Consider the following 111,068-nt stretch of genomic DNA (forward strand, 5'->3'; position numbering starts at 1 on the left):
TTTCTGTTTTTGTATAAAGCGAGAAAAACATATATCTTCTTGCTATACACTTATAATTATGCAATATACATACATTTTAATTCGATTCAACTGTATGCAAAACAAATTATACAATTGCAACGAAATAGGCCAGCGAATTATACAATTTAGGCCAGCGAATTATACAATTGTATATGTATAGCAAATTATACAGTTTTATGTTTGCTATGGAGTGCAATTATGCAAAGTTTGCTTTAACGTACAAATATGATTTTTTTGTTTGCTATATGTGAAAGTTGTCCTAATTAATATCTATGTTTAATAATTATATTTTATATATCAGTATAAAAAAATTTGAATTTGTATACAGTAAATCGAATTAAAATATTTGTATATAAAATTTCTCTCTCTCTTTTTATAAACACAGATTATATATCATATTTTGTATAATTTGTGTGTGTATAAAGCGGGAAAAAAAAAAGAAAAAAGAAAATTGGGGAAGAGAAAAAATTATATTTGTATAATTATAAGTATATAGAATGAAGAGATTACAGTTGTATATACAATTTTCTCTCGATTTATCCAAAAAATAATCTATACACTTGTGTTTGTATAAAATGAGAATGACGAACGAGATTCAGCGAGCAAGAGAATGGCGAGCAAAATTCAAATTAAAAAGTGAATAACAAATCATTTTCTACGAATTATAATTAAATTAAATCATAGCTATAACATTTATTTTTAAAATAATAATTTTCTATAATACACATTTTTTCTTAAAAATTCGCCCCTCTAGATGCTTGTTCCCTCAACAAATATATATATATATATATATATATATATATACATATAAAATTGATTTTGAATGATATTATATTGTTGAGTTGGTTGTATCATAACACATAAACTATATGTTAATGATATTTAAATTTAGTTGAAATGTAATCTCTAATGATTTTGATATGAAAATGTTATTTTGATGATTATGATGTATTTATATTAAAGATAATTTTTGTTTTTTTAACAAAAATTATTAGATATGTTCAATTGAAAATATTAAAATACTTTGAGAGGTAATGTGATGATAGGTATCACAATATATAAAGATTGATAAGATTATAATGTTATTCGTAAGATATATAGAAATAAAACGATCATATCAGAAGAGATGCAGGTGTAGTTTTAAACTCCGACACAAGCATAGCACGTAGAGTCGCTAACAAAGTTATTTAGTGCTATTTGTTATATTCGGCAAAAATGCTTGAACAATGAATATAGAGAACAATTATCTTTCATGCAAGAACACACGTGGCATTTAAAATTGCAACAACTGTATGAGCATCTATGTAATTCCTTTTGAATAGTACATTTGTACCATTTTAGTTTTGCTCTACACATTTTGTCATTCATCAAAGTCATTAGCACGTTATTTTAGATATCTTTATGTAATAATTTTTGTGTTTTTAGTATGTCTATCAATATGTTGTTATGTTCTTATTTTCGTAATTTATTTGAATGTGAGCAGATCAAATACTTTGTATCGTATAATTTGTGTTTTGTAAAACTTATATTTATACTTTGGTTACACTTTTTCTAATACACGGGACTCTAAATGCAACCTTAAGTTTATTTGCACTGCATTAATACAATGACACTTTCGTCATTTTTCCTTATCAAGTTCGAACCATTTGAATCATTCTCTCTTATGAATGACTTGTATATTGAACCTCAGTTTTATATCAAATAGTTCTTTGTTATATTATTGAACTTACACTTTAGGTATTTTGTATTTAACTTAAATATTTTACAATATAAAATTTATCTCCAAACTTCTAGTCTAGTATTAAATTTGTTGCGAGTTTCACCGATCATAATAGCTATGTCATCCGCAAAATAAGATACACTAGGACAATCACACCTTTAATTTTTCACATTGATTTAATCAATATTTGGCAATAAAAATAATTTAAAGGTTAATTTGTGGTATAATTCCATTAAAATTGGGAAGTGCTTTGAGTATTTTTTTCACTATACGGGGAATGTTTGGTAGGCTTAACGGTTGGTTAAATCTATTTTTACATAAATTTTTATCTTTTGAAAGTATTTGATAAATATAAAAATTAGTTAAAATAAGTAAACAATGACTTAATTTAATTATGAAGTGTTTGACAAGGTTAAAAATAACTATTAAAATAAATTTTAGAAATCAAAAATAATCTTTCCCTACTTTTTATTTTTTGATTTAATAATTATTTAATTTTAACTTTTTATTTATAACTTTTAAAGTATTTTTAATTCATTCCAGTCTTCCAGACAAACTTATTGTTACTTGAGTTTTGACTCCATTATATATATTCCTCCTTACTGTAGCACATCATCAGCCTTAAAGGTTTACATCCATTAGGAGTTTGTCATAAGCCTTGATGTAAGTTATTCTTATAATGAGATTAATATTTTTTTGTGTAATTAAGCATTCCAATATAAATTCAGACTTGCTTTCGAAAACACTCACACCCTTCTTCACCCTTGTCTTCACCATTTTTCCAAACTTTCATAGTATGAGATACTTTATTCGTTCATTTTTACTTGTTAGTAGTCGTAATTTGATTTGGTATATCATTAAAAAAATAATTAATGATGTAAGTATTTTATCAAATTGTCACTTATTAAATGATTTATTGAAATGGTTTGAAAAATAAATATTTAATGTTAACGAGTAAAAATATGAAAAAAATTACTTATAGAACTCAATTATTGTCCAGTTTTCTTTTGAATAATCATACTCCTTATGTCCCAATTATTGTCCAGTTTTCTTTTTTACTTGTTTATTTTGACAAATTAAATTTTTTTTAATGATTATACTCCAATTAATTACTTTAACAAATATAGAACTCAAAGTCTTAAAATTTTAATTAGTCCCTCTCATAATTAATAAAATTAAAGGGTAAATTCAGTGTTTAATTAATATTTTTTTATCGATGTGCACTAATTAAAAAGTAGAAAAACAATTAAGAAAAGATGAAATATTTTCAAATAAACTATCCTGCCATATCATTTCAATAGGGAACATAGCCGCTCTTCGCGGTTAAAATACGTGTGTTAGAATTAATTTTCTTTCTGATTAATTATATATCCACTATATCATATTGTTTAATCTTATTATTATTTTTTAATTTTATTGTAGGAAAAAGAGAAAAGAATATTACTCGATTTTGTTTAACATATAGTTAATTTTACCTCAGTTATATTATCCGCTCATTACTCTTCAATTGGATAGAAGACCTTAGATCAAATAAAATTATTCATTTAAAAAAAAAAATTCATCATTCAATATAATCTCATGTCCAACCTCTAACTATCTAAACTCAAAAAAATAAAACTCACGCTCAATTCATATACGTTTATCTGATAAACAATGAGTAGTAATCATGACCGTACTCGAACATACTGGAAGCTTATTATATTTTAGTATTTAAATAAAAGAAAATGGTGAATGTAATGAACTGTGCAAGGATTCTTTATTCTCTATAAAAATGAAATATAAAAGGACGTGCTATTTCATTAATGTATAATACAAGGTTAGCAAAATATTGACAAACTCTCAAGTAATACCAAAATACACTACTATTATTTCTTAAAATTGACAATTAATAATAAAAAAAAAGTAAAATAGAATCTTTTATATGGTGTGTTGTGACTTTTTATTAACAAATCACACAAATATGAATGTTTATTTTTCTTTACACCTTTTCATTGTCTTTTTCTATTGCAATAAAAAAATTAAAATGAAGAAAACAATCAAATAGAGAAAAAAGAAAAAAGATAATAAAAGATTGATGATTAATATTATAGCATTTTTTTAAAGAAAGAAATCAACTTAACAAAACAAAGCAATTTTTTATAGTTGTTTCAACATCTTAATATTTTTATAGAATGAACATGAAACTCTTTTTTTCGTTGGACAGCTTTTATTATTAATTTAATTAATTTTACTTTGAAATATAGAAATAACATAAATAAATAAGTAATAAAAAATATATGATAATTTAAAGATATGACCCACGCTTTTTTTTCTTTCTAATGTCTCTTTTTGATATTTATTTATTGGTATATGAATTGTGACAAACGTCTGTGAATTTATTACAATTAATATTCGCTTTTTCAATTTCTTCATAATCTAAAATTAATCATCATTTAAAAAAAAAATTCATTCTTCTCTTTTTATTTATATGTATATCATTTCAATTGTTTATTATAAAAATCAATAGTCAAAATATAATTAGAGTATTATTTTAATTTTAAAATTAGAAAATGTCAAAAAAAAATTATTAAAAATGAAGAAGATAAAATATAAATGGTAGCCATAGAGTAGTGCTGCATAACCAATAAATATATATGTATAGAGAGAGAGGGGGGGAGATTTATAAAAGATGATATTAATGTGTTCTAGATTTTGTAGGAAATATTTTTCTTACTAAATTTGAAAAGTGTTTTTCAAAACTTATTTATTTATGTTTATTTATTAATATAATATTTACCTTTAAAATTTAAATAAGACACATACTATTATCTAAATATAAAACTAAAATGTTACATTCACACCATGCATAATAAACAAATACGAAAATATGAGGTGTTTTGGAAGAGATTATTACCCTCTTAATTAAATGTCTCATCGAATCTTGAGCACAAAAAAACTCCTTAGTTAGAAGTGTTTCCTCCAAATGGAGCATTGCTACCAAATACAATATAGAAAACCCAAAAATATATAAATTATAAGTAGATTATGTAACTTTGCATGATAACCAAAGTTAAGGTTGTTCTCGCCTTCACAATATTCCATAATAATTGTATAATTTTCATAGGAAGATCTTTTAAAATTATTTTGAACTTCCTGTCAAATTAGACAATATAAAGTTAGACATCTTTTTCATTAACTATTAAAATAGTATTAGCAAATCATCAAATCAAATCTAGAGAAATTTATAAAAATAATAAAAAGATTAATGGAAATATACAATATAAAGTTTGACATATTTTCGATTAACAATTAAAATAGTATTAGCAAATCATCAAATCAAATCCAAATAAAATTATAAAGAGGATAAAAGATTAATAGAAAATTAAATTGTGAAGTACCAATTTATAGGATCATAATATTTTGGATGATGAAAAACATTAATTCTGAATTTAAAATTGTAAATATTTTCACAAATTATTACAGCCTTAATTCAAGGAAACAATTAAGAGTTATTTATCAAAGTTAAAAATAATAATTTAATCTCTCTTTCACAAAATTTAAATAATTAAAACCCATTATTTAAGGAAACGGTTAAGAGCTACTAATATGTTCTCTTTCTCAAAATTTAATTAGTTATTATAATTTTTAAATTGCGGAAATTAAATAATATCTAATTAAAAATTAATTTACGTCTATAAGTTGTAGGAAAATCCTCCAAAGATCTGAGTCAATTCATAAGGAGGAATAATTTAAAAAATATTTCACGATATACATAATATACATGTCGTATAAATAACTTTATCTTTAAATTTTTTTATCAATTATATATTATAAAACTCTCATAAGCAAAAAAAAAAAAAAAGGAGGAAAAGAACATATATCTTTACATTTGTATTAAATATTTTTCTTTAAAATTATTGATCATGACCAAGTAAAGAGTGAAATTAAGATATCTAAAAGAGTAACTCTTTTATCATAATTCTCTATAAATCTAGGAAGAGAGTACATATGGGAAAAAACTTGTATATGACTATTTATGGAAACATATTTAGATGAGGTAATGCTTATGAAACAAAATGAATTATTATTTAAAAAATTTTACTTTAATTTCGTCATTACATGGAGCCATTTTTTGATAATTTTTTTCCTTGACAACTCTATGTTTATATTTTCCTTGTTTCTCTTTGTTTGTTATAGTGTTTTTTTTTTCTTCTAGTACGCCTTGTACTTCTCATATTGTTATTTTCTAATTTATGCAAAATTCCTAAATATTGAAATTTTCTTTAAATATTGTCAGTTTTTTCCTCATATAAATTTAAAATATTTCAATGGATCAAAGATGGACAACATACAATAAGAAAAATAGCTACATGAAATTGAAAAATAAATCAAATTAATTGTAGATTAAGGCTAAAAATTTCTTCGAGTTTTAATTCCTACTACTTCTTTCTTCCGTCTTCTTCTTCATCTTCTTCCAATAGTCAAATATCAACAAAATATTATACGCTAAGAAATAATTTAATATTTTTAAATGTATCAAGAAATATTTTTTTATATAATGTTTGATCATCAAACAGTATTACATGAGCACAAGACTGTTCAATGCTAATGCTTCGAACTTACAAAATAATTTTGAATTGTTATATGATCTTTTATCTTTTTGCGCTTCATTCTTGTTATCCTACCTATTTCTTGCCAAAAAATGTAAACTTATTTAATGTAAATGTGAGAAGGTGAATGCGTATTATAGGCCTATTTATATAGGAGTAGTTGTGCTTAAATCTTAATATTGCAAAACTTTTCGAATTCTATACTTTAGTAATAGTGAATTAATAATATAATGTTGTATCTTAAAAAAATTCATTTAATGAAAATTAAAAGTCTTTTATAGGGTGAGTTATACCTTTTAATATAACATAGAGAATAGCAAAAGTTTTGACTTAGGATAGCAAAATAGTATCTTTTTGAAATTGTAATTCTCTTCGAATTCAATTACTGTATATATTTCTGAGTTAATACCTCATATGGTCACTCAACTATGCATTCTTTTCTTAAAAAGTCACTCAACTTTTAATTTTCACTCAAAAGTCACTTAACTTTGCACTTCTTTTTCCAAAAAGTCACTCAACTTTGAATTTTAACTCAAAAGTCATTCAAAAATTCACTTTTTCCTTAGAAAGTTACTCAATCTATTAAATTATTTTTTTAATTAAAATTTGTTGATATTAATTATTTATATAACAAATTAAAATTTTTAAAAAATAAAAATACTATTTAAACCATTTAGTGATCCACCCACATAACTCGACCCATTAAAAAATATGATATGATCCATTTTATTTTGTCTCTAATCCTAAATTATCTCTTTAAAACTTGAATTAGGATTAGAGATAAAATAAAATGGATCATATCATATTTTTTAATGGGTCGGGTTAGGTGGGTGGATCACTAAGAGCCTGTTTGGCACAACTTAAAAGCTGGTCAAACTGACTTAAAAACTGCTTTTTGACTTATTTGGTTGTTTGACAATACTCAAAATAACTTATTTTAAGTTAAAAAAAACTTATTTTAAGCCAAAAGTTAAAAGCTGGGGTAGGGGTGTTTTTTTTTTCCAGCTTATAAGCTAAAACAGTTGACCACGTTTTTACCTTTTTACCCTTAATATTTTTATACAATCTCCAAATTACCCACATAACCTTAACATCTCTTTCTTCTATATTTCCCTTTTCACGTGTGGATGATAGAAAATTACTATTACTAATGAATGAAAATAAAATAAATCTTAAATCTTTCAAGTGATTTATTCAAATTATATATTAATAAAATGTAAAATAAGTTGCACGTATAACTTAAATAAAAATTTATATTCCTCTTATAAATAATTTGTGATAATAAAGAAATATGTGAATGATAGACAATTATTATTACCTATGGATGCAACTAAAATAAAATCTTAAACCGTTCTTTAATCTATTCAAATTATATATCTTTAAAATCTACAATAAGTTTATATTCCTCTTATAAATAATTTGTGACTGAGAAAGAAATATGTGAATGATAGCAAAATATAATTATTTATGGCTGTAAAATATAAATTAATTAACTTTTATTATGTTAACAACTTTTAAGGGTATTTCAGACATTTTGATTTAAAAAGCTGTTTACACATCAACAACTTTTTTTTTAACTTCAGCACTTTTATCCAAACGCATAACTGCTTATTTTAAAAATAAATTTCAGCACTTTTAGAAGTATTTTTTTAAAGTTGCTTTTATTAAGCCCATCCAAACGGACCCTAAATGGTTTAATTCATTTTAAATTTTTTTTGGTTTGTTATATAAATAATTAATATCAACAAATTTTAATTAAAAAACACTTTAATAGATTGAGTGACAATCTGAGAAAAGAGTGGATAGTTGAGTGACTTTTGAGTTAAAATTCAAAGTTGAGTGACTTTTTGAGATAGAAGTGCACAATTGAGTGAAAATTAAAAATTGAGTGACTTTCTGAGAGAAGAGTGTATAGTTAAGTGACCATCTGAGATATTAACTCATATATTTCTCTTTCCTTAATTGTAATTAAACCTTATTTTCCATTAGGATAATTTTTTTACTTGGTGATTTATAATTAAAACTTTATTTTCCACAAAGGAAGATTGTCTACTTTATTTTCCCTATAGGAAGATTGTCTTTTCATTAGGATGCAATTAGTATTATACACAATAAATATAATATAATAAGGCATAGTATTTAGTATGAGAATTTTTTTAAAACATTGAGATAATAAATAAATAGAAATTCTGACTTCTAAGAAGTGTCACATTACCGTTTTAACATTTAACTTTATATATATATATATATATATAAATATATATATCACCATCAAATTTTTAGTATTACAAATTTAATGCAGAAGCAGTTTCCGATGACTGATCATATATATATTATATATAAATAGAACGCAAGAAATGCCTTTTATCCGAAAAAATGAACCCGTCATCAAAATCTCCTCAAATTTTGATTATTTTACCTGTTTAAATCAAAAGTAAATCCGTGGTAGTCACGTTGGCTGTTGTATAAAGGTTGTTGCCACTTGCCACCCACGTATTCCATCACGGCTCGACCCATTCAAAGCAAAATACCAAAGACTCACAGCTGCAGAAATCTTAGGCTTTCAAAATCTCACCCAAACCCTTCTCAATTTCTAGGGTTTCGAATTATCCTACTCTACAAACGACTGCTGCAATTTCACGCTATTGCCTTTTACATAATAAATGCGTACATATACGAATATACATACTCGTTGCAGGAACTTTTCACTTGCATTGATTGAAGAAATCGAAGCCTGACAGTGGTTTTGAGATGACGGACGAGGGTTTAGAGAGGGAAAATGGCGGATTAACGTCTATGGAATCGATTGAGTCACGGTGGGTATTTCAGGACGAGGATGATTTGGATATCGATAGTGGTGATCGAGATACTGTGGATGGAGATGATGATTCGACAACATGCAATGGCATGGAATTGGAGTCTGATGATGAGGATAATGTGGAACAGAAACTGATCCGTACTGGTCCTCGTATTGATTCGTTTGATGTCGAAGCTCTTGAAGTTCCCGGTGTTCAAAAGAACGACTTTGAGGTGAGTGAACTATCGGTAATTTCTTTAATTGGCATTGCTAGTGTAGTAGTCCTACTAATTTCCAAACTATAACAACAATAATTATGTCTTAAACAGTAAAACTGTTTGAGATCTGCTATAAATATATGTACATCCATTCACTCTATTCTGGCCAATGTCATTCTGAATTGATAATGGTGAAAAAATGGAAAGTTGAAGTTGGTTTTACATGTGTTGTTAGTATAGCCAGCAGCTGGTGCTACTTTGTACTGCTGTTCTTTCCTTCCATGATCAACTTGTTATTCAATTTATTTGCTGTGAGGTCAAAGAATGAACTGAAATGTGGAGTCTGTTGATGCTCATCTGATGTACTAGAGGTAGATAAACAGAAGATTAGAAGGACTTGAATAGACAGAAAGGTCTAGTTCTTAGAGAAAGAGGCAACAAACTCAAGTTTGTTATAAGAAGGAATGAACACTGGATGTAGGTGCATGCTCCAATTTCTTAGTAATCAGAGACGCATTTATCTTCTCCCTCCAATTTATTAATGGCAATGTTCTCAGTTAAACTTAAATCTGCAAAGCTGACATTTACTTCAGCTGCTGAAACTTTGCACTCTCTCCCACTAAATTTTTGCACTCTTCTAGTGATGCATTTTACAGCTCTTCAATGCCAATACATTTCACATTATCAAATGAAAATCTTGTCTGCTCTGTGACGGTTAATCACAAGAATCTTTCACTTAGTGTTGTTTAAGTTTGTCAGGGAGTTTCATTTTTTTTGACTAAGCTAATGCCCTTTGTTCAAGTTCACTATTGGCCATTGCTTGATATAGCTTCTTTGCCAGTTACTATGAGTGACTTGAAATAACTTTGTAGCAATTAGAAGAACTTCAGTTACCTTCTTGTTAGAGACAACATTTCAAATCTAGAGGGAGACCAGGCTAAAAGTCATTTGATGGCTTTACTGTAGAAAAATAAGGCGTGAAATGACTATCCCCCAAAGTTGAGGCTGTGTGGAGAGGACTAAATATTTTAGGCCGAAGAAATGGCTGAAAGCCAGCATCTTGCAGTGAATGGTCTGAAAATATTGCTGCCTGCAAATCTTATAAAAGGAAAAATGTTGCTGTCAGCAAACTAGGCTCAAATCAAGGCACAAATGGGCCAAGAATCTATGATCTAGTACTGTATACAACATAAAAGGTAATGATGCTTAACAGATGAGCTAACATCAGCTAATTACAATGGGCCTAGTTAGGCTCTAATAACAAATATTTTAGAATGATGCACTGAAGGGTTTTTGTTATACGGTCAATGAAGTGAGTGAAATCTTGGAGACCAAACTCAAATCCCAATTTCTGGTGTCTGCCCATGCCTTGGTGGACAGAGTTACCTTATACCTGTGCTGGTGAAGGTTCCAAGTATCCAGAGGAACAGTTTAAGTGTGCATAAAGTTGGACCAAACACCACCGTTATTAAACAAATTTATAAAATGTATAGTTATTATAAGCTTCTAAAGTGGCATTTACTTTAAAATGTAGGGTGCAACTTCGGGTCTCCTACAATTTTTTGCAAAAGCTTCTTTTGAGCCAATACCAAGCGAGGGACAAATAACAGATATCAATTTTTTTGGGAAAAATTTATTATTCTTTTTCAACATTTGTTTGAAAATAACTCTTTACCAATTTCTTGTTCTTCTTTTTTTTGTGCAAAAATCCATCTTCAAAATTTTGAAGCAATACCACCTAGAAATTGAAAGTTCTTACTTTCCTGGTACTATGGTTGAAAAATATTTTTACAAATAGTATCTTATTTTTTTTGGCAAAAAAAACTCTTCATCAAATTTTGAAGTAAACACCACCTATGTTTCTTGACCACGTCAACCACTGATCAGGGATATACTTAATTTGAGAAGCTTTACCTTTTATTTGCTTTTGGCTTTGCTTAATGGTTCCTTCTTCTCGGCATTATTAGGCGTGAAAACCATGAAGTGCTTTAAATTCTGCCAGAAGCGTAAGGAGCAAATAAAGTGTGGGAATTAATTAAAAAAGGCGGAATTGAGGAGGACAATAAAATATACATGTAATACAATAAAATAAGAATAAACATAAATAACAATAATTTGCATCAAAGGAAGATTGAAATAGTTGTTGTGTAGTGCTGTCTTCTTCATACATAACCTTTAGGCAATCACTGATGAGACTCGAGCCTTAGCGGCTCGGTGTCTGAACTAAAGCATTGGATAAGGGAAGCAAAGCACTCGCCTACCTACTTTGCACTTTGTGCAGGGATTTAAGCATGCCTCAGACGAGTGTTATTTGACTTGTGTATTGGCTTAACTTGGTAGATTTAAGCAAAGCACTCGCCTGATTTTTCTGTTAACTTCATTCAACAAAGGTCCTTTCCAGAGCATGATTGTTTTTATTTGACTTATCTTTTGGCTAAACATGGTAGGTTTTGATTTTGAACGATAGATGCAGAATTAACTAAATTTTGTGTGTTTTTTTGCAGGATGTCTCAGTGGGTAGAGCAATCCTATTGGCCTTTCAGACACTTGGAGTTGTTTTTGGCGATGTGGGAACGAGTCCCTTGTATACATTTAGTGTGATGTTTAGTAAGGCCCCAGTCAATTGCAATGAAGATGTTCTTGGTGCATTATCTCTGGTTTTATATACTTTAATCCTCATTCCCTTGGTTAAATATGTCCTAATTGTTGTTTGGGCCAATGATGACGGTGAAGGTAAGCTGACAGTTAAATTTGGCTAGTTGTTTCACAACACTTACCACATTACACTTCATGTTTTGTGTCTTCTGATTTATTCAATTAGTTGGTTAATAACTGCAGGTGGTACCTTTGCTTTGTACTCATTGCTTTGTAGACATGCAAAGGTTAATCTTCTCCCCAATCAACTACGGTCAGATGCTCGCATATCAAGCTTTAGACTGAAGGTTCCATCTCCAGAACTTGAAAGGTCCTTAAAAATAAAAGAAAGACTAGAAGCTTCATTGACATTGAAAAAGCTTCTTCTGATGCTAGTTCTTGTTGGCACTTCAATGGTGATTGCTGATGGTGTTGTTACACCTGCTATGTCAGGTATCCTAGGACATTGTACAAATTTATTGGTCCTCTGGGATCTTTTTCTTCTGTGTAATTTATCTTCCTTATTTCTTTTTGTACTTAAACTATTGTGGATGCAGTAATGTCTGCTGTTGGTGGCTTAAAAGTTGGACTTTCTGGGGTTAAGCAAGGTAATGTTATCTGTACAATATTGTTCACTTCATGAAACAGAAAGCTTTTCCATCTTTATTTATCTAAAAGTTTCACAAGCTGAAATAGTCCTACAAAATAATGTGCTCATTGCTTCTATTATATCACCCCTTTAGAGACGTCTGTGAAAATTGAACTTTATCTAGAAGGTAAGATATCTTTGCAAAAGATGACACAAGCTAATCAAGAAGTGGTTTAAATTTGCTCTATACTCTGATAGTCTACGTGCAACGAAATGTAAACCTCATTGCCATCACCTAGCTCAGTAATTGAAGGATTTTATGATTATGTTGCAGGTTGCTTTGTGTCACAAGATTGATTGCTTAAGAAAAACAAGTGTGTGATATGCGATATCGCCATCATGAACTTAATGTTCGTCTTATTATATGATGATGTAGTGTTTTTACTAGCCTTTTATTATTGGATGAACATATTTAATGTTTCCGTAGTTTGATATAGGTTTGATGCTGCCCAATTACTCTTTAAGTATTTGTTCTTTGCATCTCGTGGTGATGAAGTTCATAACTATAATTGGAAAATTATTGTCACTTAAGCTCAATAAATTTAGTTGAGGGAAGAGGATTCTTGTTAGTTTATTAGGCTAGCTGGTAAAATTGAAGATCTGATAACCTGGGCCAACAAACATTGAAAAAAGGGTATCTTGGTGCACCAGGCATCCACCTGTGGTTATGCAGTGTCCAGGGATGGGCCGGAAGCTATGAGGGTGTTATGTAAACGACTTAACTTGATCTGGATCAATCATCAATGGCTGATTCTGTAGCTCAAACCTGGAGACAACCTACTTTACTGATGCTCCAAGGCTCTACCTGACAATAATGTTATAGAACTGCTAAAACAAAATCTACAATGTTATTTGACTTTCTAGCATCAGACGAGAAAATGAATTCCATCCACTCTTTTATAATTGTGCACTTTTAAGCCCTTTTTGCTACAAGTTTTTTAGCTTTTGTTTTCTTTTGCAGATCAAGTAGTGATGATCTCGGTGGCATGTCTTGTAATACTCTTCAGCGTACAGAAGTATGGGACAAGTAAAGTGGGTCTTGTAGTTGGCCCAGCTTTGTTTATATGGTTTTGTTCCCTGGGTGGTATTGGTGTCTACAACCTTATTAAGTATGATTCTCATGTTTGGAGGGCATTTAATCCTGTTCACATATACTATTATTTCAAGCGCAACTCAGCAAAGGCCTGGTACTCTCTTGGTGGTTGTCTTTTGTGTGCAACAGGTAGACACCTGTGAACTGATTCTTTCTGATAGCTGATGTAATTTGATTGGCAGAAAATTAAACGGCTTGTTCTATGTATTTTTCTTTTCTTGGGGTTTAGTCGAGTTGATTCAAGAAGGTTGATGCAGCTCCGTTGAGCTTTCTCTCCATATGTTGGTTATTATTCTTGCATATTGGCCCAGCATGAGATGGTTTGCATGTCACTTCATATATATGTACCTGCAAACTTATTGCTGAGAAACATCATTTTTAATCCATCCATTTCTTATTTTCTCTCCCATCCCCTCAGGGAGTTCAATTTAAACACAGCGTCACTGTAAACCCCCCCCCCCCCCCCCCCCCCACAACACACACACACAAAAAAAAAAATTGATGAGATTGAGCGTGTATGTAGGAGGGGCTAAGGGACATGTGTTTGCAGGGTAAATTTCGACTTAATAAATTGGCTTTTATTGAAGAAGAAAGGTTTGGAACTGACATATATTGCTTGATGTTGAATCACCAAAAATCCGCCAGCTCAGAGATTTCCCTTTATAATAGCGTTATAGCATGAACTTGTTGCTAGTTTTTTGGGAAAAAACGCGTCCCTTGGATATTTAAGTTTTTTAAGTAGTTTCCTTGGACACTTGTGTGTCCCTTGGATATTTACGTTTTTAAGTAGTTTCCTTGGACACTTGTGTGATGAGTACATTTTGCAAATTTAGCTTGAACTAGAAGTTCAACAAAGATTTTGCCTGTGCCGGTCATGCTATATGTGGATCATTTATCATTATCATTTCACTTCCTAATGTGGTGTTTGGTCAAATTTCATCTCAAATATCTTCGGATCATCAGAATAAGCTTGTGCCGTTACAGTATTCTCATTTCCGTTGTAGGGTATGACAAAATAACATCTCCAAGTCATTTCTCTCCATTCTTGTCCGAACCTGCATGCATAATGCAGATTTAATAAAAATAGAACCACTGAGTTGGTAGATCGTGAAGACTTTTAAGTAAGTGACTCATTCGGAGCCATATGCACTTCTGTTTGTACTCTTTATTATTTTAAAGGGTAAAACTCCCGGTCAAGCTTTTATATGCAACAGAATCTGTCATAAAAATTAAGCTGGTCTTCTTATTAGTGTGTGGCTATGTGAGCTTCACGTTTGTTTATTGCGTCGTCCATTAATTTTTGTGTCCTAGTATCTTCTTTTTGAGTTTTTAGGATACGTTGTGTTTGTGATTTAGCCATCTAGCCTGTTCTTGTTTTATCCATTTTTTTAGATAAACAGCTGATCACCAATTCTGAAATACAGGTTCTGAGGCAATGTTTGCAGACCTTTGCTATTTTTCTGTAAGATCAGTTCAGGTATGCAGTAGAATTTAATTATTTTTGGTAGGAAGGGTGTGTAATACTCTTAGGGGTCGCTTGGTAGAGTGTATTAGGAAAAATAATGCATGCATTAGCCTTGTGTATTAATAGTACCTTGTTTGGTACTCTTTTCCAACCTATGTATAACTAATGTTTGCATTATAGCTATGCACTGTATAGTGTATTATGGTGTGTATTGCTAATACCATGGATTTCTGGTTATTAGCAATGCATAATGCATGCATTAGTATGATTTAAGACCCAACTGCCCCTCAAAACCTTTTTAACATCTTTTTAAATTTTTATGCAATGCATGCTATTTTTTAATGCATCAAACCAAACAATGCATAAAAATAATTTATGTATACCTAATGCAAGCATAACTAATACATACATTGCTAATGCAAGTATTACTAATACACTCTATTTAGCATTATTCTTATACACTCTACTTAACGACCCCTTATATTGTACTATAGATCTGTGCATTTTTGGGACATAACCGTGCATCTCTCTTTTATGTCACTAAAGATGTTCAATTTGGCATATATAGTTATTGATAGTAGAATGTTGTCTAATTTGTAGCTTACATTTATGTTCCTTGTGCTTCCGTGCCTTCTATTGGGATACCTTGGTCAAGCTGCTTACCTGATGGAGAACTATGCTGACACAACACAAGCTTTCTTCTCTTCTGTGCCAAGTAAATCTCTAGTCCTTTAGTACTCACTCTGAAAACATCTTGTTTATTTATCAATAACCGTGGAAAAATTATGAGAAAAACAATGGGAGACATTACAATTTTGTGGAAACAGAAGTTTAATGATCATGTGTAGTTTTCATTATTACAGATAGGTCTCTGAATATAAAAAGGACACACAGACTAATTTGCTCGGACTCCAAAAATGTTGCTGCACCAATGTCGGATCCTCCAAAAATGCACTGCTTTTGAAGGGTCTGACACACCCAATTACATATTCGAAGAGTCCGAGCAACATAGCACACAGACAATGTATTCATTGGGTGAAATTCTGCAATTATATGCAGGTGGAGTTTTCTGGCCTGTCTTCTTGATTGCCAATATAGCTGCTTTAATTGCCAGTAGGGCAATGACCACAGCGACCTTTTCGTGCATTAAACAATCCACAGCTCTAGGCTGCTTCCCTCGCCTCAAGATTGTTCATACATCCCGGAAGTTCATGGGTCAGATTTATATCCCAGTCATGAACTGGTTTCTTCTGGCGTTGTCTTTGGTGTTGGTCTGCTCTATCTCAAGTATATACGAGATCGGAAATGCTTATGGTAATCCTATTCTCTTTAGAACTTACAATTTCTTTGCTGATTGCTCTATCTGTTTCCTTATTACTTAATGTTAGCTTGATTTGCACTTGGAGCTTTTCTAATTAATGTTTGAAAGTAAGTAGATACAAAATTGAAATACCTTTGTCCATATACCATCTTGCTAATTCGTCTCAGATGTAAGCACTGCACAATCTTTGTTATATAACATGCTCACAACAACATACCCAGTGTAATCCCACATGTGGTGGGTCTGGGGAGGGTTGGGGAGGGTAGTGTTATGCAACCTTACCCCTATATAAAATGCTCACTATTTTTTTCTTCTTTTTACCATCTTGTTAACTTGTTACATTGATTTGTCTGGTGTTTCGGAATTAAAACCCTCGGAATGACATGAGTTTTCGAACTCATTCGTGAAAACCTGCAGTGTTTTACTATTTTCAGTATTTTAATTTTATCTTTCAACTTTCTTTATCAATATGCAAAATTTGAAGATGACAGGGAGCACTTGTAAACTGGTTGACAAAAATGCTGGTTTGTTGTCACTGTAACCCTAATTCTCCCGCATCACTACATATTCTTTTGTGGCAGAGTCTGTTTGAAGTGTGTAGTACATGTACAGTGATTCATTTGTTCGCGAAGAAACTTAACCTACCTCTGTTTGAAGTTTTCTTGTTAACTATGGTATGTAGGAGAAAACTTTCTTGTAAATTTTGTATTTTAATTCAGAGTTGTCTTTGATGATGAAAAACTTAAGTTGCTTCCAAGTGTTCATCAAATGATTTATAGACCACCTTGTTGATTTCTGATGCATAACCTGTTTGACAGCCATAGCTGAGCTTGGAGTGATGATGATAACAACGATATTGGTTACAATTGTTATGCTTCTGATATGGCAGATCAACATCTTAGTTGTGCTAAGTTTTATCATTATCTTCTTGGGATTGGAGTTAACATTCTTCTCATCTGTTTTATGGAGTGTGGGAGATGGAAGTTGGATTATACTTGTTTTTGCTGTTGTCTTGTTCCTGATTGTGTACATCTGGAATTATGGAAGCAAGCTGAAGTATGAAACTGAAGTCAAGCAAAAGATGTCTATGGATTTGTTGCGCGAATTGGGCCCCAACCTTGGAACTATAAGAGCTCCTGGAATTGGCTTGCTTTACAATGAACTAGCAAAGGGAATTCCGGCCATATTTGGACATTTTCTTACCACTCTACCTGCTGTGCATTCGATGATCATTTTTGTTTGTATAAAGTATGTTCCTGTTCCAGTCGTACCACAAAATGAAAGGTTCCTGTTCCGGCGAGTCTGTCCCAGGAGCTACCACATATTCCGTTGTATTGCCAGGTAAACTAAATTCCCCTGTTTCACTAGTACCTTCACGACATATTTTGCACAAATATTGAGTCCAGCTTTATTAAAACTGCTGCATGACAGATGGTTAAATGAATAAGTTTGGCAGATGGTTACCTTTGAGAAGCTGAAACTTTCCTAATCTTTAGGGTTGTAACTTATGTGCGTGATGGTTAATTCTTCTCTTCAAACAAACAATGGCTAAAGAACCACCTTATCTTTGTACCCCCTATGCGTTGGATGCTTGTAACAGTGTTCTGTCGTAATATTTGCTTTCTCATCTGCAATTGATGTGCGTCTAAGGTTACTTGGCCACTAATTTCTGTCCAAAACTTTGGATGTACAGATATGGGTACAAGGATGCTCGTAAAGAAAATCACCACACTTTCGAGCAACTGCTCATTGAAAGTCTTGAGAAGTTCATACGCAGAGAAGCTCAGGAGCGGTCAATTGAGAGTGATGGCGAATGTTCAGACTCTGAAGAAGAGTACTCCTACTCAAGGGTCCTTATAGCTCCGAATGGAAGTGTTTATTCACTAGGCGTTCCTCTCTTAGCTGATTTTAGGGACACAGGAAAGGCAGTTATGGAAGAAAGCACTTCAGAAGAGTTGAAACCTGGAACGTCTTCAGAGTCTTTAGTGTCTGAGGCAGAGCAATCCCTTGAAAAGGAGCTCTCATTCATACGCAAGGCCAAAGAATCTGGCGTGGTCTATCTTCTTGGTCACGGAGATATTAGGGCAAGGAAGAATTCATGGTTCATTAAGAAGCTTGTCATAAATTATTTTTATGCTTTCTTGAGAAAGAATAGCAGAAGGGGAACTGCCAATTTGAGTGTACCGCATTCGCATTTAGTGCAGGTCGGCATGCAGTATATGGTGTGAGGTTTTTTTTTGTATAGGTCCAGATAAAGGTTTTTTGGCAAAATTTTTGGTTTATCTGTCAACTTGGCGTCATGATCTTACGTCATAACCATTGCCTGACCGTTTGATGGATGCACAGATATTGTCATACGCCTGTGTTGGATATCGCAGGGTGGAATTTTGGATGTCCTTGTCTTAGAGCTTGGAAGATTTGGCTTCTGGTGTAGTTGTTTAATGGGTTCATCAACTTACTTTTGTTGGGTTGCGCATGGGGCTGTTTATTTCCAAGATCCGTGTAAACTTGTATGTTAGCTAAGTGAGAGACTAGACCAAATTTACTTTTGCAAAACACAGGAATTACATGTATCGGAGTAAGATAGACTCAACTTTATCGGACTGCAACTAATTTATGATTGATCAAAGTTGATTGATTCATGTCCAAACGCTCTAAATTTCCTTGGTTTTATACTGATTGACAAATCCTGTTTCTATTTTGCAAATCGTTATTGCTATCTTGGACCTTCTTTAGCCTGTTGTAGATCTCAGATTCGGTAAAAGAAGAAGCGATCAGTTGGACGACATTTCTGCCTAAATATGCTGAAGCCTTTTCTTGGCACGATCCAACTATTACACATTTAATGCTTAACCAAACTGTTTGTGATTCCCTAGACAGATTGATTCAGTGCCTAGAAACTTGGTATACAGTTTCTGTACGTAGTCTGTGATGAACATATATCCGCATCCCCCAACCATGTAAAACTGCAGGTAGCGGGATCCATTAGAATTTGATGGCTGATAAGCTTTGATCCGAAGCAGAGTCCCCCATCCATGTCCGTCCAAACTGCAGCAACTACAATATTATACTCCGTACAACTGATTGGTATCCCAAGTGGAGAACTAACCGAGTGTTGGAATGAATCACTGACTGGGTTTTTGAGGATTCACTATCTGGATGTTGGATATGGATGTTTCAATTTTTCTTGATTCAAGCTATCAGAATCAAAAGGGATATCAACTATTACTGATTGTCCATGTATTTCCTTCTGCCTTGATTTAAACTTGAGTCTCAGTAATAATGAATTTGTCATCACGCCAATTGAGCTTAAGCCCATGAGAGCTCCTGCTATTGACGGAGTGAGCATGGTTCCAGTAGATGGCAGCAAGACTCCAGCAGCTACCGGAATTCCAACCTGTTGGAGCAAAGATTAAGAGTAAGGACATATGAAGAAGAAACTGAATTAATAGCTCATAGCATCGGAAAAGACACTAGTGATTGGTGGTGGTCTCCTAGAGAACATAATTTCGAGAGGATCAACAAAAAATTTGTATGTTTGTTATGGTTTTTCTAGTATGTGGCCACACGCATCTGTGTGTTCATGAGAAACAGACCAGTAATCTTGTTTCTTTCTCTTATCTTTACTTGCAAAGATCATGGGATACTTCTGAATGTGATTGAAGCATGGGTCCACACATTCTCCAAATTAAATACTATGCAATTTCACAGACGTAGCTTCTGCATGAGCACAATTAATCAGCAGCAAGATTATATTGTATCACATGCCTTGCACACATGTAGGTTTAGATCTTTCGTATGGGACTGAATACTCAGATTTTGAAAGATAACAAAAGGAAAATACACCGCTTGATTGTTTTTCTTTTGGGAGGGGGCTTTGTGCAGACTAGGAAAAAGAGAGAATGAAGAGCATTCCCATCAGTGATTCCAGGCAAACTAACAGAGATTGGTAGGCGTCCAAAAGCAATGACTTGCCATGGCAGAAAAGGAAGCAAGAGTCTTACCCTCCCATAAATTTGAATAAGCCTCAAGCATGGTCATTTAAATCTTTAATCAGTGATTTGCATGTAGCAAATTAATACCATCTCTTTAACTTAACCAGTTTACTTGTTTAAGATGGCAATGCACAAAGAAACTCGTCCTGTTCTCATGGAGAGCTGATACCGAAAAACTTACAATGTTGTATCCGAAGGCCCACCAGAGGTTTTGTTTTACAGTCTTCATTGTTAGCCTGCTTAGCTCCAGAGCATCGAGCAACTGCAGAAAGGTGATTTTGTTACAAATTATATTACAACATGCAAGATAAGACATCATGAAGAAATACTAGCATCCATTGATCCAGAAGTCCTTACCTGATTTCCAACCTTAGTATAATACCCTAACAACATGATGACAGAGCAAGAACTAAAAGAGAAACTCTAAAGAAGCCGCTGCCCAATATTTTCTGTCAGTAGACAATTTCTTTTTAAGACTATCGGTGGGGCCTGGGGAGGGCAGAGTGTATGCTGAGCTTACCCCTACCTTGGGAGGAAGAGAGGCTGTTTGTGGTAGACTCTCGGCTCAAGGAAAAACATATCAGTGCAAATCGAAAAAAAATTAAAAAAATGGAAGGTGAAGAAATCCTGGTGAAATACTATAGAAAGCATCCTGAAAAAGGAAAAAAAAAAGAAAGACATAGTAATTGCAACAAAATAGTGTGATAATTTAAGTTCAAAGGACAAGAAACTACAGGGAAATACTACAACTAGCGGTATGGAAGGATAAGCAAGACAACACTCCACTGCCTACAAATCTTTTACCGTAAACGTGTCATCCACAACCTCTTGTCCAAGGTCATGTCTTCGATAAGCAGTCCCCAATACTTTTTCTTCCTATGTCTACCTCTATACCTCCTGAAATTATCCCTAGCCAACTAGGTAATAAACATACTTAAGTACTAAATGATTTAGATCCTGGTAATCAGTTCATTCACCTAGAATTCATTTTTATGTAAAATCTCCACATTTGATTCTACTAAGAACACTGCCACCCAATTTTGAGAGTAAGAGAGTTCCCAGACCAATGTATTGTTACAACGTATTATCAACTCACCAAGAAACCTTATTGCGGTAGAGTATCACAGTGTAGCGTGCCTTAAAACTTAAATACTACTCAAGCAAAAAATCTCAAGTAATTCATGTGAGACTCCATGAGTGCATTCTTACAAGAATTTGTGACTTCTTGTGAGCTCTAAATGATTTACAGTGGCAAAGAAAATGATTGGTTATTTAGACAGCCAACTTACTCAAGATGCACATAAATTTAACACATAAGCATGGGAGTTTTCACTCCCAAATGTTATGTCGGGGAATTCAGGACTCAAAAGGCTCTTCTAGAGAAAGTGATTATCTGTTCCAAACAAACTTTAGTAAACATATACAATGTAATAACTATTTCTATCTGTTGATCTGATTCAAGTGTCTGCAAATCTTAAGAGTTACAATACTATCAGCACGTATTCTGAAAGCTAAAACCTTAAAACCAGAACAAGAGATTATTTTTGCCCAATCTTACCATACACACAGAAACTGAAGCCAGGTTACTCTAGTTCCAGAAAAGAAAGAAAGAACATGAAAGCTGTGAAAGTTGCAAATAGGAGAGAAGGAAAACCTGAGATAACCGATCGTGCATCAGTACAATAGAAGACACATCACTTGCAGCTCCAACTCCACCACCAATTGCTATTCCTACATGTGCTGACGCCAAGGCTGCAGCGTCATTTATTCCGTCACCCACCATAGCTACAACTTTCTGATCCTTTTGTAGTCTGCTTACAAATTTATTCTTTTCATCTGGTTTGACTCCATAATATACCTGCATTCAACCATCTACCTTGTTGATATTTTCATCTGTTTGAACATCCTGAAAACAGGAGATCTTCTATGCATAGTGATAGTTGCGTATCTTATCCTTCGCAGAACACCTAGTTTCGCGGCTATATGGCTCTCTCTACTGTAACTGGTTTATCCATCTCGCATGAGCATTTTTAAAAGGGAAGGGAACAAGAAAATTTGATTCAAGTCATTCAACACATTTCTATTTAGTTAGGCATTATCAACTGTTGAATCAAAGGAAACAAACGCTAATATCTATTAGCTATCATGTACTGATTGCTTAACCATAATATCTATCAAATAATTCTCCATAGAGAGTCTACATTATGTACCAAAACTATAGTGAAACCAATCTAAATGAGCTATCACATCTCAGTGTAGTCTAAAAATTGGTGTACCATGGCCACATGATAAGGTTTACACCCTTTTAAGAACTAACTTGAGAACTGACAGGTACGGACTTGTACAATTCTTTCTTATCTTAATAGAAAGGTAATGAATGACTCAACTTACACATTCTGTGAGTAATGATGCCAGAGATCAAGGTCTTATATTATAAAGCTCATAAAAGATTCCTCCTATCAGTTTTAGCTAATTTGCTTTTACGATCTATGTAGTTCTCTTTAGAGCAGACGACACTCCCTATATCTTGCCAAATCCTGTGGAAACATAAGATCCACTTTGCAGCTTGAAACATACATTTAGGTACAAAGAACATCCCCTAATGAATTTGGAGGTTCTGGTCTTATAAGAGGTGAAACTGCTTACATTTTCCTTAGGGATGCCAACAACAGATGCAACGTATTCAGCAGCATTCTTTTTGTCGCCAGACAGTAAATAAGTGCTAATCCCTTGTTTTGTCAAAGATTCCACAACATGCCTTGCGTCTTCTCTGATTTGGTCCTCAACATAAATTAGACCAGCAAGGACGCCATCGACTCCCACATATACTACTGATTGGTTCTTAAAGTCATCAGATTCTTGGAACGGATTCTCAAGAACTCCATGTCTGCAGAACTTGGAGTAGTATCAAAACATGACTGTATTTAAGAAGGATATTAACATTGTCCAACAGAAAAAGATAGTGGACTAAAAGCAGAAAGAAGAAACTACCTTTTGACCCACTCTAGAGTGCCAACAGAAATCCTTTTATCATCAATATACCCTACAGCACCAGATCCAGGCTCCTCCATGAACGTTCCATCCAAAACCTGCATGTACACAATTAAGAAATATGGGGAGCGTTCACACTAGCTATATATTGACAGTGGACACAACAAATATCTAAGCTCAACTATAACGCTAGATTTAGTCAGATAGCAACACGAAATCAATATTACTGCAGATAGCTTAAACTTTAGTTAGATGGTACATGCAATGCAAGTATGCAATATTGCATAATAGCAGTTCCGAATCTCAAGTCTCACTGCCATCCACAAACAAAATGGTGCCATAGTCAAAGAAAAGAAACCATGTGTGCAGGGCCTGCAGGCTTGCACATCAGCTGGCTGTTGCAAACTTAACAAATAAATAGAACTTTTTATTCCCAACAACTTAAAGCTTAAATGATGTTCACAGAATTCAACAGATTCAAAGATGTGTCAAGCGGGAATCTGAAACCTTGTTAATGAAAGAAAAAGGCATATTCAATTCCATTTGAATACTCTAATGAGGGAACTCCTATACACTCATTATTCCAAGTAACTAAATAATTTGTCCAATGTGCCAAAAGTCGCTTCAATACTTATTAGTATAGCTTAGGACAACTCAATTTTTTCAACAGTTACTATTTCTTAATGGTAGTAACATATTTGTCCCTTCGGCAGCTTTGGAATTCCATGAACAACACATCAATTTTCTCACTAGCTAATTGACTTCCAATTTGCATGATTAAGTTACCGAACATTACAGATTTCAAGTCTCCTGGCTTTGATAAATAAAAATTGGGCCCATCACACTCCTCTTGTTACTGATCTTCATATTACAAGTGGAGAAACGATGAAAAGAATTATGCATAATCATAAATTTTCAGAAACTGGTATGCCATATTGCTCCATTTCCTCTCTGCAGCACTGGGGGACCTCTTACATCCTTTCTACGGATCCCTAAAATCACAATTTGGAGAACTTGACAAGTTTGATGCATACTACAGATGACAATACAGTGTTAAAGCCAAATTATCATTGCTTTGCTGATGTGTGAGCACATTCATGCATGCGTAAGAGAAAGATAACATGGACAAATACTGTTAATATATCATGCAATTCAAATGGCTAAGATTCTTGAAGACAAAGTTCATGAGCTAAATTTGGATAACGTTCCTACAAAGAAATAGGTGAACACTGAGAAAGGAGCACTGAACATGAGAAGTACCTTCAATTTTGGAGATTTTGCTGTCTGAGCAGCCTCTATAATTGCTTTTCCAATTGGATGATTGGTATTTGATTCAACTCCAGCAGCAAACTTCAGAATATCAACTTCTGACCACTGACAAGGTGAAGTCGAATCTTGTCTGTACCAAAACTTCGCTCATTATCTTCAATGAAAAATTACCATTGACACCTTTCCTTCTACTAGATATCTGAATATCACTTAGTTTTAAAACAATTTCCGTAGTCCAAAATTTTGTTATCAAAGAAACAACATCCAAAGATTGACCACTAACGTCTAACACCAATATGCACAAAGCAACAGACAGAAGCAGCAAAAAGAAGATGACTAGCATAATTTAGCAAAAAGAAGACAGAGAAAAAGAAGTGAACAACTAGAACAAGAGATGACTTGATGATGAAATATAAAGGTGGTTAAGTGCTAACTGGTTGATTTTATTCCATCATGCAGAATCATTCATGGTTTTCCTATTCCTAGCATATCCATCATTCAAACAGTACACAACAAGTATATGGGAAACAAAAGTCTACTACTGTCCCACATTGGTTGAGGGAATGGGTTGTTGTCTCCTTTCTTAATCTTGGCAGCTCACCTCATGAGCTAACTTTTAGTTGAGTTAGACACAAGGTCTATTTTCTTAACATGGTATCACAACCAAACCCATCCTAATTTTTGGTTACCCAATATTGGGCCATGTTCTGTCATCCATGCATAGATATCTAACTGTACGAAAGGGTGTTAGAACCTCATTGGTTTCAAGAATAGCGGGGGGAATGAAGTCTTGTCTCCTTATACAGTTTTGGGCAATCCTCACCTCATGAGCTAGTTTTTGAGGTTGGATTAAGACCCACGCTCGATTTCTCAAGAGAAAACAAATAGTAAATACAAACACTGGATACTTTCTTGTGGGTGTCCGTATATTATGAAGTCACAGAGAAGGTAAGAGACTTGGGAGTTAATCCAGCAGATAGTGTATTCTTCAAACAAAGTCAATTCATTAATAAGTTTTTATTTTATGATAATAACGTATTATGAAAAGAGAATGCTATAACAAAGAATACATTGACCTCTGCAATGCAAGCAAAACTCACAAAAGTCTTCCTGAAAATAAATTCAAGGACTTCCATTATTTGGTCTTCAATATTTCAATCACTATTCATTCTTTCCTGATATTGTTGTCTATTAAGTTTTTTGACATGCCTTGACAGGAAGTACTTTTTTTTGGAAAGTGGTAACTTGCCTTGATAGGAAGTACTTTAATCAAAGAATAATCGAATCTACTGGATAAAGAATGCAAGGATGGAATTATGGAAACTGATAAGTTACTCCTTTCATCATAATATGATAGTCTAAGTTTGCACGAAGTGAAAGAATTAAAATGTGAATCGTTAAGTATATGTTAGAAAACACACTTACCTTACTTCTTATGAGTAGGAAAGAAAAAATTGTATTTAGAGTTCATCGAACATATTTGTGTTTAACAAGTTAAAATGGATTTAATATATTTTTTACGTCAAATAGAATGTATCAATACTTCCCTTTTTATTGAAGAAAATCAAATCCTTTTTAAGAAAGTGGTTTGCATTTTGGAACGCCTAATACAGCCAGGAGTGAGTTAGAATAAATAAACTAAAAGAATGAACTCAACCTTGCATCTACATCTTCTTGATGGCCTTGACCTTGAGACACAACTTTGGTCACAACTGGTCTACCGATAGTCAGAGTCCCAGTCTTATCAAACACAATTGTATTCACTGTTGAGAATCTTTCTAGGACACTTCCACCACGCAAAAGCAAGCCTTTAGTGGCACCAAGTGAGGTTCCAACCTTTACACAAAAATGTCTATATATATTAGTAGTGCATCAAGTGTCAGGACCATGCCTGGATTTAAGATGACAGTGCAATAGGACATCTATATTTCTTTACCATCACTGCAGTAGGAGTGGCAAGACCAAGTGCACATGGACAGGCAATAACCTGCAACCACAAGCAAAATCCAATTACTCAGAGCAAAGAGAGAAAAATATAAGCATGGAAATAGAAGCATGCCTTACCACATAATGCAAAAAGAGCATGAAATTAAAAATACTATGGAAAGAGCAGTAGTGGTTAGTTAAAAAGATTTTACAATAAGGATTACTCAATCAGATTCAAAAAATTATCTTGTGGGACCTTAGGGTAATTATAGAAAATCAACTCAGTACATACGGATTTATATACTAACGTACCAGCACAGTACATGAGAGCTGCAATGCTAGCGAAACAACACTTCCATGATATAGGGAAGGAGGCAGAATGCGAGCACCAAAAAGGTTCCAGAACATAAATGTGGCAGCGGAAAGTGTCATTACCCCATAGGTAAAATGCCCAGCAACCTAGTAGTAAAGAGAAGTAAGCAAGTTGTCTTCAGGACAAGCATACAAATCAAAATCCTTTTGCATACAATATAGACAGTCATTTGGGTGAACCACGTAGACCTCCAAACTGCCAAATACTGTATACTTAAGGAGGAAACATATTTAAAATGGAAACCTTGTCAGCCAATCGCTGCACGGGAGCTTCTCTACTCTGTGCTTCCTCTACTAATCTAACAATGTCCCCAATTGCAGTTTCACCACCTGGTCGTCGCACTTCAACAGTAAGTGTTCCATTAAGGTTTATACTTCCTGCGGCAACTTCGGCCTAATTCATAAAAATAACCTATCATGATATTATTCTAATTGAAGAAGAGAAATCAGATGGAACTTTAAACTGGATATCTGTCCAACCATAAAGCAAATGTTTAACAAAGGAAAGCAGCAGGTGATATGAGAAGATAGGTTCACTACCCCAGGTAATTTAGTGACAGGTAATGGCTCCCCAGTAAAACTTGATTCATCAACTGTGCTTCTACCGGCTCTGACAATTCCATCAGCTGGAACACGGTCCTGGATTTCAATAAGCAGTAAATTCAACTGCTATTGGTTGCTATTTCTGATCATAACATTTCTACAGATCACACATTGTGCATTTATTTTACACTTGCAGATAACAGAAGAGGGAGATTGACAACACAGCCGATTCAAGTAAGAACTGTCCCAGCTCCACAGGAAACAGATTCAGGTAAACCGAATAAGGTAAATGCAATGTGAAGACTAAGCGCTGCTTACTTACCCCAGGTAAAACAATGATCTGATCTCCGACTGACAGACTGCTAGAAGGAACTTCAACAGTGGAGCTCGATTCCCCTAAATCTCCACTGACTACAAGTCTTGCTTTAGATGGCAAGACATTGAGAAGGCCTGTCATGTCACTTGTGGCTTTAATTTTAGCTCTCTGCTCAAGGTTTCTTCCCAGCAAGACAAAAGCAATCAACATAACAGGTTCCTCGAAGAATGTTTTCCAACCCTACAGGAAAGGTCAATAAATGAAAGCTAGCTGGCAGCTGCAGGTATTACTGATCAAAGCTGACAATAATCTCTTGAACGATTGGGAAGCAATGCAATACTGTACTACAGAAAAGTTCTTGTTTAAAAAAAATAGTACGTATTACTGTAATACAGCAAAGTCATTACCATCTTCATGGACAAAGAGAAAAGCTCCTAAAGCTCCAACTGAATATGGAGTAGGCACTTAATAGAGGATGCTTGCTTCTAAAGCTTATCGATTAATACCTATTTTTATGGATTACCCCATCTTTTCTAAATAAAAAGACGGCGGAACCTCAACAAACGATAAAACATAGTTACACCGAAAGCCTCAAGGCACTTTAAATAAGGTCAGTCAGAGCCTCCTCCTTTTACTGTCAACTATGTTCCCACTTAAATTCTGGTAACATTCAGCTTTGTCTTAGCAAGGATGTTATTAACCATCTAGAATTATCCTATCTGATATTATATAGGTACATTATAGACATAAAAGTGAAGCAAAAATGAAGTCAGTACAGAACAATACAAGAGAGCACAATGCATCTGTAACTGATGCAACAACAATATTCCCAGTGTAATCCCAAAATTGGGGTCTGGGGAGGGTCAAGTCTAGGCAGGCCTTACAACTACCGTGGAGGTAGAGAGACTGTTTCCGATAGACCCTCAGTTCAAGGAAAAAACAGTCCAACTCCAAAGCAATGCATCTGTTACTGAAGCATGCTAGTAAACCTTATATACCACATCTAACCTTTACCATTTCCTTTGCATGAACATATTGGGGGCATGTTAGTGCTTTAGGTTCAAATTTAAGTTTTAGGGGCTTGTTTAACTTTATCTGCTATTCAAAACATTGGTAAATTCATTATGTTTAACAATCAAAGGGCTTCTGGATGAATGAAGATATTCTATTACTCAAGTATTTTGCACAAGCAGGCAATCCTGGCAGAATCTGATCACATGATGTGTACGCCTCAAGTCTTTAGATGAAGCATTTATTCACCAGAACAAAGTACACAATATTGGTAAATAGAGTTACCAGCTTTGGTATTAAGGCTGCCATTGAGCTCACAGCAAATGATGACAAGGCCCCAAGACCAACTAATGTATTCATGTTTGGTGATCCTTTAATTAGGCTTTTCAGACCATCAATAATAAGTTGTCGACCAGGTACAAGCAAAGTAAACAGAGATAGAGTCATATGGAAACCCGTGGAATGAATTGCATGGATCCATGAAGCATTGGCTCCAAGGAAATGAGAGAGATGCCCGACAAGGCACACTCCACATAAAGCCCACGAGACGGCAAGCGCACGACCTGTTAAAAATTTAGGTTATTAATGGCATGTAGCTACACGCTGATCAACAAAGTCCCATACATGTGAGATCTTAGAAAATAGATGGAAGGGGAACTCCTAAGTAAGGCATGTACCACTTTCTTTCAACTGAATACGCTTTGCATTCATCTTCTTCTCAAATATTTCGAAGTAGTTTTCCCTTCTTGAATCTGCATTAAATTAGACCCATGTCACGCTGATACAAATGGAAACACTTCAAACAAGAAGGTGATATGCAATCAGATAAAGAAGGAAGATATCAATGCTGATGTTATCCCCTGGAATTTATGATACTCTAGAGGATAACAACAAAAATTATCAAATCACTTTTAGCTGTTCTAGAACATAAGGAAGTGTTGGGACAACTAGGAAACTCAACCAAAAAGCATCAAAACAAGAATTTTATCCTAACTCAACCGAACAAGTGAAGTCAGATTGAGTCTACACAACCACAAACAACGGCACAAATCAATTCATTCAGGAAGTATTTATCAGCAATCATGTCACAACTGCTTCACTATCCCTCTACACATGCAAACCATTCCAATAATCATGTCACGCACCTTGAATTTTATTAGGCAGGAGGCAAGGGGACACAAATGAAGGTAATTTTTTCTCCAATATTATACTTCCCAGTCTAGAAGATTTTGAAATGAAGTAAATGACTGGGCACTGAAAAGTAAATCCAGGAAAATATTCAGAAGTGCACCCACTTTAAACTACTTCCCTCTATTTTGATCATCATGAGTTGTCTAACACTTATCCTTTTCACCACAACCTTTATGTTCCAACAATTACCTAATGCAATCTACTTTAGTCGCAAGAATCGCCTCAAAGTTTCTTTTGATCATTCTGCATGCCTTCCTTTTATATGGATCAAGTCTAATTGAGGGAGTACCTTTAACCTAATGGGTTGTTTTTCCACAGCAGCTAAAGTTAACTAATAAAACATTAGACATCATATGTTTTCTTTACAAGGTAAATAATTTTATTAATATGGATAACTTCCGTATACAAGCAGTTAACCTTTAAAGGCAAAGAAGCTACACGTGGATAGAATTAATAAGTGATTGACAACATGAATAGAGGATCACTTAATAAGTTAAACAATACATATACAATATACTAAATGGAGTGGAAATGTGGAAATAATCAATGTCAAAAGATTAAGATGCTTCCACAGTTATAGTTTATGAGATTAAAGGTTCAGCCTAGTTTTGAAATGATTATATGTATCACTTTTGTCTTTTGGTTCAGATACTCTTTTGAGAAGGGGTTTTGGTTCAGATACTTTCAGATGAAAACTGAAATTAGTTTCTTAGTTAATGATGTAGCTAGTGAATTGATTGAGCCATCTTCTACCAATTGATGAACCTTCGCTACAAGCAGTTGTATTTGATGAAGAATCTGAAACTATGGCAGGAACGGAATGCGCCCCAGATGCAAAGAACCATGAGTAGAAGGCTAGCAGCAAGGTTTTACATGAACTCTGCAAGTTTTGACTTTCTGCGTAGAGCTTAAGCATAAGCAAGATGCGACTGGAGTTATGAAGTAACCGGCTAGCCATTTGAAAAAAATTGATGCGAATTTATGAATCTGCTATTTTGTGCAGATTCTTTGTTTAATATGATTTGCTATCTCATAGCAATACAACCCAAATTGAAGGCAGAGTTCCGTGTCCAGGAAAAGATACAATTAGAAGGGAGACTGGAAAGGTTGACCAAATAAAGTAATGTCTAACGACAGAGAAGAAAACACATTACATCATCACAGTAAAATTTTGAGTTCACCGAAGTTTTCCCACTAACGAGTTAAATAATATTGCCACAACAGTTGCAAATTCCACCATAATAACAGATTGCAGAATCGAAAAGTTCCCCTTCTCATAGTGAATGGGTAAGATACAAGGAAGCACACAACTGGCACATCCTTATAGTTAATGTCTTCACGGCGAGAACTACAAAATTTTATTTGAACATAGGTCCTATTAACTAATAACATTTATAAACTTGTCTCAGTACAATAATTCAAAATGCATGAGCCTCCTCGTAGAAATTCCTCCCTTCAACATATCCACCAATTCTTGCTGCTGAAACTCTCACCTATAGATGAAAAGGACCTTGTTGTCAAAATCAAAATCATTTTGACCTAATATGTTCTAATTTCATCAAATACTGGGAGAAGTGACTAAGAGGTGCTGCTGAGAAGGGTTTTAGTCAATATAAGAGGGACATACCATGAAGGACAATGGTTGCTCATTTCAAGAAAGCTTTTGCATTTCATGATGGAAATTCCCCTTCAATGGCTCCCTCACCTGTCAATTACCCACCAAGCTTCACATAAGTAACAAATACCCCAAGTGTATTGCACTCTCAGATCTGCTTGAAATTTAAGAGGTACTAATGGACCAAAATAAGTATACTATTAGTTAAATTCCTACTCTTAAGACGAAAAGCAATATCATTCAACCCCGGAAGAAAAAGGAAGAGGAAGGACAGAGGATGGGTTTCAGTTGTATTTTAAGTTCATAGCTTATTCCCTTCCTTTTAATCAACAACAAGATACCCAGTGGGATCCCACAAGTGGTTATTCCCTTCCTTTTAATCAATAGTGTGAAACTATGGCTCACCTTAAGCTAATAATAAACAGGGATGTATGGCCTGCTCTTAATTGCCCTACAAAAATAAGGCCAGGGGATCAAGTTACATTCTTGTATCAACCGTCTGGTGACCTAATCAAAACTAACATATCTGGGGAACCTTGATGGTAGAAAGACTAGGCACCAAACAGACATTGCGAATTTGCAACTGGTCTTGAAAAATCTTAAACAAGCACACAACTGTTGAAGATGTAGAAATTCCTGAATCTTCTATGAACCATCTATTTCTTTCGTATAGCACCCTGTCCGACATTCTACACCTATAGTTCACTGCTAGCAGTGCAAGCATATTCAACATTTGGAGATTTTCAAAAAATTGTTATTTTGATTGCTAATGATACATTAGTGTAAAATAATGGTACTATTGGAAGCAAATGCTAACCTCGAACGTTAGATTTGAACCCACAGGTACTCAAATGCTTTGCAAGAGCCTCCCCTAACTGCTTTTGCCAATTTGGTACAACCTTAGCGTCAGATACTGGCCACACTATTGCTGTCTCCGTCGTAAGATTTACAGTAGCAGAAGAAACTTGTGGCTGTTGATACAGAACTTCATAATGTCAAGTGAAAAAATACTAACAAATAAAAGAGACAAAATGCACGTGCACTAGGAATACAAGTAACAGAAGAAAGGCTAGTTAAACATATGAATGAACCCAAATCTGTAAATTATGTAATTTATGCACAGCCAAAAAATCATAGAGAATTGTACAATTCTCAGGGTAGTTTCTTTTCCACTCTAAACTACTAGATAATCTCCACATGAAGAGAATATATTTTGGGCTTATGATAGCTAATCGTGTCTTCGACTAAGGATCCAACTGTCTGGGAATGTTTCCATGTGATCCGAATCAGAGGCCTATTCAGACTTCTAACCACAGTACCCACCACTCCTCTGTAAAAATGCATACTGATTTTATTTAAACCTTTGAGTCTACTGATGTTGATACGCCCACTGTTGGAGACATTAATCAATCCAGGCCAAGTAAGACTTCGGTATATTTAGCTTTACCCTTCGCCACTGACAGCTAATAATCATGTTGATACAGTTAGTTCCTAATAGAAACCTTGTAATGAGTCTACTGCGGTATATTATATTTTGGCCTACAGCGTAAACATGAGATGCTTCATTGAAGAGAAAAACATGAGTTGGAAGTACCATTGAATACTTACTTGACTTTCTAAAATTCTCTTCACACTCGATGCACAGCCACCGCATGTCATTCCCTAAAAATGTGCAGACAAATTTGTGGAATATTCAAAGGTCCGAAACTACAGATATTATCCATAGAGCAATTGGTGAAATAAAACTGAGTAACTTACGGTAACATCTAGGATAATGACATCAGAGGACAAAGCAGATATATCTTCACCCGTTTCAGCAACAACACTAGGATTTTCCTTACCACCGTCCGTCGCACCATCTCCATTGCCACCGCCGCCACCGCCATTACCTCTGGGGTTATCATTTCCTCCACCACTAGCTGCAAAAGAAGCTGCGGAACGAGAAACACTCCGCAAGTCCTTCTGAACCGGGCGCAAATTCGCCGCTGCCAAACTTCCCGACAGAGAAACCGACCCGAACCGGTTCAGACCTCGAACCTCACCGTTACATACAGCTCGAAGGTGGAATCGAGCGAGTTGACTCATCAGTACAAACTGAGTTGACCTAGTAGAAAAATGGCGGTGGAACTGAGAAATTAGAGGACTGCAATTGCAATTGACAGTTCTCGATGCTGCCAAACGAGAAATTGCCGCCGGTGATGTCAGTAGTGAAGACTCCATTGCAGATCTTCGACTGATCTACCAGCAAAAAACCTTTTGCTGCAGTACCGTAATGAGAAATTGGGAATACTTGGCAGTCAGTAGTATGGCTATCTACGGCTCTATCACCTTTTGCTGGATCATCATTTATTCTCTTCGGATTATGAAGTAGAAGCTGAGCGGGCGTGAAAGCGTAGTAAACGTGCTTAGGGGTAAATAAGTAATTTAGCGATTTGTTGAATTAATTACGGGGTAGGTAGGTACATTCGAGTATTTTGATCACGTGTAAGGAACCCACCTACTGCTGTATTTCGAAAAGTAACAATTACTTTCGTTCCATAAGGCAATATTGAAAGAGTCGTTTGGTTTGAATTTCAATCTATAATAATATACGGTGATTTATTATACGGTGAGATAAGTTAAAATAATATTAGATTGATCTAATTTATTGATAATTTTTTTAGATTGATATTAATTTTTATCATAATTTAATTAGATTTTGTTTATTTTTAAATAATTCATGTTATATTTTGGTGTATCATTTTGATACATTTTTTATAAGGAAAAATAGTCTGAAAAAATACTTTTATTTTTGTCAAAATTGTTGCAGTTATATCAAATTTTATGGAGGATTATTTACCTTTAATAGTGTGTTTTAAAAGGTATATATATGCACATGTTGATATCATATCCATAGGAAAAGTTATATATGAGCCTTATTTCGAGGAAGAATGAGAATAAAATAAGATAATTTATTTAAGCTTGAAATTTCTTGGTATTATAGCACTATTAAATCTATTTTTCCATGAAAGAAGTTTAAGTTTTGAAAAATGGTGGCTAAAATGGGGAAGAAGAAGAATAAAATAAAAATAGGTTAAATATAAGCTCTCCACGCGTTGGTAAGAAGTGTATCACACTTACAATGTTATGTAAGCAAATAGAGTCAAAGTAACATAACAAAACGACATGAGGTGTCCAAAATGAAGAAACTTTAGTTGGAGTGTTTAAATAAAAATTCGTGTCAACTTTAAAAGGTCACCGATAGGTTAAACCTATTAATTATGGCATATAGAATAAGTTGTAATAAGTTTTATTTTTGTTGATTGTTCAAATTTTTTGTATTTAAAGTAATAAATTTTAAGAGAAATTTATTTGCTTATAAAAATGTCCTTTCATAAATGTAATCAGTAATGTATACAAAAAGGTTTGAAGAAACACTTTTGTCATTTATTTATTTTATCCTGAGATTATTATAACATCAAAGGAAGAGATAACTTATCGTGGTACTAATTACTTTCTCTGTCCACTTTTATTTGTTATGTTACACTTTTCGAAAGTCAATTTGATCAATTTTTAAAGTTAGATTAAATTACATTAATTAAAAAAAAATTCTAAAAAAATAGATATTCAAAACTATGCAAAAAGTACTATAAATTTCAATTTTTTTGCATATCAATATGATGAAAAAATATATCGTAAAATATTGATCAAAGTTCTTATAGTTTGATTCTAAAAAAGAAAATCATGACAATTAATTATGGACGGAGGGAGTATTAATTTCAGGGTTAGTTACTAAATATTAATTCAAGATAAGTTATCTCAAACGTAACAACTAAATAACAATAAAGTGTATTAGTGGCGTAGCCAAAAATTTAATGAAGGGTGTCCAAAAATTATACACGAATACATTTTTTTTCTTTTGGCTGAATGAGTGCATTAGAAATTTTAAAAATTAAACTAGGTATTACATGATTTTTTTTGAAAAAAATACGTAATATACATGAAAATATTTGAAAAAGAAAAGAGGAAAATTTGAACTAGAAATTTTAAAAGTTAACTAGGTAATATACAAGATTTTTTTTTTTTGAAAACAAAGTATGTTAATAAATGAAAAAAATTTGAAAAAAGAGGAAAAAGAAGAAAGATGCCCAAAAAATTTAACTACGTAATATACATGAAAGTTTTTGAAAAAAAAACATAATATACATGATTTTTTAAAAAAATAAATAAATAAAGGCTTCAATTGTTGTTAGAGAGATTTGAACTCACAAACACATAAAAATTTAGCTCTTTCAAGACACCTTAAACAACTAGAATACAATATCTTGTTATGTTAGGGTGTCCAAAATATATTATTTAATCATTTTATATAATATTTTTACTTGTATATATGGTATAATTTTTCGATAAAAAGATATGTAGCTACGCCCCTGAAGTGTACTGTAATTTAATTCCAAAACTATTTGATATTATGTTTCAAAGTTCACACCAAACAACCCTTTAAGTCTTACGTTATACTCCTTCCTTCCTATGTTTTAAGACTCGATCTATTTTTAAATTTTTAAAGATAAAATGATAAATTTATTATGTCAAATATTATTTTTTTAATAGATGAGACAAGTTAAAATTGACAAGTAAAAAGAGATAGAGGGATTATCATTCAAATGTAGCGAAATCAAAATTTAAAGATTATAAATTAATCTTTTTTTAAAAAAAATAAAAATTAACAAGTTGTGTATTACTTTTTGTCCGAACTTATTTGATTTGAGACAATTTTTTTAATCTTTTTAAAGATCACTTTAAAAAGCTATGGTTCTAACATGGTTGCATCAATATTTGTTAAGCCGATTTTGTTTTTATTAGGAAAAAAATGTCCTTTTCAAATTGACGGTATTTTATTTAAATTTTATACTTACCTTTTTTTTCAAGAAGAAAAGTTTAATATATTGAGAAATTTGATGCAAGGGAAATATGGATGCCACACTTGCTGACTTAATTGATGTTATCAGCGGCATAGACCAGGATATTAATTTTCTTGGACTTAGCTTGGTTTATTTGCTGGATTCCAATTGTTTTGCTTACTGATCAGTTAAGTTTCCGAAGACTTGATTACAGAGTTAGAAGTCAACGAAAATGATTTATCAATTGTTAGTATATTATAATGTTTCTGAAGACCAGAAACAGAGGGCGAAACTGCCACTTGATTAGTTCAGTTGCAACTTTTTTTGTGTACCCAAATTTTTGTTGTTTTTTGATAATTGTCACCAACCGAATATTCATTAAATAAATTATTTCTAGGTAAACCATGTTTTAATTCTCTGTTTCTTCCTTATGATTCAAACAATAGCCTATGCCGTATGAAGTTTGGGGTCGTGTGCTCTGGTTACTGATCACAGCTTCTATATCCAGTGCTTTGAATTTTCCATTTTCTCCACAATGGACATTTCTTAGTATTAATATATGTTCATGTTTTGCAGCAGTATAATTTTTTTCCTTTCAACTCGGGATTTGATCTTGAAAAATGTCTGCAAATGGATTCTTGCTTGAAGGTCCTTCTTACCAGGTTTTATTGTTACTGTGTTTGATAACTGCTTTTTAATGTCAATTATTAGGATAGTAAGAAAATTTTGATTGTAAGTTCATATATACTAAGCTTTAATATTCGTGAGTGTTACATATCTTGCAATTTAGACTGGTTAGCTCAAGTTCCAAGTTCAAATCAAATTTGCTTTTGATTCACCTACATGTTAATTATCTGACACAAATAAGCTGAGGGACATGTGGTTTTAGCTACATCAGGATCTGATTAATAATCTGTGCGGTAGCCTTTTAAGAAGCAACTATTCATTCACATGAGTACATGATGAGATTGATTTTCTCATGATTTTCTATATCAAAGGGAACATTTGTCACTTTTTCTTGAGTAGTTGTAAAGAAAACGGAGATTTTAAAGTTTTTGCCAATTCATTTCATCAACACACAATTAATCCATTTGTAGAACTTGAATTCAGGATCAATTCTCAGAATACGAGGATGAGGACGTGGTTCGTGCTATTGGACTCTCTCTTCAAGAATCAAACGGAAAAGACATATATATAGATAGTAAGTCAGCAAGGGTCATTAGTAATGTTGCCTTTTCATCTCACCTTTTTAAGCTCAATGTTGTCCTAGTAAGAAGTATTTTCACCTCTAGCCAATAATTTTCAAGATGTTGGAGCTTCACTGGGTTATTTTGCCAGTAATCTCATATATAGATTTGGTCATTTACTGTCAGATTTGGAGTGTCATCAGAACGATGAAGTGGAAATACTTGCAGAAAAGCTGGAAGAAAGCACATTATCTTCTGCAGATTTGAGGTAAATATGGCCAGTGGTATCATAACTCTCACTCCCTTACACCTTCATATTAGTTAGACTTATCGTTATAATGAGAAATGAATATTTCCATATTTGGAGAAGGTTAGGCTTCACAAAGACTTAGTTATCTGACATAGTTTTTACAAAATTTAGAAAATAATGAGACCATTATATGAATTTTACTCTTCATCAACCACTGTGCTACTCCTTAGCTGCTAAGTCTAATCAAGGAAGTGATCAAGATTAGAATGTATATCTGTCACTGCAAATTTATATTTTTAAGTTGTCTTTGGTATGAAGGAAGCCATTTTCTGGGAAATATTTTCCGTGAAATGACCTAGTTTAAGGAAGATGTTTTCCAGTGTTTGTCTGCTGAAAAGAACGCCGGTTCAAGGTCAGTATTATTAGCAAAATGGATACTTCAACCTGCCGAAAATATGCAACATTCCATCAAGTTCATGGTATATTGTCTAGTTTCCTTTAGATTGCTGGAGGATCATGTCCCCTCTATGTGCACGTGCAATGAAAAATAACTACTGTTTCATACAGTAGTTCATCTATTTTCACAGAGTTAAAAATTAGAATTACTGCTTCATATAGTAATTTATCTTTGTACATAGTTACTCTATTTCTTATATCTTATTTACCTTCCTTTGTCTGCAAGCTGATTAAGTTTAAGATCAGATATCTGTTTACTTAAGCTTTACATCATTACAGCACCAGCACTGAAGGCAGCGAACTGAAATGGTGGAAACTATTCAAGGAGTTCAATCCATCTGTCCATACATCAAAGTAAGTGCAACACAATTCAAGTGTAAGTTAGTACAGAGTATTTATAATTAGGTCTTAATCATAGAAAAACCCACACTTCTTGTTGACAAAAGCTAATTCTCTATATATCAAAACTAATTTTTCTAATAACTAAATCCCCGAGAAGGTTTCAATACCATTATGTCATTCTGAAATATCTTTTAGCTTGCTACATTCTTCTTGCATTCCATTTATTCTAATTGGCATTGGTATGCTTTTTGTGATTTTGCAGGGGCACTTCTTGGTGGAGAAAGAGTAGCAAGCGGTGCAATACTCTTCTTTGTGATGTTTGTGAGGAACAAGTATGTGTTCCTTTTTTCTCAAATCTCTACCCTTTTGCACTTTGTAATCAGTCCTTAGTTTATCCTTGTAAACTATGAAGATTATTACAAAATACCTGAATGAGTTAACTAATGCTTCTATTATGTTTGATTATTGCCTTTTAACATCATAAATCTTGGTACAGATTAGCTCGGAGTGGTTAAGGTGTACCTACTGGGGCCAGACTGTCCGTAAAAAGCATATATCAGATGGAACTCCCTGCTGCTGTGCCTGTTCTAGATTTAAGGTTATTAAACACCTTATATAAATACGTATATATATTATTCGGTTGAAGATGTTCCTGATTGAATCCCTGGTCGGTAATAAAATGAAGTAAAGGATCAACGGACAGGAAATGAGATGATATTTAGTAATTAGTTCAGTATCCCCTAGCACGTTTCAATAACTGGGCTGAATACTGACCTCTCAATAACAGATGCCAAGTTAATCCTTTGAATTTCTTACAGTTGCTCAACTAACACGAACTGAGAACTTACTCACCTGCTTGCAGATAGGAGACATCAGGTATATCACTCTGAGTGATGGTCGACAACTTTGCCCTGATTGTCATTATACAGCAGTGATGGATCCTGAAGACTGTAAGCCCCTTCTTGATGAAGTTCACAGATTTTTCAAAGGATTAAACATGAAAATCAGATATTACATTCCAATTCTGCTTGTTGACCAAGAAGAGATAATAAGAATCCATAAAAAGGTTTGTCGAACATATGCCAACATTAGCAAGGTGAATTTTTATTTTAACCTTCATATTTGTTGTATTAACAGCATTTCGTTGAATTCATAGAGCATACTTGGCTCGACGATTTATGAGAAATTTGAACTGGAAGCCGTAAATTACGTGAGTATATCTGTTAATATTATATTTCTGTTATATGGGTTACTATCTTCTGCAATATAATGTAAATTTAAACATTTTTATGGTTCCCAGTTTGTTGGATAAAAAATTTAAGCTTAATGAGTTCAGATCATTAAATATTGCATCCGCCTCTTTACATAATTGTCTACTCTCTCATTTTGCATTAAATTCACTTACGCTAGGTTTCAAAATCAATACAAAGGGGTGAAAATGTTGAAGTGGTGAAAGAAGTAGAACAACTACCTCCAGGACGCAAAGTGAGAGCAGTGCTGCTTTTATACGGCTTTCCAAAGTAAGCTTCTTCTAAGCTTCTATACTTTCACATAAGTTGTTCTTCTGATGGATTTAGCATAGATCTCTAAATAATTTTCATTTACTAATTTTTAAGAGAATAGATTGGAAAATAAATCTCATGCTTTTCATCTAGTTATACTATCACCATATGGCGAAGATAAAATGATCTAGAATAGTAGAAATCTTACTCATTTAGCATTGAAGACTGAATATTTCCTGATTCACAGAGAAAAATCTGCATAACTAACCACCGTTTTCAGCTTCTTTTTTTCCCACGGATTGGTTACTTACTTACTTTTCCCATGAGTCACCTAAATTGAGACATTAAGGAAATATTGAATGGTGATGAGTGGGGGTTGCAGATGTTGCTGTCCATATTCTACCATAAGTGGTCTGATTTTCTTGACTTGGATGGAAGTTAAGAATTCTCTTTAATTTGCATTTCAGTTTTAGAAGAATGTGTAACAAGTTCCCTTCTTAAAGTTTATGTATGCACTAATGCTCTCTGGAAACAGGTTGGCCATTGGATCAACTTTGGCTCATGAACTGATGCATGCTTGGATGCGCGTTCAAGGTAGTTTCCGGTTTTTTACTATTGATGCTTGTTGCTTTTTTCTTTGTTCAAAGTAAAAGGAATTTGAACTTTATACACTTCATTTACAATGTATACAGATTTTAAACACCATCAGATTAAGTTGACCGATAACAATAAATAAGTAAAAATAATAATCTAGAGTTCCGTGTATATCACTCTAATGCGACTAAAACATTTCCTCTCATATTTATAGGCTATAGAGGACTGTCCCTAAACATTGCAGAAGGTCTTTCTCAGGTTATGGCTCACAAGTGGCTAGAATGGCAATCTTTCACCGGCCATGACTACATGAAGGGTACAAGTGAAAAAGCTCAGTTCTTGAGAAATTTGAAAGAATTTATGAAAGATGGAATAGAGAGAAGATATTCTGAGGCATATGGTCATGGATTTAGAGAAGCAAAATGGGCAGTTGAACGTTATGGTTTAAGATACACACTAAAGCATATAGCTCGTAAGGGCAAGTTACCTGAATGACTTAGTTCAGCAAAATGGGCAGTTGAACGTTATGGTTTTAGACACACACTCAAATGGCCAGTTGAACATAATGGTTTAAGATACACAAGGCAAGTTACCTGAATGACTTGCTTGGGAGAGAATCAAAATGTGGGCAATTGAACCCTCATCAACAAAACAAAGTGAGAGAGTTCAGATAGTCAACCAACTAAGCTACTAAGATTTTCCTAAATGACTCACTTCTTCATGTGACATTATTAATTTTTGTGTTAATTCGTTCATCATTTGGATGAAACTGATGGTTCATGGACAAACATTTCTGTGAAAAACATGTAATTTTTTGTAATTTACTTTTATGACTCCAAATTGAGGCCCTGAAATTACATGGGTAACACAAAAAGTACATAGGGATAGTGACTCATTTTTCTTACAAATTTCTTGACTTTTAATATCACTATTTGGATTTTAATCTTCACTTAAAAAATAATAATCCGAACAATCTTTGATTTGCTAACATTATTACCAATTTTTAATATATATTTTTACATAAAGAGTGTTTTATAATTACTCACTAAACACAAAAAGATAAACTTTGCTTATTTTTTCTGGTAAGTTGTCATTATTATCATTATATTTATTAGTGAGGGGGACTCTTTTTTTCTTTCCATTAGTCCTTATGTCGTCATTATCATTTTATTAATTGGTCAGCCAACCCAATAGTCGAGACTTTTTTTCCCATTTGTTGGCTGTAGTTTTTCTCAGTCACATTTTTCTACTAACGGGACCTTTACTTTCTGGAAATTCCTTCACAATTTCTCCATTTGATTCTTCAACATCACATTGACTTTTTGGCTCTACAAGCTATTCAACGAAAATTTCGATTATTCGTCGAGTTCTATTAATACAGATTTTATATTAAGTTATTTCAAGAGAGAACAAATTTGATGGTAAATGGATAACAAAAACTAATGAATAAGAATTATATAAACTAAACAAGCATTGGTACAATGTTACAAACGGTAAAAAAGAAAGAAGAAGAATGTACTAGCTAGTTTTACGTGCACAAATAACTATAGTCCCGGTCAGTGGTTCATTCAAAATTTTTGTATATGGGTGCTTAAACTTTTTTAGCTCGGAAATTGCTATATAGTATAGGTGGTCAGATAATACATTTTAATAAATTACTAAATTTTGTACATAAATAATAATGTTGGTCACAAAAGGCAAAGCACCGATAATATACATAGCATTGGTCTGCCACTAGTCCTAATAATTTTGAAGCTAAATACTTTATGTCATTGTTTCTATGCTTTTTCATTAAGATTTTAATAAGTAGACATGAATTGAATAATATTTGAAAGTTTGAAGTTGTGTTTGTGCTTGTATATCACTTGGGAAAAAAAGATAGATATTTTATGAGTGGGACAAAATTTTACTTGATAAAATCGTTTTTTCAAATTAAAAGAACCCATCTGCAAAAACCAATCAAAAAATTGCTATAACAAAAATCGAACAACATTTTGAAAATATTTCTTGAGAAAAAAAACGAAAAAAAAAGTCATGTCCATGCAGGATGCAGCCCAATACAATGAAGAAGTCTTAAAATGTGTGATCTTTTCTATATTGATGATGAGGAATATAATAGCACTTTCTTAACTAATCTCGTAAAAGCATATCGAAAAAAACAAAAAAACTTTCATGAAGACTTAACGACATTGTCAAAGTCTTCAAAAAATATTAATTAATTGTGTATATTATACTATTTCTAAGGACAAGAAACAGGGCACGAAACTGCCACTTGATCAGTTGAGTTGCAACTTCTTTGTATGCAACCACTAGAATATTTGTTTTCTTTTTTCTGGTCAGTACAACCAACCGAATACTCCATTTTTAAAATATTATATATTTCCAGGAAACTCATGTTTTAAAAGTTCTATAAACTTGACATCTTTCTCCCCCACCAATGGATATTTCTTATTAATATTAATTCATTTTCATGCTTTGGAGTAGTATTGATATATTTGTTTGAACTCAGAGAATTAATTGACCTCGAAAATGTATTCAAATAGATACCTGGATGAAGGTCCTTCTTATGAGGTATGGTTATTTGTTTCACACTTCTATCAATCTCTTTCGTTATTATCATTATTATTTATTATTATAAGTTAAATCCATTTGAAAAAAAATTTGATTACAGAGTTACCACTTATCAGAAGATGAAAATGAGGATATGGTCCGTGCTATTGAATTCTCTCTTCAAGAATCTAAGGCAGAAGAAATATACACAGGCGGTAGTATTTTCATTTTTCTGATGCAGCCTTTTCATCTCACTATTTTAAGCTAAATTTCGTCCTAGTAAGAAGTTGGCAGATATGTTTAGCTCAAATAAGTTTCAATTTAAGCTTCACTTTGATATTTTGGAAGAAATAAATGCTTAACAGAAGTTTCTTACCATCTTCAGGCAAGTAGTTTGATGTATACATTTGGTCACTTTTTTAAATCTCAGATACAGAGTATTCCCAGAATGATGAAGTAGAAGAACTTGCACAAGCGCTGGAAGAAACCTCATTATCTTCTACAGACTTGAGGTAAATATGCCCTCTCATTCCCTGGTGCTTATAGGGGTAAATGAAAACCATTATCCACAGATTTTCGAATTGTTCACCACCAACTCCCAGGGATTTACTCAGTAAAAAATATATAAATGGAAATGAATATTTTCATCTAGCATATTACAATTCACACATATGTAATGTAATTGTCCTATTCATCTCCCTTTTTGTCGCAAGCTGATTAAGTTTAAGATCAGATTTATTAACATCATTACAGCACCAGTACTGGAGGCAGAGAACTGAAATGGTGGAAGCTTTTCAAGGAGTTAAATCCATTTGTCCATGCATCAAGGTAAGAGTAACACAATTCAAGTGCTTCTAGATCAGCAATGAATAAATTATCTGTAGCTATACATGCAAAGCAAACAAAATCTAAGTCATGCTTCTGTTTACTCTCTTGATAATTCTTCCAAGAACTAAATTCTTACTATTCTGCGGTACCTTTTGCCATGACTTTTTTCTGCTTTCCATTTGATCATATTGACACCATCAGAAACTAATTCAGGAAGGAAAATTGATTAGGATTTGGTATTTGTAAGTTTACTTAATTCATGTCGAGTTAGGATCTATGGTCCTGCTTTAAGTTAAAGCAGGTTTCATACTAATATAACAGAAGTGTTGCTAGCTATTTTTCAATTGTGATTTGTGGGAAATTGTGAAGAACTGTGGAGAGCATCAAAGATATATTCAGTTTATGAATACATATATTTCTTCAGACACATTTTTATGATTTTGTAGGAGCACTTCTTTCTGGAGAAAGAGTAGAAAGCGGTGCAATATTCTTGTTTGTGATGTTTGTGAAGAGGAGGTTTGTGTTCCCTTTCCTCAAATATCCTTCCCTTTAGTCTTTCTTGGAATAATTTATCCTTGTAACTGTGAATGATCAGAAAATAACGGAATGAGTTTACCTGATACTTATGTTATGTTTGGTACAGATTTGCTCGGATTGGTCAAGGTGTACATACTGGGGCCAAACTTACTGTGAAAAGCATACATCTGATGGAACTCCTCAATGCTGCAGCTGTTCAAGATTAAAGGTTTTTAAACCCGATTGAATCTATGCTCTAACAAATAAAGGTTGATAATGAGCTAAACAGGAACCATTCAATTAGTATGAGAATTATAAAAAAATGAAAATGCAAGGGAATCTTCTTAACCACTAGCAATTGTATGATGAATGAATAGCAAACATATAGACAATAAGCTTTCTAGCTGAGACACCAGCTTTACTTTCAATGATAACAGATGGCATACAATTACTCAGCTTATAAAATGCTAACTGAGAACTTACTCACCTATTTGTAGATAGGAGACCTGAAGTATATCATTCTGAATGATGGTCGGAAACTTTGCCCTGATTGTCATTATACAGCAGTGACAGATCCTGGAGACTGTAAGCCCCTTCTTGATGAAGTGCACAGATTTTTCAAAGGAATGAACATGAAAATCCGATATTACATTCCAATTCTGTTAGTTGATGAAAAAGAGATGATAAAAAATGTTGAAAAGGTAGGCAGAACAGGCGATTACATTAGCAAGTGGATTTTATTACTTCCATCACATTTTGTAGTAGTAATAGTGTTTGGTTGGTTTCACAGACATCACTTGGCTTGACTGTCTATGATAAATCTGAATTGGAAGCCGTAACTTATGTGAGTACAGTGGTTTCTATTATAGATTTCTCTTTCCTATGGTATGAAGTCATCTAGTCTCTCATGTTGCATTCGATTCACTCATGCTAGGTGTCAAGGTCAATACAAAAGGGTGAAAAAATTAAAGTGGTGAAAGAAGTAGAGCATCTGGTTGAAGGACGCAAAGTGAAAGCAATGCTGCTTTTGTACGGCTTACCAAAGTAATCTTCTTATGAACTTCAATACTTTCACATAAGTAGTCTTCTTGATGGATCTAGTATATAAGTCCAAGAAATTGTCATCCAGTAATTTCTAGGAGAGTAAATAGGAAATATATCTCATGATCTTCATCAAGTTAGGATCAGCAAATAAGCAATTTCAGTTTTGAATAAGTCTTGAGCCTTGTTATATACAATGAGGTATGATACCAAAAAGGTTTATCTACAAACTATATACTACAAGTATAAAAAGAATCTGCATTTTCATATTTCATGTAATAAACAATCACAAGATGCCACTTCTGATGAACATATCCTAGAATAGATAGTATGACCAGCTGAAGAAGTGCAACTGATTTAGAAGAGTAGATGTGTCTCTCATTTTGCATTAAACACAACATATTTTGGGATTCAAAGAATCCATCAGAAAACCTGCACTTTTAACAACCATTTACAGTTACTGTTCTTGCCTTAAGTAGTAGGTTTTTTTCATGCTACTCATCCCACTATGTCCTAAATTGGGATTGATGATATCTATATTTTTCAAAGATAATTTTCTTCCAGTCTTTAAGAGGGGATATGTTAGGTTGAAACAAGTTCCCCACTTAAATTTTATGGTATGCACAACTGGTCTTTGTAAACAGGTTGGACTTGGGAGCAACTTTGGCTCATGAAATGATGCACGCTTGGATGAAAATTGAAGGTGCTTTCCACCTTTCTACAATAATCTGTAGTTGGTTTTGTCTAATTTAAATTTAAACTAAATATAATGGAAAATAAACAAGTGAATAGCATTCCAAATAAACCTGTCTTTTTCTCAATGATATATAGGGTATGAGGGGCTGTCCCTAAACATCGCAGAAGGTATTTGTGAAGTTATGGCTCACAAGTGGCTAGAATGGCAATCTTTTACTGGTGATGAAAACATAAAAGGTACAAGTGAAAAAGCTCAGTTCTTGAGAAATCTGAAAGAGTTTCTGAAAGATGGAATTGAAAAAAGCCATTCTGAGGCATATGGTCATGGATTTAGAGAAGCAAAATGGGCAGTTGAACGTTATGGTTTAAGATGCACACTGGAACATATATCTCATACAGGCAAGTTACCTGAGTGATTTCATGGCCTTTCTGCTTTAGAAGAACTTGTGTGCCATTCTTAGAATTATGAACAACCTGGCATTTCTATGTGAATTTCTTGAAGATATAGGTTTCCCGGCATGCGTGTCATAAAATAAATCCATTTCACAAAATTTTTGGAGGAATCATTTGTGTTCCTGTTAAGATACAAAATTTGAAGAGCAAAGCACATGTTTATCATATATACAACTATCCAGAGGATAGAGCAGTAGTTCAATCCATACTTTTGCTACTATTTGAGGATTTCATGACTATTAGAAATGCCCCACTGAGACTCTCCTTATTTTGATTGGGCCATGGTCCATAACACACACACACACACACATATATATACACACACAAAAAAAAAAAGAAGCTATGCAAAGCAGAATAATATGAAGATTTAATGGTAACCAATAGGAGCAGCTGCCTCCTGCAATTTCTTTCCTTGATAATGGATATCCTGAATAACATGAGCAATAACTAAATCAGTTGCATCAATAACTTCTGCACAAGCAAACCTTTAGAAAAAATTGCCAGCTCAAAATGTGGAAATTCGCAATGATGTTTAAGATTGATCTGAGAAAACAGAAGATGAACACTTACAGATGCGAAATGGTTAACATCTCTATGATGAGCTTCATCAGCACGGATGACAGTAATAACATCCTTTAGAGTTGCATCCTTAGGCAGTCTCCAGTAGTCAATTGCTATTGCAGGAGCAGGAACATTTTCAATTTCACCACGATCAATATCATTAAGATACAATGTATAAGAGTGTATAGCCTCCTCTTCCAGATAACCAACAACTCTGTGTGCAAGCTTGGGGGACAGCAAGTAAAGCACAGAGTAAAAATTGAAAAAGACTCCCTGCACAGCAATAACTAACAACCTCTCGTACCATTTAGGTTGTACTAGCTCCACCATAGTCATCAGATGCATTCTCTCATTCTCAGCTTCTTCAAGTAATGCTTTTATCCAACCACCACTGTGCTCGAACTTGCGCAATGACCTCAGATGTAACAGCATACCTCCAACCATTCCAGGTACACCTGCCACTGTTTCCAACATCATTGCACGACAACCATATTTTTTCTGCGATAGAAATCAGAGATTAGAATCAATGGTGACAAGAAGGTATTTGATATAAAAACAACTCAAGGATTCACATTGTAGTGTCCACGGCAGAGAAGTTTTCCTGTTTACACATATTTCCATTACTCTTAGGTACGGTAGTCCATGAAGCAATAACTGTTGTGATTTTGGCATGTGTTTCCTCTCGCTAAAAGATGTACCACTAGGGAAGGATGATGTAAAGGGCACACCTCCCTTACATCCCTGCTCAGTATTTCATCACATACATTGACCACTTTGGTTACATTTATGAAGAAACCGAAGAACTAGCAGAAAAGGAATCCATTTCTTAGCATTTCTATTCGCCAAAAAAATTGCTGGTACAAGCTGTCGAGTAGTATGAACATCATGGCCACATCGAGACCAAGAAGACATAGGAGAGCATGGTGTCTAAAGAAGTAATAGTACAAATTAGCCATTTAATTTGATTAAGACAACATATTCCTTGCAAAGGTGAGTGGAAAGCAAACCTTAAAAAATAAATCAGTTGGAATCCTGAGAAGTTTCACTGTCCAATAAGCAACCTTATCAAGGAATGTCTTGGGCACATGGTGCTTGCTTAGATCGATCGACAGGTCAGCCTGATATGTCTCCCATGGCTACAAGCGGTAACAAAATATATATAAATTAAAAAAAAGAACGAGACTTCTTTTTTCTTTTTGAGCAAGTAAAAAAACAGACATCTTGTACCCAGGGACAAAAAAAAAAGAAGAGAGATCACAAGTAAGTTTCAATTAACATGTGCAAGATTCCCTAAATAATCTCCATTTAAAGATCAGAATAGACAAGAATGAAACAGCTCCAGCTACAACAGTGATTTACTAGTTACTACTACTGAAACGTCACCAAACATTGAAATAAGATTATCTTACTCCAACCCTCAAAGAGTAAATAATATCAGAAGTCCCACAAATTTAGCTGCTAGGTTTTGGGATTGAGGTAGACTGAAGGTCCATTTTTATCCTGGTATCAAGAATCACACAAGTCACAACTCTTAGTTTACCGATATTAGGCCCCAAGTTCTATTGTCCACACTCCAAATGTCTAGTCTTGGGTGTGCGCGGGTGTTTGATGTCCACATCGACTATGTAGGGTCAGTGTGTCAGTTCACCAACCAGTGATGCATTCCACCAAGACATAAACCGGTAATTGAAACAGAGTAAACAGACATGAAAAGCAGGCAGAAAGAAAGCAATAGTCATCCAGCTTTACTACCAGGAAATTAAAGCTCTATCTAGAAGAACCTCCGAATTATTGTCTTCTATATGTTTGAAACACAAGGTCTACACTTACCCATACTGATAAAATAATTCACATACCATGAAGCTGTTCCAAGGCCACACGGAGCCATCTTCTTTCGTAATTTTTGGCCTCGAGACTCCCCAATAACTGGAAAGAGCTACTTCGTCTTCCCCTTCCATTTTCTCCACAGAATCACCACTCAATTTCTCGTCCTCCTTCCTCACGTCAGAGGACTTCGTTGAATTCTTCGATGTAGTGGAGCACATCATCCTCCACCACCGACCAGAGAATCTCAGCCTCTGGCTACTCATCATCACAACTGACTCACTACTCGGCTTATGAACTTCTCTGAACATTACCGCCGCTGACGAAGACGATATGCAACCGTTACGGGTACCACCAGAAACTAACCGCCTCATCACCAACCTCACCAGCAACTGATTCATCTTTCCGATAATCAAAAACTGGAAGAGTGATTATATTTGTTCAGTCATAAAAGAAGCGGTTAACTCGGAGAAAATCCTAGACCAGAACATGGTAAAGGTGACCGTTAGACTTCAACTGGGAGGTTAAAATTGTCAGATAGGTAGAAATCTGTATGCAAAAGGCGAACGTGGACCTTTACGTGGCGATAATGACTGACTCCGACGAAAGAAACGTTGAGTAATCATCACATTGGATTTTGTCATGCCCTCAATTTATTACTCCCTCCTATTAAAAAAAAATTAACTAGGGCTCAAAATGAAATTTAAAAAATTGAAAGTTATTCTTATAATTTTAAAATAAAGTTAATATATCAAATTATATTTTAATTTTGTAATCTTAAATATGTCACGTGAGAGCGATTCGGATGAGATCCAATATAGATTCAACTTTCGATTCACTCGTGAAATCCGAGCGATCCAGGGGAATCACCACGGCTCCTCTCTTCTCGAGAATTCGTCGCAGTCAAATCAGTAGGGGAGTTGGACTTTCAACATAGAAAAAGAACCCATGATTCAATAAGGACCCAGGATAGAGAAAAAAAAAGTTTAAAACATGTTAAAGAAAAAGTAAGATTATTTTTTTTAAATAGAGAAAATATTTATTTTAGAGATAAGGCATAAATATTTCTAAACAATAATCAAAATATCAAAGATATAGTTTAATAAATTAATGTTCCATTATTTCTAAACTTATTTTTTTTTTAATTTTATACACCTTTTATTTTAATTTGCTTATTAATTTTAATTAGTGGATTAGCGTGTTTGAATAAAATAATAAAAAGAAAAAGAGAATTTGAACCTTAAAAATGATGAGATTTTTAGATTTTACCTTTTCTATTACTTTGACCGTTTGACGTAGTCATTTTGATGAGGAAATAATTACTTCAGCCCAAAATACAATTCAAGGAATTAGGTTAGGTGGGACCATATAAATATGAAAATGAAATAAAACCAGGAAAGAACCGGACGGTTCTCTATTTGGGCAACGCGTCAGCAAATCATGTTGCTACTTTGAGGTGCCTCAGACTTTTATTAAATATGACACATGTCAGCATACAATTGGTTCTTGACATGTCCCACCACTTTATTTGACTTGACAAGCCCTCTCAAGTCTTAAATTAATTAATGGAGTTGAGTTGTAAAAATCCGCAATATTCAAATCTAATCCATCACATTCACACCAAACATTCTCGGTTCTCATTTTCATTCACATTCATCTTCTCTATACTCTGAAGCTCGCGTCGGTCTTCTGATCAAGTCATCATCAATGGAGGATTGTGGATCGGATCCTCCTGGATTTCGATTAGGTAAAGTTAATTTGTGCCTTCCTCTTTCCGGTCACCTAATCGCTTGTTAATCTTGCAGTTCTCCGAACTTTCTCTCTATGCTTTAAGAGTTAGATGAGTATAGGTCACTTGTAAAAACTTAGTCGACGTTGATGGAACTTTGAACTCGAATGCAGAACGGAGAGGATGGACTGATTTGTGTGATGTTTTTTTTTAATTGATTGAATTTACAATTAATTAAATTTCATAGATTATTGGGTAATTAGCTAGTTTTGGTTAGTTCTGAACCAATTTGGTCTGCATGAGATGCTTTCTCTGGCGTAAGTCCGTGAATCTTTGGCCACTGGGCATAAGTCCGTGAATCTTTAATTTTATATGAATTAATATGGCAAAAAAGATAAAATTTCATAGAAATTGTAGAAATATCAAGGATCAAGAAAAACATAAAATAAGTGGGAATGTACATAGAATTGCTTCATCTTAAAATGTTAATCAATAATAATTGACTAAAAAAATAATCAGAATTGATCATCTAAAAACTAATCAAACTTTCAAAATATTGATTACCAATCCATAATTTAACTTGAATAAAAAGAATATGAGAAAGAACCTATAGTCTAAAGCATCAAACCAAAGCAAGTGATGAAGGTTGATTTGTTTTTCAAAATTCCAATCTCGTCTCTGCAACTAAAGGGTAATGCATGCTAAGAAAAAGAAATATGCATAATAAGGCAAAAACATGTAGAAGTCGATTTCCACTACTTGAGGGTAAATAACGGAAAGTTATTTAAAAGAGGCATAATTCTTTTTATATATATTAGGCTTCAATTTAAGATGTTCTTTCTTTTGATAAGAGTTATAGAGTAAGTCTATTGCTTTATAGAAGAACTTCAAGAGAAGATTACACTAGATATTGTTAACTTTTCACAAAATACTGTTGCCATAGTGGAACCAACTAGAGTGTTCTAATCTAATTGCCAATGGTTCCATAATAATGCAAGATAATTACCCACATAATTAACACGAGAAACATTAATGTGATGGTTATGTTAACAGTTTTAGTTGGAGCAAGGAATTGATCATAGGTTGGCATATAATAGTAATAGAGGATGGGTATATCATGAATATGAGACAAGTCAACTGTTCTTTGGCTCAACTCCTGTCAAATAGAGAACTTCTTAGCTTGATATGGGCTCAAGCATAACCAAGCCCAGATTGAGTTCTTTGAGCTTGGCTTGCTGGTATGATTAAAATAATCTTTTTGTGCATCAAATCGCAAATGCAATACATAAATTAGGGAGAAGCAATCTATTTGCAGAACCAACTTCATCGTGATTCTTGAGAAATCTACGGCAAAGAATTGAAGTGAAAAATGAAACCTCTCATTAGTAGACTATTGTTGACATCTTAGAGATTCAACTTCAACCCCTAACACCTTCACAAATGAGTCACAAGTGATATTTCAAGTCCAACATCATCCAACTCTCATCCGTATTCTTGTGTGACAAGAAGGTGCCACCATGCTTAAAAGCAAGCTCTATAAAGTGGTGGTTAGACAGATATGTTTTATGGAGCAGTGTGTTGGTCAGTCAATAACTCTCATGTTCAGAAGATTGAAGTTGTAGAGATGGATGTATGGGCATATTAGGAAATATAAGATTAAAAATGAAGATATTTGGGACAAGGCGATAGTGATCTGGTGGAGGACAAGATATGGGAGGTGAGACTGTGATGGTTTGGGCATGTGAAAAGAAGATGCATGGTGCCCCAGTGCAGTGTGCAGAGAAGTGAGTGGTTGGCTATGATCATTTTAGGAGAGGCAGAGGTAGACTGAAGAAGAATTGGATACATAGGACATGACACAACTTTAGCTTATCGAGGAGATGACTTTAGACAGGAGATTACGGAGGACATGAATTAGGTTCGAAGGTTAGTAGGTAGTTGTGTCTTGTCTCGCTTATACTTCCATTCTAGTGTTCTTAGTATTGATCTTGTAGTTTCTTATTTCTTTTATTTTCTTTACTATTTATACCTTGTAACTCGATGATTGTATTATTTTATTGTAGTTATGGTTCCTTTTTTGGTATGCTTTGTAATACCTTGTCAGTATTTTGTCTTGATTTATTCATTCGTGTTGTTTTCTCTACTTTTGGGATTACATTGGGTGATGTTGTATCTGGTTTTGAGCTATTATTTAGAATGAGTTCTCCTTTAGTTTGCTAGAGGTCGGAGTCTCTTTTGCATGCTCTTTTTTTTTTGAAAACAGACTAACAATTATTAAGCATATTCAATTATAAGGCATTGACAAGAGCGTTTCAAATGTTGGTCATAGGATTGTCTGATTTTACATTTGAATGTTTTGAATTAAAGGTGCTTCACTGAGGTTTATTATGTTGCCTGACTTGCTATAAAACTTCTTCCCGAAGTTGAACGATTACATCTTTGAAAACATAATATGTTGATTTGTTGATTTTGAGTTGCAGACATAACACAGATATTATCCGAAGTGCAGCATCGTTGGCTGAGACCCGCTGAGATATGTGAAATCCTGCGGAACCATAGAAAGTTCCATTTAACCCCAGAGGCTCCATTCAGGCCAGTCAGTATGTCTTCTTCATTTTATCCATCTATTTTTGAAACTTTATAATTTTTTTGTACTTCAGAGAAGCTACGCCACTTAGCATATCCCAACATACACTCTACAAAAGAAAACTTTCTGGATCCTTGGTTTTGATGGCGTTTGTAAAGTCTTTGCATGTCTGCCATAGCATCAATGAGTATTCTAGTTGTTAGACTTACAGTCTCTATTTAAGCTAAATTATAGGGTATTTGAGTTTAGACAAAGCAGCAATTTCCTTTCTGTATGAGGACTGATTAAGTTTCTTTTATCGGAGTTGTAAATGAATTGATTTCATTTAGTAACATGCTGCTTCTCGATCTAATAATATTGTCTTCACATTTAATTAGTTTTCAGCTCTCTCTTGAGACCCTAATTGTTTGCTCTTTGTAAATGATTTTTCTATAGTCCTACACTGTGCTGCAAAACTCTCATCTAAGTAAGGAACTAGAAGATCACCTGAGATTATTCTCATATACCATGTAGATTTTGTTTGGAAGTGACTGGAAGGATATTCATTATCCACCCTGTGAGACTAGAGACCTGAATTGACTGTTGATGATTGGAGGAGTCTGTTGTAGATACTTTTATTCCTTAAAAAGGAAAAGCTAATGATTTGATTTTTCCTCTATTCATGTTTAGATGTTTGTTCTTAATGTGTCTTTTGCTTTTCAGGTGGCTCTGTTTTTCTTTTCGATAGGAAGGTACTAAGATACTTTAGGAAGGATGGGCATAATTGGAGGAAGAAGAAGGATGGGAAGACAGTGAAAGAAGCTCATGAGAAGCTGAAGGTAGGTGTTGATAGTTTGGCTTAAGTGTACCATTTACTTAGCTTGGCTTGAAGAGTCTAGTTTTTGTGAGCTTAAGCTAATGAACTTTTTCATATTCTTCATCGTTTTTGTTGTAAAATCCTTCTGCAGGTTGGAAGTATTGATGTGCTACACTGCTACTATGCCCATGGAGAAGAAGATGATAATTTTCAAAGGCGTAGTTATTGGATGCTTGAACAGTGAGTATGGACCATATAATGTGGCATCATTGTGGAACTCCTCCTTATTTATTTTCCATATTTTTTTTGGACCTCTTCTTTACTTTTGTGTCGATTTACTTCTCATGAAAAAACCAGAAGCCCAAAATTAGAAACAATAATACTTATGACTTGGTAAAAATACCTTCATATAAGTGGTATAAGCAAAAGTAGATTAGAGTAAAGTACTCTGTCTATTTCATGAGTATAGTAATTTAGGTGATTATGTAAGACCTTATAATGAACATATTACTCGTTCTGTCTACTAGTCCTACAAAAAGAAATAGTTTATTTTATGGATTAAACTATTTGCACATTCTTGTTATTTTCCTTCTGTGTGTTCTTCATCTCTAACCAACTCTGCTCTAAAAGTTCTTCCTTCTCACTTGATATGGTGCAGGGATCTCATGCACATAGTTTTTGTCCACTATTTGGAAGTCAAGGTTAGACTCTTTTTTTTTCCTTGTTAGATCATGATTCAGTTTGGTTAATTGTTACATGCTCACGAGGATCAAATCAAATTACTTTCTCAATGTTAGATGTGAGAGTGCAGTTTGTGCATGATCCTCTGCGTTCTTCTTATCATGTTTGCTATTACTGTTATTATTCTTTGTTATTTCTCCTTGACAGGGTAACAAGGTGAATGTCAGTAGCATCAGAAGCACCAAATCAGTGCACCCAAACTATCTGAATGACTGCTCATTATCCGATAGTTTTTCTACGAGACACAAGAAACTAACTTCAGCAAATGCTGATTCAACAAGTCTAGCAAGCACTTTAACAGAAGCACATGAAGAAGCTGAATCAGGTATTGTTCTTTGCAGTTGGTTTTAATGTGGTTTCTGCTGATGTGTTGTTGATTTTTTTACTGTTGTTGATTTACCTAGTTGTTTGTGCCGAGTGCTAAAGCTGTCATTAGAGTTCTCATACTGAAATCAATTTACTGCAGAAGATAGTCACCAAGCGTGTTCTAGATTTCATTCATATCCAGACCGAGCATCTGGAATGGACAGTCATCTAGTGGAGAATAGGGATACCATCAGTAGTTCATATGGTTCACCTCAATCTTCAGGTGCCTTGAGTAAAATTCTATGTAAAGTTATTGCATTTTTCCATCGCTATGGTTTCTTAAGACCGTTTCAGATTCTTTACTTTTACGTCTGAAAAATTGTAACTATTATCGCAGTGGAGTATACACCACTTCCTGGTATAGATGGATCGGGAAAGTGTGATCTTGGTAATTTTGCATCTGGTCCTCAAAGAACAATTGATTTGGGATCTTGGGAACCACTTCCTCAGCATTGTTTAAATGGTACTGAATCACTTTAGGACTTCTCCGGTATCATTTTGAGAAATGAACTAGGGCTTTAACCAAGTCTTTTGCAGGTGAGATGGTATGCCAAGATGATTTCAAGAACAATTTGTCAGTCCATGGAAATTGGCAGGTAAAGCTATTATGGTTTATTTTCTTACAAACTTACATTGTATTCTTGATCAACATTACTGGCTCAATTGCAAGTACAAAACCAATAACCATCCTCATTCTAATTCTCTTGAGCTGCTCTTTTGGAGAGTCGCTCCATTGTTACATATTTTCTGGCTTCTCCAGTCAACTCATAGATCTTTAAATTTGTAGCCAGTAAGCACTTGTATTTTTAAAAACTAGAAAAAAATTTCCAGGATTCTTATACATCTACTTTTTTTTTTTGATGAAGATTCTCTATTTTCCTTTTCTTGCGGCAAATAAATATCTATGTCAGATAATTTAAGGATGTATTTATGTTCTTGTGTTTCTGTGACTCCAGTCTTTTACTTAAGAGTCAAAATTTGGAGATAATTTATTTTATCCTTTCCTCTTTGCCCTTGGATTTCATCCTTTTCTATACCAGGCTTCCTTTTTCTTGAATGCTTATGTGCTGAACCTTGCTTTATTTTATCAGTATTCTTTTGGACAATCTCCCTTGCAGTTTCATGGACAAAATGTCAATCAGGATTTGATTGCAGATTCGAGCTATGATTTGGGACTACCTTCGGATCTACTTACCGTTAGGGGGCCATCATACTTGTATTCTAATGAGAAAGAAGAGCAACTAGCACAACTGAATCTTCAATTTCTGAAGTCACTCGTGGAAGTTCAAGGTGACATCAATCAAGAAAATTCTATGGATATGCTAGAGCTTGGAGACTATTCGACGATCAAACAGCCTCATTTGAGCAGTGTAAAAGTGGAAGAAGGCTTGAAAAAAGTTGACAGCTTCTCCCGATGGGTTGCAAAAGAGCTTGAGGATGTTGAGGAGTTGCATATGCAGCCAAGTAATCAAATGTCATGGAATGTTATAGATACTGAGGAAGAAGGTTCCTGTCTGCCAAGCCAGTTGCATGTGGATTCAGATTCACTGAATCTCTCACTCTCCCAGGAGCAGGTTTTCAGCATTATTGATTTTTCACCTAATTGGGCTTATTCAAATTTGGAAACGAAAGTAAGTATTTGGCTTTTATGTTCTCTAGCTTGAGTGCTAGATGCACTGCTTGCATCGCCTGTTGTCTGAAATCTCTATTTGTAGTAGTTTCATGAGTTAGTGTCTGCTTTTTCTATCAAATGCAATCACCTTTGTTGACCTTGCTGCTGACTGGTTGATTGGCAGCAAGCTTTCCATAATCATGCAACTAATTATTTTATAGCCTAAATTGTGCATAATATCACTATTTTAGCTAATACTTTCTGAAAGATATTAGATAAAATTTTAAAGTTGACTGATTTTTAATAAACAAAGCAGGTATTAATTACTGGAAGATTTCTTAAGAGTGAAGGCGAGCTGGTAGAGTACAAGTGGTCATGTATGTTTGGGGAAGTAGAGGTTCCTGCAGAGGTTTTAGCAGATGGGGTGCTTCGTTGTCATGCTCCCCCACACAAACCAGGAGTACTCCCTTTTTACGTGACATGTTCTAATAGATTGGCTTGTAGTGAAGTCAGAGAATTCGAATACAGATTTGGACCTTATCAGGAAGTTGGTGCTGCCGATGTTTCTATGACTGAGAAGCATCTCCTTGAACGAATTGAAAATTTATTGTCATTGGGACCTGTTAGTAGTTGTCGCAGTTCTGATAGTATGGAGGATTCTGAGGAGAAACGAAGTACAGTTAATAAAATCATCTCTATGATGGAGGAAGAGAATCAGCCGATAATAGAGAGAGCATCATACGGTGACACATCCCAATGCAGGGTGAAAGAGGATCTATATTTTGAAAGAAAGCTGAAACAGAATTTTTATGCATGGCTGGTTCACCAAGTTACTGATGATGGCAGAGGGCGAACTCTTCTTGATGGTGAAGGCCAAGGTGTACTTCATTTGGTAGCTGCACTTGGTTATGATTGGGCCTTTAAGCCAATTTTAGCATCAGGGGTAAGTGTAGATTTTCGTGACATGAATGGATGGACTGCACTTCATTGGGCCGCATTCTATGGAAGGTAAATACTTCAGTCGCCCATTCTTACTGTCCTGTGACTTCTCTTTTAGGATTCATGACTGATTTTCTTTAGTTAAGAATAAGACACCAATAGCCGATAGAACTTGCATAAACTCTGTTGAGATCCAAACACTGCTGGATTTGTTATTGTTGTTATCTTAGAGTGTTCAAATACGAAAAAGAAGAATTAAAAAACGATATGCTAAACAATTAAAGCGAACATCAATAGGGTCCTTTATTTCCTTTTGTTTGTACTAATCCAAGCAATATACAGACAGCTTTTTACCAGATAATGTTGGTCCAGCTAGCATTAACATAAAATCTCCAAGTTATTACAATGGGATTCAATATCACTTGGCTCTTAAGAAAAGTTTCATGCGCTAAATATTTTGCTAAACTTTTGGTACATCCTGCCCTTACTTCTGGCTGATTTCACCTTCGGGGAGTAATTCTTTTATAATGTTTCATTAGTTCATAAGATAGGATATCCAGCTTCATTGAGAATCTGAGATTCACGTATAAGATATTTTCACTTACATACATGAGTCTAAGTCCAGCGTCGCATTCATTCAGTTATCAAAGGGGATGTCTACTCTCCTGGTTACATGTGCAAGATTCATGTCATTGTAGTTGTTGTTTTGAACCAAAAGTTACACATTCCATCTTGTTACATTTTTTATTTTCTAGGATTTGAACTTGAGACCTCATGGTTCTCAAGCCACACCCTTGGGTGAACGTTCCATCTTATTACATGCATAAACAGTCATACATATAGATGTAGTATGGAGAGCTTTGTGGTGACTGGTGGGCTGATGGCATGTCAATCAAAACTGATTCTCTTCAATGCATCCTTCTATAGCTGTAGAGAAGAGAAAGTCTGAAGGATCTATTCTATTCCTGCTATTGACAGATTAAAAGCTGGAAGCAAATTCAAGTCTATATACTTCGACATTTTTACTTTCATTTTTTCCCCATTGACATTAGTATCTTATTACGTAGTGCAATCATCATTCAAAGTCCATTGGAACGAGCAGCTTGCTAATAGGTTTTTATCTTGCAGGGAGAAGACTGTTGTTAGTCTTGTCTCTTTAGGTGCATCTCCTGGAGCTTTGACAGACCCATCTGCTGAATTTCCTTTGGGTAGAACCCCTGCTGATTTGGCATCTGCCAATGGACACAAGGGAATATCTGGATTTGTTGCTGAATCTTCTTTGACTACTCACCTTTCTAAGCTTACTGTGACTGATGCAAAGGAAGAACTTGATTCAGAAGTTTGTGAAGCAAAAGTTGGAGAAACAGTTACAGAGCGCGTGGCTGTTTCAACTACTGAAAATGATGTGCCAGATGTACTTTCACTCAAGGATTCTCTGGCTGCTATACGCAATGCTACTCAAGCAGCTGCTCGGATACATCAAATTTTCAGGGTTCAGTCATTTCAGAGGAAGCAAATTATTGAGCATTGTGACAATGAGTTATCATCTGATGAGAATGCTATTGCTATTGTAGCTTCTAGAGCTTGTAAATTGGGGCAAAACAATGGCATAGCTCATGCGGCTGCCATTCAAATCCAGAAAAAGTTCCGTGGCTGGAATAAGAGAAAAGAGTTCCTTTTAATTCGACAAAAAATTGTTAAAATTCAGGTGCATTGCTTCTTTCAGATAATGAGTTTTGTTATACACTTGGCATTTAGTTACATATGTTTTTGTTGATGCGGAGTATCTTGCCTTTAAGTTGTTTTACCAACTTCCACATGCAAAATTTTATTCACTAGCCAGGGTGTGTTGCTATGAAAACTGTGCTAATCATATTTTCATTTATCGGTCCTTGTCCTTCAGCCAATTCGTTAAGTTTGACCTATTGTTTTAAAGTTCCCTTTTTATATAGCTCAACATCTGTAGTCAATTTCAGTCTTTATGCTGACATTTTACTGTTCTTTGTAAGGCTCATATAAGGGGGCATCAAGTGAGGAAGAAATATAAGCCAATTATCTGGTCGGTAGGAATTCTGGAGAAAGTGATATTGCGTTGGAGACGTAAAAGAAGTGGTTTGAGGGGATTTAGATCAGAGGCGGTCATGAGTAAGCCAAGCACACAGGAGGACTCATTGCCAGAAGATGATTATGATTTTCTAAAGGAAGGAAGAAAACAGACTGAAGTCAGGATGCAAAAAGCCCTTGCTAGGGTGAAGTCCATGACTCAATATCCTGAGGGTCGTGCTCAATATCGTAGGCTGCTTACTGCTGCTGAAGGACTTCGTGAAGTGAAGGTATAACAATGAATGTATCCAAGATAGTGTGTTGCAATGTGATTTCTATTTTCAAGTATTATTAAAATAACAACTGCTCTTTTATACATTGCCTGACATGCACATTCATGCATCTACTTAATGAGTTTATCTATGGGTTTGACTGAGCTTTTGTAGGTCAAAAAAACTTGGAAAAGGGCTGCTTGCAGAGAAAAATAGATGAAAAAAGTAAATTAGGATGCTAATGTCGTTGTGGAGTGTCTTAATCTATTTTTAGGTTGATACTTCTGTAACTCACTGAGTTTCATTAGTCATTCTGGCCTGGTTATTTTTTCATGACCAAATGCAACTATGAATGCAATTTCGAATCATTCTTTTAAAAGCTAGCTGCCAAGTTAACTTGATTAGTTGGAATATTTGTCTCCTGTAAATAACGTTGATACTTATCTGGATTTTGTTAGCTCTTTGACTCTAGCTTAGGGCCTTGTACTGGAGCTAACGCTCTGTTACACAATTGCTGATAGCATCAACCTGATGCTCTATATGATATCTGTTTACTTCATCAAAAAACAAAGTCTTAGCCTTAGCTGTCCTCTTATGATACTTGCTGAATATGAAAGCAGATAAATTTTGTTCATGACAGATCTGAGTTGCAGAGAGATGTTTTTGGTAGTTACATAGTTGGATTAGTGTACCTTGACTTTCTGACTGTAGTTTGGTGGGTTGATTATTTCAAATTATTGATATCATTAAACTGAATATATGTGTAAATCCTCAATTATGCATCTGAATGTGAATTTGTCACTTTTTATATTGTTACAACTGTAGAGTCTAGGAAATGACGGCAATTCTATTGAGTTATAGTTATTGGCTGTGCCTTCATCTTGATGATGACCTTTGGGCCATTTTATGTTGAATCTAAATTTCAGCTGCCTAACTGGACTCTCATCTTTGATTAGCTTTTTGTGTCATTTGCTTTTTCTTTACACCTTTCTTTTTTTCCTTTACTTTCAGCAGGATGGTCCAATTCAAATCCCGGAGATCCCAGAAGATACCATCTACCCTGAAGAGGAGTTGTTTGATGTTGATAGTCTGTTGGATGAAGATACTTTCATGTCTATAGCATTTGAATAAAGCCTTTTTCCCCCTTGATTAGCCAATTAACAGTTGATTCGTTGTATATACATAGAACATAGTATCTAATTCTGCACCATGAAGTTACTTGAGGGGAAACTCAATTTGCTCTAGATTATTATAATTTTTGTAAACATAAAAGAAATGCTAGTATGCGCAGCCATCAATATTCACCGAAGTTTCTTTTTCCTAGTGTTCGCCGTTTCTACCAATTTATACAGTTTTAGCGAGCGTCAAGTGTCAAAAACTGTTTTAGAGATTCTAGACGCAGGTCTGCTGCATCATTAGTTTTGTGTATCTCTGCTAGGTTTAGTATCGCACTAATTTTGTAAGGTCGGTCAGAATGTTGATAATGAGGTACCATATACATATTTAGAGAGCTGATCACCTAGTATTTAATTATTGGCATGGTTTCGTGAAAAATATCCATCATATGTTTCGGAATGCACCTTGTGTTATACAGAAGATTTTTCAGTTCATAGATTATCAAGAATACTTCCAAGAAGCGTACTCAGTAGACTCAAGCCATCCAATTACACTTTCTACTGGAGTTGAGAAGTTCATGAAAATTTTCATCTAAGATATCCAGCATAGATAAGAGCCAAGTGGGTTCTCATGATCTAAAAGCACGAATCAAGTAATAGAATAAAAGGAAAACGTGTTACATTAACTTTATACACGCATGGTGTAAGAAAAGGAAAATAATCAAAGAGAAGTGTGTTTAAATTTCACTTTATTCTAGCATAGTAACGATAAGAATGAATCGAGAATTAGAGTAGAAGAGAAGTGTGTTAGATTAACTCTATACAGGGAATGTTGTAAGAAAGAAAAGGAGCAATCAAGCATCAGTCATACTCCATGAATGTGCATCTCAGCACCTCAAAACAAAACAACACAGAAGCAGTGTTTTTCAGATTGAAATTACACAAAGGAGAAACTTGACTTATTCCTGCTTCCTTCTGCCAATGGAGTTCACTGGAAGTTGTTGCAGTTACATAGCTAACAAAACAGTTTCGACATCTAATTAAAGTTTCTATACCAAGATTTACATCTCTTTATTGTTAAAACAAGTCAAAACGCTAGCAACCCCTTGTGTCTCGAACATTGAACCGTAAAGTTAAACACGACAAAAGTTGAGCAGACACATACACCAACAGTTAGGTCTCAACATGTGAGTACTATTTTCAGCTCTTGCTTGCTGCAAGGCTCTCATAAAAGAGGATATAGCCATGATCTGTATTGCTGGAGTACTCTTGAGCTGAGCCAAAAAAGGTCTGAACAGCAGACTCATCAATGATCTCCGCGTTCTCATCATCAAAGAACAACCAGTGGTTGTGGCTTTTCACAAGACTAACATAATGCCCATGGTTTGGCCCACTTCCGACATGAACCACAACAGCAAATAGAGAATACTCAGAATCTGTGTTCTCAGTGGTGTTGCTGAGTTTTAGCTCCAGAGGAAACACAACGCGGTAAGACAATTTTTTGTAACGACCTAATTGTTCCATATACTTGAAGCGCTTCAAATGAATGACCAGGATGTGTGGAGGTTTCTTTATCTTCATCCGTTTTTGTGCTTCTTGCAAGCTAAATTCACAAAAAAAAAAAAAAAAAAAAAAAGTAAATTTATCCACCATAATCATTTAAAAAGGTAAAGGTAAAGGCACTTACCTACAACACTTGTCACAGAAAAATTTGTCCTCTGCATTGAGGGTCTCTGTAGAACTGAAATTTTTTAGGCAGCTTGTAATTGAACTGTTTTGTTCAATATCAAGGCTCAAATCAAAAAATGTCTCATCCCTAGCTGTGACTGTCTCACACCTCAAACATCTTGTTTCATTGGTTAATATACCCTGCGTTTCATATAAAAAAGGAAATCAGTTAAGCAGCCACTAGCTCTAGAAAGTAGTACACCATTTGCAAAATCCTAGGATCCAAAATTTGCATCACAAGTGGAGTGAAGCAAGCACTAATAATTTAAACATATATGAATTTGTCCACTGATAGAAATCCATAAGCATCAGATAGAAACTCAGAAGACCAATATAGGACCTTGACTCTAATCTTTTCAAACAGTACACATTGAATTTTTAGAGAACTTCACATTTTCCTCCTAGTCCTGCTCCAAGCACCTACACTGAGATACAAATCCAAAAATACCCAACATGGAAAAAACCATGACTTTTTTTCTTTTTTTCACATAAAAGTATAAAAGAATTTTATTGACAGAAATTTAAGAGAGATCTTTGATTTCTCCCTTCACTACCTCCTGTGAAGCTGCAATGCCGATGCTAAAACTGACATCCTCAAATTATTTATAGACAAGAAAGATAAACTCCTAAACAAAGTTAGATAGTTTACCTGAAAATTTTTGTGCACCCAGGTAACAAGTGGCTCCTCCTTAACGTCATTCGCATGACCATTGCATGTACCATTTGAGACTTTTTCAGGAGAAGTTGCTGCTGAACTTTTTGCTCCATGTGACTCTTTCTCCAAGATATCAACGAGTTCATTCAACAAGAAGTTCAAAAACTCATGGGCATCCTGAGCAAAAGCATGACCAAAAATCAACTTTATTACAACCTAGATAAAGTAGGAAGTGATTTTGTATGTAGCTGTCCTAATGATTCTGGATAGCAATGGAGTAGAAATCATATCATCGTAATAATTGAACACTTTGCTGCCTAAACCATTGTTCATAGTAGTAAAACCCTTCAGCGTTAAAAAGAATGTTAACTTACCCCTCCGTAATTTTAACAGATATATCTAACCTTTAAGGGTAATATAGGACTTACAACAAAGTTCCTTCCTAACTATATCTTCTTCTCCTCATTATCATTACCAGTGCCATTAGGCACACAAGCATCGCGACACTAACTCTTCTCTTTCATCCTCTTATTTGTTCTTCTCCTCTAGCAACCACCACACATAAACCCTAGTGAAGCTTGTTTTCCACCTCTATGTAAATGATCAGATAAAGAATGCAATAACTTAACAATAAAGCTATGGTGTGGTTTCAGCAGGTAAAGCACAATTTGGGCAAGTAGGAAGGTAAAAACTTCTCTACCCTGTCATGAAACCAGTTTTAAAACACTAAGCACGTAAACCACAAGAAAATACATTGTATCAAGGCATACAGGTCACAGTAGCTTGAAGATGCTCCGGGTTAAATAATAGATGCAGACATGCAGTATAACATTAATGTAACTCAAACGGTTCATGACTTCTGTAAAGCACATAAATGAACTTAGGATCAATATAAGATGTTTCTCTTTTTATTTTTAATCAACGTAACGTATAAGAGGTTTCTCATTTTAAAATGATCTTAGGACTAATTATGCATCTAAAGTAAAAGTGAGCATGGCACATCTCCCAGTTTGGAAATTTTGAGAGTATTCTCTTTCTTGTTTCAGATAATCCTCCTTTCATTCTTCTTATTTTCTTTTAAACAGGTTTCTTGCTATAGGTCACCACTGTGAAGTTATCTTAAAAGATAGTGATGGCTCATTCAAGATTCGCTTGAAGCCTCCAAGAACATCATGGTCAGAAAAACTGATCAAGAAGTGACTTGTCCCTTCATGATCTAACAAAAAAATGATTCTTGCATAGACGTTGAATGGTTTCCACCAAATAGCAAGCATCCATAAATGTATAGAAAAACACGTACCTGATGCATGTAACCTCGGAAAAGTTCATTTTGCTTCCTAACTCTTTGTACAAAGCGCCTTGGAGCTATAACACCTGTTTTCTTCCTCTGTGAACTTATCTGCACGATAAACAATCCGATTTATGTGTCTACAACCTGATGAAAACTCTTGAATAATCATTGTTCAACAGAAAATTCACTCGTACACACCAAAGAAGAAACTGACCTGGTTGAAGGTAAAAAAATCCTAGTTATGGCAAAACCAATTAACAGCACATCCTCATTTTCAGGTCTGAAATAGCTAAAACTCTTCTATGTAGCAACATAACCAAGAGAGAGAGAAACAAAAGTTCAAGGAAAGGGAGTTTGGAAGAGAAAGTTTGAAGTTGTTATATATTTCTTACACTATAATGTTGTCTTTGTTTTCTTATTTTTCTAGAACTTTGGAATTCGGTTAGACTCTTCAGTTAAACAAACACCATCATCCTAGCTCAGCCAATTATAGTGTTTTTGTCTTCTCAATTGAGAAAAGTAAAAATCTTATGCTACTGTCGTCGCTCAATTGAATTTCCTCAGACCAAAATAAGACAATTTTGGAATATGCTCGCTGAACATACTGAACTAGCACTTTATTGGAATTAAGTCGACAATTGTCGAAGTTCTTCTGCTTATTTATCATCCTTTTACATTTTCTCGATTCAATGACACAGAGATAGCTAACATTTAAGGCTAGACTAGCCAAATTCCTCAATTAAGCATGCCACATGGAGGACACCAAACCTTTCTCTAGAATTACTTTTATCAAGTAAGGTAATTACTTTACTGAGAATTATTAAATTCATGTTCAACGTAACAGAATACTCAAATATTCAAAACACCATTCATTAGATAGAAAGCCCACACATTCAGATTGAATCTGCTACCTGTGAGAACAATTCAGCCAGACAAGTTAAGAGATTCTCCTCAGCTTCTGGAGGACCTTTATTATTTGCATAATACTCTAGCAGTTGCTCACGGAAGGGGACACAGAAGTATAAAGCCTGTATCAAAAGAGATAAAAGGATCAATCAATAATCACATCGGATGCAACAATGAAGTGTCCTATTACTCACAACTCACGAATGTAATTTTCATTACTGGACTTTGATTTACCTCAGGACGAATTTCATCTTTGAAATACTAATCAAAACATCAAATTGCAAAACTAAGCATCCAAATAATCCTCATAAAAAAAAGAGTAAACAACAGCAACACAACTAGACAACCTCCATCTTTACCTAGATGAAAATCCAAACTAAACTAATTCATAAAATTATTAAAACCATCAGAATGAAACAAGTCCAAGTAGGTGGGGATCATCGTTATTTAGAAATCTCAACAAAACCCAGATTTTATGAAGTAAAATTATTTTGACCCACAACGCCCCCATCAACTTAAAAAAAAAATATCAAGAATCACAAGATTTAAAGAAGAATAAAGTATGGAAAAGAGTATTAAACCTGCAAGACGCTGTTGCAATAACAAGTGTTGCCAAAATTTTCGAGACCAAAGTATCGTTCACCTTCGGGAAACTGGTCTCCGAGGGCTTTCTCGAGCTTGGAACCCGTCGCACCCATGAGACCATCAACCAAATACCAGTACTCCTCTATTCTGCTTTTACGATTCTCTCTTTTCTTTCGGTCTTCAAATCCAGTAAATCCTCATCACCCACAAAATGGGTAATACAATTTTATAGAGGAAGCAATGGGGGTGACTTTGAATTTTGGATTGTGTTTGGGCTGAATGTGTCATTCATCTCAAAGGCGTGCTTATAGAGGCAGTGCCATCTGGGCTCTATTTTCTCTCTCCACCTTTGACCCAACCTTTCGGCAATTAGGTATAAGATATAATAATTTAACATATAAATATATATATATAATTATTTTATTTTATGTGTTAATTGGAAATATTTGATATTCTTGAGAATATTTATTTATAACTTATTTTATATAAAATAATTAATCGTAGATGACTTACTTCTAATTAATAGATTACATAGAGTATATTTGAATTGTCTTTTGATTTATAACTTATAAATTTAACATAAGTGAGAAATTTTTAACTTATGACTTATATATAATATTTTAGATTAAAATTAAGAGCTTAAAATATTTCTAGATTTTACTCAAACACTATAAAAATGGTAAGAGGATGTTTTTACTTAAAACACTCAAAATAAGTTATTCAAATAGGCTCTAAAGATCAATTATTGTGAATAAACGTTTATATTAATTATTTTTTAGAATATGTAATTAAAAAAGTGATTTTGTAAGTAATTTAAATAGATATTACGAATTGAAGTAATAAGAAGAACATCAGAATAGCATTAATAATATATTGGTGGAGAAAATTGGATATTAATAAATAGTACTTATTTAATTTTGATGGATGGGGAAATTCGTAAAGTTGGTTAGCAGTTTGTTTATTTGTTTTTTTTTTTTTTAATTTTAAACATGAAAACATAAACTTTAATTATTCTTTTCGAAGCTTACTAGTCAATCTCCATATTTCGAGGCTAGTGAGTTTCACTTTCTTCCCTAATATGTAGGTAGAACTCCACTTTTAGTGAAGTTATTTTTTGACTTTATAAAACCAACTTAATTAATAGATTATTTAAGTAAGAATAAAAAGATATATTTTGGTGATCAAATAGGAAGAAGAGGTGACAATGAGAACAATTTTTTATTTAAGAAAAAGTACACTTTGGTGATTAGTGATAGCCCTTTGCATTAATTATTTGGCAAATAAATAATTAGACAAGAAGTCAATAAAGATTTGGTGCAATGCATCTTTTAGAAAAGGTTTCAGAAATCTAATATATTCTCAATCCCATGATGTCAAGTTCTTTTGATTTAATTTATTATTTAAAACTATATATTTTTTTCATATGCTAAATCATTTACTGTGGCTATATGTGTCATGATCTTCTATGAGGAAAATAAACAAAGGATATAGATAAGATTTGCTTCTACGTGCATTGCACAATAATTAAGAAAAATTGGAATATGACAAATATCGCTTCTACGTTGTGCTACGTATAGATTCAATCACTATTACTTAAAATTCGTAATTTTTATTTATGATATTTTTAACTTTTTTAAAATAATAACTTTTGTTTTTAATAATCTCATATAAACGTTAGAAATCAAAGGTAATTTATGGAATAGATAGCCAGGTATTACTAGGTGGAAGAAGTCTCCTAATTGACTGATGCTTACGCAGATTTAATCGGGTAATCAGGGCTGACTCAATAACGTTAGGAGTTTAAAGTAAAATTTAAGAGAGATCTTCTAATATTTTTTTATTATTATATATACTTTTATTAAAATCTACTTTTCTACGTAGATGGAAGAAGTCTCCTATTTTAGATGTGAACTTATTAGGTACTATTTTATAATCAATTGTTTTAATAATTCATTTCAAATGGTGATATAGCTAAAGAATATTTAATCAATTTTAATTTCAAAACAATTTTTTTCGGTTGAGATAACGGTACAAGGTACTATTAACATTATTCCATGATTGAAAAAGAATCAAGTCTTTTTATTTGATTAAGTATTTTAGTTAGATCATTATTTTCTACTTCTATTATTTTTCTTAATATTTTTTTTTAAAAAAAAAACCTAAACCATGAATATCAAAATAATTATTACATGTTAAAGAAAGTTCAAGGTTAACACAATATATTTTAAATTCTCATCATCTAATGATATCAATATTTTGTCACTAAATAAGAAATTAAAAATATTTTCATATGCTTCAATTGGTTCGAATATATTTTGAAGGGAAAAAAATAGTTTGGTCTACCCTACATATATAAAGCAATAAACACTAAAAGATTGTTCAAGGGAATTTGTGATTTCACTATTCATATTTCTTTCAATTGTCTCTTACGAAATTCAAGTTTATTTTCATTTGAAATGCAATTTTCTTAGCAGAAATCATCACTCATAATACATATAATTCAAATTTAAAAAATAACATATATAAATAATTATTTTTAAAAATTGAAACCCAAAATATATGAGAACCCAAACAATGGCTCTAGTGGCCTAGGGGTTAAAAAAGACGGTGCTGCTGGTGACCTGTGGCATGAAATGTCAAGCTTCACCCAATAAGTCAAGCTGCTAACTTAGATGGGAAGTACACAGTTCAAACATATATGTTGACGCTCAATATTTTGTTTATTCTTATTTCTTACTTAAAAAGTATTACCTTATATATAATTAGAAGAAAAAAAAGTCTAAAAACTTTTAAAACTAAGCCAATCTGGGTGATAGCGCAAGGAGAAATTAAGGCATACGACAGTCTTAAAATGAAAAAAAAAAAAGGTAATAATTAACTATCATCTTTAGTTTTTACTTTTTAAATTTTACAAAACTCCTACCTTTTATGACTTCGATATCATTGCTTATCCACCATATCCTTTGTACAAATTAATATAAGAAGTGGATTTTTCGATATCATTGCTTATCCACCATATCCTTTGTACAAATTAATATAAAAAGTGGATTTATGGTTAGATGACCATTATTATAAAATTAATGTTCAATGCTTGTTTTAAAACCAGTGCAAGTATATGTTAGATTCTCTATAAAGGAACCAGTACAAGTATATTGTTAAAAATGGACATATATATATATATATATATATATATATATATATATATATTCACTTACCTATTTGATAAACTAAACTTAAAAAATGTTAAGTGAATAAAACTTTTTGAAAATACTGTAAAATTCACATTTGTACAAAATATATATTTTTGAAATATCAACGTTCATTATGTTAAATTAATAAGATTAAAGGCTAGAGGCGAACTGAATACAAAAAATATTTACAAAATAAATTGTTAACTTCGTATTTGAAAAACTATAACAATATAATTGTAACTTCGCATCTTAATACAAAATAAAATATAAAGATTGAATATATAAACTAACTAAAAGTATATTAATAACGTAGATTATAAATATTATTTTTTAGCTATAAATAAAATAAAATTATATATATATATATATAATTTTTAAAATAAAATATATAAAAATTGAAAACTATAAACAAACTAAAAATATATCAATAAAGTAGATTATATGTAAATAATTTTTTTATTTATAAATAAAATAAATTGTGTGTGTGGGTGCGTATGTGTGTGAGTGTGTGTGCGCGCGCGCGTGTGTGTATGTGCGCGCGTATGCGTGTGTGTGTGTGTTTGGTATGATAATTCTAATACAAAACCAAATCAAGAGTTGTCGGATTTTTTTTTTCAATAACAAAACCACAAATCGATTTTTTCGATTTGATTTAGTTCGTCAATTCGGTTTGACTTTATGATTTCGCTTGTACACCCTACTATTAACTACCAACTGCCACTCTGATTAAGATAAAAGTTGAACTCATCGCTAGCCCCTAAAGTTGGCATCAACTTTCACTTAAACACTCCAACTTACCTTTGTTCATTTTAAACACTTTATAATATGTCCCACTGTGTCATTTCGACAATTATTTAATAATCAACAAAAATTTAAAAATATGTGTGATCCACTCACCGATGACATGACATGCCGGCAAATTATGAGAAGACATGTGTAAATTTGGTTTAAAAAATAAAAAATTTTATAAGAAAAAGAAAGAAAAATCATTTAAACTTCTATTTTAAAAACATTTCAATAAGAAAAAACTTTATTTTCTAGGATTCATTTTATTGACTCGTGATATCTAATTTTTTCACCGGAAAGTAGAGTTCCGTCAGAAAAATTGAGGAGATTTAAATCCAATTTTTTTTTAATGACGTCCCATATTTTTTTTATCACTAATAATTAAATTCTATATAAAATATGTTTTGGTAGAAGAGAGGAAGCAAGATAGTAACAGAAATGGTGAATCTCCATCTTTTCAGCTGAGATAGTAATGTTAATTTTTAGATTTTTTTTTAAAAGATAGTTTTTGTAAGTTGTTTCCGATTAATTTATGCTTCTTCTTTAATCTTTTTCAATGAGTATGATTCTTTTTGTTTTACTCAAAATCAAAATACATAATGATGGTGAAATGAAGGAGAAAGAGGGAAGAAGATAAAGTGAAAAAATAATTTTATTTTCATAAAAAAATATTTTTCACACGATTAAAATCAGTGCAACCCACGCACTTTGAGAATTCAATAAAAAGTGTCAATATAACACAATGTGACATGACACGAGGTGTCCAAGATGAACAAAGCTTAGTTAAGATATCTAAGCAAAAATTGATGCCAATGAGTTCAGCCTAATATAAAATCTAATGAATGTACTAAGAATTGATCATGCTTCAGGGCCTTGATAGATGACTGCAATTGTTCCTGATTTTGCTCAGAAAAAATGGTACTTTCTTGGAGTACACGAATCCTCTGTAAAAGCAATCATTTGACATTGTTGAAACAAATTTGGTATGGATAATGAAATTTTACGCTTGAAAACAGAAGTGATCAAATCTTATACATAATCATCCATCTTGATGCAAGAAGTCGTTGGAGCCGGGGCCAAAGAGGGAGCCATGTGCGGTGGTGGAACCATATCATCAACTGGGAATGGAGCTACATGAATTGGTGAAGAAGCCATATGCGATGGCGGAACTGCATTATCAACGGGAGATGGAGATGGAGACAGGTGAGTTGGTGGTGATGTTTTTTTTGGGTTATGACGCCCCCCAACCATCCGATTGAAGGTACATGATGATGACACCGCAACCACAGCGCCACACAAAAATTGAAGAAGTACCAAACAACTCCTTGTTATTTTCTGCTTTGGGTTCGATTGCAATGACATTAACAATGCCTAAGAGAAACACACATAAAAATGTGTGATAGAATATGATAGAATCGATAATTCATGTTTTGATGATAGACAAGAAGCACAAATAATCAGTAGCAAATGTACGCAGCAAAAGAAGCCAAGCTAGAGTCCAAGATCGAGTAAAATGGGTCAGCCAAGTAATCAAGAAAATAGAGTTATTTGTCAAAGCCAAAAATAATATATTAAAGGTATAAGTTGATACAAATAAGGAAAACCTTAAATATATTATTAAGGAAGGAAGTTGTATATAATAAGGATTGTACTTTAAAAGGGAATCCTAGTTTAACAATAACTTCCTTACCTTAAGGCAAAAGGAACTCTATAAGAAGAAGAAGACGCTGATGAAAAATTCCATGACTTCACGCAGAGAACAAGAGAAAATTATTCATCAAACTGAGGTCTTCAAGATTGATAGATTTGTTACGTTTAAAACGTTCTTGAGTGAGAAGGTTTTTAACGTGTAGAATTGTTGTCTTGTTTTTGTTCTTAATTGTAGTTTACAGTTTATTGTACAAAGGGTGGGTTTGGCTCTTTGTAGGGTTGAGTGTTAGTAAGAGTTGTAACAAAAGGTGGGTTTGGCCTTTTGGAGAGATCGATTGGAGTCAATCGAGGGAGTAGTAGAGATAAGGCTTTTGATTATTGAGTTGTAATCACAAAATCTTATAGTTAAATTAATAAAACGAGGTTTTTCCTTCCTTGAGTGAGGAAGGTTTTTAATTTAATAAGTGTTTGTGTCTTTACTCTGTCTTTACTTAAAAGCAACTTACACGAACCTGGTTCGTGTTCTGGGGTAAGGTTTCTTCAATTGGTATCAGAGCAGGTCTTTTCGTTAAAAGATTCACACCTTGAAAAGACTCAATGGCAGCACCACCTACCCCACAAGAGGGAGCTTCACAAACACGACCACCACTGTTCAATGGCAAATATTATGGATGGTGGAAAAATCGTATGATGGACCATCTTATTGGCGAAAACCCTGATCTATGGGGAGTAATTCTAGATGGCCCAACCATACCTATGAAAACTGCAACTGATGGAATCACCAAAATCCCAAAGGAAAGAAAAGAATGGAATGTTGAAGACAAGCTTGCAATTCAAAACAATGCCAAAGCCAAGAAAATTCTGATATGTGGCATAGGACCAGACGAATACAATCGAATCTCGCCATGTCAAGATGCCAAAGCCATATGGGAAACATTGCAAACAGCTCATGAGGGAACAACGCAAGTCAAGAAGTCTAAAATTGATAACTTGAACAGGCAATATGAGCTGTTCAGGATGGCAGAAGGGGAGACTATTCAAGACATGCACACCAGGTTCACCTCCATCATTAATGAGATGTATTCTTTAGGAGAAATAGTGCCTAACGGAAAGGCAGTAAGGAAACTCTTGAGTGTCCTTCCTGAAACTTGGGAAAGCAAAGTCGAGGCTATCACTGAAGCCCGCGACCTAGACTCACTGGGAATGAATGAGTTAATTGGTAATCTCATCACATACGAACTTAAGAAAAACCAAGAAAAGGAAATTGGAGGAAAAAGAAAGGAAAGGAACCTAGTTCTAAAGGCTACTGCATCAGATGATTTTGAAGATGAAAATATTGCCCTCATAACTAAAAGGTTCACTAGAATGCTAAAGAGAGGGCAGACCTTTCAAAAGAAAGTTTTTCAAAAACCATTTGAAAACACTAAAGACCAGGTTTGTCACAAATGTGGGAGCCCAGATCACTTCATCAAATTCTGTCCACTTTGGGCCTTAGAGCAGAAAAAGGTAAACTTTGAGAAGGGGAAAGACATCAAAAAGGATAAGTTTGTCCCCTCAAACAGAAGAATGACAACTCAAGAGGCAGATATGTCAATGAAGAAGGCCTTTGCAGCAATGGGGAATTCATCTGATGAAGAGTCTGAGGGTGATGAGACAGAAAACCAGTCTCTTCTTGCACTAGAACAAGAAGATAATTATGACTTTCTTGCCCTTGTAGCAGTGGAAACCAAGGAAGAAAAGGAAACCTGCAGATCACAAGAAACCATACTAGCACTCATGGCTGGATCATATTCTGAAGATGATGAAGAAGATGACAATCAAAGCAAGGTAAGTTTTCATCACATCAAAGTAAATATTGAATCATATTCTAAAAAGGAACTAGAGTCCTTATTGAGTACTCTTATAGATGCATATCAGTCTGTCAATTCTGAAAGAAAACAAGTGATGGAGAACTATGCATCTTTAAGAGAAGTCAATGACAATCTTGAGAAACACAATCACTTTCTTCAAAATAAATTAAAAGAACAAATTAAAATCTCAGAGTTAAGTCACAAGGGCAAAAATTCTGCTAGTGAACTTCAATTAGCTCTAGAAGAAAAACTAAAATTGTTAACCATAAAATATCAAGCTTTAACAGAAAGGAATAGGTTGTTACAAGAAAATCTTGATCATACCAAACTGGATCTGGAAAGAAATCTTAGATGGACCAGGTCTTCTGAAATTTTAACTCAGATTCAAGAAAAGCAAACCACTAGTCGAAGTGGGATAGGTTTTAAAAAACAGAATAATCTTGTGTCACACACTATTCACATGTCTAAAAGTTTATGCACTCATTGTGGAAACTCAGGTCATTTAAAGAATCAATGTAAAACTTTATTTGAGGCTTTTCAGAAAAATGTTAAGTTCACCAAAAAGGAAAAGACTGATACGGCTAAGAACCTGGTTCGAAATAAAAATGCTCCAAATAAAAGGTTTTCTTATTTGCCTTTATGGGCTAGAAGAAATCTTATTTATTCTTTTACTCACATAAAGGGGCCCAAGCTAATCTGGGTTCCCAAGACTAATCTTTGACTAGTGTTTCAGGTGAAGGTGAGAGGGAAAAGGCCAACTTGGTACATGAATAGTGCATGCTCCAAAATGGTGCTAAAAATGGTAGAAAATTCCTCTCGCTCTTTGATTTTCAAGGAGGCAGTTTATTCCTTGAAAAGGATGAGAAAAATGAAAAAAAAAATTGAAGAAAGTGACATGATATCAAACATATTTGATGATGCAAATTTAGGAAACACTGCATATGAACCTGGTTCACAGCTAACAATCATTGATGCACCTACAACATGAATTACTACTTATCTATGGTTCTGGAGATTGGGGGAATATTAGAGCAATCGAGATAGTAAGAGTATGGCACACCTTTGGGGGAACTTTGTTGTGTGAACATGGTCCTTTTGTTCATTGGAAGGTATTAAAAATTGACAAGGGTTGGTTCTCTGTGAATCAGCTTGAGATTCATTTGATCTGGGAGAATATGATGATGCAACATTCTTGTCAAGGCCTTGAATATGAAAAACTTGAAAAAAATCAGTCAAAGCATGGTGTTATCGAAACAAGTTGATGCATTATCATGATTTCCTTTAATAATTGGCTAGTAAAAGAATAATCTTACGCTTGAGTAATTATACAATGAATATCTGCTAACTCAACCTCGTACTGTAACAGGTACACACTCAAGTCACATCTCAAACAATGCTTAGAAAGTTTGCGGATGTTATCTTTACTCTTTGCTAACACCATTAAGTAAATCACGGAGAAACACAAAAAAAAAGGGGAACCTGGTTTCTCTGTAATACTCAGGTATGTACCATCCTTTTTCAAATGCATTAATTTCCTGATTTTGGGTCAAACATAAGCACTAATGAACCTGGTCGATCATCAAAAATTCAACTTTCATAAAGATCACCAAGAACCCTCTTTGATAATAAGCATCGTTCAATCCCAAACTGCCTAATGATTAAAATCTCAGTATTGAAGTCACTCATGCTTTAATTTAGGGGGAACCTTGCTTTACCATCCACATCTGAACCAGGTTCACAAACTCCAAATTGATATTTCATCCATTCCAAGTGTATAACTTGTCTATCTCTCAGGGGGAACAATTCTCACAGAAATAAAGTGTTGCTTGCTTTCATTATTGATAAACACATCTCTTTGTGCACCAAAATGTGATGAATCTCTTACTGGTAGTTGGTACTCCTTCAAAGTTGTCATCAAGAAAAAGGCTATCAAAAAAAAAGAAGAAAATCATGGAGGAATGAAAATGTTACGGAGTAGAGTTAAAAAAAAAGGGTGATGATGTATCTCATGCTTCTCTTGATGAAATTTCACATTCTAGGAAAACTGATCAGAACAAAGAAGCTGGTGCACAATGGGCATACTGAAAAAAATTATCAATGGCAGTAAACATCTCTTTCTTCCTCACTTTAGTAATCTTTGTCCCAATCCTTATCCTCAAATTTTATACTCTTTTGACTCTTTGATGTGCTTATGTCTGTCTCATACTCATGATATTATATGTTTTTGATTAAGGGCATAAACTGGTACATATTTATTTATTTCGTTTCTCATTGAAGATCTTAATTGTGTATGAGCGTAAGATGACTAATATCCTCAGATTAACTAACCATTTTGTTAGTAGAAGTGTACTTGAAAGTGTTGCCCAAGTGGCTATGAGTTAAAAGTGATATTGCGCACATTGAATGTTATTCGAGTTCTTTGGTTATTGATTTTCAATGATGCCAAAAGGGGGAAATTATATAATGTGGATAGACATATGCATAGTTTGTCATCATCAAAAAGGGGGAAATTCTTGGGGAATGAGAAAACATGAAGTTTGTAGTTTTGATGGATGACAAAGAATTGAAGTTTTTGGAAATCTGTTAACTAGAGTGTTTGATGCATTTGAAGTACCATTGGGAGAAGGCAGGATTTTAACTCGTGCAGATATGTTCACTCAAACCATTCTTGCTGATTATGGCATTCCCATGGAGTCGGAGCAGGTTGCAATTGCGTCTCCACGTACATCTGGTCATGTTGCTCAGTCACTCAGGGAACTTAAAGTAGCTGAAGAAAAGTATGTCACTCTTGAGTCAGAAGACCATAAGTTACGTGCTGAACTTGACACTTCAAATGCTGAAATTCACAGGTTGAAGGATCAGTTAGTGCAGCAGCAACTTGCTAACAATGCAAGAGTTGACAGAGTTCTGGATATGCTGGCTTTTGCTTCAACTAAGCCTGGTCAACCTTCACATTGAAAAAGCATCTTGTTTGAACCTGGTTCTCTTAGTTGTTTAAACTTAGTATGCTCAACTGGCTGGGCTTATATTGTTGCTATGGATGTTGATTGGGTTTGTTTAGCCGCTGTTGGATTCTTTTTGATTTTTCAAAAGAGGGAAGAGTATTTGCGCATGCATCACATAGAAAGATTTGTTTGTCTTCATCAAAAAGGGGGAATATGATAGAATATGATAGAATCGATAATTCATGTTTTGATGATAGACAAGAAGCACAAATAATCAGTAGCAAATGTACGCAGCAAAAGAAGCCAAGCTCGAGTCCAAGATCGAGTAAAATGGGTCAACCAAGTAATCAAGAAAATAGAGTTATTTGTCAAAGTCAAAAATAATATATTAAAGGTATAAGTTGATACAAATAAGGAAAACCTTAAATATATTATTAAGGAAGGAAGTTGTATATAATAAGGATTGTACTTTAAAAGGGAATCCTTGTTTAACAATAACTTCCTTACCTTATCTGATAAGGACTGAAGGCAAAAGGAACTCTATAAGAAGAAGAAGACGCTGATGAAAAATTCCATGACTTCACGCAGAGAACAAGAGAAAATTATTCATCAAACTGAGGTCTTCAAGATTGATAGATTTGCTACATTTAAAACGTTCTTGAGTGAGAAGGTTTTTAACGTGTAGAATTGTTGTCTTGTTTTTGTTCTTAATTGTAGTTTACAGTTTATTGTACAAAGGATGGGTTTGGCTCTTTGTAGGGTTGAGTGTTAGTAAGAGTTGTAACAAAAGGTGGGTTTGGCCTTTTGGAGAGATCGATTGAAGTCAATCGAGGGAGTAGTAGAGATAAGGCTTTTGATTATTGAGTTGTAATCACAAATCTTATAGTTAAATTAATAAAACGAGGTTTTTCCTTCCTTGAGTGAGGAAGGTTTTTAATTTAATAAGTGTTTGTGTCTTTACTCTGTCTTTACTTAAAAGCAACTTACACGAACCTGGTTCGTGTTCTGGGGTAAGGTTTCTTCAATGTGCTACTGCAACTTGATCTCGACACGTTTCACAAAAAGATTGAATAATCACGTGTGACTCTTAGAACGTTTTCTGAAAAAGAAGAACAGTTACTGGTGAATATGAGAAAGGAACAAATATGAGTTGATATAAATAGAGAAAGAATTTAAGCTACGGCAGCACTAAAACCATTTACAATTTAATTACTTGCTCTCTCTATCTCCGTGCATATTGTTTATTCATGTTTGACTTGACGCAACCTTTTTACTTATTCACTATATGGTAGACATATTGCCTTGATCCCGATTAAAGTTTAGGACAATTATATGAAGCTTCTACAACTATTTCTCGCTATTCGACCTCAACATGACTTACCATGGCATTTTTACACTAGCTATCAACCTGCCACAGTTGTTCTTTTCTATCCGGACTGGTTCAGCAAACATAAATGGAATTACAATACATCATCAAAGTGACAACCTAGAACAATATTCTGTTGACCTCTGATTTGATGCACTTCTTTTTTGAATTGTTTCTATAGTTCTGAACATGAAATTTCTTTGTTATGGTTGCAAATTGTATGTGATTATCAGGCCAAAGCATTTTCCATTGTCTTGATTTATTCTATATTTTTTGTTTAGACCCGATACTTGAGGACCCAGACACGCATGACATCAGTGGCAGCATAGACTATATTGATTACATTAATAAGGACGCATTGATTCTTCAGGAGTTTAAAAAGATGGCGAAGATTTGTGTGTATGCATTTGATTCAATAACTTTTTTGCAATAGTGTGGAAAGCCTGTCCAGTTAGTAAAAACATCTGAAAAGACAATGCGAATGAGATATACTTTGAACGCCCGGATTCTTATTTTAAAATAGACAATGGGAATACAAACAATATGACAAAGAGCAACTTGCACATGAAAATTCATCTTATAACGATTTTGGTGAGGATTTTTAGTGACTTGGATACTGATTTATCTGATGTCGAGTTAGTCAATAACCATGGAAAGGGAAAACAAAGCATTATTAGTGAAACAGAGCTTCTTAGTGTTAAAATAAAGAGAAATAAGGCAGCTGTATAGGGGGATTCTGATTGTTGTGATGATGTCACACGATTTTCATAGAGAAAGATTTATATAATCAAATCCCAAGTCCTAACTGTATTTGATGATGAAGTGTAGTTTGATGAGTTTATCGTGAATAAGTAAAAGGTTGTGTGTCATAGCTAACATTATCAGAAGAAGGATCAATATAAAATCAGATTTCGCGTTATTATTACACAAAAGGTTAAGTCAATTAGCAGTACCAATATTTTGATTAGATGAGATTAAATTATAACAAGGTACAGGCCAGGAACATAAAGTTTTCAATCATATTTCCAATCCAGTAGAGCCAATCAACTTGGTAAGGCCGAAGGTAATGGCCATAGACATCCATCCACCAATCAAAACTCTGGCACAAGATTTCACCATAGGACTTTTGCCCAAGAAAGAACCAATTGCTCCATATGCTAACGATGCCAAGCTCACCGCTGCCACGATCATAGCAAGCCTCAACTTATGATTTGCTATGAATGCAGCAGCAAGAATTGGCACAATGGCACCCAATGAGAATGTCGAGGCTACTGCTGCCTGAAATAAATTTGGCAGCTGTTTCTTGTTACCTTCTTCATGTTCTCGTTTCTGTCCTCTTGTTGCTTTGTCTCTCTTCATTTGAGCTCGCTCTATGTCTAGTTGAGAGTAGACAGAAACAAACTCTCCTATAGCCATGCTACAAGCACCAGCAAACAACCCTGCAGAGACAGTAAGAATCATGGTTTTGACGTTTTCTTGGACAGCTCCAACCCCCATCATCAAGATGCAATTGAGACTAACAGAACGGCTCGAAGCCACTGTGCTCTTTGAGAGTAGTCAAAATCTTCTTCAGGGGCTTGATTTTCTGTAGGAATGGTAATTTGGACATGGTTTTGAGCAGCCATGATGAAAAGTTATAACTTGTAAGGAAATGTCAATTAATTAAGGAAGACTCTGTCTTTGTTATTTATAGAGTTAAAACTTCATTTTTAAGAGTTCGAAGAAAAATTCTTACCATATAATATCAAACTTTTTAAATGCCTTTATAAAATCACTTAAGTACGGAGTACTACTTTTTTTTTCTTCTTCTTCTTCTTTTGTGTTTGCAGTGTGTATGTGTTGTGTACTTCAAAATGACCTAATTTTTGAAGGTATAGGCTTCAGATTGCTTTTTGATTCCTTTGGAGAAGGAGATTGTGAGGATGGATTGCTGCATAGGAAAGCACTTGCTAGAATTGAGATACTTGTTAAAACTGAGTGGAGTGTGCTGCAGGCACTAAGGTTGACACAAAGTATATAGAGTATACCAAGACAAGTACCATTCCTACAAAGACCACAAGCCCTTCAATTATCTAATCATTTAGTTTTTTTCCCAAAATATAGATGAAGTTACTTTCTTTAGCCTTTTTGGCGCTCTTTCTTTTATCTATGCATTTAAAAGCCTTGCACAGATCTAATTTGTCTATTCTTGACAAAAACCTTTTCGTATAATAGATTTCTCATCACAGTGACGAACATTAATTACTTGTTATAATTAACTATTTAGGATTATGGAGGACAAAAACGCTGCAGAACGCAAATAAGTCTTCTAATGTAATTGATATGTTGGGATGGAATTCAAAGGAATAGTTATAGAGGATACATATAACCGTCCTCACCTTTTGGAACCAAGGCATAATTGATTGATACATCCACCATATTCTGAATAAGTAAAACATGAAAAAATAAATATGCACGACAAGAATAGTAATTAAATTATAAAATAGAGATGAACAAAGAATCCAAAGAAAAGTTCATAAAAAGTAATTCTACTAACTACCAATTACCCCTTTAAGTAAACCTAAAATCTATCATCTGAAATTGTTGAAACAACTTTACAACATTCTCTGTGGATAATCAAATTCTAAAAACGGAAGTGATCATGCACAATCACCCATCCTGATGCAAGAAGTCTTGGAGCCACGTGAGTTGGTGGTGACAGTTTTTTTGGGCAACGGTGTATCGTCCGAAAGGAGGTACGGCACCACGCTAAAAGTGAAGTACCAAACAACTCCTTCCTATTTTCTGTTGGGTTCCGTTGCAGCGGCAGTGACAATGCCTATGCAAATGCCCAACAAGAGACACACGCAGAATAACGAGTCACTTGGTCTCAAAATGTTCTAGGAAAGTATCAAATAAACCTATGATCATGAGAAGGAACAAATATGAGTTGTATCAGTAGACGCACAATATAACCCAAGGCCTTTAAACTTCGAACATCTAATTCTATCCAAATGATTACAAGTCACATGCACTTTGAATAATTTATAATTCAAGACTTCTACAGAGCTGTACTGAAATCAAACTATAACTCCTCCACGTCACTCGAGACAAGCGCCAAAACAATAAAAGCAAAAATGATATTATAAGAACTAAAAACTTGGCTGGCATGACAAGGGCTTCTTTGAACAAAAACGGTGAAGTACTAAAATCAGGGATGCTCTTCTATGAGTTATTGGATAGGATGATATTGCTCTGATACACGTTTTGGAGGTAATTTGCGCAGAATAAAAAGCACCAAAACAGAAGGCAAGATCTCCACCACCTGCGTAAAATATACAAAACAGATGGATCATTTTGTTAAAGATCTTTTAGGCCTATAAAAGCTTGAAAATTATGAGATGGTCACAGATAGATAAAAGGTTAAATAAATAGGGATGCCAATGGAACGGGACGGTGTAGGGCAGGGGCAGCACGGTTTTGTGCTTAACCCGCAAAATTTTCAATCCGCCACGCCCTGCATGGCAACACTTTTTCATTTTCAACCCGCCCCGCATAATTTTTTATTACTTTTTTTCTAATTATCTTTAATACTAAAAATAAATTCATTTTTTCGTTAAGTTGTATTAATTTAATAGAACAGTGAGTTAAAATTTTATCTTTTACTGGTAAATTGGAAAACAGGCAAGAAATTATACTATTTTTTATTGAACCATTTACATTTATTATCTTCAATATTTTAATAGCTTTAATGAAATTATCTAAATAAATAATGCTCTCTCACTTTTTACAAAGTTAAAATTAAGTTTGAACCACAAAAAATCACATATCCCCGCCCACCCCGCCCCGTTGACATCCCTATAAATAAACTTTAGCATAATATTTGCAACTGGGACAATAGGCTTGTAAGTGATTAACCAGCTATTGAGTATCAAAATTAACTCAATTATTACCACGTAATAGAAGAGAATGAGAACTGGATGGTCAATGACATCAACATCAGCGTTCCCGTTAAAAGCAGAAACAGCAACCTGTAAGATGGAAATGAATATTTTTGTTCATGCTAGCTAGGGTCAAACATCCCTACCCCAGATATAGTGGAAACTTACCATAACACATCTGATCATGAAACAAATGCAGCAAATACCAGTCACGAAACCAACCTGCCAAAAGCAGAGCAAATATCATTATGCGAAATTATGTCTTCCCTTCATAATTAATTTTCCTTTATGAATGATTATACCAAACCACATTGAATAATTTTTCAAATTTATTCTTTCAAGTATAAAATTGTTTGGATAAGGAAGAAAGATCCGGCCCAGCAATAGAGTCTCCCCTAGTTAAATCAGAATATTCCTAACTGAAGGGATATAGAACACAGGATCATGTACCCGAACACCAACTAGTTTGGAATTAAGGCACAATTGATTGACTAATATTAATATCAGAAATCCTCATTTATTGAATATATTTTGATAAAGGCTGGTATTTGTGGACTATTTCACATGCATCCTTTAATAAGTATAGACACATTACGTAACTCTACACTAAAGATTAGACAAATTGTTTGGGGTAAATCCTTTAGTTGTATTCTTATATATTGGAAAATAGCACCTTCCTTCCTTTCTTTCTTTCTTTATTTATTTATTTGTTTTTTATTATTCAGCTTATATCACCTATTATCTACGCTATTAGCCAATCAAGAAAAAAAAGGATGGAGCTAAGAACTTGATTCTGGTAGTTCTTTCGTGAAGACACTACGGCGAGGTTGGGCATAAATGGTAGCACTTAATACCAAAGAGACTTCAAAAAGATGCATTTGTTTCTGAGGCATAAACAAGCACCAAAATGAAATGTAGACTTGCTTCTGATTGAAGCAGTGTACATGGCAAGATAATGATTGAAAAGAAGAGGAAAACAGCTATTTCATGTGCAAACCTCATGAAGCTTCTTTTGACGGCCTCTAGATTCAATAGGGAAGCGCCGAAGCATAGCGAACAACCTTGAGAGAGATTAAAAAGGAAAGAAAGGATCAATTTCACGAAACATGGATATACAAATGTGAATATGGTCACTTCTACACTACTGGGGAACCAATTACCTTCCACCATACATAACAAATCCCAGAGCAGCAGTAAATGAAATAACTGCAGAAAGTGCAAAATCAGACTTTTTTAAACTAAGATAGTAGACTAAAATTGCCTAGTAACATTTGCATGCTGAAAGAGAGATAGAGCATGACCTGCGAAAAAAAGTTTAGCAGTTTCAACAGCAGCCGAAGCTGGGCCAACACCGATGAAGATCCATATGCATATCTGCAGTCACATCATGGTTACATAAATAGGAAGAAAACTCCCAGAGGCTTTTGTTGCTTATGCATGGACACATTTTAATTTAAAGTGAATAGGACGCTGATGAACTACCTGTATAAAATATACGACTGCATTAACTGCATAATATGCAGGTCGAAGTTTATCGATTGGAAGGTTTCTTGCCTGTGAAAATTAATAAGAAATGAGCAAGACTTGATCCATGATGAAAATATTTAAAATAGGTAGTGATTCTTCCAAGAGAAAATAATTGACGAACAAACCAACATAATTCCCTTGAAAATATCTTGTCTAGAGTAGTTTGTTAAAACCTTTTGAGAACCAAATAGCATTACCTGATGGAATATTTCAGCCCAAAACAGAACTAATAGTGTGTATGTGGAGAAGAATAGAAGACCGGGGAGATCCAGAAGCATCATCTCAAGTGCCTGTTTAAATGTTGATTGGTGTTAGCTACGCAGACAAATCACAATGCCATAATGACTGTTCTTTAAGGAAAATGTGAAATTAAACATGGACCCCAGTTCTGACGCATGGGATGTATATAATAAAAGGGAAACTGTTCTAATATGTATCCTGCAATCAAATTCAGTGAGTTGGAAACATTGGTCTAATAAGGTCAGTATGGGTTCATATCAACTATGAAGTAGCGGAATACGGAGAGAGTAGTAGAATCTGGTGATTTGACTATTTGTGCATAGCTCACAAAACGGTCCAAACAAACAGCAATAGTAGAACGTGCATAATGAAGCCTAATTATTAAGTAAAAATCCATACATTATACATTAAATTCACAGGCTCGCAGCAACTGACACAATTTTCTATTATGGTGATGAGTTGATGCTAAAAAAGGATAAATTGTTCAGTACAGGTTCAAAGATTCGCAATAATTTGTTTCATCAACATTAAACAAAATGGTACTTAAATGGTGACGTTCATGAGTTAAAATTCCTTTGCTTGCATTGTAGTTCCCTGGAAAGTCCATTCTAGAAGTTTTAGGAGTTAATAGTCTACTTCGCAAATTATTCGCCCGCAGTGCGCGAACTGAAATTGTCCTTTAAGAATCAGAATAGTTAAGTAAAGGGAAAGAAGAAACTTACTTTTGATCTAAGATTGAACACGCTGCTGTAGAACCCAAATAATATTGCTCTCACTGCCAATAATCATTTGGTTATGAGCATTAAAATAACTTGATATGAACAACTTCTGGAAGAACATTGAGAAATTAAAGTAAATCTTACATCCACAGACAACAAAATTCATCAAGTGAAAAACCTTTTGTGTTGTCCAACCAATTCCTGAAAGGCGCAATTGGATGCGGATGAGTTGTACCTGTAATTTACACATAACACATGGAAGCATGTTGAGATGACAAACTCGGAGAAGTGCAAATCAGCACATGTCTCATCAAGACAAGCTAGCTGGAATGCTGATGGAAATTCGGATAAATTTTATTTTATTTTTTTTCCAAAGCTCACTGTAGTACTAAAAAAATGCAGTGTCATCATTACTTTACCAGTGTCCAGACCATTAAAATAGTAATAATCCGAGTTACCAATAAATAAATGTTACCCCTTCCATACCCCATGGACTGCTGAATAACATGACATACAAACACACGCATACAGCTTCAATGAGAAAGCATGAAACAATAACTACAAATGACATGCAAAAGATAAGGAGAAATGAAATTTGGCAGGCAGATCTTTTAATACATTCCTCTCTTTTATTCTTCTTTTGGAAGCCCTATTTACTTTCAATTTGATTAAATTATCCAATGAAATAAATAAGGAAATGTGCAATTTTTTTGTTTCGAGCATGTAAATGTGTTTACCACTCCATAGTTCAGTTGCATGAGTCAATATTGAAAATGTTTCGTATTAACAAGTCTATCTCGCTTACATGTTTTCATTTACTTTACACTCATTTTCCATGCCTCTTGGACCTCTTGTGGAAACCTGCTGCAAAGAGAACGGAAAGAAGAGTGGCAGACTGAGTTTGAAAGAATGTGACCTTTTTATGTTGTGCTGTCAATGCAGAGTCAAAGTTGCTTATTCATTTCAGGCTAGGCACAAATTCTCAGTTAAGTTGAATTGTCATATTTGAGAATGTACTTCCTGCTTATTTGAAGACATGGAGTAGTTAAGGGGGACTAGCAACCATTTACCTCAAAACCACTTTAGAATTGTAGCTCAACAAATCTAATCAAATATCAACCTTCCATTTGGTAAGAGCGATTAGTAGGAAACAAAATCTATGCTGCTCGGAATCTCCAAAAATATTACTGTACCCGTGTCACCTGTCGGATTCCCCAAAAATGACTACTTATGGAGTATCCAACATGCACCTATCTACATTTTTGAAGAGTCCAAGCAATATAAACTAAGAGTGTTCTGACATCCGCAAAATGTATCTTGATCGTATGTCCTGGTTTTCCCTCCTGCCAACTCATTTACAATCCTAGTAGTAAAAACTCTAGTGTCAAGTCTAACTGTCAAGGTTCCCAGGCTTCATCTCAAGTCCAAAGCAATGTCATTAATGCTGGCACTAACAATAATTCTGGCAAAAGAAATGTTGCTAAATTAACAAGAAAACAATAAATCTACCTCCATGCCCATACGAGCCACTTCTTTGGTTGGGATTAGAAGAAAGAAGATTAGGGTGAATGTGGTAACTTTACCCCTTTGCTTATCTCCATGTTCTGCCACTCTTAGCAACCCCAACATGACTATGAAAATACATCCTCCATCTCCAAAAGGATGGGCTATTACTTTTTGGGTTAGCTCCCAACGGCTTATTATATAATAATTTTTATTCATAGTTCCGTGTAATGATATCTGCATGGATGCACCTTGCGAATTTTGGTCTAGTCCAAGGGTCAGGATTCAGCTCTACATATAGACCACAACTGTAATAGTTATTACTAAACGAGTCTACGTTGTTTTTGAATAAGAATATGAATTATTGATTTAAAATGTAAAATTTTTGTTTTGACCCTACCTCATTCAATTTATAAGGCACATGGGTCAACCAAGCATCCACAGTTAAGCGAAACATGACCACCTCATCTAAAAGAAATGTGAACAGACCCATGTTATTAGTTATCGCTTACAGCGACGAAGCGATGGAAAACAAGGCATCACTCTTATTGCTGAAGCAATGCAAATTCAAAGAAATGTGCACTTTGAAATTGAGAGGCAAAGTAATCAAGCGATAAATAGTAGCTTCTCCAAATTTGATGAGTATAATAGAATCAACTAAGGCTTTCTTAGTAAATATGAACACAAGCTCATTTAAGTCCAAGGTGACATAGGCCTATGGTATGCACTTAACATTATCCTTATCCAAATATTCTCACCATTGGTCACTGTCACGCCTTCTCCATCTGCTAATCAAATGATCCCTTTGCTAAAAGAAGTCAATGTTTCAACCTGAAGGTACCATTTGGTTGTCATGAAGTGATTAGGAAAAGAAATGCACTGAAGAGTTAATTCTCTTGCTTTTTGTGCATTTGATGAGGGAGTAGTTTAGGACAAGCCATTGAAAATTTTCCAAGATAAGAAAATAGCAAAAATGTATAAAGCTGATGGAAATGATTTATTCTTAAGTTGAACTTCCATTTCCCTTTCAAACAAGAAAATAATCTCCTTTTCCTTCACTAGAATTTTAACAAAGCACATGAATCCAAATAATCTAAGGTTTGAATAGTCATCTCTTTGAAAGAGAGTTAATAACATGTAAAGGAAATCACTAGACCAATAAATAGGAGCTATCCTCTTCTTATGCAGACAAGGGCCATGATTAAATTGGCTTTACTAGGGATCCTATAATAGGTAACTTCCATTCCCAGTAGAAGTCCTCGAGCAACTTCACTAATAATACCACAACTCATCCTCAGGCATAGCTGTTTCCTGCCATTTTATCAACAAATAGAGTGCTATGGAAGTCCTAGACCTAAGAACTAGGGCTATAGGGGCATACAAAACGAACTAATGATAGATGGACCCCAATTCCACTCATAGATAGGGTTTTAAAACGAATTTAATGAGGGATTCAGCATTAAACGCTAAAACAGTTCATCAACTTTCATTTAGGATCAATCCAATAAGATCCACATGATAGAGAATAAATCATAAATGTGATGCAAAATTACAATGAAATTTAACCTAATTAAGAAAAACAAAATAGTGTACCAGTGCAACAAATGAGACTAAGGCATAGGCGGCAGAGAGAGAATAAAAGATGGCTTGTTTCTCATAATCGGAGACCTCCATCATCGCATTGAACCAATCAAAGATGGGGCGAACTCGTGGTGTTCCATCATCGTAATCTTTTGCGAATTCAAGAAGAAAGCTTATAGATTTTACCATAGCTACTACGTCTAACAAAAATGGTGATTTACAGATGAAGAAAAATGTAGAGAGTGAAGTGATGGGGATGTTCGTTCAAATCAAATAGAGTGAAGAGTGGGGTGGAGGGTTTGGAGGAACCACACGTGGATGAAGGGGGAAGGAGGACAAATGTACAAAAATCGTGTTATGAGGCCAACTTTTTAGTCACTACTATCTGCATATTGTTTGTTATTGTTATGATCTACTAGTATTTCTATTTGACCAAATTATTAAAATTTATTTATTTTGAAAACTGTTTTTGGTGGAAAGTAATTTTTATTTAATAATTTATGAATAATAAATTTTAAAAAATATTTATACTGTATGAGGGGTTAATTTTAAATTAGCATTTTATTTAATAAATCTACATAAAATTCTAATTTAAAATACAGATCATGATTTTAAATCATCTTAAACTTTTCATCAATTTTGAAATTTAAATATAAATCTTGACGAAAAAAAATGAAACTGTTATACTTACCAAAAAAAAAAAAAGCAGCAGCTTGTCATCAACCTGTAAGAAGTTATTTGTATTATGACATGTGAGAGGATTTTATCAAGAATAGTTAGCTGCTATTGATTTACTAACCTGTATATTTCTGTAAATTTGTATGAATTTGAAAATTTGTAATAACATTTAATCGCAAATATATATTTAAATTAGGAGATATGTTATTTTATTCATTCGATGTTTTATAAATTGTTGATACTTTATTTATAAATTATAATTTACTTATTTGGAAGGATTACATAAAACTAAAGAATTTTGAATAGCTTTAAGGGAAAAAGATTAAAAATATCCTTAAACTATTCGAAATAGCTCATATGTATTCTTAAATTTTATTTCGGCTCAAAACTATTCTTTCCGTCATACTATTGGGTCAAAAGTACCCTTCTTATTAACGAAAGTTGTTAAAAGCCACGTGAATGCCATATGGATGCCACATTGCATGTCAATAGGATTCCACTGCCACGTAGACTAAATAGAAAGGGTCAAAAATACCCTTAAACTGTCTGAAATAGCTCATATATACCCTTAAATTATATTTCGGCTCAAAACTACCCTTCCCGTCAAACCATTGGATCAAAAGTACCCTTGTTATCAATATAAATTGTTAAATATCATGTGAATGTCACATTGCATGCCAATAAGGTTCCACTGCCACATAGACTAAATCCCTAAATCGTAATTACTCTCCCCCTCATTTCATTATTTCAGAAATGATATATTCACCTGTTCTCCCTCATTCACGGTTAGGGTTTCATACTTTTATTCGTGGTTGGGTTTCAAAGTGGATATTCATGCTTGTAGGTTAGTAAATTTTTTTCTTATTGTATTATGTTTACGATTTCAAAGCATGATAGTTAGGATTTCACAACTTTTCCCTAATTTCGCAGCTAAGGCTTCGTAGCTTTCTTGAGGATTGCGTTTCAAAGTAGATATTCATGATTGGGTTAGTAAATATTTTTTCTTATTTTATTACGTTTACGATTTCAAAGTTTTATAGTTAGAATTTCACAACTTTCCCATCATTTCGCGGCCAAGGTTTCATAACTTTCTTCGGAACTAAGTTTCAAAGTGAATTTTCGTGGTTATAAACACAATAAAATAGGAAAAAATTTTACTAAAATCACGAATATTCACTTTGAAATCCAGCGATGAAAAAAACTGTGAAATCTTAACTGCGAAATGAGGGAGAAGGAGTGAAATTGTTTCTGGAAAATAATGAAATGAGGGGAAAATGAGTAATTAAGATTTAGGAATTTAGTAAATGTGGCACATGTGGAATTTAACAACTTTCACTAATAAGAAAGTCAATTTTGACCCAATAGTTTGACGGTAAGGATAGTTTTGAACTGAAATTTAGTTTAATGGTATATATGAGCTATTTTGGATAGTTTAAGGGTTTAACCATTTTCCTTTTAGTTTATGTGACAGTGAAAGTCTATTGGGTGTCATGTGGCATTCATGTGGCATCCACATAGCATTTAACAATTTCTGTTCATTAGAAGGACACTTTTGATCCAATAGTTTGACGAAAAGGGTAGTTTTGAGCCAAAATATAGCTTAAGCGTATATATGAGTTATTTCAGATAATTTAAGAGTATTTTTGACCCTTTTCTGTAGTTTTAATAACTTAAAGAATTTTCCAAGTTTATTGCAAGAAATAAAATAAAAAAATCTAAATATAGGTTGATTTGAAATGTAATTAAAATAATCAATTTCCATATATGATGATCCCTTTCCCCCTCTCTTATATCTTGTTCATTTGAAAGCTTCAAAGTGATCGAAAATTTGACAATTTTCAATTCGTTTTCCTTGAATCGAGGGTTAAGATGAGATTTAAAGGGTTAGGATGAGGATGAGCCACAAGATTTACCAAATAATGTACTTCCTTTGTCCATATATATCTTTTATTTTATGAGGTTCTTTTAAGTAATTTTATGTTTTAACGATATTAATTTGGAAATATTTAATTTGTTCATTTTTTTTTTTGTACATATTAAAATTGATACACACCTAAAGAAACAATAAATAGAGTGGTAATTTTATTATACCACTCTTATTATTTATAAATAATTTAAATATTAAAAAATGATTAATTTTTAATATTGGGTAAAATAGATATGAAATGATAACTTATCTCTTAATTCTCCAAATGGTCAAATAAAGTTGGACAATTATATTAAGCCATAATATATAAACATGACCCTTAACTTGACGTCAATTGACAATTATGACCTTTAACTTTGGGTGCGAGCACAAGCAGACACTTAAACTTGTATAAAATTGAGTAAATGGACGCATCGTCCTGCATAACAATTTTGTATCCTACATGACATCCTACGTGTATTATGCCACGTACACTTGTGTCTACTTGTTTAATTTTATACAAGTTTAAGTGTCTACTTGTGCACGTCAAAAATTGGAGGACGTAGTTATTCGTTAAAATCAAGTTAAGGATCATGTTTATATATTATGTATATTTTTAAAATATTAGATAACTAAAATTGAACGAAATGAGTAATCAAAATGAAAGTCGCCTTTTTATTTATGTACTTAAATATGTTTCTCAAGAAATATGTGGTATGTCAATAAAAATTCTTGACGTAAATATTTCAAAGTGGGCATCTATTGGTTGTTTGACTGTTTAGCTTTGTACGTACATAGACCACTTGAATCTTATAAATGTGAAAATTAAGTTTTGCGTCATTCATAAGATATGGTGTGTAAAAGGATGATATGAAGTCAATTAATAGCCAAATGACTTGTCAATGGTCTTCCTAATAAAATTGAATTTACTTCACAAAAAAGATTTGGACTGCAATGCGCGTTGAGACAGCCCAGGCGCCAGGGCCCTCCTTTCACCGGTTGATCATTCATTCAAACATGCTAATCCTTTCCATCATCCATTTAATCCATTAACACGTGAGTTTATTTAAATTTAATAATTTTTATTTTATAAATATGTAGTGAAATCATTATGCATTAATTTAAAATTGTTTTAAAAATTCATAGGTAAAATTTTGGATTTTTTTTGTGTACGCTTGTCAGAAAAAATAAGAAGACAGAAGATATAAGTCACCGAGGAACATAGCAAACTCGTCTCAGCCGTCTCATTGCGATGAATTGTTCCAAGAATTTGTTATTTGGTGAAATTTTAATTATGTCTATGTTAATAGTAGTATAAATGAACGGTCAAACTGGTTGAGATGTCGCAAAAAGGAGCAAACTTGCATTTGGTCTACCGTATTGTTTTTATTTGTTCTATTCACAGAAAAAATTTAGGTCCGTTTGATTTGATTTTCCGCCTGATTCTATGCCGGCCTGTTATTAGTTAAATGACGTATCAAATTATTTCTTATCCTTTATCCTATCGCCGCTGGTAAAATAATAGTAAAAATAACAGTCAGTAAAAAAAAAAAAAACAATTACCCCTTTTGACTTTGCCCAATATTTTCAGTGAAGTGTAGTAATTTGCTTGGATATTATTGGTAAATTTTGGGAAACTCATCATCACGTGAACTGCAGATGCCAATTCCGTTGACGATCTCTTTTTGTATTTTGCTTTTTTGTGACAGAGAGGCAGAGAGCTTTACAAAAAGATAAGAAAAAAAAAAAGAAAGGAATAAGATAAAAGTAGAGGAAATGAAAAAAGCTTTAATTGAAAATTTTAAAATAAAAGAAGTAGTAGTACATTTAATTTTTACTATGGCAAGAATCATTTTTTATTTTATTATTATATCATCATCAATCCTTAAAATAAATCTTTTAGGACAATTTATTTGGCAAGAGTAGTGGGCACAACTGGTGATAAACAGTTTGAAAAGCAAAGGTTCTTTAATAAATTTAAACTAATTACATTTAAAAAGTAAAAAGTGCTAACCAAAGAACATGATCGCAAGTTTTAATGATCAGTGTTTTAGTACTACTACTTTTTCTGTTGATAGATTAATTTATATTAGAACGATTTCCTTAAACCCCTTTTTCATTCCATTTTTACTTTATTTATTAAGTCGTTTGGTGATTAATTAGAGTTTAATTTTAGAACGATATAATTAATTATAAATAAATTTATATATTATTTTATTAAAATTTAATTATATATGTAGTGATTTTTATCTTTTATTATATATAAAATAATATATAAATTTACTTATAATTTATACATGTATTAATTATACAATTCTAAATCATGAATCAAATATTGACTATCAGTTCTATACATTAACATTTTAAATTCGAGTCAAGTATCAAACATAATATTACTTATATGGAATTAATATCTCCACAACTCGTATCTAAATCTACCCTACCAAATAATCATTAAATATTTTCACTTTTAAAAATAAAATATTTCTATTCTATATTACTTGTTTGTATTACATATCTCAAATTACTTGTTAATTAATAAAACTAAATTATAAATAATTATTTTTTTTTCTATTTTACTCTTAATTATTTTTAAAAAAATATAAACACTATAGGGTTCTAAAAAGGTTCTTTCACTATTAATCTTGGATGAGATGTATAATAGAATGTACAAAAATAATTAAAGAATAAATTAATAAAAAGTTTTTTCCCTCCATTTCATTTTATGTGACACTTTTTAAATTTTGAAATACAAATAAGTTGATTTTTGAACATAAATTTCATAGATCATTTAAACATATAGTATTTTTTACGTAGTTTACAACATATGTAAAATTCGTTTCAAAAAAATCAAAGATCCCAAATCTCTAGTCAAACTTAAAATATTTGACTCTTGAAAAACAAAAAGCGTCACATAAATTAAGACAAAAAATTAGTAATTTGTTAAAATACGAGAAAATGAACAATTAATATGAGATGAGTATTACTTTATCCGTCCATTTTGAATTGTCAAAATTAAATTAGACAACATTAATTTAATATTAAAATAAAAAAATTTAAACATTAAAAATTATATTAAAAATACTTTAAATTTTACATATTAATATTATAAAAAATTAAATCATAAAATGTTAATTAAAATTTATTATAATTTAATTCTAAAATAATTATTGAAAGTACGTATAAAAAGAAAATGAAAGCGGAAACAGCTGTAGGAAGAAAGAAAAGACAAGTAGTCCCCTCTGACTGGCTGTAACATTAGTACAAAACAATTAAGAAATACATAAAACACAACAAAGTCAATAAGGGAAGCCCAAAAACCCAAAAACAAAAGCCTTTTCTTGACAGCCATTTCTCCCCTGCACACACAGCGAATCCAACTTTTTTTCTCTCACAAACTCCATTAAACTCGTAAAATAATTCATCCAGTTCTATCTTATTTCTTTAAATCTCTTATTTTTGGTTCTGTTTAAACATAATATATATATATTTATTTATTTTCGTTCAAGCTAAAAGTCAAATCTTATTGATATATCACTCTTTGTACCTTTGGAATTTTGTAGACTGGTGGATCGGTGAGTAGATGATTATTTTTCAATACCCAAGCTTTATTTTTCAAGAATTTAGTGAATCTTGAAGAAAAATGGATTCTTGGATAAATTTTGATTGTTTTTTTTTAATTTTATGTATTTGACGATCAAGATTCATGTTGCAGGTGGTTGTGAATATCAAGATTTTTAGGAGGGGTTATGGTACACGTTGCTTACTATAGGAGGCAGCTTAGGTGTGACTGATTATATGGATAATTTATGCTGCTTTAATTCAAAGTTCTCGAAGGTGAGGTTTAATTGGTGGGATCTTTTAGATTTTGCTTGATGAATATTTATTTTCCCTTTTTAAGTTTTATGCTTATTGTTTAGCTGTTCATTAAATAAATTATAATATGATAAGATCAAGGGTCTTTTAGCTTCTCAGATGGAAGTATTTGAGGGGTTTAGCTTAAGAGTTTAAGGTATGTGCACGAACAGCGTGAATATATACACACAATCAGGTCATTTAAAAGGGAATAGCATGTAACTAGTTCTACTTAATAAATATTGATTTGTAACCTGAAATAAATGTAAATAATATGCTATAGTAGATTAAATAATACTAATAGTGTAAAGATTCATTGCATTGTGAGTGTATAAAGTACTTAGCTAAAGTATGCAGGGTCTTATTGAACTATGTTCCTCTTTTGGGAGTAGAGATATTTTGGAGATTTTCTTAGTCTATCCTAGCGGGGGAGGGACAGGGAAGATTGAGGATTTTCTAATGTATTTTGATATTTTATTTTGGATAATATGGTGTCCAGGCTAGCCTGTTTGCACTTCATCTCTCAAGGGGTGTGTGTTTGGTATGAAGGAGAATTCCTAGAAAATGTTTGCTTGGAAAACAAGTTGGTTTCTTACTTATTTTCTAGTGTTTGGTGATTAAGCAAAGTAATCTACCCAAACACTACACTATAAGGGTGGGAGGGGGTGGGATGTAGAGCCTGGGGGGTGGTGGGGAGTGGGATTCTCAAGGGGTAGGGGGTTGAGGGAGTTGGTTGGTTGGGAGAATACAATAAATGTAGAATATTACTAATAAAAATTTTTTTCCCTACTTCCATTATAGAAATCATTTTCCTCATTTTTAAGGAACTTGTTTTTCTCCAAATTTTGTCTAAGTCAAACCAAACATGATAAAAGAAGAAAACATTTTCCGAAAAATATTTTCTTCCATAGAAAACACACCCTTAAGCTCTTTATTTCTCTTCTTTGTTGGGCTCTAAAACGCGTTGCTTGGTCCTACAACATTCTAACCTAAGTTGCCCGGACTCAGTGCGGGTGTCCGATATGGGTGTGGACCTAAGGTCAGATACTTCATTTAACTTTTAATATTCGGGGATATGGATTCATGTAAGGATACAGGTGCAGGGATTCGCCTAAGAAAAATTAAAATATCTAAAAATAGAGTCATAAAACCTAAATTATGAAATATTATGTGGACTTGTAGAGAACTTGAGGAGAATCTGTAAGGTGATCAAAGGAAAAGGAATGAAATAGAAATTTCTATATGAAAGGTATCTAGTTCCTTCAATTTCACCTTACCTTTTGTATTGATTACAAAAATGATTAAAATTGTCCAGACTTTTTCCATCGATTTTGGTCGAAGTACCCAAATAGGTTGACTAAATTGGATACAAATTCCACACCCATGTCGTGTCGACACTGGTGCGGCACCAAAAGTGAAGAGTCCGGGCAACTTAAATGCTATCAATATTCACAATGAGCGTATATATGGAGTATAATTCTCTGATATTATTTGAACATGTACCATTGCACTTTACCCCCCTTCCCCCCTTTCCCCGCGGTGGATTGGATTACTGTTGACATTTTCCATGATTGGTGTTCCATTGGTCTTCTTTCTACAAAAACCCGATGAATGACTTCAAGAGTTTAGTTTCATAACAGTGCCCCTTCTTGTGAATATGTAGAGGCCATAGTATTAAAAAGTCTCCGTTGAAGCTCTCTTTCGTCTTCATCACCGCCTCATCCAGTTTTTTTGGGGTGGACAATTCAGTTTATGGCTGTCTGCATTGTGTGTATTTGGCTGGGTTGATCACAAGGCTGAAGTATCATTTTTTACTTTAGCTTGCAGGAGGACGGTCATCATGTAGCTCTGGCAAAGGAAGAAGCAATCAAGGGCCTACCAAGTATGGCTTCAGCCTGGTTAAGGGGAAAGCTAATCACCCCATGGAAGATTACCATGTTTCTAAATTTGTCCAATTGCATGGACATGAACTAGGACTCTTTGCTATTTATGATGGGCATTTGGGAGATAGCGTGCCTGCCTATTTACAAAAGCATTTGTTTTCCAATATCTTAAATGAGGTAAATTGCGGGGTTCGGAACCCCTCTGCAAATTAAACTTCTCTTCTCTGATCCGTGAGGATCATTGTGTTTTTAGTAAGACAATTTACTGGCTATGTTACCGATTTTCATCAAAACATATTAATACATGCTTCCGCTTCCCCCTCTTTCTATACCTTGCATTTGTTGGTTTTGATTGGAGAATGATATTAGTGCTCTAGCATGAGCAACAGCTGGAAGTTGGTAAAGTTACCGGTCAGTCTCTCTTGCTAATTTGGTTAAACAGAAGCTAAAGTATTCTTCTTTTAGAGATCAACACACAATGCCAGTGGAGATGTTGATCAAGTCCTATGTAAGAGTGTGATGCCATGCATTATAACTAATCAATCTTAGAAATTCCTATAAACATCAAATGCATGATAATTTAATCTTGAGCTGTTTTATTTCTTTAATGGATGTCTATTTATTGTTCTTTTTTTGGTTTAGAGGGGGTGTTTGCTTGGGATTTCTCTCACCTTTTATGTTAAAAATTTCTAGGAGGATTTTCGGAATGACCCTCATAGGGCAATTTTAAAAGCATATGAGAGAACAGATCAGGCTATTCTTTCACACTCTCCTGATCTTGGAAGAGGTGGCTCCACTGCCGTGACTGCCATTCTTATAAATGGTCGTAAGCTATGGGTAGCAAATGTTGGGGATTCGAGAGCAGTCCTTTCTAGGAGGGGTCAGGCCATCCAGCTCTCGATTGATCATGAACCAAACACCGAACGAGATGACATTGAAAACAGAGGTGGTTTCGTCTCAAACATGCCAGGTGCTTCTCACATGCTCTCACTTACTCCTGTGGATATAATTGTGTCGTTCTTCTCTCTTACATTGTAATGCATATTAAAAATGGATTGCATCCATTAAGTTTCTTAAGTCTCGACTTTGTTCATACATTTAAATATACATAACCTTAATCTTAGGCACGAATGGTCTATCTTCACTTTTCTTAATAGAGTGGATAGTACCAATTCTATGCTTCTGATAAAAATCAATGAGATATTCTAATTTCTCCTTTCTAATTAGTGTGATACTTCATCTCACGTTGCCAGGGTTCAGGATTAGTAGTCCAGTGAGTCTTTTTTGCACATTTTTTTTTATATTATATAAAAATTTTGTACCTTCTCTTACAATTTTTAGAGTTGTTTAAAGTGAAAATAAAATCATAAACTTCACCATTAAAACATTTTGGATGCATAAAGCAGACACTTCACTAGCCTCACACTTGAGCCATCCCATGCCTATTTGATCTAGATTCAAAGGTATCTCATGTATTGCTGCATTTGGATATTGTTAGTGACATGCCTATTGAAATGTATATAATCTCAGGAGATGTTGCTAGAGTGAATGGCCAACTAGCTGTATCTCGAGCTTTTGGTGACAAAAACTTGAAATCACATTTGAGCTCTGATCCTGATGTAACAAATGCTGATGTTGATGCGGAAACAGATCTTCTCATACTTGCAAGTGATGGTCTATGGAAGGTGCCATTTGCTCGAAACATCTCCTATCCCTTTCTGTTTTGGCACTCTGAGGTGCATTTTTTCCTTTTCTTGCTTTTGATTGCGGATTTCTCCAGGTAATGTCTAATCAAGAGGCAGTTGACATTGTGAGGAAGGTCAAAGATCCAGAGAAGGCAGCCAAGCAATTAGCGATCGAAGCATTGGTCAGAGAAAGCAAAGATGATATCTCATGCATTGTTGTCCGATTTAAGGGGTAATTTTGATCCATGGGAATTTATCGCAGTGTGCAGTATATATATTTATTAGAGGGGTATTTGTTAGATGAGGCACTTCTATAGACTGACAGAATGCATAAAGTCTCGGACAATCCTGCATAAATTATTAAAATGTTTCCAGAAAAGAGATTATGCTATGTTCCTCTCCCCCAACCCTCTGTAATATTTAAATTCTTTACTCGGGCCGTGTGGTTGTTATGTGTTGATTTATTCAGTTTGTAGATTCTCAGTATCATTCTTTGTGTCACTTTGCATGAACACTTCAACTGTTGCTTCATGAAATGGTGAATATGAGTATGTTTTTTGATGATTTAGTTCAACAATCTAATTCTGCAGAATGCCAAAATTTCTTGGTCATAGTAAATTGAAATTCGAAAAGTGAGTTATAAGAGTTCTTGATCTTGAAATGGAAACATATTTTGGTGAGCCTTATAAGTTATATGATTTTTCATTAGCGACTCAATTCATATCTATTCTTTCAAGTATCTCAGTGTAACCATTGTGTAGTGATGAAATTGTCGTCATAACAGAGGGGAAAAAAGAAGAAGAGAACAACTATACTACTTTCATTTGTAAAACTACCAACAAATTTTTACTTAGTATATATATAATTTGTTCGGCTGTTATTAAATTTAAACGATTGAATGGACGTTACACAGCTATTTAGATTAATTATAATACTGTTTGATGTATTAAAAAAAACATATAACAAGAAAGAATTAAGACTCGTACGAACAATAGTCAAAAGTTAATTAGCAACTCAACATAGCGTTATCAAGTAGCAAGGGGTTGACCGGGATTTAAGGCCATAAGGGAATCGTCAATAAATCGTGTTGAACAATTCAACAATTATAAGTAGTAGCTCCAATTTATGTGGCTGTCTAAATCGATGTCTGTTGACGTGTCAAGTAAAATAATAATAATATATTAAAGTAAATGGAGTATATTTTTTGTGGCTATTGTTATTAATTCTACCACCGTAGATATGTGTATATAATTACTTGCCAAAAAAGATAGGCAACTTGAAATTTAATTTCTTTTATGAGTTACTCATTTAGTGTTCCCCGGTCTTCTAGTATTTGATCAGTAAGACCCACTCATTTTTTATCCCTTTTAGGATATGTCTCCTTTTATTCTTTTATATATTGTGTATTGAAACATAAATTATTATTTTTTTGGATCATGAGCTTTAATTAGTATATACGTATTTGAATGATAAAACGTTTATTACTGAGGATATCCTTGCATGAAATGTGAATCTGTCCAAGATTCTTTGACCATTTACAAAGGCAAATAATTATACGTGTTAATTAACAAAACTAACATAAATTCAAAGAGTAAATGATTACCAATTAATGGTGGGGGATATTGCTCTCATTAATCGAATCTTCACCATTAACCTAAAATCTCTTTTGCCGTAAAAATAGCAAATACCCCGTTACTTTTTTCATTTTTTACCTCTCAAAATCTATACTAATTGAAATTTGGAATCACAGAATATTGTATTACCAAAAGAACATTCTTCCAATTTTATTGTTTACTGTATTAATTATTTTCTGACAATCTTGTTCATTTTATATTTCCGGGGATAATTAACTGACAACAACAGCGACGGTGGGGATATTTTTGCATGCAATGACGTTTTGTCTAATGTTTTTATGGTCCACAATCACTCGTTAATCTGTTGAACCCGACCCGTTTTCATATAAAATGCGTTTTCTTGGACCTCAAATTTCTCATTCTTGTCGTCTACCATTGACGGGAGAATTTTCCGACCAAGGGGCCATGACAGAAAGTACTTCTTCCTCCATAGCTCCGTTGCTTCTGAGAAACTTATTGACATCGGCGTTTATCATCGCTGATAAACCCTTCATTCTCTTAGCAGAAAGATATAAACTTCTGGAAACTATACGTTATTTCTTGATTTCAGCTTTTCTCTTCTTTCTTCGCCTTTTACCATCTTTATTTCCTTCGCTGAATCCTTCCGGAGAAAATTACGGTTACCCTTTGAAGCCTAAAAAGGGGGAGATTTATTCTCCGGCCGCCGCGGGCGGCGGTGCGGAGTCGGGGATATCTAGGGCTTTGACTCAATTGTTGTCAATTGTGAATGATATTCCGGTGAGTTCAAGGAAATATGAAGTTGTGAGATCATTGGCCGAGAGGCTAATTGATGAAAATCTCTTGGAGGGTAACGAAGCATTGAGGGAAGTGAATTGCGCCGCTTTGTCTGCGGCTTTTACGCGGACGCTTAATCAGCTTGAATCCGCCATGATGGCGGAAGAAGGCGGAGGTGTTAGTGGATTTGTGTCTGGTGGAGGCCGAGATGGCGGTGATTACGTAGGTAAGTTGAGCCGCGGTTTGAGGGCGATTAGGTATTATGGAGACGTTGTGTGGCAGCGCGGTAGGGCGAGGAACCAGATGAGCCAATTTGGGTGCTCGGCTGAGAAGCTGGCGGCGGAGTTGTTATGGCTTGCTCAGAAGATGGAAGCTTGTGGTTGTGTTGATGAAGCTGTTTATATGTGGGCTTCGGCTTCACATGTTGCTTGGGTTGCTCTTTCTGCTGAACCGCGGCTTCAGGGGTCTCTTGTTAAGGTTTCAGGTAATTGTTTATGGAATATTCTTTAATTGCATTTTCTAATTTTTGCAATTCCATGCTTGCAGTTATGGATCTGTTTCAGATTGAAGCATATTGTTGTTGTACACGGAGATATCGAGCATAAATTATACGATAAATTTAAAGTAAAAGTTGATCTGTATTGAACAAAATATGCACAGAGAACTCATCTGATATGGATTATGATCAATCTAGTGAATTAGCATGTCCAATCGCCTAATAATTTCTCATTGTATTTGCACTGCAGTGGGGTATTTAGATTGTAGTAGCAACTGCATAAACCTGAATGATTGCAGACACCTACATATTTTGCATTGTACAGCCTCACATTTACCTTCAAACATCTTTAAAATCCTTTTACAATTTACACTAGATTTCTGCAAGAGTAGAGTCTTTCGTATTGCTATCCACGTATTTCTATATTCGAGGCAAAGGAGTAGACTGCGATCAAGAAATAGACGTTTATGGTTTCCTGCTGCATAAGCTTAGAACCCTTCTATGCAAATTAGCTGTGTAAAACACGGTTCATGTGAAACAAGCCTTTTTAAGAAGCCTTCCCTACAAGCTTCTATGGCCATAAAAGTTCTCTGTGAATTCCTCAGCTTTCTGTAACCATTTGAATTGAAAGTTTTTAATGGGTACTACGTGAATTGCTTTCAAATTTGATATTTGTTATGATATAAAGTTATCACCATTTGTCTTATTTAATTGTTTTTTTTAGATTGTAAAAGTGCCATGTTCTGAATTTCTCTTTCTGCAGCTTTCTTATTCAAACAATCCAGAGAAATAGTAAAGATTGCCGAGGATGAAGAAAGTACAAAAGAGCATCGCAGGCGAACAAACATGAATATGCTGATGTCATGGCTGCCATTGCTATGTCGAGCAAGCAATGGCACAGACTCTCCAGTCCTGAGTATTAGCGAAAGGGCTGAGCTTGAAAGAATATTAGAGCAGATCATATGGACATTGGAACAAGAAGAGGAGCAAGAAAAGGTGTTGTCCCTTTGGCTTCACCATTTCACCTATTGCCCTTCTTCCGACTGGCCCAACCTCCATGATTGCTACACTCGCTGGTGCACAGCTTCTCGTAAGCTCTTGCTTCGATGAATTTTCCATGAAAAACCTTTGAGTTAGATTGATACTATACATGGAGCCCATTTTTCTGGCAACTAAAGAGTCTCTAATGGGTAGTGGAGGAAAAAATATATTGCTATGTTAATTCCTCCTATCTGGTTCATCAGTTTGTGTAGGTTTTGCTCCTTAGCAGGAATATGCCTATGAAGGTCTAAAGACGTGTAGCAGCTAGCTATGTCTTGTAACTACCTTTCTTTAGTTCAATTTTTACAAGTCTAGAGCATATGTACATTTATATTATTTATAAAGTGCTCCAATTTACAGTAAATTGAGCAGACTATCTATCTTAATTTCAGGCCTCAAATGTTCTTTCCTGCAGATTACATTGACTTCTCTGGTTTATTAACATTTCAAAGTTTTATTCTTCCAGTACTCACTTCATTTTGTGATATATCAACATAGAAACATCCCTTAAGAACTAAGTTATGTCGAAAACAACCCTGAGATTTTGCCTGATATCTATTAACAGGTTATTGCATATTTAATCTGTTAGAAACTAATGACTAGCTGGGATGTGGTGATTTTTAGCCTAACATGTAAAACTGTGTTTCCTTATATTTCCAGTTGTTCATGTAGTACAATTATCTTCCACTCCCTGTTCGAAATGACAAACTCTGCTGTAAATTCATGACATAAAGGATGAGACACATGTAGCTGTAGACAAGTTGACTGAGCAAATTTCCATTTGGAAGTTTGTTCATCAATATTGATAAAGTAAACACAACGAAAATATACCATCAGGATTCACGCCAGAACAATATTACGAAGAAATCTACATGTGATGGTGAAAGAAGCCATACGCAAGCTAGAGTTGAATACATGAGTCCTATATAGCCACCAGCTTCGAGTGTATATCAAACGGCTCAGATGAGGATAGTTGAGGCTCCTGGGCAAGACCAATAAAATGCATTAGACAAGCATGATGATGATACACTGATTTTTTTAAATTTATTATTGACAATCTTGTAAAAGCGTACCTGAGTTTCATTTGCACCATTAAGGCCTAGTGCTTTCTGTGTTTCTTGAATCTTATTTTGCATACTCATGATTAGCCGTCCATAAGTCAATTTAGTCTCTTGCTCCAATGTTTGGATGAAACTATAAGTCAGGGCACCCATAGGAACGCCTGTGAATGCCTGTAAAAATCCAAGGTTCGTACATTTTGATGATTGATAGGTGCTAAAAGTGAACATATCAATATTTTCTTGAAATACAAAAGTTATGATTAAGACTCGGTCCCTTGTTTTTTAAAAATAGAGATTCTAAAGTGACTATAGATGTGTGATATTAACATTTCAGATACTGACCGTTGTATCTCCAGAATTTTGATGATCGTCACAGGCACTGATAGAGAAAGCTGTTCCACCGCTGGTACCTTTGTATGCTCGCATCCGATGATCTTCCCATTTAAAGTATCCTGCCCTGCTTGAAAACATTTTGTCATACTACTTTTACTATTAGCTTAATGTGAAGTTTCATTGCAGGAACAAATATCAAAAAGGTTGGTTGATCAATAACCTGTTTATTCTGCACAAAAAGGGCAAATCTAGGAAAGTTCCACTGAAGCATGTATCAATTATTCCATGAAGTATGGCTCCAGGGGGTAAAGGCCTTACAATGGTACTATTGATCTCATCATCTAGTATCCTTCCTTCTGTTTCGTAATCAACAGGGCATAATGATTCATCATGACCATCAATCTCATCACCATCACGGTCTCGTACTCGTGCTCCATGGCCAGAGTAGTGAAACACTAGGGAGTCCCCTGACCGACAACCATGAACAAGCCAACGTAAGGCTGATCTGATATTAGCCTTGGTTGGGTATTTGTATGGATCTTTCTCATCCTCTGCAAATATATATATATATATATATATATATATATATCTTTTTGTGTATTACATACTGTTAATGTTCAAATATATACTAGTGTAAGAAGATTACAACACATACCTGTAAGGACAATTACTGATGCAATTGGGAACCCCAATTTCTCAACCAGAAAATATCTCATGGATAAAGCATCATTAATGCTTCCCTTCAGGCTCTTTGCATGACCCCGGTAATTGATTCCGCATAGAACTGCTCGCTTTCGTCCATGTACTGGAGGAGGTCGGATATTATTAATCTGAGGTGACATAGGTCTGTTGAATTGTTGGGGCTTGAAATTATTATTGACATTTGGATTCATCCTTCTTGGCCTTGCAGGATAAGCTGGAAATTCCGGGCGCATATTGTTATTAGCAAAACCATTGTGTCTTGGAGGTTGGAGTTGCGTAACAAATTGGCATCTTGGACAGATAATTGTTTGAGCTCCGATGGGAGCTGCTATATTCATGCCGCACCTCTGGCATTTGCATCTTCTCACGTCCATTATGTGAAAAAGGTGAAGTTTTGTTTTGATTACACTTATGAGAGGATCGTTTCAAGATTTATATAGGGATGGAAATATGATGGTTTATGAGTTATATAGGCGTGGCTTAAATAAATCAATGGGAAAGTTTTGGTCCTATCGAAAATACCAGTGAAGATCCTCGATAGAAAAGTGAAACATTCCTAGTTGGAGGAATCAAAACAATTCGAGTTACAGTGATGTTTTTTTCTTTGGTCAAGCTAGTTATAGTAATGTTGACTATATACGTCGCTTTAAACATTATGAGTGCCACTTTAAATTCAAAATCTCTTTATGTGTGCTCAGGGGATCTTTTTACATGGATACAAGATTTTAAGTTAAAGCTATATGGTATTTAACACATATACGAGATTTAAGTTAAAGTTATTGAGTTTTGATCAAACTTTCAACTCTAAACGCTATATTTGCCTCATCACCTTCAATTTGTTGCATGTACCAAATTTATCTGATTGTTCTTTTTATTAAAAAAAAATAAGAGTAATTTCACAAGGAGAACTTTGTATCTCAATTGATTGACTATTGAATTTTTTTATATTGAATTCTTGAAATCTCTCTTTTGATGCAAAATCGTAGTGTAATATCCTCCCCTGTTCCGGTTATGGAATAGATGAAATAAATCAAAAAATAAATTTTTGTTCGATGAAATCTTATTGGATCTTCGCTTCATAATTTCCTTTCTTACCCCTAATATTGTGAAAAGAAAAGAAAAATATCAACTCACAATATATAATATCACGTGGTAATTAGAAAAGAAAAATAAAACTCATTTTCTTAAGCAACCTATTACCCAGTGAATAATATTTCTTGACTTTTTAAAAAATATTCTGTGATGTATTATTAGGCATAATTGAGTTGCTTTTTCTTTCATAAGTTAATTTTTTTTTTATATTGCAATAAACTAGAAGTTAGATGATCATGATATCAATATCGATTAAAGTTGGCAATTAAGCACTTGGAAGAGAATTAATTAACACATGCATTTAGGATTTAAATTATTTTGTATGTCGAATCAGCTAAAGATTTATTCTGTTTCTGTTATAGATTGGTATGGAGAAAAAAAAAAAGAATCAATGTATTTTAGCCTTTCGGCATGATAGATTCATCTTGTCTTGTGAAGTTATGATTTTTTTTCCATGATTCTCTTAGAAAACCAATAATTTTTATAATTTTGAATGCATTTTTATGAAAATTTAGCTAGTCAAAAGAATCATATTACTGTTTCGTGAAGAATTATTCAATATTTTCCAGAAACCGAATTTCGCTACATAATTTTTATACAGCACGCTGCCTAAGGAATTGTTAATTTTATGTTAAGAGAAAAAAATATTCTTAGTGATCGAGTTTTGGTTTAGAAAATTAATATTGGCACATCCGTGGTCTTTATCTAAGTTTAAAATAGAGAAAGGTTAATTGTGTATTAAATTATGTAAATAAAAAAAAAGTCATTAGTTTATAATTTGGTTCAATGTACTTTTTCTTTGAACACAATTATTTTTTTTCATAATATTTTGTCAGAAGAAAATCGCTTCTAACAGAGTAATTTTGTCCTTTTGATTAAAAATAATTTTGATACGCTGTGTTGGTTTTTTGAAAGAAAAATGTTACCCTTTTGACGAATCAAGTTTAGCCTAATGTGAATATTAAGATCATACAAATAGTTATTGGACCGATAATAGCTATTGGGTCTAGAATGAGCAATTAGACCAAGTTAATTTGAAATTTGAATTGAGTAGTGAGCATGAATCGATTCCATCAAACAAGTAGTGATATGTTAATTAGGATTTATCAAATGGTTGAGAAAAATGTTTTATCCTATAATCACTTCTCAGCTCCTTTCTTCTGAATTTTTGATCGAAGTAGGTCAATATTAAAATCAATTTACCAAGATAATATGTTTCTTTTGAAATTTTATAAAATTAGTATAAACGTGGTTCTCAGTAACATTTTAGGTAATATTTTATTCAAAAAAATTCAATGACAAAAAGACAAAAATTTGACAAAGTGATCAGACATAAGATATTATTGTCAGTAGCGTTTTATAATTCGTTTCTCTGAATCACGTTTTACAGCTAAAACGTGACTCACAGTAACGTTTCTCTGAAATGGTTGAAAATTGAAATTCAATCTTGTACATGCTTCATTCATTATTCAAATTTCCACTATTAAAATGGATAGATATATTTTGTACATACCTTCACTTGAAATATATATACGATTTTCTCTTTTCTTTCTCTTTATACATAGACAATACCTTTTTAAGCAAAAGAAAAAAAACGTGAGGAAGACTTTGAAAAAAATTGGAGCTTGTCTTGTTTCATTTCAATTTAAAAATTTGTGAATAAATCATATGAGATATCATCTTCTAGCCTAGGTAACTATTCCTTCTGAATATTAGACCAATCGCTTTCTTATGATTAATAAATATTAGAATATCAATAAAGAAGTTATTGAATTAATATTGATGCAATGAGTGAGCAAGACAACTATTAAAAAAAGAAATTGATTGATATCGTAGAAAATCCCTCCCCACTCTCTTTTTTCTTGCAAAAATATTATCTATGTATGAAAAGAGAAGATGAGAGAAATTTATATATAAAGTTGAATGAGGCATGTACGAGATTGAATTTTAATTTTTAATCATTGTAGAGAAACGTTATTGTGAGTCACGTTTTAACTGTAAAACGTGCCTCAGAGTAACGAAATATAAAACGTTACTGACAATAACATTTTATGTCAGATTTTTAAAAAAATTTTAATAAAATATTATCTAAAACGTTACCGAGAACCACATTAATACTAATTGTAAAATACCAAAAAAAAATATTATTTTGATAGATTGATTTTAATAATGACTTACTTTGATCAATCAAGAGTACCTTTCTTCTAATTGTGTTCTTCAATTTTCATCTAGTTCTTAAATTCCCAAATAGATTTGTAGGTAGTTTGAAGTTTAATTGAGTTAGTGTTATTATTGCGTTTGTTACATTTGACAAGTAGAATGTGCTGGATTTCTGAAATTTCATGGAATTTGAAACTCCTGAAGTCATAACTTATAAAGGTTCAAACTGATGTCATGGTTTCCTAGTTTTTTCGAGCAAGTGATTATTCAATTTATATGTCAAAAGCATGGCCATGTTTGATAGTGTTTATATATACTGCAAATTGAGTTGATTAGTTTTCTTCCACTAGTTATGCTCTACTGACTCTATCAGGCAACTGTTGGAGCTGCCCATTCAATTTAATCTTGTTATACAAAAATAAAATCAGGCATTGTGCCATATAATAGGGTTAGAGTGCTGCAGTATCTTCTATTAGGGTTTTGACAGATAATATGGTTCTGTTATCGATTAACGAGGAAGAAAAACATTTTTATCTGTCAGTTTTAAGTGTGAAGTGCCCTGCAAATTTATCTGATTATACAGAGTTCTTCATCATCAATCTTTTCAAATACACCGTCAACAATAAAATTGGCTTTTGATATACGAAAAAATCACACTGCACGTCTTCTATAGAGAGATTATTTTGATATGATTCGTGTTATAGATGGATATGGAAAGAAAACCAAATACAGGACATAACTGATGTGACCAACCACACCATCTTAGCAAATTTCCATCTGGAAGTTTATTCAGTGTTACTGCTATATAGTTTACATAACGAAAATATATGACCAAGATTCACACCAGAACAATACTATATGAGTGAATCTACAAGCGATGGTAAAACAAACTGTTGAATTTATTACAAATTTTATTAGTACAACAAGTTTATTATGCCAGGGAAGTTGTACTCGGGCTGGAGTTGGATACTTTAAGTTCCTATATAGCCACCATCTTCGAGTGAATATCAAACTGCTCAGATGAGGATAGTTGGGGCTCCTGGGCAAGACCAATAAAATGCATTAGACAAGTACGTATGATGATGCAAAGCTGCAGTGAAATTCTTTGATTCTCATAGAAGCGTACCTGAGTTTCATTTTCACCATCAAGGCCTATGCCGTTCTGTGCTTCATGAATCTTCTTCTGCATACTCATGAGTAAGCGTCCGTAAGTCAATTTAGTCTGTTGCTCCAATGTTTGGATGAAACTATAAGTCAGGGCACCTGTTGGAAAGCCTGTGAAAGCCTGCAGGAACCCAAGGTGCGACATTCTGATGATTGAAGATCTTAAAAGTGAAATCCATGCAGCTTAGTACATAACACAACACAGTAGAAGTAAAAGGCCTATACGTGCAATACAAACTAGTTAGGGTTATAGCTATTGTTGTTGGGTTTACACTTGGAGTTTGGTGCATAGTTATTTACAAATACTAACCGTTGTATCTCCAGAATTTTGATGGTCGTCACAGGCACTGATAGAGATTGCTATTCCACCGTTAGTACCTTTGTATGAGCGGATCCGATGGTCCTCCCACATAAAGTATCCTGCCCTGCTTCAAAACATTTTGACATACCGCTTTTACTATAGCTTAATATGATGTTTCATTGCATTGATCAAAGTGTCAAAACGGTTAGTTTCTGAATAACCTGTTTATTCTGCACAAAAAGGGCAAATCTAGGAAAGTTCCACTAAAGCATGTATCAATTATTCCATGAAGTGTGGCTCCGCGGGGTAAGGGCCTGACAATGGTATTATTGATCTCATCATCTAGTATCCTCCCTTCTGTCTCAAAATCAACAGGGCATAGTGATTCGTCGTGCCCATCAATCTCATCACCATCATGGTCTCGTACTCGTGTGCCATGGCCAGAGTAGTGGAACACTAGTGAATCTCCTGGCTGACAGCCTTGAACAAGCCAACGTAAGGCTGATCTGATATTGGCCTTCGTTGGGTATTTGTATGGATCTTTCTCATCCTCTGCAAATTTTGTGTATTTCATATTAGATGAAGGCTAATTATAAGCATTTGTGTTCTAGTCGTGGCGATTAATTACATTATACATACCCGTAAGGACAAGTACTGATGCATTTGGGAATCCCAACTTCTCAACCAGAAAATATCTCATGGATAAAACATCATTAATGCTTCCCTTCAGACTCTTTGGATGGCCACGGTAAGTGATTCCGCACAGAACCGCTCTTTTTCGTCCATGTACTGCAGGAGGTCGGATATTATTGATCTGTGGTGACATAGGGCGGTTGAATTGTTGAGGCTGAAAATTATTAGCATTTGCACACATCCTTCCTGGCCTTGATGGAAAAGCTGGGCTCATATTGTTATTGGCAGTGGGAAAATTAGCAAAGCCATGGTTTCTTGCAGGTTGGAGTTGTGTCACAGATTGGCACCTCGGACAGGTAGCTGTTTGTGCTCCAATGGGAGCTGCTATCTTCATCCCACACCACTGGCATTTGCATCTCCTGCTGTCCATTGTATGGAGGGTGATCAAAGTGGATTGACTACTTGAGAGTTGAGATGATCAATCAATATACATATGGAAGGCATTTATATATGACACAGGTGAATATGCATGATTTAAATTTTTATGAGTCCGAATTTAAAAATATATACTACAATACTTTAAGGGATCGTTTGGTACAAAGATGCATAATGTAGGGATTAGTAATGCATGAATTGGTAGTGTAGGAACTATTTTTTAGCAAGTGTTTGGTTCATTATTTCCTACCTAGTCTTATGTTTGGTTTAAAACTTTAGAAAAAATTTATTTCCTATTATACCCTTAGTTATTGTGAGATTATGCATGTTTCATTTAACTAGTCAAGTTAAATATTAAAAAAAATATAAAAATATTATTAATTTTGAGGTGTGATATGTCACATGGTATATTTCTAATTTTTTGTTGGTCAAATATACTTTGAACTTAATATGAATTTAAGGCTACTTAAATTGTTCAAATACGCTTAGCTTATTTTAAAAATAAAAAAAAAAATAGTTCACGTGGTCAATTGACAAACTACATTTAAAAACAAAAAAATCAACCCAATAGAACAACTCAAACATGGAGAAAAAAATATTAGTTTGTGAAATCATCAAATTACATGGAATAAATTTGGAGAATTAAACGAACATCTATAAATATTTTCATATAAATAAAAAAAGAACATGAATTACAAAAAAAAATTAGGAAAAAATCTTTGGGGATAATTTAGTCATTTAAGGGATCTTATCCAAGGATTGCTAAATCTTGGATTAGCTATCTCTCCCTCCCTTTTCTAGGGATAAAATAAGACCTTGTATGAGGTATAACTAATCCATGGATTAGGTTAAATAAAGTAATCAAACAATGTTTTTGTTGAACTATATTTTAATCCATGAATTATTTTGATTAATACTTCTTACCAAATGGGTCCTAAACATTTAATATTACTTGTGCTTATTTAGTGAATCTATTAACACGCATACAAAATTTGAGCTAAAACTACTTGATTAAGATGAATCGTGATTCTAACAGTGTATTTGCTCCTGTATACGGGGAAATTTTACATAATTCAACTTTCAGTTACCAAAATTTATAAAGTTGACTTTTTATATTGAAAATGTAAATCAATTATGCCTATATAATATTAAAATATTAAAAAATGTAGGTTGTCGCGTTTACATAATAATCAGTTAGTATAACTATACATTAGC

General features: G+C 33.8%; 12 protein-coding genes, 2 long non-coding RNA genes and 1 pseudogene across 45 annotated transcripts; 7 read left to right on the forward strand and 8 right to left on the reverse strand.

Annotated features, from left to right (window-relative positions):
* The first annotated feature begins 8,650 nt into the window (after nt 1-8,650).
* LOC101266370 (potassium transporter 7-like) lies at nt 8,651-19,157 on the forward strand. The gene is made up of 10 exons (XM_010316794.4): nt 8,651-9,360; nt 11,850-12,078; nt 12,184-12,432; nt 12,537-12,587; nt 13,590-13,850; nt 15,146-15,198; nt 15,787-15,901; nt 16,246-16,500; nt 17,326-17,848; nt 18,201-19,157. The coding sequence occupies exons 1-10, from the start codon at nt 9,082-9,084 to the stop codon at nt 18,733-18,735; spliced, it is 2,550 nt and encodes an 849-aa protein (XP_010315096.1). The 5' UTR covers nt 8,651-9,081; the 3' UTR covers nt 18,736-19,157.
* Nucleotides 19,158-19,285: 128 nt separating this feature from the next.
* LOC101265776 (copper-transporting ATPase PAA1, chloroplastic) lies at nt 19,286-34,143 on the reverse strand. 3 transcript variants are annotated; one of them, XR_003244170.2, is made up of 17 exons: nt 33,495-34,143; nt 33,345-33,398; nt 32,554-32,707; nt 29,608-29,682; nt 29,216-29,493; nt 27,926-28,159; nt 27,601-27,699; nt 27,305-27,454; nt 27,001-27,147; nt 26,699-26,749; nt 26,420-26,598; nt 24,754-24,892; nt 23,494-23,591; nt 23,149-23,389; nt 22,157-22,374; nt 20,684-20,764; nt 19,286-19,904 (listed from the first exon to the last, which is right to left on the reverse strand). XR_003244170.2 is itself a non-coding variant. In XM_004230483.5 (17 exons), the coding sequence occupies exons 1-17, from the start codon at nt 33,954-33,956 to the stop codon at nt 19,659-19,661; spliced, it is 2,892 nt and encodes a 963-aa protein (XP_004230531.1). In that variant the 5' UTR covers nt 33,957-34,143; the 3' UTR covers nt 19,286-19,658. The 3 variants fall into 3 exon arrangements, 2 of the variants coding, with proteins under 2 accessions (XP_004230531.1, XP_025883792.1); XM_004230483.5 differs by having other exon boundaries at nt 22,157-22,360; XM_026028007.2 differs by lacking the exon at nt 27,601-27,699 and having other exon boundaries at nt 22,157-22,360.
* Nucleotides 34,144-36,532: 2,389 nt separating this feature from the next.
* Nucleotides 36,533-41,855, forward strand: LOC101250745 (protein DA1). 17 transcript variants are annotated; one of them, XM_010316805.4, is made up of 13 exons: nt 36,536-36,803; nt 37,193-37,278; nt 37,727-37,817; nt 37,990-38,071; nt 38,789-38,863; nt 39,114-39,183; nt 39,348-39,449; nt 39,714-39,917; nt 40,008-40,061; nt 40,262-40,371; nt 40,736-40,790; nt 40,889-40,947; nt 41,206-41,855. In XM_010316805.4, exons 2-12 carry the CDS (start codon nt 37,237-37,239, stop codon nt 40,916-40,918), a joined length of 915 nt encoding a protein of 304 aa, XP_010315107.1. In that variant the 5' UTR covers nt 36,536-36,803; nt 37,193-37,236; the 3' UTR covers nt 40,919-40,947; nt 41,206-41,855. The 17 variants fall into 17 exon arrangements, with proteins under 17 accessions (XP_010315099.1, XP_010315107.1, XP_069145582.1 ...); XM_069289507.1 differs by having other exon boundaries at nt 36,663-36,803; nt 37,193-37,264; nt 41,162-41,855; XM_069289493.1 differs by lacking the exon at nt 36,536-36,803 and adding an exon at nt 36,878-37,013 and having other exon boundaries at nt 41,162-41,855.
* A 1,347-nt stretch (nt 41,856-43,202) lies between these two features.
* On the forward strand, nt 43,203-47,251 carry LOC112940013 (protein DA1-related 1-like). The gene is made up of 11 exons (XM_004231302.5): nt 43,203-43,518; nt 43,619-43,712; nt 43,928-44,009; nt 44,251-44,325; nt 44,772-44,841; nt 44,969-45,070; nt 45,339-45,542; nt 45,632-45,685; nt 45,776-45,885; nt 46,527-46,585; nt 46,714-47,251. Exons 1-11 carry the CDS (start codon nt 43,477-43,479, stop codon nt 46,992-46,994), a joined length of 1,173 nt encoding a protein of 390 aa, XP_004231350.2. The 5' UTR covers nt 43,203-43,476; the 3' UTR covers nt 46,995-47,251.
* LOC104645388 (uncharacterized) lies at nt 44,103-45,469 on the reverse strand. 2 transcript variants are annotated; one of them, XR_011211818.1, is made up of 4 exons: nt 45,329-45,469; nt 44,942-45,054; nt 44,475-44,529; nt 44,103-44,375 (listed from the first exon to the last, which is right to left on the reverse strand). It is a non-coding gene; the product is annotated as an uncharacterized lncRNA (long non-coding RNA). The 2 variants fall into 2 exon arrangements; XR_011211819.1 differs by lacking the exon at nt 45,329-45,469 and having other exon boundaries at nt 44,103-44,381; nt 44,475-44,906; nt 45,014-45,097.
* On the reverse strand, nt 47,151-50,026 carry LOC543892 (alternative oxidase 2). Its single transcript, NM_001322961.1, has 4 exons — nt 49,449-50,026; nt 48,600-48,728; nt 47,602-48,090; nt 47,151-47,458 (listed from the first exon to the last, which is right to left on the reverse strand). Exons 1-4 carry the CDS (start codon nt 49,815-49,817, stop codon nt 47,399-47,401), a joined length of 1,047 nt encoding a protein of 348 aa, NP_001309890.1. The 5' UTR covers nt 49,818-50,026; the 3' UTR covers nt 47,151-47,398.
* A 945-nt stretch (nt 50,027-50,971) lies between these two features.
* On the forward strand, nt 50,972-61,824 carry LOC101055571 (calmodulin-binding transcription activator 2). Of its 13 annotated transcripts, none has more exons than XR_011214419.1 (15): nt 50,972-51,163; nt 53,626-53,745; nt 54,435-54,550; nt 54,680-54,768; nt 55,187-55,229; nt 55,417-55,594; nt 55,736-55,858; nt 55,973-56,098; nt 56,173-56,231; nt 56,754-57,266; nt 57,564-58,255; nt 59,315-59,894; nt 60,196-60,519; nt 60,676-60,775; nt 61,513-61,824. XR_011214419.1 is itself a non-coding variant. In XM_026029240.2 (14 exons), the coding sequence occupies exons 1-14, from the start codon at nt 51,124-51,126 to the stop codon at nt 61,630-61,632; spliced, it is 3,153 nt and encodes a 1,050-aa protein (XP_025885025.2). In that variant the 5' UTR covers nt 50,972-51,123; the 3' UTR covers nt 61,633-61,824.
* A 624-nt stretch (nt 61,825-62,448) lies between these two features.
* LOC101250454 (ubiquitin carboxyl-terminal hydrolase 4) lies at nt 62,449-67,163 on the reverse strand. The gene is made up of 6 exons (XM_004230517.5): nt 66,778-67,163; nt 66,202-66,318; nt 65,300-65,398; nt 63,994-64,176; nt 63,304-63,485; nt 62,449-63,219 (listed from the first exon to the last, which is right to left on the reverse strand). The coding sequence occupies exons 1-6, from the start codon at nt 66,892-66,894 to the stop codon at nt 62,817-62,819; spliced, it is 1,101 nt and encodes a 366-aa protein (XP_004230565.1). The 5' UTR covers nt 66,895-67,163; the 3' UTR covers nt 62,449-62,816.
* A 12,299-nt stretch (nt 67,164-79,462) lies between these two features.
* LOC101266079 (vacuolar iron transporter homolog 4-like) lies at nt 79,463-80,661 on the reverse strand (annotated as a pseudogene).
* An 852-nt stretch (nt 80,662-81,513) lies between these two features.
* Nucleotides 81,514-88,402, reverse strand: TH2 (tobamovirus multiplication 1 homolog 2). Its single transcript, NM_001247171.3, has 11 exons — nt 88,072-88,402; nt 85,120-85,210; nt 84,979-85,031; nt 84,214-84,306; nt 83,972-84,043; nt 83,791-83,863; nt 83,650-83,695; nt 83,487-83,550; nt 82,658-82,711; nt 82,502-82,579; nt 81,514-81,873 (listed from the first exon to the last, which is right to left on the reverse strand). The coding sequence occupies exons 1-11, from the start codon at nt 88,246-88,248 to the stop codon at nt 81,781-81,783; spliced, it is 894 nt and encodes a 297-aa protein (NP_001234100.1). The 5' UTR covers nt 88,249-88,402; the 3' UTR covers nt 81,514-81,780.
* Nucleotides 88,403-91,541: 3,139 nt separating this feature from the next.
* Nucleotides 91,542-92,183, forward strand: LOC112940747 (uncharacterized). Its single transcript, XR_003245024.2, has 2 exons — nt 91,542-91,699; nt 91,826-92,183. It is a non-coding gene; the product is annotated as an uncharacterized lncRNA (long non-coding RNA).
* Nucleotides 92,184-93,971: 1,788 nt separating this feature from the next.
* LOC101254846 (probable protein phosphatase 2C 10) lies at nt 93,972-98,555 on the forward strand. The gene is made up of 6 exons (NM_001320498.1): nt 93,972-94,218; nt 94,359-94,480; nt 96,319-96,558; nt 97,075-97,351; nt 97,912-98,066; nt 98,162-98,555. Exons 2-6 carry the CDS (start codon nt 94,442-94,444, stop codon nt 98,300-98,302), a joined length of 852 nt encoding a protein of 283 aa, NP_001307427.1. The 5' UTR covers nt 93,972-94,218; nt 94,359-94,441; the 3' UTR covers nt 98,303-98,555.
* Nucleotides 98,556-99,341: 786 nt separating this feature from the next.
* On the forward strand, nt 99,342-102,336 carry LOC101259293 (uncharacterized). The gene is made up of 2 exons (XM_004230550.5): nt 99,342-100,919; nt 101,695-102,336. The coding sequence occupies exons 1-2, from the start codon at nt 100,031-100,033 to the stop codon at nt 102,039-102,041; spliced, it is 1,236 nt and encodes a 411-aa protein (XP_004230598.1). The 5' UTR covers nt 99,342-100,030; the 3' UTR covers nt 102,042-102,336.
* Nucleotides 102,337-102,666: 330 nt separating this feature from the next.
* Nucleotides 102,667-105,538, reverse strand: LOC101260875 (metacaspase-3-like). The gene is made up of 5 exons (XM_004230556.5): nt 104,022-105,538; nt 103,587-103,917; nt 103,376-103,490; nt 103,046-103,204; nt 102,667-102,954 (listed from the first exon to the last, which is right to left on the reverse strand). Exons 1-5 carry the CDS (start codon nt 104,440-104,442, stop codon nt 102,895-102,897), a joined length of 1,086 nt encoding a protein of 361 aa, XP_004230604.1. The 5' UTR covers nt 104,443-105,538; the 3' UTR covers nt 102,667-102,894.
* Nucleotides 105,539-108,085: 2,547 nt separating this feature from the next.
* MCA2 (metacaspase 2) lies at nt 108,086-109,894 on the reverse strand. The gene is made up of 5 exons (NM_001320499.1): nt 109,425-109,894; nt 109,007-109,337; nt 108,795-108,909; nt 108,447-108,605; nt 108,086-108,359 (listed from the first exon to the last, which is right to left on the reverse strand). Exons 1-5 carry the CDS (start codon nt 109,846-109,848, stop codon nt 108,300-108,302), a joined length of 1,089 nt encoding a protein of 362 aa, NP_001307428.1. The 5' UTR covers nt 109,849-109,894; the 3' UTR covers nt 108,086-108,299.
* Nucleotides 109,895-111,068: the final 1,174 nt, after the last annotated feature.

The sequence above is a fragment of the Solanum lycopersicum genome, chromosome 1, assembly GCF_036512215.1.
Source record: "Solanum lycopersicum chromosome 1, SLM_r2.1".
Classification (NCBI taxonomy): domain Eukaryota; kingdom Viridiplantae; phylum Streptophyta; class Magnoliopsida; order Solanales; family Solanaceae; genus Solanum; species Solanum lycopersicum.

Bases quoted from the DNA above. Each gene is read 5' to 3' on its own strand.
- LOC101266370 (XM_010316794.4), top strand. From the start codon at position 9,082: ATGACGGACGAGGGTTTAGAGAGGGAAAATGGCGGATTAACGTCTATG. The intron at 9,361-11,849 runs GTGAGTGAACTA...GTTTTTTTGCAG, and splicing joins TTCAAAAGAACGACTTTGAG to GATGTCTCAGTGGGTAGAGC. The intron at 15,199-15,786 runs GTATGCAGTAGA...TCTAATTTGTAG, and splicing joins TTTCTGTAAGATCAGTTCAG to CTTACATTTATGTTCCTTGT.
- LOC101265776 (XM_004230483.5), bottom strand. From the start codon at position 33,956: ATGGAGTCTTCACTACTGACATCACCGGCGGCAATTTCTCGTTTGGCA. The intron at 23,592-24,753 runs GTACTTCTCATG...GTGTACATGCAG, and splicing joins CAAAATCTCCAAAATTGAAG to GTTTTGGATGGAACGTTCAT. The intron at 23,390-23,493 runs GTAGTTTCTTCT...CAAGTTCTGCAG, and splicing joins ACTCTAGAGTGGGTCAAAAG to ACATGGAGTTCTTGAGAATC.
- LOC101250745 (XM_010316797.4), top strand. From the start codon at position 37,237: ATGTCTGCAAATGGATTCTTGCTTGAAGGTCCTTCTTACCAG. The intron at 38,864-39,113 runs GTAAGTGCAACA...GTGATTTTGCAG, and splicing joins CCATCTGTCCATACATCAAA to GGGCACTTCTTGGTGGAGAA. The intron at 40,062-40,261 runs GTGAGTATATCT...CACTTACGCTAG, and splicing joins AACTGGAAGCCGTAAATTAC to GTTTCAAAATCAATACAAAG.
- LOC112940013 (XM_004231302.5), top strand. From the start codon at position 43,477: ATGTATTCAAATAGATACCTGGATGAAGGTCCTTCTTATGAG. The intron at 44,010-44,250 runs GTAAATATGCCC...ACATCATTACAG, and splicing joins TTATCTTCTACAGACTTGAG to CACCAGTACTGGAGGCAGAG. The intron at 45,686-45,775 runs GTGAGTACAGTG...CACTCATGCTAG, and splicing joins AATTGGAAGCCGTAACTTAT to GTGTCAAGGTCAATACAAAA.
- LOC543892 (NM_001322961.1), bottom strand. From the start codon at position 49,817: ATGAATCAGTTGCTGGTGAGGTTGGTGATGAGGCGGTTAGTTTCTGGT. The intron at 48,729-49,448 runs GTATGTGAATTA...TACCGCTTGTAG, and splicing joins GGCCTTGGAACAGCTTCATG to CCATGGGAGACATATCAGGC. The intron at 48,091-48,599 runs GTTTGCTTTCCA...TTTCTATCGCAG, and splicing joins CAACTGATTTATTTTTTAAG to AAAAAATATGGTTGTCGTGC.
- LOC101055571 (XM_026029240.2), top strand. From the start codon at position 51,124: ATGGAGGATTGTGGATCGGATCCTCCTGGATTTCGATTAG. The intron at 51,164-53,625 runs GTAAAGTTAATT...TTTGAGTTGCAG, and splicing joins TCCTCCTGGATTTCGATTAG to ACATAACACAGATATTATCC. The intron at 55,230-55,416 runs GTTAGACTCTTT...TCTCCTTGACAG, and splicing joins TCCACTATTTGGAAGTCAAG to GGTAACAAGGTGAATGTCAG.
- LOC101250454 (XM_004230517.5), bottom strand. From the start codon at position 66,894: ATGGGTGCGACGGGTTCCAAGCTCGAGAAAGCCCTCGGAGACCAGTTT. The intron at 65,399-66,201 runs GTAGCAGATTCA...TTTATCGTGCAG, and splicing joins TGGCTGAATTGTTCTCACAG to ATAAGTTCACAGAGGAAGAA. The intron at 64,177-65,299 runs GTACGTGTTTTT...GCTTTTGCTCAG, and splicing joins TCCGAGGTTACATGCATCAG to GATGCCCATGAGTTTTTGAA.
- TH2 (NM_001247171.3), bottom strand. From the start codon at position 88,248: ATGGTAAAATCTATAAGCTTTCTTCTTGAATTCGCAAAAGATTACGAT. The intron at 83,864-83,971 runs GTAGTTCATCAG...ATGTGACTGCAG, and splicing joins CAGTCGTATATTTTATACAG to ATATGCATATGGATCTTCAT. The intron at 82,712-83,486 runs GTTTGCACATGA...TGCTTTTGGCAG, and splicing joins GTCAAAAGAAGCTTCATGAG to GTTGGTTTCGTGACTGGTAT.
- LOC101254846 (NM_001320498.1), top strand. From the start codon at position 94,442: ATGGATAATTTATGCTGCTTTAATTCAAAGTTCTCGAAG. The intron at 94,481-96,318 runs GTGAGGTTTAAT...TTTTTACTTTAG, and splicing joins TTAATTCAAAGTTCTCGAAG to CTTGCAGGAGGACGGTCATC. The intron at 96,559-97,074 runs GTAAATTGCGGG...AAAAATTTCTAG, and splicing joins TTTCCAATATCTTAAATGAG to GAGGATTTTCGGAATGACCC.
- LOC101259293 (XM_004230550.5), top strand. From the start codon at position 100,031: ATGCGTTTTCTTGGACCTCAAATTTCTCATTCTTGTCGTCTACCATTG. The intron at 100,920-101,694 runs GTAATTGTTTAT...CTCTTTCTGCAG, and splicing joins GTCTCTTGTTAAGGTTTCAG to CTTTCTTATTCAAACAATCC.
- LOC101260875 (XM_004230556.5), bottom strand. From the start codon at position 104,442: ATGGACGTGAGAAGATGCAAATGCCAGAGGTGCGGCATGAATATAGCA. The intron at 103,918-104,021 runs GTATGTGTTGTA...ATATATTTGCAG, and splicing joins ATCAGTAATTGTCCTTACAG to AGGATGAGAAAGATCCATAC. The intron at 102,955-103,045 runs GTACGCTTTTAC...GGTCTTGCCCAG, and splicing joins ATGGTGCAAATGAAACTCAG to GAGCCTCAACTATCCTCATC.
- MCA2 (NM_001320499.1), bottom strand. From the start codon at position 109,848: ATGGACAGCAGGAGATGCAAATGCCAGTGGTGTGGGATGAAGATAGCA. The intron at 109,338-109,424 runs GTATGTATAATG...CAAAATTTGCAG, and splicing joins ATCAGTACTTGTCCTTACGG to AGGATGAGAAAGATCCATAC. The intron at 108,910-109,006 runs GTTATTCAGAAA...GTTTTGAAGCAG, and splicing joins TTTTTGTGCAGAATAAACAG to GGCAGGATACTTTATGTGGG.